This window comes from Podarcis bocagei (assembly GCF_964188305.1).
Source record: "Podarcis bocagei genome assembly, chromosome: 16".
NCBI lineage: Eukaryota > Metazoa > Chordata > Lepidosauria > Squamata > Lacertidae > Podarcis > Podarcis bocagei.
In genome coordinates, this window is record NC_138142.1 from 34,404,462 (window position 1) to 34,545,503 (window position 141,042).

Consider the following 141,042-nt stretch of genomic DNA (forward strand, 5'->3'; position numbering starts at 1 on the left):
TCCCCGTCCCTAGCAAAGAGACAGGAACTTGCAGGAAATAAGCAATGGTACGAAGGCATACAGGTGTTATGACACTCTTCCAAGAAAACTCCTCCCCACTCCATAAAATTACATTAGTCAATAATTATGTTTATAGCTCAGAGTTTCATGGTGGGGCACTGGTGGGGCATGGGGGTGGGGCAGACATCCCCTTCTTAAATCTCAGCCAGTCTGTAAGCTCCTTATGCAGCCACACTGTTTTCTTTAGGTGCCTCCCAATTTTATTTCTTGTTGGAATTGTCTGCATTTGTGACTTCAACATTTCACCTTTAAGAAACTCCCCTCCATCTTGGGCTCCCTTCTCTTTTGAGTATTTCTGACCATGGGTTCTCACCCTGTACAGTGGTACCTCGGGTTACGTACTTAATTCGTTCTGGAGGTCCGTTCTTAACCTGAAACTGTTCTTAACCTGAAGCACCACTTTAGCTAATGGGGTCTCACGATGCTGTTTCGCAGCCGCTGTGCAATTTCTGTTTTCATCCTGAGGTAAAGTTCTTAACCTGAGGTACTATTTCTGGGTTAGTGGAGTCTGTAACCTGAAGCGTATGTAACCCGAGGTACCACTGTAGTTCCTTAAGCTTTTTCGAAATTGGCCTTCTTAAAGCCCAGAGTGCATGCCTGACCACACTCACCGTTCCCTTACCTCTGTAACATGAAACCCAAGAGGACATGAGAGTCCCCTGTTGCGAGGCACAGAAAACAGTGTGTTTCCCTGGTAAGATGGGAGATTTGAAGCACATAGGAGTCACCTGTTGCGATTTAGGTTCCAGCCAGGGCCATCGTTAGCAGATGCAGCGCAAATATCTGCCCAGCGCCCCAAATTACCATGGATGGGAGGGATGAAGCTGCGCACTGCCAGCCGTGGGGGAGGCAACTCTCCCCCACGCTGTTGCGGGAGAACAATCCTTGCAGAGGCTTGGGAGGGAAGCCAGCCATATGGTTGGTGGGGCGCAACTTCCTTCCTTGGATTTGATATCCCGCTTTATCACTACCCAAAGGAGTCTCAAAGCGACTAACATTCTCCTTTCCCTTCCTCCCCCACAACAAACACTCTGTGAGGTGAGCAGGGCTGAGAGACTTCAGAGAAGTATGACTAGCCCAAGGTCACCCAGCAGCTGCATGTGGAGGAGCGGAGACGCGAACCCGGTTCCCCAGATTACAAGTCCACCGCTCTTAACCACTACACCACACTGGCTCTCTGCAGGGATTGCTCTCCTCCCATGGAGGCTTGGGAAGGAAGCTGCACGCCCACCAGCCATATGGTTGATGGGGTGCAGCTGGTGGGCGTGCAGGGAAAGGGGAGGCCACTGGCAAAGCCGCGCAGCTCCCCCACTCGCTGGGTGCCCCTGAGAGGCCGGCACCCTGGCGCAATGCATCACTAAGCCCTATGGGAAAGACGGCTCTGGTTCCAGCAAAGAATACAAAGGGCATCCCTAAACTGGGACATTTGGAGTGTGGGGGGGGACCCTGTTGCAATTTGGGATTAGAGCAACGCCCTGGCTGCAATGAGGGTGAAGGCTATCGCATTGCAACACTCAGCAGCTCCCGGAGACATGCAATGGGGAAAGAGTCTCGGCAAGGCTTGGACATTGGAACAAAACCACACTGAACTAAAGCAACCTACAAACAGCGAGCTGTACTCTGCTTATCAAGGCACAGAGATGCCCTTGCAGTCTCCAGTTCTGACTTCTGAGATCCCATCGCCTTAACCCCCACTGTCAGGGTCAGACACACATGCAGCCCTTGGTTGTTTGGGCTGGGAGTGATAAAGAGTGTGGAATTGACACATCTTACCTGCAGGACTGCAGCGCAGTTCCCAAGACCAACGGAGGTTAATGAAGATCTTTCCAAAACGGAGACCAGGATCATTTCCCCTGCTGGCCAAACAGAAAGGGCAGAAAATGAGAAAATCCTTCTGAGACCAGCATCCCATTTCATTTCTTTTCAATTTAATCATTTGACAATTATAAGAACAATCAAGAAAGCTGTTCCAGAAGAAGTTACTTCTGCTCATGGTATTCTGCAAGAAAATAAATCCCACTGGATTTTGTTTTCACAGGAGGCAATAATTTTCTTGGCAATATTGTGTAAGAGCCCACCAGTTTCTTCAGAATTTGTTTCTATTATTATTATTATTATTATTATTATTATTATTATTATTATTATTATTATTAAATTTTGTATACCATGCTTCATCCATAGATCTCAAGGCAGTTTCTATAATTGCTTCCTATTCCTACTCTTAGATGTTACTTTTGCCATTATAGCCAAGTCCAATACATTTATTCCAAAAAGGGAGTGATGCAACTTTCCAGTTTTGAGCCCGTAACATTCTTGCAGGTGTTTACAGATAAGATGTAACTTCCTTATATTCTGTTTATGATAGGTGACATGTACTTCAGTAATGCTTAATTTATTTTTATTATGTATTTTGTATTACTGTATACCGTATTTTTCGCACTGGCCCATAGGGCACACCTAGGTTTTTTTTGGGGGGGTAATTTTGTTTAATTTCCCCCCCAGGCGTGGGGCTGGGGCGGGGGAAGCCCGAGCTTCCCCTGACCCCAGCCCCCAGAACAGGCTGCTATCCTCAAGCCTTGTGAGCCCGGCGGGAACTCCTGCGGGCTCCCAAGGCTTGCAGATATCTGCCCGAAGCCCGGGGCGCGCTCCGCTGCGCTCCTCAGGTTTCGGGCTGCAGGCTGCTGTCCGCAAGCCTTAGGAGCCCGGCGGGAACTCCCGCGGGCTCCCAAGGCTTGCGGAGAGCTTCCTACGCACCGACCCCTCTCGCTCTCCAGGCTTCAGCAAAAGCCTACATTCGCCCCATAGGACGCACACACATTTCCCCTTCATTTTTGGAGGGGGAAAAGTGCACCCTATAGGGCGAAAAATACGGTACTTTGTATACTGTATCTGAGTTGCGAACCACCCTGAGACCTGCAAGTATCGAGTGGTATAATCATAATCATAATCGATCGAAGGGAACTTCCTACTTTGATATTTTTGCTCTGACTGTCATATGCATCTTCCAGTATTTTAGTGCAGAAACTACAGGTCCATCACATAGGATAATTGCAGCAATTGTTAGCAGGCATAGGCAAACTCCAGCCCTCCAGATGTTTGGGACTACAATTCCCATCATCCCTGACCACTGGTCCTGTTAGCTAGGGATGATGGGAATTGTAGTCCCAAACATCTGGAGGGCCAGAGTTTGCCTATGCCTGGTTAAAGGCATTGTGCCTCTGAATACCAGTTGCTGGAAACAGCAGCTGGGGAGAGTTGCTGTCGGACTGCTTTTGGGATTCCCGTTGGTTGGCCATGGTGAGAACAGGATGTGGACTAGATCGGCCACTAGCCTTATCCAACAGGCCCCTCTTCCATTTTTATTTTCCATTGTGCTTTTTGCATCTCTGGCATACTTTCAAATATGATTTATCTGTAGCTCCAAATGTTACAGGGGCGTAATCTCATTTCAAACTGCAGCTGGGACTATGCCTTCGAAAAGCCAACAGCCATGGGAACAAAACATGGTACTAGACGTATGCTTGATGTTTTATTATGCTTTTATATTTGTTGGCAGCCACCCTGAGTGGCTGGGGCAATCCAGTCACATGGGTGGGGTACAAATAATAAAATTCTTCTTCTTCTTCTTAGCTGCATTTTAAATAGAAGCACACATTCTACGCATGTAAAAACACGCTGATTCCCGGACCGTCCGCGGGACAGATTTAGAAGGCGATTGGGCCGGATCCAGCCCCCGGGCCTTAGTTTGCCTACCCATGGCTTACCCATGATTGCCTTAAAGAGAGATTACAGAAGTTCACAAGGGATGGGCAAATCTGTCTGTTTCAGGTTTTCTAAGTTTCTCATTTTTCCCAATCTCATATTCGGTTTTCCACGTTGCAGCAGAAGTTTGTGGGATTTTGCTTTTTAAAGCAAAATGAAGATCCGTCAGCATTTCAGTGCTAACTTCTCCTAATATGGACATGGATCACTAGATTGGCCTTTGGCCTGATCTAGGAAGCCTCTTCTGCTGTTCTTATGGGCAATGACATGCCCTCCAACATTTCACCGATGAAAATAGGGACGCCCTAGTCAATAATAATAATAATAATACCCCACCCATCTGACTGGGTTACCCCAACCACTCTGGGCAACTTCAAACAAATATTAAAACATAATAAACATTAAACATTTAAAAATACTTCCCTATACAGATGTCTTATAAAGGTTTCATAGCTTCTTATCTCCTTGGCTCAGGGGTTGCATAAGCTCATACACTCCAAGAGAGACATCCTAAGGAAAAGCTGGACATTCCAGTATCAAACTGGAAACTAGGACAGCTTCTGTAAATCCGGATCTGTCCCTGGAAAATAGGGACACTTGGAGGGTCTGTAACGGTGAGGGATGGCTGCTGCTTCCACGCCCGGCCTGTGGAACCTGATTCGCCGCTGTGAGGACAGGATGATGGACTAGCCGGGCCTTTGGGCGTGATCCAGCAGGTCCTTACGTTAATCCCTTCTACAATGAAATGAGATACCGCAGACGGTAAACATTTTTGTTGGCCCATCTCTCTTTAAGATTCAGGCCTTTTCATTTTGCTGACCTTTCAGGGTGCGTCAAATGTTCTGTCTGCCCCCGTGGTTGTTTTGTAACTGAGGGCTTAGCCACACTCACCTTTCCTCTTTCAAGGAACAGTCCGCCATTGAAAGCTCTGCGTCCGAGTGGCCTTTTATTTTATTTTTTGCTCTGGAGATTTCCCCTTGAAAACCCGTTCTTTAAAGCCCAAAGCTTTGTTGGAGGGTTCGTGGGAACCTTGGGACATATTTCCATGCTTGGCGGGAATGCAAAATTCGGATCCTTTTTTTCCAGGGATAGTCCTGGATTTACAGAAACTGTCCTGGAGGGTCTGGGTCAAAATGCTTGGGGAGGGGAAACAGGCAAGCAAATGTGAATAATAATAATAAGAAACAACTGTTTAATGTGACGACAGCCTGTTGCAGATCCAATTCAACGCCATTGGTTCAGTTCCCATCAAGAGGCAATAGACAACCAGTGTGTTTTCAGATGGGTTTGATTCCCTGTCTGCTAAGCCTGCTCTGCAGGCCTGAGGCACCTCTTTGCTTTAATCCAAGGTACCCTGGCAACAGCATCCCTTCCCTGGTTACGCCCTCCATGGCAAAAGTGATATCACCAGCTCCACCTACTCTGGCATCCTCCTCCTCTCCCTCTTAGCAAACAGGGGTGGTGACCTGATGGGGGGAGAGAGAAAGAGGGAGAAAGAGAAAGAGTGAGAGAGAGAAGGGGGTGTTCCTCCTTGGCTTGTCAGGCCTAATGAAAAGGGTGGCATGCCAAAAAAAACCTTTCGAGATGGATGAATCTATCAGTTTCAGTTTCTCTCAGGCCACGTTTATTCCATACATTTAAAGCGCTACGATATGCTTTAAATGGCCCCCAAAGAAGCCTGGGAGCTGTACAGTGGTACCTTGGGTTACATATGCTTCCGGTTACATACGCTTCAGGTTACGGACTCCGCTAACCAATAAATAATGCTTCAGGTTAAGAACTTTGCTTCAGGATGAGAATAGAAGCACCATTAGCTAAAGTGGTCTTCAGGTTAAGAACAGTTTCAGGTTAAGTGTGGACCTCCGGCACGAATTAAGTACTTAACCCGAGGTGCCACTGTAGTTTGCTAAAGGTGCTGACAGTTGTTAGGAGACCCCTCCTTCCCCTCACAGGCCGCAGTTCTCAGGAGTTTCCTGTGAAGAAAGACTGACTGTTAAAACCAGTGCTATTTTTTGAGAAAAAATACAATGAATCCACCCCCCTCATGTTCTCTTATAATGGCAATGGTGCCCACCTGAGAGGTGCCAGAACTGAGTTCTGGCTAAGAAAAGCCCTGGTTAAAACCACTTTGTAGCTCTGGGTGTGGAACAGGGGCTTCTGAACAACTCTAAGCACTCTTAACAGGAATCAGGGGTGCCAATTTGAATAAAATATAGAGGTGGTGGGGTAAGGCCAGGTAAGCCCTGGCCTGCATAATCGGTCACAGAACACAGCCCATGTCACCATTTGAATGGCAATGTCTATCAATTTTGAGGGGCCCCTCAAATATTTTATTGGGGCGGCGGCGAAGGGACTTTGGCACCTAGGAATTGGCCCCTATGACTGCCGTGAATTGCTCCAAAGAATCCTGCCATTTGTTACAGGTGCTGAGAGTTGTTAGGAGACCCCACCTCCACCCCCATTCACCTCACAAAGTTACAGTTCTCGGTTTCCAGTGAAGAGGGAATGGTTGTTAAACTGCTCTCTGCCTGGCTGGACTAGGCCCTTGAACTTTGACTGTCTACTTCAGCTCTTGCTTACCTGGTTGGAGTCCAGCTGGACGTGCCCTTTTCCAAGATACTCCATTGAGTTTCTGTTATGTACTGAGTTGAATAGGATCCAAACTGAGGCAGTCTGATTGGTCCTAGAACAATAGGATCCAAATTGCAGCAGTCTGATTGGTCCTAGAACAATAGGATTCAGAATGCAGCAGTCTGATTGGTCCTAGAACAATGCAGCAGTATGATTGGTTGGCAGGAACCACCCAATCATGCTCCAGATATAAGTGAATCCACAACCTGATTGGCTTACAGTAGAATTCCAGAATTAGCCAATCATGTGCAGCCCATTGTGTAAATAATGTATATAAAGCAGATACTTTGAGGGGACTTTCATTCATTCCTCCTCACCACTATGAGCTGAATAAAGAGCATGAAATCACTTTGCGACTCTGAGTATATATCAGTTTCCTTTCCCTCTTGGTTTTCCATTCCTGGACACCTGCCCCCTCCAACAGCCAGCCAGCACTTCATGTCCACTGAGTAGGATCAGCTCTCCTGGTTGAGCTCTTTTGAGGTTTCCTGCCCCCAGTGGCGTAGCGTGGGTTCTCAGCACCCGGGGCAAGGCAAGTAATTTCCGCCCCCTAACCCGGGGCAAGGCAAGTAATTTGCGCCCCCTAACCCGTGGATTTTAGCACTTCCGCGCCCCCCCAGATGTTGCGCCAGGTGCAGCAGGCCCCCCTGCAACCCCCATGCTACGCCACTGCTCCCACCACAAGTCTTCAGGACAGCCATCCGAAGGCTGGCACGGGGAGAAGGTCTCTCCGCCCCACCGCCAGGCTTCGGAGGAGGTCCAAGGACAGTGGGGTTCCTGCTTCCTCGAGGAGGGCCGGCCAAATGCGCCCCCCCCAAATGTTGCGCCCGGTGCGGACGGCACCCCTGGCACCCCCCACGCTACGCCACTGCCTGCCCCACAAACCCATAGGATCCCCCCCTCCCCGCTCCAAAGTTGCTTTTGTAATCCCCACCCACCCTTGTACCTGGGTCTTGCTTGCCACATCCACAGCAGCCATTAAAAGGTGATACATCTTTTTTTAAACAGTCATGCCTTCCCCCAAGAACCATGGGAACTGTAGTGAGTTAAGGGTGCTGAGGGTGGCTGGGAGACACACCTATTCTCCTCACAGAAATCCCGGGTTCTCCTATGCACTTTCATGTGTTACAGTAGTACCTCGGGTTAAGAACTTAATTCGTTCCGGAGGTCTGTTCTTAACCTGAAACTGTTCTTAACCTGAAGCACCACTTTAGCTAATGGGGCCCCCTGCTGCTGCTGCGCCACTGGAGCACAATTTCTGCTCTCATCCTGAAGCAAAGTTCTTAACCCGAGGTAATATTTCTGGGTTAGCGGAGTCTGTAACCTGAAGTGTCTGTAACCTGAAGCATCTGTAACCCGAGGTACCATTGTGTTTTCACAAATATATACATTCCTACGCACACTTTACCCTAGCATGTACATTCTTTGCACACATTACTTGGCTGGGGAACTGTGCTTCAAGAGAAGTGTGAATTCCGACGGAAGACTGTATTTTGGTTCACCTGTTGTTTTGGGAAGTATGAATTGAGAACTCTCCTTTAAATAAGAACAGAGTTGGAATTCTCCCCCTTCCCTGTTAGGAATACAGGAAACTTCCTTCTACCTTGTTAGACCACTGGTCCATCCAGCTAGTCATTTTCTACACTGACTGGCAGCAGCCTCTCCAGGATTTCAGGCAAATGCTATGTCGCTGAGCTCTGGTGTTCCCCCTTAAAATAAAGCAATATTCTAGCCCTCAAGGTATGGAGAAAAGGGTTGATTTAAATAGGATGCTGATTTATAGCAGGACCATGGGGGCATCTACAGGCATTCAGGCATTCCCAGCCCTCCCTGGTCCCACTGACCTATGTCCCTTTCTATTCTAGAATAATGACATGGAATTGGGATCTAACACTTTCCAGGGTCGTTTTAGTATTCAAATTAAGCTCCCAGCATACTGCAGCTCTTGACGTCTTCCATATTTTAGCTCCCCTATGACTCCCCCACAAGGCATCCCCAAACTGAAAGCAAACCTTCCCTTCCCCAGTGTGAAAACAGGCGAGGCAGGAAAGGAGCAGCCTTTTCTCTCTTCAAGGAAACAGCTCCCCAGGGGCCCGTGTTTCCTTCTGAGTGCTCAGCCCAGCCAGTCCTGTGGGAGGTGGCCTCCCTCCCCGCCCCTTACCTGTGCTCAGGTGCTTCGGCTATAAATTCTTACCTGGAGGCGCTCGCTGGCAATCCCTGATCACCCTGCTGCTCGGTCGACCTGCCTTGGGAGTTTACAAAAGCCCGTGACGAAGTGTGCCTCGGACACTTGTCCACCCCACATCCCCAGATCCTCGCCATGGAGCGGAATATCCTGCAGACGGTCACCCTGGCCTTGATGCTCCTGGCATTGTGCCCAGGTGAGCAGATGGCAAAGTGGGTGGCCTGGAGCTTCGTGGGGGGGGGGGAGCGAATGGGGAGGGAGATCAGCCCCACAGATATTGTCGGGCAGGGGCAAAAACCTGTGGCAAATCTTGTGCTGGACTTTTGTCAGGCAAAGCGATAACAAAGGGGTGTTGGGCACCTTTTGCAGGTGTGTCGAAAGGGAGAATGGCAGACGGGTGTGGCTGGAGAAGGTGGAAGGAAGGAGAGTGGTTATTCTAGGGAACGGTGTGCTCTTTCTATATGGAGATGGGCTGGATGTTGTGGGGGCCTCGAGGATAAGACCTGAGGCTCCTTCAGGCTGGGGGGGGGGGGTTCGGTGGATGTATCCTGCTACATGTCATTGCCACAATAATAATTCATTAGCTGTGGATTTATACTGGGCTGTCCGGACATCATTCTGCTAAGTTGTTTTGCAATGCTTCCCCCAGTGCTGGCAGCAGTGCTGGGTTACTTAGGGCACCAGGAAATCAGGGGCACCTCAGAAAACGAGGAATTTTGGGGGGAAAGAATTTGACATTTGAAGAAGTCACTACAGGAAAAATCAAACTTGGTTAGACTTCTTTACATTTCCTTCCCTCTCTTTTCTGCATTTTTCTGCTCTCTTTTGATTACGGTACTTATTCCCCACAAAACTAGGGGGGTTTCCTACTACCAGCGACCGAAACATTGTGAGGAAATCAGATCGTAAATCTGTGTTTTGTTTTGTGTTATTTTACAGATTTTATTTTATGGTTTAGCATTGTATTTTGAACCGCATATGGTGAGGGGGCACCATAATCATTTCAGTGCTTGGGGCCTCTAAGTGCCTTCATCCTGTCCTGGTTAACATGGGATTTGCTGTCCAGAGGGGCCCTGGGCAGAATCACGAAATCCTAGAGTTGGAAGGGACCCCGAGGGTCATCTAGTCCAACCCCCTGCGACGCAGGAATCTCTTGCCCAAAGTGAGGCCGAAACCCATGACCCTGAGATTAAGAGCCTCATAAAAGAGAGAGAGAGAGATTAAGAGCCTCGTGCTCTACCGACTGAGCTATTCCACCAATAAAATAAATGCAGACGTTTGTGGTATAAAAAGTTTCAGGATTTCAGCAGGTGAAGTTACAGGATGTGTACAAATGGGGGAATGAAGCAGTCTGTCTGCTCAGAAACTCTTCCAGGCGCAGCCAGGACTGGGAGTGGAGTGCCCTATAACAGCCCTGTACCAACATAATCATGAAAGTACAATTTTTTAAAAATGAGATCTGGAGAGGGTCCAGTTTTGTAAGGAGATCACTTTAATCTCCAGCTCATTTGTTATCGTTCCTGAGCACAGGAATGTAGATGAAAGGCGGAAAGGAAAACAAATCAGGGTCATGGGAGAGTGGGCAGAGGACTTTTGAAGTATTGGCCTCTTTTCCAGGAAAACTGATCCTACAATAAATCTGTTGGCCTTCAGGTGCCAACGCTTTAAAGTGTCTCTTTGTTGCTTAGGTTAGGCGGGTTTTTTTACATATATATATATATATATATAGGCATTCCTTAAGGGTTCCTTAAGGAATTTGATCTTAGGAAGCAGGTCTTTCTAGCTTGGTGTTGCCTACACGGGCTGGCAGCAGCTCTCCAGGTTTGTAGGCAGGAGAGATTTCCAACCCTACCCGAAGATTAAATATGGGGTGTTCTGCAGGCAAAGCATGTGCTCTGCCGCTGCCCTGGAGCCCTTCTTTTAAATATAATAGTATGATTCTAGTCCTCATGGTTTTGAACAAACGGCTGCTTTTAAACAGGAACATATGAAGCTGCCTTGTACCATCTAGCTCAGCAATGCCTACACTGACTGGCAGCAGTTCTCCAGGGTTTCAGGCAGGGTTTCAGGCAGGAGAGATTCCCAGCCAATGCCGGGAACTTGGGTCCTTCTGCTTGCAAAGTAAATACTCTGTTCCTAAGCTATGGGTGCTTGCCAGCTCTAATGCACATCCCTAAGGCACATGAGGAGCGGAACATAGCGATCCATCAAGTTTCGCACTTCCCTGAATGTGGGCATGCAGGTTTCGGCTAAAAAAAGAGTCATTTAAAAATGCTATTTGGAAAGAAAATGTATTTAGAAATGTGGAAGTTGAGATGGTTGTAGCCAATGCTAAATCCTAATCAGAGTAAGCCCATTAAAGTTAATAAACAGGAATGACTTAGGTTGGTTAATTTAAACTTGTCTAGTGTGAGAAAATTAGGGTTGCCATATGTCCTCTTTTTCCAGGACACGTCCCCTTTTTCATGGGTAGAGTTGTCATAGTGATCCATAGTTAAAAGTTGGTCGGCAAATATGTCTTCTTTTTTGCTCTTCAAAATATGGCAACGCTAGGCGGAATCTACTTGGATGCAACCCAACGTATGTTTAAAAGAAATATGCATTTCAAACATATCTAAATGTGGATTTCCATCCATTTTTAAACAAACACACACAAACACACAGTAGATTAATGCAAAAGCAGGAGTGCAGGGATGTCTATGTGGACACAAGAGAAAGGGGAAGGAAGGGCTGTAAATCAGACCGATCCCAAGGCCAAACAGATTTTCCTGCTGCAACAAGGAGGAAGGCTTTTCGATAAAGAGAAAGGTCCTCCCTTTAGAAGAGGGGGGAAACAACTTCTGACTCTACCCAAACTGCAAGTGTGATGGGATTGTCAATAACCAACCTTGTTATGACAAACAAGCTTTCCTCTATTGCTTCTCCTACGGTACAGTACTCCTGGACATGGAAGCGCTACCAGCTGGTTGTCTATTAGGGCTGTAATACTTCAACTAAGGAAAAAGCAAAGGCTGCTTTTTGTGGGGCTGTGGGGAGATTTCCCCTTCCCACTTCTTTCTTCAGAGCCTCCCTAGAGCCCCCTACAGATGTCCTTTTTTGTGCATTCATAATGACCACCAGGGTTGTTATGCGTGCAGGGACGGAGGAAGGGGGGCAATGGGGGCGGTCCGCCCCGGGTGTCATCACTGAGGGGGGTGGCATTCGACGTGCCGCCCGCCCGCGACTCCCAAGCCTACCCTGAGACGTCGAGGGAGGGGGGAGCTGCACCACCTTGCCGGAGGCCTTGCCTCCTTCTCCCTTCATTTTGACAGCTCGGGGGAGGCTTGGGAGTCGCAGGCAGGCGGCACGTCGAATGTCACCCCCCTCAGTGATGACACCCGGGACGGACCGCCTCCACTGCCCCCTTCCTCCGCCCCTGCATGCATATGTCATCCGCCTCCATGATGATACTTGGGCTGCTTCCTGGGGGGGGGGGACCCTCCCCCGAGCTGTCAAAAGGAAGAGGGAAGGGAGGAAGGCTGTTGGCAAAGCAGCGCAGCTCCTACCCCACCCTCCAGGAAGCAGCCCGCCATGGAAGGGTTGCTCCACCCCCATGGGCGTCTTGCCCCTTGGGACGCTGGCCATGGTACCCCCCCCCCGGACGCTCGCCCTGTTGCCATGTGCACAGCATGTGTGACGCTTCGGGTGCCGGAGCAGCTAGCTCCCCCTCTTTATGCGTGACCCTGTTTTCAGTCCTGTTTTTTATGCCTGCAAAAGTTTCGGGCAGACATCGTCCTTCATTTCCAATCAGTGCATGCCCCTTAAACTTCCTGCTGAAAGCCTGTCTCCTCGATCGTTTTCCTCTCGGAGTGATGTGGGATGAAGATTTTTTAAAACCCAAAAAATCCTGCATTCTTTGTGTGGGGGAGGAAGGGGGGAATGACAAAGGTCCAGGAGGTTGATTCAGACTGTGGGTTTATCTAGCTCAGCCCTGTCAACACAGACTGGCAGCCTCTCTCCAGGGCTTTAGACTGAGGGGTCTTGCATACCTTCCAACATTTCTATGGTGAAAATAGGGACACCCTATTCAACAACAATGTGGGACCTTCTGCATGCTAAGGCTAAGCAGGTGCTCTGTCACTGAGCCACAGCCATTTCAAGCCCCGATTGACAGGTTCTGGCCATTTCCTGCCCTGACGCTGCAAACATGCATGCCAGAATCCCTCCCAATCGAGCCAATTCTGGGGTTTCCTGGCCCCCAAATCACACTTCTGGCAGATGCCCCACATTTCAAGAGGGATCAGGAGAGGCTGGTGATGGTTTTCAGAAGACAGCGCTAACTGCGGCAATCTGAGGTTTGATCCACCCTGGTTCCAGAGGTGTTGCTGCAGTGTGCTGTGCTGTGAGGGAAGGACTCTGGAAAGGAAATTGCACAATCCTTGGGTCATTCTCGCCATCAAGGGTATGCCCAGGCCTTTGCCAGAGAGATCAAGCTGACTGCTCTGGACCGGTCTAAGGGTGTAGGTTCCAGAGGAGGCCAGCAAACAGAAACTGCTTACGGTTCACACTGGAATAGGTACAGTTTCGGTTTCCTATCCAGTTCTCATTTTTCCAATCTTTTATTTGATTTGTTGTATCTCTAGGCCACTTTTCAATCGAGTGAATCTCAAAGAGGTTCACAAGCAGTAAATAGCAACAACATAATAAAACATAACAGAACATCACGAATACAGCATGAATCATATAAAATAATTAACAAATCATCAATCAAACCAGCACTTTTTTTCTAGAAAAAGAGGTGCCAGAACTCACCATGAACACCTTCTTAGGAAGAATGGCAATGATGCCCACCTGAGAGGTGCCGGAACTGAGTTCCAGCAAGTTCCAGCTAGGGGAAAAAAGGCTCGAATAAAACAAATTGAATTTATAAAACACTATTAACAAAACAGCAACTAAAAATAAGCTAAACATCAAAATTAAATTCAGTTCTCTACATTCTTACAACAGTCTTTTTTTTTTTAAAGGTCCTGATGAAAATTCATTAGCATTTTAGTGCAAATTTCTCCCAACTTCCCGTTAACTTTGCCTAAAGTACACATTTTTACAAAGCAATTTGCTTTCATACATTTTTCGGTTTATTTGCACTAACAGATGCATTTTTATGCAGACCTGATCCTAGTACATGCACTTTTATGCCTATTACTTGCATGGAGATCTGCAAAACTTGAAGAACTGCGAATTTCAAAAGACGCTGGGTTTCAGTTTGCCAATTACTGTGGAAAGTGTAAATGACATAACTTCACTTTTAAATGCAAACTGAATCCACATTGCTTGGCCATCCCTTTATGGGAGATAGGGAGGGAATGCTTTTGGGTTATGTTCATGAGAGTTGATAGCTATAATTATCCTCCCACTACAGAAATCTTAGTCTGTTCATCACTGAAGCATTGTATGGGGGGGGGGGCAACCAACATTTGACACCCTCCAGATGCTGTGAATCACAGACCCTCCAAGTGTCCCTATTTTCCAGGGACGTCTCTGATTTAGAGGAGCCATCCTGGTTTGTGATTTGATCTTGGAATGTCCCACTTTTCCTTAGGATTTCCCTATTTTCATTGGAGAAATGTTGGATGGTATGCAATTATCCAACCCCCTGAGCCATCTGAGGGCAATCCTATATAGGAAAGGGTTTTTTTTAATGTTTAATGTTTTATTATGTTTTTATATATGTTGGAAGCTACCTAGAGTGGCTGGGGCAACCCAGTAAGATGTGTGGGGTATAAATAGTAAAATTATCATTATGAAATGGGGTGACCCTATTTTTATCAGAGAAATGTTGGAAGGTATGGAATCAGAGAACAGTAGAGTGCTTCTGAATACCTGTTTGCTTCTGAATACCAGTTTGCTGGGAATTGCAACTGCGGAGAGTTGTGGTTACACTCTGGTCCTACTTGTGGGGTTCCCAACTGGTTGGCCACCGTGAGAACAGGACTCTAGACAAGATGGTCTCTTTCTGCCTGATCCAGCAGGGCTCTTCTTAAGTTCTTAAGGCCTGGCCAGGCATGTTAAAAGCAGAAGGCTTTTTGGAGCAAAACTCATGGGTTGAATGCTCTTTGCATAAATGGCGCCACTCCAGACTCTAACCTCACAGCGGATGGGGAAGCCTCCAGGATGATGCTGGCCACACGCACCTGTTTTTGTGCATCCCATCTGCCATTCTCCTACAAAAGCAAGCACAGGGCAGAGATCAATAAAGAGATGTCACTCTTCCTTTCCTATGTCGTATCTCCCTGCCCTTGAACTCCCTTACAGTTTGGACTGGACGTGGCTGCACAGGGTCACTCGTTGCCTAGTATTTTAAGTTTCCCTGCACCTATCAAAGAGGCAGCTGGCCTGGTGACTATACACAGCTGGTATTTTCCTCAGGATTTTTGGAAGCAGTCCAGCTTTAGAAAGATAGACTGATTACCCAAAACCGTTCTTTTGAATGTGCTATCCTTATATCACTCCATCTAGCCAAGTGGAACCTGTGGCACTCCAGAATGTCTACAACCTCCCACCATCCCTGACCATTGGCCATGCTGGCTGCAGGGGCTGATGGGAGCTGGAGTATAACAATGTCCAGGCTCCCCATCCCTGTTTTACACCTAAGTGCATTTCATGTGTGATCCCTGATAGGTTGGAACATGTGTCTATGACAGGGGTCCTCAAACTACGGTCAGCGGGCTGGATCTGGTCCACTAGGGTTCTACACCCGGTCTGCCCGGCAATTGCCGCCACCTGACATCTTTGGGTGCAAGGGGCAGGGATGCAGGCTCCCCCCAGGATCAGGGAAGAATCCTGCTGCTGCCGCCACCGCCTCATGGGCCAGGCCAGCGATCCCTCCGCCTGCCCGCTGTCTCTCGCCACCACATGCTCACTCTCCCCTCACAGGCCTTGGCCGGCTCCACCTCGGCCCACAAACACCACCCCTTCTTGCGAGACCTGCGAGGCCTAATCGCCTCCCCTTGCCAGGAACCCCAACAGAGGGAGAAGGGTGCATGTGGTTGCGCATTTCCATCCTCTTCCTGCCAGCCGGGGGTGATTTCTAGGGGATCCTTTTTCCAGCCTGGCTGGAAGGAGGCGGGTGGCCTGGGATGATGCCCCACAGCTCCCTGCCTCCTCTAGCTGGGCAGGGCCGGATCATCCGGCACAGAAGGTCCCTTTCCCCCCTCCTGCAGTGGCGTAGCGTGGGGGGTGCAGGGGGGGGCCGGCCGCACCGGGCGCAACATCTGGGAGTTAGGGTTAGGGGGCGCAAATCCACGGGTTAGGGGGCGCAAATTACTTGCCTTGCCCCGGGTGCTGACAACCCACGCTACGCCACTGCCCTCCTGCAGCCCTGGTGGTGGTGTTTTTTCCAGGAATGTGCAGAATCACGCTGTGTCCAGCCCAGCCTGCAGATGCACGCACCCATGCACACACTTGCTCCGTTCAGGCCAGCAGCCAGGAAAGGGAGCAGCCCCACTGTGGGCCTGGCTGGCACCCCTTGGCCAGCCCACCCCCGCCCCTGGAAGTGGCATTGCTGCAGGGGCCTGGAAGGCAGAAGGAGAGAAAGGGATTTGAGATGGGTGGCTATGCAGGTCAGAGGAGGGAAGAATGCGCGCACGTTTGGCACCTGCGAGATTTTGCGCTTTAGGGAGCATTCACACGTGCACCTATGATTGCACTCGCGGGCCAAGGGAACGCGTTTGGCTCCGGCCGGCGTCCACTCAATGCTCACACGGGGCTTTGCGGGCTCTCTCGCCTCAGGCAGGTCTGTGCGAAGCCTGTGGGCCCCTCAGGCTGTTCGTGGACTACAACTCCCATCAGCCCCCGCCAGCGCAACCTGGTAGCAGTGAATGATGGGAGATGGAGTCCACGAACAGCCCGAGGGCCGTTGGTTCGGCTTCCCGGGGGTAGGGGCCGGGATGCTGAAGGGAGGCTTTGTCTGCTGGTTGGATTTTGGGTTCTAGCTAGGCAGGTCTAGCTGGTGGATTGTCGTTTATGGGAAGGGTTCAGTATGGCCTGTTTTAGCTTTTCGCAGAAAACAAGCAGAAGTGGGGCCTTCTCAGGGGAAGACAGCACTAAAGGAAAAAGGAGAGGGAGGTAGAAAAGCAAACGTTTTTCTTCATGACTGAGTTCTTGTAATGAGCAGGTGGAACGAGCCAAAAGCTGCTTGCATCACTTGCTACGACTAGCAGTGACAAATATTGACCATCTCATTAGCCAAAAGCAGGCCCAAAAGTATTTCCTACTGAAATATTTATAAGTTTATGTTGATTAAAATCGTTCTTCATTTTAAATATTGCATTGTTTTCCCTGTTTTTTGCTCACCACAAATAAAATATGTGCAGTGTGCATAGGAATTCTTTCATATTTCTTTCAAACTATAGTCCTGCCCCCAACAGTGTCTAAAGGACAGTGAACCGGCCCCCTGTTTAAAAAGTTTGAGGACCCCTGGTCTAGGAGATGGGTAGGGATAACAGGCAGGCCTCTTCACCAGCCACAAATCCCTCATGTGTTTCCCCAAAGTAGGTTATTAATGAGATTTTTTGCTATCTTCCCTGTGACCTCAAAAGTCACGCCAAGCGCCGGTTCAGCAAATGATTCCTCTCCAACAACAACCACACAGCCAACCACGAAAAGCTCCACAACAACTTCCACATCTGGAACCACACCAACAACGTCCTCCACAGAATCCTCCCCAACAACCACCACCCCTGGGGGAACCACGGAATCCCCTGAGACGGAAACCTCCACCGCCTCCACGGAACACTACACATCCTCTGGAGAAACGAGAAGCTCCACAACAATTTCCACATCTGGAATCCCAACAGTGACATCCACCACAGAATCCTCCCCAATAACAACCACCCTTGAGGGAACCACGAATTCCCATGAGACAGAAACCTCCACCACCTCTACAGAAGGATTGAGTGAAATCTCCACATCCACAGAAGAAACGACAAGGTCCACAACAATTTCCCCAAGCGGAACCCCACCAATAACATCCCCTACAGAATCCTCCCCAATAACAACCACCTTTGAGGGAACCACGAATTCCCATGAGACGGAAACCTCCACCGCCTCTACAGAGGAACCCGGGGAACATTCCACATCCTCAGGAGAAAACGAACGCTCCACAGCAACTTCCCCACCTGGGACCACCCCAACAGCAGCCCCGACTGAGCCCCCTTTGACGAATTTCAATATCACCTTCCACATCGCAATGGATTTTACTAAGGACTTGGATAATTCGTCCTCCGAAGCATACCGCAACCTGACTTGGGCAATCGGGAAGATGGTAAGCGCTGTGGCCTTTCCACCCCCCCTGGGGGAGGGGGCGCAGGGGAGGGAAATGCTGCCCCCCAGCCTCTCAGTCTGGTGGTGGGGTGGGGCCTGCTCATCTGTAAAGAGTAAGGCAGGTATCTCTCCCCTTCCATGGAGCTATGAAAGAGTCAGGGAGCTGCATCCAAGATCCCTCTAGACCTTGGCTTAATGGTGATTGTAAACCCCTTTCCGTGCGCGATCTCCTCTAGCTATGGCTGCCCCCCACTTTTCCCTCTGTGACTCTGTATCACAGGGGAGGGCAGAACCAGTCAAGGATTGGGCCCTAGAAACTGAGTTTATCTCCTAATACAAAATGCATACCTGCCCTTTCTTCCACAGTATGAGGACATTTACAACTGCTCTACGTGCCCTGCAAAATATGGGACATATCTTGGATTCACTGTGAACGGATTCAGGTATGGAAGGGGGATTAAATGAGGGCTGGTGAAAAGTGTCATGCTGGGTTTTCTGGTTCTCACAAAAACAAGAGCAGTTTCACTGCACCCACCTGCTCCCAAACCTATGCTGACTGCAAGGGTCTCATTCAGAACAGCTTGTCCTCTTTCCATAGTGCTGCAAAATACAGCTCTTGCTACTGAAAGCTTAAGAAATACCTTCACCATGCTCTTCAATATCCTTTAGTGTTGCCCAATTACCTGTAAAGTACTTCACAGCCACATGGAAACATGAAAGCAAGCTGCCAGGGCTAGGTTGGTAGCTCTGTTCATTGAATGCAAGAGCAGTAAAGGGGTCCCAATGCCAACCAAGTGTAAACTGTTTAATTATTATCTTTAATTTTACTGTTTACTATTAGATTTGAATGAATTATTGAATATTGCCATATTTGATATAAGTTGTTTATTTTAAAGTTATTTTGAGTTTTTTGTATTGGATCAGATTATTATGATTAATGTTTGATGTTTTATTATTATTTTTATATGTGTTGGAAGCCACCTAGAGCGGTTGGGGCAACCCAACCAGGTGGGCCAGGTATATATATATATACACACACACACACACACACACACACACACATATATACACACACACACAGAGCGAAATATAATTTGGTCTGAAACATACAGTTTCTCCACTCACATTTGGACGGTCACATTTCAAATCCAACATTTCCACTTTGAATATGAATTCTCTGCACCACCACCGGTACAAATCATAGTGATGCAAGGGAACTGAAAGGTCACCTAGTGCAACCGCATGCCAATGTGCCGTAAATCCACGGCCACAGCATTCTTCATAGGTGGCACTCTCCACAATAACCCTAACAAAGAGGGGTGAAACAGTTTCTGAATCAGCAAGCTCCACTATTGAAAGACTTTCAGGGTTGTTTCTTTCGGGCCAGGCACTGAAGGCCTGTTTCCACAAACCGTTGTACAACATTGAAGTGCCTTGGTGTGCTCTACACAGCCAAGCACTACATTCAAGGGCCAGAATGCAGAATGCTCAGTGGCAGAGCATCTGCTTGGCATGCGGAGGGTCCAAGGTTCAACCCCCAGCTTCTCCAGGTAAGGCTGGGAAAGACCCCCCGGTCTAAAACCCTGGAGAGCTGCTTCCAGTCAGTGCAGATGATACTGAACTGGGTGGACCAAAGGTGCAGCTCACTATATAGCGACTTCTTCTTTTCCTCTGTTTCTGCAAAGCATGCATGTTCCTCCACTGCAGGGGGAAGGAATAAAAGGCCCTTGAGGTCTTTTAAACCGTGGACCTTCTGCATGCAAAGCAGCTGCTCTTCTGCTGAGTGATGGGAGTGTGGGGCTGTCAAGCTGCAGTTCCAGATCCGCCAACGCTTCTCTTTTCCCTTTCTAATGTACAGAAATGGCTCAGTGGTGGCAGATACAACGGTACGATTCCAGGAAAGTGCAAATGTTTCCACCGAAGTGATCAGAACTGCTCTGAGCAACGCAACAGAAGACCAACGGCAGGGTCTCAACCTGACTCAGATTGAAGGTGAAGGGCTGAAGGATGAACAGTGGGGGGCTGGCTACTACAGCAAAGCATCCCTCGGGCTGGGTCTGCAACACAAGACTCAGAGCCCCTCATGCATCTCCAGGCACAGAATTCCCTACCTGGAGGTTTAGGCAGGTTTCCGGCCCTCATTGCTGAAACTGGGATGATTTCTGTAGATTAATATGCACACCGCAGATTGCATTATGCAAAACAACAGCATGATGCTCAGGCATCAAACACACCAAATATTTATGGCCCTTTGGTTGGACACCAAAGTAGCTTCTCTATCTATTGGCACAAGGATTTCTCCCTGCACAGGAGAATGCTCTCCGCTCACCGCACCCCTCCTGAAAGTGCTCTGGGGTTTCCCCCCAGACCTCTGGAGCAGATCTGGAGAGGGCACAGGCTTCACTTGGGCAGGGAGGGAGGAGAGGGGGAAATTGAGCAAACAGCAAGCCTTGCGAGCACAGGACGCAATAGCTGAATGCCGCCCGTTTCAGCTTGCCCCCAAGTATCCTGGGAATAGTGCTTGAGCGCTCACAGAGCTATGATTCCAAGCATCCTTAGCAAACCGCTTCGCGGGATCCTTGCAGATATCCCATGCATTTAAACATATGGTGGGTACAGAGCATGACGGATGTATTGAGGTTGCAGAATCCAACTTCTTTTACCACAGATGATCTACCCAGTGAGCTATGGGTCTTCCCCACAGATTTCCCATTCCTCCCCAAAGGGAGAGGAGTAAATGGACATGGAGGGGACTCCCACTGGAAACACCTGTTCCTACCTACACACTCTTTTCATTGTGGGGTGATGGTGGGCTGGAACGCTTGACTGTGGAGGCAGCTTTCGGGTCTCCTTCCGGGGACTCCTCCTGCTCCAGCTGGGGGGCCCCTCTCGCCCCATTGATCTGCTTCCTGCTCAGGTGGTGCCCATAGAAAGAGCAGGAAGAGATGCTCAAACTTCAACAAACCCCGCAGGTGACTATATATGGGGATGGAGATCAATGGAACTGAGAAGGGCTGGGAGTGGGACAAATGCAAAGAAGGGGGCTTCCCGTAATCCTGAAAGTAAGACTCCAACCCAAGCTTGAGCACCTCTAGGCACAATCCCTGAGCAGGGCAGCAGGCCTGCCTCTTCTTCCTCCCCCACAAATCTTTTCCTTCAGGGAGGGGTCCTAATGACATCGTATCCTTTCACCTCAGTGACCAAGAAGGAGATTCCAACGAAACCTTCTCCCACCCCAGCTAGCACCAGCTCAAAGACAACCACACCTAAGCCTCCCACAGAGAAAACGTTCACCATCACTTACCACATCACAATGAATTATACTGAGGACTTGTCGAATCCGTCCTCCAAAGCGTACCAAAACCTGACTGCGAAAATCGAGAAGATGGTAAGTTCTGTGGCCTTTCCACCCCCCTGGGGGAGGGGGCACATGGGAGGGAAATGCTGCCCCCCAGCCTCTCAGTCCGGTGGTGGTGTGGGGCCTGCTCATCTGTACAGAATGGGGCAGATATCTCTGTGCCACTGCAGAGCTATGGGGCTTCCAGGTTTGTGACGCAGTTTCCTGGGGATTGTCTGCCCCTATATGCAGTCTTCTATTCCCCCTCGTCTCTGCTGCCCCACACGTTCTCCTCTGTGCCTCTCTTTTCCTGTGGCGTGGGGTGAAGAGAAAGTGAGAAGGGCTGACTTCATCCCAGCCATGTCTCAAGCCTCAGAAAAAGAGTTAATAGCATAATACAACATCCGTACTACCCTTTTCTTTCCGCAGTATGTGGATGTTTTCAACTGCACAGGATGCTCTGCTGAAGGGAAATATCTAGGATTCACGGTGAATTCATTCAGGTACGGAAGGGGGATTATATGAGGGCACCCACCTGAGCTAGGTGGGTCGTGGGTCCAGCTGAGTATAGGGCAGCTTCCTGTGTCTCTCTGTGTTTCTGCTAAGCATGTACATGTCTCCACTGCAGGGGGTGGAACAGATGGCCCTTGAGGTCCCCTCCACCTCTACAATTCTGGTTTCATGCCAATTGATGGTCAGGCAGAAAACAATCCTCTCTGGCCGCGTTCCCTGGCAAAGCCAGAGATTTAAACCAAGGACCTTCTGCATGCAAAGCAGCTCCTCTTCTGCTGAGTGATGGGAGTGTGGGGCTGTCAAGCTGCAGTTCCAGATCCGCCAACACTTCTCTTTTCCCTTTCTAACATACAGAAATGGCTCAGTGGTGGCAGATACAACGGTACGCTTCCAGGAAAGTCCAGATGTTTCCGCCGATAAGCTCCGCACTGCTCTGAGCGACGCACCTGAAAACAAACGGCAGGGTCTCAACCTGACTCAGATTGAAGGTGAAGGGCTGAAGGATGAACAGTGGGGGGCTGGGTACCACAGCAAGGCATCCCTCGGGCTGTCTCTGCGACACAAGACTCAGAGCCCCTCGTGCAGCTCCAGGCACAGAATTCCCTTCCTGGAAGTCTAGGCAGGTTTCCGGCCCTCATTGCTGAAACTGGGGTGATTCCTGTAAATTAATATGCACACAGCAGATTGCATTATGCAAAACAAGAGCATGACACTCAGGCAGGTCTAGGCAGGTTCTAGCACTCAGTGTTGCTTTTACCGATTAGTATGCTCATTGCACATTGCATTATGCAAAACAATGACATGATGTTCAAAGCAGAGAATGCACCATACATTTCAAGGCCCTTTTGTGGACACCAGTGTAGTGCTAGATCTCTTCCTCCATCAGCATGAGGATTTCTTCTTGTGCAGGGGAACGCTCTCCCCTCCCCACACCCCTCCTGAAACTGTTCTGGGGTTCCCATGGCCTCCTGGAGCAGATCTGGAGGGAGCACAGGGTTCACTTTGGAAGGTGGGAGGAGAGCGAGGACTGTCTCATTCACAGGCAAAAATCCTTGTTAATGGTTAAACACCAAACATTTAAGCAAACCACCCCTACCTTGCCCCTGGATCCTGGGAACTGCACTTTACCACAGGGAGCTACAATTCCCAGCACCTTTAGAAAAGTACAAATCCCATAATCCTTCAGGGTATTCCATTCAGACAGGGGTCTCTCCCAGCCTTACCTGAAGATGCCAGGGACTGAACTTGGAACCATCTGCACACAACGCAGATGAGCCATGGATCCTCCCCACAAATTTTCCATTCCTCCCAAAATGGTCATGGAGGGGACTCCCATTTGAGACGCCCATTCATACCCATTCCTGCAGGTTTAAGGTTGGCTTAGCTGCTTCACTGGGCTTCTCCAGAGGCTGCTGCTGCCGCAGCTGGGGAGGGCACCTCTCCCCCCACGGATCTGCAGTGTCCAAAGAAATAGCAGAAAGGGACAATAAAACAGGGGGTGGGACATCAACAACACCCTCAGATAGCTAGGAGGACAGAGATCAACAAACTGCTCTTGAATGAAATGGAAAATGGCTGATGGTGAAAGGCAGTGAAGGGGGCTTTCGGTTACAAAGGCGTATGGAATCCTGAAAATTGAATCAAATCTTGCCCACCTCTAGTACCAATCCCCGAAGAGGACCACAGGCATGTCTCTTTTTCATCAGCCACAAATCCCTCAGGTGTTTCCCTAAAGTGGGTTATTAATGGGGTTCTTTGCTATCTTCCAGTGACCTCAGACGCCACGGAACCCCCCAAACCCTCAAAAGCAACTTCCCCCCTGGCAACCACCTCGACTACAACCTCGACTACAACCACCCCAACCACTCACTCAGAGACTGTCCCAGGCTGGGGCATTGCTCTCCTCGTCTTAGTTTGCATCCTTCTTCTCCTGGCGCTCATCGCCTTCCTGATCCTGGTAAGCCTCTCAGCCTTCTTTCTCAAAATCAAGCTGGTGGAGGTGCAGACCCACTGGGTCCAAAACAACATCTCCGCCACCAGCTACATCAACCCGCCAGGCGGCTGGAGACTCAGGGAGCTGGCTCTATATAGACTCAGAGCCAGAGGTGCAATACTAGTGGGTGTGGTTTGGGCAGAGCCAATGGACCACCTGGCAGATATGGGGAACATAAGAAAGAACCTGCAGGATCAGGCCTCGTGTCTATCTAGCTTAGCAGCCTATTACTCAGTAGTGAATCAGACGTGCCTGGCGATTTCTAGTCCTCATTGCCATAACCAGAATAAAGGTTAAGGAACCCCTGACCATTAGGTCCAGTCGTGACCGACTCTGGGGTTGCGGTGCTCATCTCGCTTTATTGGCCGAGGGAGCCAGCGTACAGGTTCCAGGTCATGTGGCCAGCATGACTAAGCCGCTTCTGGCGAACCAGAGCAGCGCATGGAAATGCCGTTTACCTTCCCGCCGGAGCGGTATCTATTTATTTACTTGCACTCTGACGTGCTTTTCAACTGCTAGGTTGGCAGGAGCAGGGACCGAGCAACGGGAGCTCACCCCGTTGCGGGGATTCGAACCGCCGACCTTCTGATCAGCAAGTCCTAGGCCCTGTGGTTTAACCCACGGTGCCACCCGCGTCCCTATAACCAGAATATTCTGGTATATAGTATATAACCAGAATATTCTGGTATATAGCCAGAATAAATGAGGCAAATTAGTGTGCACGTTGCAGATTCCATTGCACAGAACAACAGGGTGATTGCCAGGCTGCGCATGCACCATAGTGCACTGGGTAAAATGAAACATAGAGCTAATCTCTTGTCCCGTCAACCCTCCTGTCTTCCTTGCCACCCCAGTATATGCCCTTTGGAGGTACTGCCACGGAGCATGGAAGTGCCATTGAGCTGCTGTGGCTAAAGAGCCTTAAGAAGAGCCTTGCTGGATCAGGCCACAAAGACCCATTTATTCCAGCCCCTTGTTTTCCACTACAGCAGCCAAGCGCCTGCCTCCAAAAAACTCACAAACAGGGCAACAATAGCAGCAGCTGTTACTTTTTCCCAACTGGCATTCAGAGGTAGAGTGCCTCTGGAGCTGGAGGCTTCCTTTAGCTACCCTAGCTAATACCCTTTGATTGCTAATCGCTCTTTGGCCCCACCTACTAGCGGCATGTCGCCCTCGGAAGGTTGCCCAGAAGGGAATGCAGCCCGCTGATGAAAATAGCCTCCCCATTTCTGTCATACGTTGTTACTCAGAAGTAGAACTTGGAATCCTAGCACTGTAGAGTTGGAAGGGACCCAACAGGTCATTTAGTCCAACCCCCTGCTCTCGCAGCTCTCTCTCACCTTCCCCATCCATCTCTCCCAGCAACATGACCTTTCCTTACTCTTACTCTTCTTCACTCCCTCCCAGATCATCTACTGGTGTCGACGGAATCACCGGGGGAAGCTTGATTTGCTCAGCAACCAAGACTCCTACCACGTCATGAGTGAGTACCCGACGTACCACACACACGGGCGATACGTTGCCCCCGGAAGCAAGCCTAACCCATACAGCGAGGTGAGCAAGAGTCACTCACCCAACCCCAATCCTGGGGTGCTCTTTAGTGACAAAGGACATAGTACATAGGAATGTTAGAAGCTGCCATGCCCCCGAATAAGCCCATTGGTCCATCTAGCCTAATAGTGTCTTCACTGACTGGCAGGGGCTCTCCATAATTTCAGACAGGGGGGCCGGAGATGCTCTCACCTGAGCTATGGCCTTTCCGCTTAAGAGAAAGATTCTAGTCCTCAAATTTCTGAATGGAGGGCTGATTAAAACAGGATGCTGATTTATACAGACTCAGATCGTTGGTCCATCTAGCTAAGTGTTGTTTGCACTGACTGGCAGCCCTACCTAGAGATGCAGGGAATTGAACCTGGGACCTTCTACATGCAAAGCAGATGCTCTACCCCTGAGCTACATCTCTTCCCTCAGAAAGAAAGGCCTCATGATTCTAAACACAGGCCTGAGACCATAGCTCAGTCGGTATAACATGAGCCCCTTAACCTGAAGTTCATGGGTTCGAGTCCCATGTTGGTTGAAAGATTTCTGCATTGCAGGGGGTTGGACTAGATGACCCTCGTGGCCCTTTCCAATTTTACAATTCTATGATTCTATGGAACAGGAATGGAGGAAGCTGCCTTATACAGAGTCAGGCCCTTGGTCAATCGAGCTCAGTTTCTGTTTCCATTCCTAGTGCCTCCCCTACCTATACCTTTCAAATCTAATTCCTATCCTCCCCCCCCCCCCCAAAAAAAGAAGCCCCATAGAAACAGTTAATGGTTTCAGGCAGGCAGGCATGAATTTGCCACATGGCACCTACTTGTCACCAGTGTTATTTATGTGGGGCTCTGGGGAGGTGCGCCTGGTAGCTTTCAGGAACAATTTAAAAGCATTCCTGTTCATCCAGGCATTTGATGGCTGAAAGACATTGTTCCTGGCAACCCTGGGTTCACTGTCTGAGGGACTGTTTTTAAATGCTGTTAGAAAGTTTTAACTGTTTTTAGAATTATTATTAATAATAATGTGCTGCACATCTGACTGGGCTACCCCAGCAACTCTGGGCAGCGTCCGACACATTAAAAGACATCAAACATTAAAAACATGCCTGTACAGGGTTGCCTTCAGATGTCTTCAGAATGGTGTGTGTATTATTATTATTATTATTATTATTATTATTATTATTATTATTATTATTTATTAGTGTTTTTCTCACCCTGGGCACCTTCAGGAGGAAGGGCGAGATATGAATTGAAATAATAATATTTTTAAAAAACCTCCCACATTGACATTAGAGGGACTCCAGGAGCTTAAAATCTGAAAAATTGCACAGAAGAAGGTAAACAAATGCAGACTTTCAATCAGGCCTTAAGAATTGGAGGGGTTGGGGCCTAATGGGAACTATCCCAAGCCCCACCATGTTTGCAGGCGAGATGGGGCCGCAAGTCAGTTGTTTGCCTCTGATTACTCCTGCCTGTCCTACTCATTTCCCTACCCTGTATTACTCCCCCTGTGTCAGCCTTTACTTTGCAATCCCCTTGCGGGCAGAGACCCTGCTCGCTGAGCGACGTCAAGGGGTTTTCCCTGCAGCCAACATCTCTGCCAGTCATGATGGAGGACACCCGGAAGCCCCTGCCTCTCATCCTTCATGACACAACGGTTTCACCCTGCCCTCGAACCCCAGAGCGGGTTTCCCTGCCCTCCACCTCTGCCCCTGAGTTAATCTTTAATGGGGCAGCCGGTGCGAAAGGCCGCAGCTGTGGTCACCGTGGCAACGGCTGCTTCGGCCAAGGCTTCGGCCTAGCGCGCCCGAGGCAGCCTTCGACCGGTTGCCATGGAAACCGTTTTCCTTCCTCCAAGGCTGAGGCCTGGGGAACTTCCACAGATAACAAGCTTCCTGACAGGCCGCTGACCCTTGAGAACGGTCAGCGTGACTGTCATGGCTGGGTAGGCCATGTTGCCAAGGCGACCTGCGCCAACCGACCCCAGCAGGGCCTCCCGGGCCTTAGGTGGCTCTCAGGAAGGGGTGGGTGCCATTGCGCATGTGGCAGGGAGAGGCCTGCTAAAGTCACCCCCCGCTCGCTCCCCACAGAGCCGGGTGCATCTGTCCTGTTCCCTAAGCAGCTCTGCTGAGCAAACATGGAGACGTTGAGCAAATATTTAGCTCGGCGCCCTGGGACTGTTTGCAAATCGAGGAGGAAGGGAGAGAGAAAGGGGAGGGCAGGGTCAAGCCTGGCACCGCAGGTCCCTGGAATGGCTTCACCCTCCTCCCTCCCGCCCTGTGCTCTTGCTGCAAATGAATACAGCGGGCATCACTGGTTAGACCGGAGCGGGGGGACGTGGTGGTGGTCCCAGGCTAGGACTGAGCCCCTTTGCCCTTGGTGTGGTTGCCTGGGGATACGTGGCCAGCACCTCAGCTGGCCTGGCCGCTCCCCAGCCTCGTGACTGGGCAATGTTTACACACGACATTGAGCTGCTTGTGATGTTTCTGGCTGCCTTCCAAGGCTCTTTCCTCAGCAGCTGGCTGCTGCTCCCAGCGTTTTTAACCCCTCTGGGAAGGCGACATTCAGTGGGGTCGATCTGGGGGCCCCTGGATGTTGGGACAATTGCATGCACACGGCCCTTGAGGTCAGCTTGCTCCACTTGGCTTTTTCCTTATCGGAAGGGGATAAGCAAGGCGCTAGCCCTCAGCGTTCCACAGGGAAAGGTGGAAATGCACCGGAGCCCTTCGTTTCTCTCCGTTTCCTCAGCAGAAAAACAGGGGAAGTGAAGGACGTGGAGGGCTGTATCCAGTGTCTGTGCTACTCAGAGCAAACCCATTGCAATGGATGGCGGTGGCAAACATAGCTCCCCAACAGGTCAACTCTAAGGAGAACTTAGGCCACAACCTTAAGCACTATAGTAGCACTTTAGATAGTCATGGCTTCCCCCTCAAAAAATAATTATAGGAGCTATAGTTCGTTTGGGGAGCTAAGAGTTGTTAGGACACCCTCAATTTGTCTCCTAGACTGACAATTTCCAGAGTTTCCTGGGATTGACTGTTAAACCACTCTATCGATGGCTATATTCTACCTCCCCTGTTGGAGGCAGAGCTGCTGATGTGATCAGGTCCCGCTTTAATAATAATAATAATAATAATAATAATAATAATAATTATTATTATTATTATTATTATTATTATTATTATTATTATTATTATTATTATTTATTATTATTATTTATACCCCGCCCTCCCCAGCCAAGACCAGGCTCAGGGCGGCTAACACCAAATACCAAAACGATTAGAATACAGCTTTAAAAACAACATTAAAATACAACATTAAAACATTAAAATGCAGCCTCATTTCAGTGGATCTCAATCAAAAACTTTTGGGGGGATAAAAACATCAAGTCTTCACCAAGGCTAGCTATCCAGACTGGTCCTATGTGGGCCAGAAAAAAGCCAGGGAAGTCCCCAAATAGGAGTTCCAACTCAGAAGGAGAAAGGAAAAAAGAAAGAGGGGGAGGGAATCAAATTGATTCCAAGCCAAAGGCCAGGCGGAACAACTCTGTCTTACAGGCCCTGCAGAAAGAAATCAGATCCTGCAGGGCCCTGGTCTCATGAGGCAGAGCGTTCCACCAAGCTGGGGCCAGTGCTGAAAAGGCCCTGCCTCTGGTTGAGGTTAATCTGACTTCCTTAAGGCCCAGGACCGCTAGAGTGTTGCTATTTATGGACCTTAAGGTCCTCCGTGGAGCATATCAGTCTTTCTATGGCGGCATCTGCTTGGCCACTGTGAGGACAGGGCCACTGGTCGGATCCTGGAGGCCCCTTCTGATGCTCTTATGGGTTACATTGAGGGAAGTGTCTCAGGTCCATGCCCTCCCAGTGGACTTCCTTTTCTGATGGACCGCTGTGGGGAAAAGGATGCTGGGTTAAATCGGCCTTTGGCCTGATCCAGCAGGGCGTTCTTATGTTCCAACAATGGCCAATCAGACCATCCTGTGAAGCTCATGACCCACAGCTGGGACAGAGCCACCCATGTGGGAAACCTTTAGCCCCCCCCCCCAGATGCTGCTGAACTACAACTCCCATCAGTCCCAGCAAGCATGACCCACCGCCAGCAATGATGAGAGTTGCCTTTCATCAATTTTTTGAGGGCCAAAGGTTCCCCACACTTACACAAGATGGAGGCACCGGCAGCCTTTGGGAGACCCTTGAGGTTTGCAGAAGTGCAAAGAAAATATTTTGAAGGGGGGAACCTAAAGAGCAGGGGTGCCAAAAACAACCGAGTAAAGACAGAGCATGTTCAGTGAGGCTTAGTGCCTTTTGTTTGGGGTGGGTGGAATGGTAAAAGGTAAAGGGTCCATTAGGTCCAGTCACGACCGACTCTGGGGTTGCGGCGCTCATCTCGCTTTATTGGCCGAAGGAGCCGGCATACAGCTTCCGGGTCATGTGGCCAGCATGACTAAGCCGCTTCTGGCGAACCAGAACAGCGCACAGAAACGGCGTTTACCTTCCCGCCGGAGCGGTACCTATTTATCTACTTGCACTTTGACGTGCTTTTGAACTGCTAGGTGGGCAGGAGCAGGGACCGAGCAACGGGCGCTCACCCCATCGTGGGGATTCGAACTGCCGACCTTCTGATCGGCAAGCCCTAGGCTCTGTGGTTTAACCCACAGCGCCACCCGCATCCCTTCTGGGTGGAATGGAGAATGCTGCAAAAGGGCAGGGCTGGCGGGCGGGCTGCAGCCTCAGCACTCTGTGTTGCAACTGGGCCCACCTGGTTTGAATGTACAAGCCGTTTTCGTGTTCCCTTGGCTCAAGGTCACTCACAAAGATGTTTTCAAAAGCAAGGCTAAGGGATGTTAACAATGTTCCAGGAAGCCTTCACACATGCCGGCCCTTACCAAGGCAAAGCTGTCCACAGGTGGCGTCATCCAAAATCTGCCTCCCCACTCTGCAATAGTACCCTATTTCTGCCACTTGCCCCACCTGTACACCTTGCAGCTGAGCTGCCCTTATTTGCTCATATCCTCCAAGTTCCAACCTTTTTAGCATGCAAAGAGGCACATTTGTTTGCTTTTTATTGTTACGTGACAAAATAACTCCTCGTGCCTTTGCTGGGTACAGGAGGCATAAAACTTCTTTTATGGGGCCTGATGACTGGCACGCCTCACAAAAGAATTTTGGACATTTTCGCTTCTGGACTTCCCTGTTGCCAAGGTAAAGGTCTCAGTGGCCTTTTGTGTAAATAGAATTTACACAGGACATGCCAATATTCAGAATTTTAAAACCTATGTTTGTCCATGCGTAAGTTATTCAGTCCAGTGTCAAATCAAGAAGGATGAAGTTTTACATGGCCAGGAGGCTTTGTTGCCCCCAAGCTATAAACTCACGAGTCTGTGAATGGGTCAAGATTTGGACCCACGTCTCCCAGTTTAAACCCTTTCAGATAAGCAGGTTAGAATCATAGAATCATAGAATCATAGAGTTGGAAGAGACCACAAGGGCCATCGAGTCCAACCCCCTGCCAAGCAGGAAACACCATCAGAGCACTCCTGACATATGGTTGTCAAGCCTCTGCTTAAAGACCTCCAAAGAAGGAGACTCCACCACACTCCTTGGCAGCAAATTTCACTGTCGAACAGCTCTTACTGTCAGGAAGTTCTTCCTAATGTTTAGGTGGAATCTTCTTTCTTGTAGTTTGGATCCATTGCTCCGTGTCCGCTTCTCTGGAGCAGCAGACAGGTTGCTGTTGAATGTTCACAGGATCAGAGCGCGTAAAACTGTTGGCAAGCCTGTGCAGATTACTCTACTTTCTCTCTATGCTGTATCCAGTTTTACTCAAAACTAAATCAACTGAAATGCCCGTTAGCCATTAATGGCCATTCATGTCAATGGATCTGCTCTAAGTAGGGATGAATGGTCCTGCCCATTTAGAGTCTCTCTGATTCTCATTTTTCCAAGCTTGGTTTCAGTTATCCACCTTCCTACTGTGGTTTGTGATTATTTTTTTTTGGGGGGGGGGAGTAGGGAGGCGGAATCCTCATGAAAACTCATCAGCTTATTAGTACAAATTTCTCCTTTCAAAACTCACATTTTTGTATGCAGTTTTGACTTAACATACATATCTTTGCAAATGATTTATTCTAATATAATGCATTTTGTATGTGTTATATCCCCACAATATAGACATTTTTAGTAAACGTTATTTGGGGAATTGCATCTCAGAATTCAAAGTACAGATTTCAAAGAAGGGCTGTGTTTCCATTCTTGTATTGTTTTGGAAAGTCCGAATTCAGTAGCTTCTGCTGCAAATACAAACTGAATCTATTTTCTCTCCCATCCTTCAGTTTGAGTTTGAATAATATTGAATACAACACACTAGACAGATAGAAATTCCATTGGGGGAACTTTTTCTGGCACAGCAATGCAAGAAGCATTGCATCTACTGTTCCATTTCTCTCTTACTAATGGCAGAGGAGCAAGGCCATTAGAGAAGTTGGCAACCCTGGAGCCAAATATGTGAATATGGTTAGTCGCTCAGCAGGGGATGTTTAGCGCCAAAGCACAACTTCCTACATGTCTTAGGTGATTGTACTAACCATTTCCTTTCTCTCTGTGTTTTTCCCACAGAATCTTCCCAGGAATGGTAACGCTCCCTTCTCCTACACCAACCCCACAATGGCCAATGATGAACTGTAGGTGGAGCGCACCCTACAGTTGGACTTGGCAAGGGGGGGTTAGCCAGAACCTGGCTGAGCCAGGTAAATTCAGGGATATTGTTGAGCTTCGGTGTGAATATGGGAAGGATGAGTTCTGCAAACAAGCTTGGAAATAGACACTCGCCTACTCACCTGTGGTGAGTTTCAAATTGCCTGAAGGCGAACAAGCAGCACAATTTCAACAACTAAAAAAATCTCTTCTATAGATGTGCCAAAAAAATCCACCCCTTGCAAATGTGTGGTGAGCAAGCAACTCTCTCCAAAGCAATGAGGACAACTAGAGAATGCTTTGCAAAGCTAGCTGTGTCCCTCAAGCTTGGAATGTTATGCTCTGTTCAGCGGAACTCCCTGTCACAAGGATCTCACCGGGGCTCAAATGATCAATGGGAGATTCTCTTGCACTGGACAAATTAACTAAGAAGATGAGGACGAAAGGAAACCACCTAAGCTGCTGAACTGTAAATTCTGAGTTTCCAGACTATTTCCCCCATCACCACTATGAAAAAGTTGAACTTTTTTTGCTTTTACTTTTACTAATTATTTTTATTTTTATTAATATTAATATTCTATTAGTGATTTTTGTAAAAAAATTCAAACTGCAATATAGGAGATCAACATGTACATAAATATGCAGGTCCTGCTTTCCAAACGCTCACTCTGCAAGAATTCACATATCCAAACATGAGGAATTACTACCCAAACCTACACATTGCAAATTCAGATATGCAAACAGAGAGCATTTTTTACTTCCTTGTTTGCCTTTTGCTGGTTGGCTGAGGAACAGAACTGAACCGTAGCGATCTGTATTTTAGTAAGGTTTCAGAGGATTTTCCTTAGGGGTGGGTTTAATCTGTATTTATTTCTGATGGCTTTTAGAGGCCAAACTTCCATGGCTGGGAACACATTAGAAATTCCCCCATAGGAATCAATGGAAATCGTCGACTCCTTATATGAACTCTTGCCTCCCGGACGATTTCCAGGGGACGCATTGTGTTCAGATAGTGGGACCTGAATGAACTGCCTTTTGGGGGAGATTTGTCTGATTAGGATGCAAAATCTCAACCCCTGTGAAACCTGGGAGAGGGCAGAGTGCAATAATCAAAATAGCCGTGCTCCAATCTTTTCTCTCCCCCCCCCCATCCTGCTCCACACATGGAACAATCCTTGCTCCAGACAACCTTGCCATCTCTGAATACTAGTTGCGAGGAATCACAGGTGAGGAGAATCACTGTTGTGCTCATATCCTCCTTGTGAGCCAGTGGCGTAGCGTGGGGGGTGCAGGGGGGGCCGGCCACACCGGGCGCAACATCTGGGGGTTAGGGTTAGGGGGCGCAAATCCACAGGTTAGGGGGCGCAAATTACTTGCCTTGCCCCGGGTGCTGACAACCCACGCTACGCCACTGTTGTGAGCTTCTTGTTGGGGCATCTGTGAGAATAGATACAGGATTAGGTGGGCCATTGCCCTGATGCAGCTGGGCTTTGTTTATGTTCTTAAGCTACAGCATGTTCCCCCCCAAGTGAGAATACAGAGGGGCAAGTTGCATCTTGACCTGATTTCCTCCACCTCAACATGAAAAAGTTCCAGAGGAGTCAAACCCAGACGCATGAAGGAACAAGATTAACCCGAAATATTTATTTAAGGTGGAGAGGAAAAGAGTGTGCCCTTTCTTGCCAACCCAGGATCCTTAAGCCTCAACGCTGGGGTTACCTCTTCCCCCCCCCCAAAAAAAACCCCTATGCTTCCATAGGGATGCTGTCGTTCCAGATCTGCATTGTACAGGAGAAAGTCCACAGTCCTCTCCATACCGGTTTCTAACCAGTCAGCATTGTAATGCTAAATGCTTTGGAGGGGAGGTTTTTGAAAGCCAAATTTGGCAACTGCCTTATCTGCAAATCCTGGTGCTCGTGGGTGGTGTCTCGGTGGACAGTTTTGTACAACAGCAAACCTCAAAATTCTTGGGTGAAGGGTTTTGGAGTTGTGGGGGGAGGCAAACAGGGCGTGGGGAGGAAGGGGAAGTGCCGTGGCTTCTGTGACAAATTCTATATTTATAACATTTAACAATAAACGGATCTACGTTGGTATCGAGGGTGTGTTGCCTTCTTTGCTTTTGGGGTAGGGACTAGGAACTTCAGAGAGAATTGGGTCTCTTTTTATCACCTGGCTAAGGCTGCAAAGTTTTTTTACTGGCTTGGCTGACACACACAAAGCGATGGAAGATGCGTCTGAACCCGTGTTTTCTCTGGGCCCGTGTCACTGACTTTTTGGCTCCAGAGGAATGCAAGGAACCCGCTGGAAAACCACCAAAGGAGGAAGGCTCAGAGTCCTGGGATTGGTGGTGGGGCGACAATGCAAGTGGTCAGAGGGAGAAGACTAGGAAGAGGAGGTTTCGGAAGAGGAAGAGGTCACAGGGTTTAGTGAGCTGGGAGAGTCGGTGGCAGAGAGGAGTCCAGAATCGGAGGCAGGAGAGTGGGATGAGGGAGGCCAAGAGGCGGAGATAAGTCAGGCTGGTGAAGAGTCACAGGTGTCTCTCCCACCCGCTGTGACAAGCTCCCTCCCCCACTTGTCTCCCAGAACCAGAAGAGGCATGAAAAAGGCGGAGGAGAGGCTGGCCGCACACAGGCGTAGTCTCTGATTGCTTGGAAAAAGCCCTGGGGAGGAGGGGGCTTAACTGACGGCTGTGGAGAGGCAGGGATTTCAGTCCCTGCAACTGATTTTCAGAGTAAGGCTACCGCGAATGAGCTGATCTGCTTATTAGGCCTGACGCTCAACCACATCTGTGGCGATCATGCTTTTGCTAATAAAGAGATAACTCCAACTTTGAACAATGTCATTACTGACCGGCACAATCCTGTAAGTGGAGCAGGAACGGGGTGGGGTGGGGTGGCAGAAACAGAAACATTCTCAGTGGCCAGAGATCCCCTAGTATCTGTGGGGCAGAAGGGAATGGAAAGCTGGAGGGGAATGGAATGGAGAATTGCCCTCAGACCAGCCCCTGTCTCCTCAGCCTAACCGACCTCGCAAGGTTGTTGGGAAGATGTTGAGGACCACGTTGGCCATTTTGAGCTCCTTAGTGGAAAAGTCTGATGTGCTTGTAAGTAAAAAAACTTGCTGACTCAGTTGGAAGCCTGCGGACCACATTTCTGTCCCATACAACCACCCCTTGCCATTTCAAAAGGAATTACATGGTAAATTGCGGGTCATAAGACCATAAAGTAATAAGATCATACTGAGATGATAAAAAACGGTGAATGGTCAAAAGGCTTCCAGCAGCTGGTGTGTAACACCGGGACAAGGCAACTGTCCCTTCTGTGCCAGGAAAAGTTTTCTTGGCAGGCTCCCAAATCACCACAAATGAGCCACGAATGACGCAGCCACGTTGCACAGGGCTGCAAATACTCTATCCACTGGCCAACTTTGCAAAATGCTTTCACAACCTTTGGCACAAAATCTGTACCCAGGAGCATGTGAAATAAATTCTGAAATCAGTATATATTTTTTTACAGATTCGGCACCTTTGCCTTGGTGTTCTGCTTAGCTTGCACAATTTATTCCCAGAGGGGCAATGAGCAGCGATGAGCAGAGAAATCGAGGGTGGGGGGTCCCCCTTCCTCCAGCAGGAAATCTGTTTCAAACCTCTGACTTCTAAGATTTTGACTGGCGTCACACACGTGCTTTCCGAACCTATATTCCTCTCCATAATGACTAGAAACTTGCTTGGGAAAAGGAAAAAGAAAGCCAGCCTTTTCAGAAAGCTGGTTATTGTGGGGTTTCCCCCCACCAGTGCCGCAGACCTCCAATCTGGCTAAAGCGCAGTAGAATTAAAGCCTGTTTTGCCATGCAAATGTTACAGGCATTTAAAAATACTAATATGATAATAATAACAGTAGCCAGGAAGTGTTTTATGAACTATCCTATCCTCTCTTACTTGCCTTTTCCCTAAACTAAAAAGTCTCAAATGCTATAACCTTTCCTCATTGGACTTAGGCATCTCTCCTGAGAAAAGGAACCTAGGGACGTACTTTCAATCCCCATCATCTCGAGGTAGAACGATGAGGACTAGAATCTTGCTTTATTTTTAGGGGAAGGACCATAACTCAGTGTGTGTGTGTGTGTGTGTGTGTGTGTGTGTGTGAGAGAGAGAGAGAGAGAGAGAGAGAGAGAGAGAGAGAGAGAGAGCACATGATTCATACATCAAAGGTGCCTGCTTCAACTCCTGGCAACTAGGGTTGGGAGAAACCTTTGCCTGGAGAGCTACTGCCAGTCAGTGTAGGCATTACTCAGCTCAATGGACCAGTGGTCTGACTGCATAAGACAGCTTCTGACGCTGATTTGTGGAATAGCGGGGGGGGGGGGAATGCCTCCAGTTTGCCTCTTGCAACGTGGTTTGAGGTGTTTTTTCTTCCCTCAGTCAACCGTTCCAAAGCAGAGTCCTAGAGAATCTGCTGGGCAAACAATAAACTGAGGAAAAATGAGGAAACGAAACTTAATATTTCAACTGACTGCGAAAGTGATGGATGACACTTTCGAAAGAAATAAGATAGAAGGTTTGTGTGCACAGAGAGAGATGTGAAGGGAACTGGCAGTGAGCCCCTCATTTACACACACACACACACACACACAAAATTTCCACTTTTTTTTTCAGTCAAGACTTGAGGAGCCAAGTTCCTTTGATCCACACAATTCAGCCCTTGAGCCAATTTTGGGCTGTGTACACACCATACATTTAAAGCCCAGTTCTCCCCGCCTTGAAAAAAGAAATCACAAAGGAAATTTTTCATAATTTGAGATTGCGACAAGGACTACAACCTGCAGACCCTTTTTACATGAGCTGGCATTCCTTTATGACACATACAGTGCAACCGTCATTTCCAAGAAAAGCCTGGCAGATCTGGAACGACACTTGACAATTGAATAACACTCATGTTCTTTATTTGGACCTCGTTCTTTTAACCCATGCACAACTCCTACTCACCCTACAGGCCTATTTTATAGTTCGCCTTTCCTCTTTTAATTTTTCTCTGTTGTCACAACTGTTCCCCCTGTTTTATATACGTAGTAAAACAAAATTAAAAATCCTCACCCCCAAAAAAAGAACGAGAGTAAAAAAAAAGCGCTTCTGATACTCATTTTTCACCCTGTCAAATTTCTCCCCACAAAATCCTGCCAGTGCCTGGTGGAATCAGGGGCAAAGAGGAACAAGCAGGAACCATCAAAACTGGAATCCCAGTCAAATCCAGCCTGTGCGTAACTGGGTGAGACGGGCAAGGAGTCCATTAAACACAGAAAATGTGGGCTGGGAGGGCAATTAATTGAGTGCCAAGGGCTGGGTCTGTGGTGCAAAAATCACTGCCAGGAATTGGGGTAGGACAGGGTAAACAAGAATGTGAGCCCTTCTGGGAAATCCCCAAACAGATATTCCAACGTGACTGTCCCTGCTGTAGATTTTACATCATCCTGCTTCCTTGAGTACCAGAGATGGGTGGTGCTGCCTGGTTAAGATTCCTTTGGTTAAGAGAACACTGGGGAAACTTTTGAGGACTTTGCATTATTTGCTTTAGAATCATGGAATTGTAGAGTTGGAAGAGACCGTAAGGATCATCTAGTCTATACCATACGTGGTGGGGGTGTAAGGTGGTAAGACAATTTTGGAACGAAATACATGAGGAGATCAAAAAGATCCTCAGGAGCTCTATTTCAAAAAAAAACCAGAGTCATACTTACTGAGTTTATTGACAAACAACATACCCAAGGACAAAAGGAATATATTTTTGTATATAACCACAGCCGCAAGAATTTGTTGTTGCTGTTGTTGTTGTTGTTGTTTAGTCGTTTGGTCGTGTCCAACTCTTCGTGACCCCATGGAGCAGAGCACGCCAGGCACTCCTGTCTTCCACTGCTTCCCACAGTTTGGTCAAACTCATGCTGCTAGCTTCAAGAACACTGTCCAGCCATCTTGTCCTCTGTCGTCCCCTTCTTCTTGTGCCCTCCAACTTTCCCAACATCAGGGTCTTTTCCAGGGAGTCTCTTCTTCTCATGAGGTGGCCAAAGTATTGGAGCCTCAGCTTCAGGATCTGTCCTTCCAGTGAGCACCCAGGGCTGATTCCCTTCAGAATGGATAGATTTGATCTTCTTGCTGTCCATGGGACTCTCAAGAGTCTCCTCCAGCACCAGAATTCCTCCAGCACCATAATTCAAGCCACAAGAATACTTATGGCAATATATTGGAAAACAGAAAAAGTACCGCAAATGACAGACTGGCAAATTAAGATTTGTGAGTTTGCCAAGATGGCAAAAAATGACTTCAGCAATCAGGGGCTGCTCCAATCAAAAATTCTATACAGAATGGGAATGCATAGGGGAATATATGAAGAAATATGGTGTTAAAGCAGAACTCTTAATAGGCAATTGTTAAGCGTGTAAGGACAAAAGAAGTAATGATAATTTAACAGTTTTCAAGTTACTCTATTTTATCAAAGAAACTAGAAAAAATATATATTATGATGGGGAGATCTCACACAGGTGAAGGGAAGCAGTGGGGAGGAGGGGAGGGTTAGGTTGAATTTGGGAATAAAATAATAAATGGGACAGCAAAGGATATAATAGGTTCTTATAGAATAGTAATATATTGTAACCAGAATAGAAGTTTAAAAGGGGAAGTAAAGGTATTTTTAGTATTTTCATTATTCTAAATTATTATTATTTCTTATTGGTAGAAGGCAATGTTAATTTAGATTTCTTTGTTTTGCTGTCTGTATAATTTTTTTTCTTTTTTAAGCCAATAAAAATGGGGGGGGGGAGCATCATCTAGTCTAAGCCCCTGCAATGCAGGAATATTTCTGCCCAACATGGGGCTGGAACCGCAAGCTCCACCACCTGAGCTATCTCAGTAGAAGAAGAGAGGAAGCAAACAGATCGTTCTCTGAAGCCAGACTTCCCCCAAAAAAGTAATGGGGAGAACTGTAGCCTTTCAAATGCCGGTGGACTCCAACTCCCATCATTCATGACGCCTGGCCAGCGCTGGCTGGCGACTGATGAGAGTTGTAGTCTGACAGCACATGGATGGCTGCAGATTCTTCATCCCTGCTCTAGGTAAGAGAATATTACACCTCCGTGAGGGCATTTGGTGGGCGATCCCTGATTGGTTGGGACAAGAACAGTGGTACCTCGGGTTACATACGCTTCAGGTTACAGACTCCGCTAACCCAGAAATAGTGCTTCAGGTTAAGAACTTTGCTTCAGGATGAGAACAGAAATTGTGCTCCGCCAGCATGGCAGCAGCATTTAGCCCCATTAGCTAAAGTGGTGCTTCAGGTTAAGAACAGTTTCAGGTTAAGTACGGACCTCCGGATAAAATTAAGTACTTAACCCGAGGTACCACTGTATCTAGGACAGGGCTGAAGACCCTGTAGCCTCAGAGATGTTGGTGGACTACAACTCCCATGATCCCTGACCACCAGCCAATGCTGGCTGGGGGCTGATGGGAGTTGCAGTGCAACAGCCTCGAGAGGAGAGGGTCCACTGGTTCTGCCTGCTTTGGATTCTTCCTGCTCCCCTTCCCTAGCACAGCCTCTCGCCTGCTCCAAACCCAGGTGCGTATTGCATTCGAAAACACAGAGAGGACCCCAGCCATCAAGAGCTCATCCCCTAATAAAATATCACAGGAACATCTGATGCTGAAAGATCACTGGCCCAACAGACTCAGTATTGTCAACACTGACTGGTAGCAAGCTGACACAGCTCATGACAGGTCTGGGGAAACCTTCTTCATATATATATATATACCGTATTTTTTGCTCTATAAGACTCACATTTTCCCTCCTAAAAAGTATGGGGAAATGTATGTGCGTCTTATGGAGCGAATGCAGGCTGCGCAGCTATCCCAGAAGCCAGAACAGCAAGAGGGATTGCTGCAGCGATCCCTCTTGCTGTTCTGGCTTCTGAGATTCAGAATATTTTTTTTCTTGTTTTCCCCCTCCAAAAACTAGGTGCGTCTTGGGGTCTGGTGCATCTTATAGAGCGAAAAATACGGGGTGTGTGTGTGTGTGGGGGGGGGGGTGTGTGTGTATATATATATATATATATATATGAACGTTTATTGTTTGTCTTATACATTTTAGCTAATTTCACTGGTGTAATTTACCATCTATACATCATTTTCAATACATTCTCTTTCAAAGCATTAGAGGCTGTAAATTTTATCCTTTCATTTTTTTTATATAAATTTTTTATTGGTTTTTCACAGTTTTTATAAACACAAACATTACACAGTACAATACAAACAAACATACAAACAAACATGTATAATTTCGAATACTTTTTTCTTAAACCTTACTTCACCGACTTCCCCATACCTCCCCTTTCTGCAGCCCAATTTCCAAATTTGTTTCAGCAAATCCTACCCCTTGGTTTTATCAAATTTTCCCTTATTCTTTTCTTTTACTTAATCTTTAAAAAATTATCCTTTCATTCCACCTTTCCCATTCTTCAAGCTGTATATTATATATTAATCCTTCTTCCAATGCCGTTGGACTCCAGATCCCACCAATCCCAGCCAGCATGGCCAATGGTCAGCAATGATGGGAGCTGCAACAACCATAGGAAAGCCAGAGCTAAGCTCCATCAAGCTACACACCCTGTTTCCAACAGAGGACAGCTGGATGCTTCTAGGCTACTCGCAAACAAGGCATGAAGGCCACAGCCCTCCCTCTGTCATTGGTCCATTCTGCCCCCTCCAACTTCAGTTGCAAGGTAGACTGTCTCTGTTGCTGGAGGTTCTTGGGTGAACAACCTGCTAACAACAGCCTGCGCTTCCTAATTGGGCACTATTTTTATTTCTTCCTTAAAGCAGTCCTCAGGGATAAGACAACACAGTAGCCGGTATTGTATGGACAAGGAAACGGGAACGAAAAATGCTCAGGGTGGGAGGAAGTGAGATCCGGGGCTGGCTTGCTTTCGTTCCGCGGTTTCCCAAGGCAACAATGAAAGCAAACATTCCCCCTTTTTTTTATTATGTAAGCAATGGGGGCGGGGGCAGCGGTTTGGCAGCAGGAAAGTATATTTGTATAAAGTAAATAATAATGAACAATAGGGTGGCCAATTTGCTTATTTGGCATGAGCGCTGATGCATTAAATCGACGGGTGGTTGATTAGGGTCAAGGGAAAAAGCAAGCAACTGACTTCTTGAATTCTTTCATGGGAAGGACTGCAGCTGAGCAGCGGAACATCCACTTGGCATGCAGACGGTCCCGGGTTCAAATCCTGACATATTGTGGCTAGGTATAAGGCAGCGTCCTGTTTCAGCCAGCCCTTTAATCCAGAGTCATGAGGACTAGAACCTGACTTTATTTCTCACTTTGCAGCTCAGTGGCAGAGAACCAGTTTTGCATGTAGGGAGTTCCGGGCTCAACCGCTGACACCCCCAGTTTTAAAAGGATAGGGCAGACTTCTTTCTGCCCATCACTCTGCAGAGGTGCTGCCAGTCAGAGTAAGCAGAGTAAGCCAGTCAGAGGTGCTGCCAGTCAGAGTGGGCTTGATGGGCAATTGGTTAAACCTGGTGCAAAGCAGCTGCCTCAGTTCTTCCCCTACCACCCTGGCCTTGATCTTGCTGTTAACGGAGTGACTGGAATAAAGCAGATGAGAGTCGAGAAAGAAAACGGATCACACTTTACTGAAGTAAAGTGAACAAAACAGTATATAAATATGCAGAAGGAGGGGTCTTCTTTCTTAGGGTTCAGGCCTAGTCCAGGGCAGGGTTAGTAGCCAATCAGAGCTCAAGCACTGCATTCTGGCTGGTTGTTAGGAAACACCTCCTCCTCCTCCTTCACCTCCCCTCTTGGCTCACTGTCTGTCAACAGAATTAACCCTTTAGTTGCTGACCGCAGGATCCCTGCTGTTATATTTCCAAACCTGCAACCTTAGCAACAAGCCAATTAATAGGAAGGATTCGAAACCTGCGGGACCAGAGATTCTTAGAAGACTGGAGTAAACATACGAACTATTTGAAAAGTAATTGTAATTAACAGATTACGCTAGTAGGACTGCAAGAAATTTTGTAAGGAGGACTATCTGAAATATGGCAAGAAAGACTATGAGGAGAATTATTAGTTAAGAGTAATAGAGAAATTAAGAAATGCAGAATAAGTGATAAAGAACGGAAAATCATCAGAGGTGTTGACGGAAGTCTAAAGCATTGTATAAAATAAGAAGTTACGTTATATGATTGTTGGCAATGATGTTAATAAGTGTGTGTGTGTGTGTGTGTGTGTGTGTGTGTGTGTGTGTGTGTAAACAACCTTAGCAACAAGCCTTGCTGCACCCACTCAAGAATCAAACCAGCCACGAGTGCCTGCCTCTCTCGACACGCAAAAAAACATACAAAGGGCTGAGGCACTCAACCCCAGGAAGATGGAGTGCACTCAAATCATTCTTTTCAGCGATACCCTCTTGAAATCCTGTTCTTTTTTTTAATGTTTGCAAAATCAGACTTCCCTGGTTTGTTTAATCCAGGGTGGGGAAGCTTTTTCGGTCCTCCTAATTCACTGTTGCTTACACTGACTGGCAGAGCCTCTCCTGGATTTTGGGCAGGGAATATTCCCAGCTCTACCTGGAAATGCCATTGGGGGTCCAAGATGGGACCTTCTGCAAGCCAGGCAAGTGTCCTGCCACCGAGCTTCAGCCATCTCCCCAGAAATAAAGAGCCCAGACCTCATGCCTGTTATGTACTGAAGTTGTTCATTGACTCCCCCTCTGCCTGGTTCCGGTGGTAGAATGCATGGCGGGCAGCAATCTTGGACGGCTTTGGCGCGTAGTGGTTGCGGAGCTTCTCTTGAATCGTGTCCCACGGTGCTGCCTGGACTGCTTCAGGTGCAACTAATGCTTGGGCTGTCACGAACACCTCAGGCCCACAGAGGCTGAGGAATAGGCCCCGCTTCCACTCCTGTGATACTTCTGTCAGCTCGTCGGCTTGGAGGTAGCAGTCGAACCGAGTGAGGTAGGAGTCCCATGATTCAGAGGCTGGTGCAAACTGCGGTAGAGGCACAAGTGAAGCCATGATTCCTATGCCGGCTTGAAGGGCGATGGATGGAACACAGTGCTCTAGCCAGAACGGTCAGCTCTGAATTGGTTCTGTTCAGTGATTTCGCTCGGTGTTTCAGCTCAGTGATTCAGCTCCGCTCAGAGGGTGGCTGCATCTGGCTGTGCTCTGTTGTCCATCCATCCCACCTTCGTCGCCAGTGTTAAGTTGTGGGTGAACATATCAGACGACACAGCGATTCTTCAGACAGCTCTTGTTTATTCACAGGCCAGGACAGAACTGAACTGAAGGGTTCAGCCAGCCTGCTTATATAGAGCTCCACTACAATGCAACAGTAACAACTTTCTGTAACTATCCAATCACTGAACGTCACTTTCGATCCCTTTTTGCATATGTGGACCTGAACTATCTACAGTATCCCCCTGCTGGCCCAGGGTGAGAACTTCAATGCCCTTGATCAAATGGCTGGTTTTAAATAGGGCAATAAGGAACGTATGTCTAAAGTATAATACAAAAAATTATTAAGGAATTATAGACATTTATAGAATGTATATAGGGACGTGGGTGGCGCTGTGGGTTAAACCACAGAGCCTAGGACTTGCTGATCAGAAGGTCGGCGGTTCGAATCCCCGCGACGGGGTGAGCTCCCATTGCTCGGTCCCTGCTCCTGCCAACCTAGCAGTTAGAAAGCACGCCCAAAAAAAGTGCAAGTAGATAAATAGGTACTGCTCTACTGCTCTCGCGGGAAGGTAAACGGCGTTTCCGTGCACTGTTCTGGTTCGCCAGAAGCAGCTTAGTCCTGCTGGCCACATGACCCAGAAGCTGTCTGCGGACAAATGCCGGCTCCCTCGGCCAATAAAGCGAGATGAGCGCCGCAACCCCAGAGTCGGTCACGACTGGACCTAATGGTCAGGGGTCCCTTTACCTTTACCTTACAGAATGTATATATAGTAATCACGCTTAAGTAAGAGCAATGTAGAGAAGCCAGAAGAGGGGTGGAGGGAAGTTAATTCGGATAAGATATAGATGGAAAGGAGAATAATATTGTTAAGCTGTATTGTGTTTGAGATATTTGGAAAAAAGTAATAAAAATTATTGGGGGGGGGGACAAACAGAAGGTCCCAGGTTCAATCGCTCGCATCTCCCGGTAGGGCTGGGGATTGACCCCTTCATGAAACCCTGCAGAGCAGCAGCTGCCAGTTGGTGCAGACAATACTGAGCTAAGATAGACCCCAGAGGTCTGGCTGTGTAAGGCAGCTCCCTATTATATTACAGCATTACACCTTGTGATCTAACCAAATGTTTACAAGAAACGTTATGAGTTTTATTTCAGTCCTGTGAGTGTCTTTATTTATGTACAGTTTTCTCTAAGTATAGCATAAATTTGGACCATTCTTTTTTGGAATTTCTCATCATCCTGCTGTCGGATTCTTCCAGTTAGCCTTGCTATTTCTGCATACTCCAATACTTTCTGCTGCCATTCTTCAATTGTCGGAATAGCCTGTTGTTTCCATCTCTGTGAGAGGAGTAGTCTTCCTGCTGTTGTGGCATACAGGAAGAATTTCTGACCTTCAACCTGAGACCTTCTGCATGCAAAGCAGATGCTCTACCCCTGAACTACAGACTTTCCCCGCTACTACATCAGAGCATAAGGGATGCAGGTGGCGCTGTGGGTTAAACCACAGAGCCTAGGACTTGCCGATCAGAAGGTCGGCAGTTCGAATCCCCTTGACGGGGTGAGCTCCCGTTGCTCGGTCCCTGCTCCTGCCAACCTAGCAGTTCAAAAGCACGTCAAAGTGCAAGTAGATAAATAGGTACTGCTCCGGCGGGAAGGTAAACGGCGTTTCCGTGCGCTGCTCTGCTTCGCCAGAGTCCTGCTGGCCACATGACCCGGAAGCTGTACGCCGGCTCCCTCGGCCAATAAAGCAAGATGAGCGCTGCAACCCAAGTCGGCCACGACTGGACCTAATGGTCAGGGGTCCCTTTACCTTTACATCGGAACATGCTGGTTCATCAAAGGCAGAGGAACTTTTTCAGCACGAGAGCCATGTTGCAGCACGGACCACCTTCCTGGGGACACATGTGGGCAGGGCCAGATGCAAACAGAGGCGGAGCTTACCTTTCCTACAGGAAGATGCATTCCAGTAGGGCTGCCATACATCCAGAATACGGCAGTCTGAAACAGTGGATATCGCTGCAGTGTCCAGGAAATTCTTTTTGGGTGAATTTCCTTAAGAATAGCTCTAAAACTTCATTATTATTATTTTGAGATTTATTTATTTTTTTAAAAAAAGCTAAGCAACTTTGGTTAAAACTTAAAAAAAGCTCTAAAACTTTCCACTTACTGTTATTGTTTTGCGTGTTATAATGATATAATAATAATAATAATTTATTATTTATACCCCGCCCATCTGGCTGGGTTTCCCCAGCCACTCTGGGCGGCTTCCAAAAGAATATTAAAATACTGTGATACATCAAACATTAAAAGCTTCCCTAAACAGGGCTGCCTTCAGATGTCTTCTAAAAGTCTGGTAGTTGTTGTTCTCTTTGACGTCTGGTGGGAGGGCGTTGTACAGGGAGGGCGCCACTACTGAGAAGGCCCTCTGCCTGGTTCCCTGTAACTTGGCTTAATAATGATATGTATTATTGTGTTTTCTTCTTGCTCAGTGACTCTTGATGGTTGGTGGCTACCAGCAGGAGACAATAATAAAATTAACAACAACAACAACAACAACAACAATATTAATAATAATTACTACTACTACTACTAGTAGACAGTAGGCTTTGTTCAGATCATGGATGAGGCAGACTCTAGCAAATGAAAGGGCATGCCATAAGCCATAATAATGGAGCCTAGCCCTTAAGATGTTACCAGACTTCCTTCTTTCGTTGTTGCATTTGCAAACAGAAAACACAGCAGAAAATGCCATGACCTCTCTGCAACCCTCACTCTGCAGGTACTAGCCTGCAAAAGGCTGCCCTGTGGAAACTCCCTCAAGTCACAACAAAACTAGCAATTAATTATTGGCTGGAACAGCATAAACTTAAATATCTCTGTTCCTAGTGCTGCAGTGCCCTCTGCTGGCTATTGCCAGAACCAAACACCTGTTGAAAGAACTGAGCGGCCCAGGGACAGTTCTGAGGGCCGCATAGAGAGGCACAGAGGGCCTGAGGCTCTTGCTCCCTCCTAACTTACATGCCCTTTTATTCTCAGACATGTGCAGGAGAAGGACCCACTAGATCACGTCTGCACATGCCAGAAGGATCTGCCCATCTCTACCTAAAGGTAAAGGTAAAGGGACCCCTGACCATTAGGTCCAGTTGTGACCGACTCTGGGGTTGTGGCGCTCATCTCGCTTTGCTGGCCGAGGGAGCCGGCGTACAGCTTCCGGGTCATGTGGCCAGCATGACTAAGCTGCTTCTGGCGAACCAGAGCAGCACACGGAAACGCCGTTTACCTTCCCGCTGGAGTGGTACCTATTTATCTACTTGCACTTTGACGTGCTTTCAAACTGCTAGGTGGCAGGAGCAGGGACCAAGCAACAGGAGCTCACCCCGTTGCGGGGATTCGAACCGCCGATGTTCTGATCGGCAAGTCCTAGGATCTGTGGTTTAACCCACAGCGCCACCCGCATCCCTGCATCATCTCTACCTAGGCGGTCCTTAATGGTGGATGAAAGTGACTCACCTTCCTTTCTTTTGGGGGGTGGGTAGCAGCTATCAGGGAGTGGGGGTGTCCTGCAGGGATGTCTGTTCTCCTTACACACTGACATTCAAAAGAAAACCAGGCATTGAAACTTAGAATAATAGAAATTAATAGTGGAAACCGTAGTGTCATGTTCTGGGTGCGAAATGAGGCTTCCTTAGGGAACAGTGAGGAGATCTCAGGTGTGTGAAGGATCCATTTTAGGGACCTTCATGGAGAAGCAACATCCAGAAAACAAATGCAGTCAGTCAGAAGAGAGCCGGGTGCGATTCACCGTTCCGTTTAATGTTTTTTTTTTTTTTAATATCACAACAATCCTGAAGTGAACAGGCAGATCTACACTATAAAATCTTAAACCTGCACGAAAACAGTTTTGATTGCCTTAGTTCACCCCTGCCCACCCTCCTCTGTCCCACCCACCTCCCTTTCTCCCTTGGAGGGGGACTCTCAATTTCCCCCCCCCCAACAGGGGTGACTTATTCATCCCGTTGCCCTTTCACACCCTTTGCCAAAAATCCAGAAATCCACGGTTTGCAAAACCCAAGACAGACTGGAAAAAACAGACTTTGACATCATGTAGACAAGATAAGAGATGGGACTCGATCAAAAAATGAGGAGGGTGTGGCACCTGTGAGGCCTTGCAAGACTTGCAAAGTTGGGGAAGGGGCTCTTTGGAAGGGGGGAGCTTTAAAAAACATTCAGTTCAAAATTGGAGTCAGACCAGGAGAGACGCGACAGGTGCCAATCACCCCGTCGCTGGTGGTGGGGTGTCGATGGAATGATGTAGGGGGAAAGAGCACAGATGGATTACAGAGTTTAAAAAAGGGAGATTGTGTGTGGTTAAAAACATCCCTAATTCGTCCATGCATCAAACGAAACATCCTTACCTCCTCCACAGATGAAAATTCCTGCCCCACAGGGAGCTAGTTTCCTTCAGAGTCTTTGGGGCAAGCATCCCAACTGGGAGAGCGCCCCCCACCCCAAGGCACAAGGACACGGAGGGACCAGAAAAGATGTTGGGGTGTAGCGGGGGTAGGAAAAACAAAGGACCTGATGAAACAGAAAGACATTCCCGCCCCCCACAAGCACACACAGTGTAGCTTATGGGGGCAGCACCTTGCTCCGTCCCGTCCCTGTCCCCCACAAAATTATCTCCACAGCAAACGTTCTACGAGGGGAGGTCTACAACAGGATCGCGGTCTTTCGAAAGGCAGAGTCTCTTCTATCCGCTGGAAGGTCCATCAGCCCGCCAGGCGGGGCAAATCTCAGTATGGCCCGCGAGCGGAAGGGTGGCCATTTTGTTGTAGGCCATGGGCATCCTCCGTCGCTTTCAACAGGCGCCCAGAGGCCCGTTTAGCGGGAGGGATGACTGTTCTCGTGCACCGGAGGCCGCCTCCAGCTCGGTTTCCGCCTCCCTCACGCCAAGAGATGCCAAGAGACGCTCAGTCCATCTTGGAGAAGCCGCCAATGGTGACCTTCCGCTCCTGTCGGTTGGCCACCAGCTCCTGGAGGTGCAGGGCGCCGCCGCCGATGAAGCAGAAGGCGGGGCAGACGGGTCCCGAGCAGTCGATGCCGCACTCCCAGAGGCTGCGGAAAGAGACGGCGTCGAAGAACGTCACCTTGCCCCGCTCGTAGTCCAGGCAGATGCCCACACGGGGAGGCAGCGGCACAGTGCAGTTGCCGGGGTCCCGTGAGGTCAGCGCCACGCCGTGCGAGAGGAGGATCTTGCCCATGCCGATGGTCAGGAAGGCGAAAGGCGGCGCTGTGTCCAGGGTGGTGTCCTCGGCGCCACTGTCATGGCCGCTGTCGGGGTCGTACCTGAGCCATGGGAAACGAGGAGGCAGGCCAGGGGGAGAGGAGGAGTTAGGCCTCAGAGCAACAAGTCCGACGGCACATGAGCCTAGGAAGCTGGCTCGCACCGCGGTCAAGGCCCCAGCCCCCTGGGAACCTCAGGGTCTTCCTTACCATGGGAGCTGGAGTCCAAGAACTACAGTTCCCACCAGCTCCGAGCCAGCCATGGCCGAGGTGTTTTCAGACTCCAGCTCCCATCAGCCCCCAGCCAGCCTGGGCCGAAATATAAGCCTTCGCAATAAGTGACTGACAGTTAATCATCATCATCATTTATTTCTTATACACTGCCCATCTGGCTGGGCTGCCAGTCAGATCACACAGCTCCCAACAAAATATAAAGGGACAAAGCAAAAGTTTAAAAACTTCCCGAAAACAGGGTTGCCTTCAGACGGTTCTAAAAGTTGTACAGTTATTTATCTCCTTGAAGGAGTGTCTTTACCCTCATCATTCAGTCCATACAGTGAGATCCAGCTCTGAGGGCCTTCTGGCGGTTCCCTCCCCGCGAGAAGTGAAGTTACAGGGAAGCAGGCAGAGGGCCTTCTCGGCAGTGGCACCCGCCCTGTGGAACGCCCTCCCACCAGATGTCAAGGAGATAAAGAACTATACAACTTTTAGAAGACATCTGAAGGCAGCCCTGTTCAGGGAAGCTTTAAATGTTTGACATTTTGCTGTGTTTTTATTATGCTGGAAGCCACTCAGAGTGGCTGAGGCAACCCAGTCAGATGGGTGGGGTACAGTATTATTATTATTATTATTATTATTATTATTATTATTATTATTATTATTATTATTCCAACTGGAAGGGGCCTTAAGGAACATCTAGTCCAACCGCCTGCAATGCAGGAATATGCAGTATGTCCCATATGGGGATCGAACCTGCAACCTTGGCGTTATCAGCACCACGCTCTAACCAGCTGAGCTATTACAATATAGCAGTATTTCTATTTATACCCTGATCAATAAGCTGGTCAATATTTCAGTCAATATCCTAATCAATATCCCTTTTGCAGTACAGTTGGGTGGAGGTTTTTCTATATACAGTGGTACCTCGGGTTTCATACGCTTCAGGTTACAGACTCTGCTAACCCATAAATAGTACCTCGGGTTAAGAACTTTGCTTTGGGATGAGAACAGAAATCGGGCTCCGGCGGCGCGGCGGCAGCAGGAGGCCCCATTAGGTAAAGTGGTGCTTCGGGTTAAGAACAGTTTCAGGTTAAGAACGGACCTCCAGAACGAATTAAGTACTTAACCTGAGGTACCACTGTATATATAAACTTTATGAAATTAAAAAGACAATTTTCTTGAGAAAACCTGCCCCTCTTCCTCCCTCCAGAACAGCCGCTGCTCACCTGGGGCTCGCCACATCCTGGGGTACCTGGAACCACTCTTGCAACTTGCTCTCCAGCCCGACGCCCACCTTGACCAGGTAGGAGCTGGGGTCCACGCAGCAGGCCCAGTAGCTGCGCCCCTGGGTGACGGCCACGTCCCCGATCACCAGGTCGATCGACAGGTGGCAGCTGGTCATCAGCCGCTCTGCGGCAAAAAGCATGGGCAGTCCCGGCACGCTCCGGACGGCCCGCTGGTCCTTGCTGATCGCCAGGCGCTCCCGGTTGAACCCCCACCGGTTGTCCAGGAAGAAGTTCAGCACTTGGGAGAAGGCGAAGGTGGGAGGCAGGCAGAAGGAAAAGGAGGAGAAAGAATCTTAACCAGGAAGAACCCGTCCCCACCAAAAGCTTTTGAGGTGTAGAAACTTTGGACACATCAACACTTTAAACAGTCATGATTCTCCCCCAAATAACTCTGGGAACTGTAGTTTATCAAAGGTGCAAAAAGTCGCTAGGAGGTCCCTATTCCCCACCACAGAGCTACAATTCCCAGAGTTCCTTAGGAAGAGGCACTGATTGTTAAACCACTCTGGGAATTTGTAGTCCTGGGAAGGGAATAAGGGTTCTCCTGACAACTCCTAGCACCCTTAAAATATTAAGAGTTCCCGGGATACTTTTTGGCTTTCTAGAGTGGTCTGATGTTGCTTTAAACCTACAGTGCAGATGGGGCTCATTCATTCGTTCGTTTTAAAAAAATATTTGTACAGTGGTGCCTCGCAAGATGAAATTAATTCGTTCTGCGAGTTTTTTTCATCTTGCGGATTTTTCGTCTTGCGAAGCACGGTTTTAACGGTATTAACGGATTTAAGAAAAAGGAAACAAACTCGCAAGATGTTTTCGTCTTGCGAAGCAAGCCCATAGGGAAATTCGTCTTGCGAAGCAACTCAAAAAACGAAAAACTCTTTCGTCTTGCGAGTTTTTCGCCTTGCGAGGCATTCGTCTTGCGAGGTACCACTGTATACCGCTACATCATTTAAAAATAGCCAAGCGGTTTACAGCAGTAAAACTGTGAACCACCCCGATGAAGGGCTGTATACAAATTCAATGAACAATAACAATAAAACAAGAACCGTACAGGAAAGTGGTGCCTTGTTTCTTGAACAGCTTAGTTGTCAAACAACTTGGAACCCAAACACTGTAAACCCAGAAGTAAGTGTTCCGGTTTGCAAACTTTTTTTGGAAGCTGAACGTGCTCCGATTTGAGTGTTACACTTTCTTTCTGAGTGCCACACGGTGAGGTCTGTTTATGCTATTTATTTTGTGTTTTTGTGGCTTTTTTGTTTTGTTTTAGTGACTGTGTGGAACCCAGTTCAGCTACTGATTGATTGATTGACTGCGGAAATGGATAAAAGCTGCAAAGCCACTTTAGACAGTGCAGGTAAGGGGAAAAAATACATGTTCATTTTTATCATCTACAATACTGTTTCACTGATTTTACAGTACAGTGCATTGTTTATTGCTTTCATTTTATGGATCAATGGTCTCATTAGATAGTAAAATTCATGTTAAATTGATGTTTATGGGGTTGTTTTTAAAAGTCTGGAACGGATTAATCGGTTTTGCATTACTTTCTATGGGAAAGCACGCCTTGGTTTTGGAACGCTTTGGTTTTGGAACAGACTTCCAGAACGGATTAAGTTTCAGAACCAAGGTACCAATATAAAACCATTTTAAAAAGTTTAAAATATTTTTCAAAAGTTTGAAACAGGCATGAATTAACCATTGGGGAAGGACACATTCTTCGTCGCCTGCCTGGTGGGATAGGAAAGTTTTTGGCAGGCTTTTCAAAGAAGAAGAGTTTGGATTTGATATCCCACTTTATCAAAGGAGTCTCAAAGCGGCTAACATTCTCCTTTCCCTTCCTCCCCCACAACAAACACTCTGTGAGGTGAGTGGGGCTGAGAGACTTCAGAGAAGTGTGACTAGCCCAAGGTCACCCAGCAGCTGCAAGTGGAGGAGCGGAGACACGAACCCAGTTCACCAGATTACGAATCTATCGCTCTTAACAACTATGCTCTTAACCACTACACCATGCTGGCACAGAAGGTGTCTGCCGAATCTCTAGGGGCAGATAGTTCCACAGGACCAGGCTGATGGCTCTAAAGGCTCGGTTTCTCGTCGTTGTCAACTCAGGAAAGAGCCGACGACACACCTGCAGATAATCTCGGTGATCGAGTTGATCGCCAAAGGTCCCCTGGACCCAAAGAACCTTGAAGCTGGCTCAGTATTTCCAGGTAAACATGCCCAGGGTGTCAGAAAGACAGACCGCCTATATTTTTAGGAGGGTCTTACCGGGCGCTGGCGGCGTGTGCAGGTAGATGTCCTCGCTGTAGTCTCCGAACCCGGCCTTGTTGTACCCCTTGACCCGCAGGACATAGACGCAGTCGGTGTCCAGGTACTCCACCATGGCGCTGGTGCCACGCACCTCCTCGCGGCGCTGCCACAGCTTGAGGGCCTTCCCTTTGGGCTCGGCGCGCCGGAACTCCACCGTGTAGTGCCAGGCGGACGGCGAGTGCTGTGGCAGGCGCCAGCAGAGGAAGATCTGGTCGTAGGCGTAGGTGCGCTGCGTGTCGATCACGGGGGCCTCCGGCGCTGCGGTGGGGGAGAGAGAGAAAGAAGGAGGGAGAGGGGACAAAGACAGGCGATGTCAGGCGCCGCTGCGGACAACAGGCGACGGGTGCTCTGCACGGACCGACAGACAACTGGCTACAGGCTAAGGGGGTTCCAGAAGGCGAAAAAACGGGGTGGGGGGGAGAGCTTTCGGGAAGACGGGGCAAGCTGCTGAGAGACTCCGGGGAGCAGAAAGAGGCTGAGTGCGAGAGACGGGGAGCAGGGTGGGAAGGGAAAGGGGGAAGAAAGAGAGGAGGAGGAGGAGAGGAAGAGCGGTGGCGTCGAGGCAGGAGGAGACAGACCATGGCTGAATAGACACAGAAGAGAAGGAGAGAGCTGAGGCGATATGGTGGTGGCCTTGAGAGGGCCAGGACATCGATGGAGAGGGCTGGGGAGCTAGATATGAGTTTCTCCCACTCCTGTCGTAGGACCCAAAAATGAATAAAAGGGGCGAAAACAGCACTGAATGATTGCCGCAAGACCCTTTGAGTTGCTTTCAGTAAAAAATGAAACGAATAATAAGTTTCATTCGGCCGAGGCAGTGAGGTCCAGCGCCAAGGGCCTTCTGGCGGCTCTCTCACTGCGATAAGTGAGGTTACAGGGAACCAGGCACAGGGCCTTCTCAGTAGTGGCACCCGCCCTGTGGAACGCCCTCCCATCAGATGTCAAGGAGATAAACAACTGTCTGACTTTTAGAAGACATCCGAAGGCAGCCCTGTATAGGGAAGTTTTAAATGTTTGAAGTCTTACTGTATTTTAATTCGCCTGAAGCCGCCCAACGTGGCCAGGGCAACCCTGTCAGACGGGCGGCATATAAATTAAAATTATTATTATTATTATTTCTTGGTGGTGATGGGGAAAGAGAAACGAACCCTTTTGGAAACAAAATATGCAACTTACACTGCAGTCCACTGCAGGAATTGTTCCCACTGCATTCAGTGGGGTCTAGAAAGGCAACGCGAGCTAATTTACCTCAGATTTTTTTTTATCAGTTTGTTGGTTAAATCGGAAGAAGACTGTAATATTTTGCAGAGGAGGGAGGTGATTTTCAAAAACAAGATTCAGGGGGTCGTATCCTGTGTTAGGCCCTATTGAAAAATGGATGGATATGACATTTGTTTCAATGCGTGTAAAAATTCAGTTAGATGTAACCCGGGACCTCTAAAATGAAAAGGGTGGAGGAAGGAAGCCAGAGAATTAAAAGGGTATTATCCATGTTTTTGTTTGGGCAACAGGGAGTAAAGTCGCTTGAGAGTCCTGGCCCCTTCAACCCAGACCACTAATGGTCAAAAAATCAAAACGTGTCTTCTTCTGAGAGCCCCACTTCACTCTGGGTGTGAGTGATGCAGGATTACTTCAGCCCTGTCCAGGCAAACCCTGGATCAACCCCATTCGGTTCAGAATCTGGGATTTGTCTAATGCTGGTACACAGCCCTGCACAACATCAATTCTCCCCAACTGGTGTTCAGAGGCCTAATGCCTCCCTTCGATGATTTTGCTGTTGATGTCCTCCAGAACACAACAGATCTCTGCAAGCTACAGGAAGTCTCTCTCCGATATGGAACCATCTCCCTCGGGAGACGGTGGGCTCTCCTTCCTTGAAGGTTTTTAAGCAGAGGTTGGACGGCCCTCTGTCATGGATGCTTTAGCTGAGATTCCTGCATTGCAGGGGTTTGGACTAGATGAAACATGGGGTCCCTTCCAACTCTACCATTCTATGATTCAATGATATTTACACAGCTGAGGCAGCTCACCAACTCGCTGCTGGTATTTTGTCACCTCGGGCGACTGCCTGGCTTGCTTCCCAGGAATAAGGGTGGCCCCCAGTTCAGACAGGACAGAAATGTTTAAACAAAAACCAGAGGTAGCCAACCCTCTAGGATTTTGCTTCCCTGTAGCCCCATTGCCTCCGGGGCTGATGGGACTTAGAATCCAGCAACATTTGAGGGGGCTGAATTGTGGCCTAAACCCCTGAATTATACAACGGAGAGTTTTGGCAGAAGTCAAGCTACAGTGGTACCTCGGGTTACAGACGCTTCAGGTTACAGACTCAGCTAACCCAGAAATATTAACTCAGGTTAAGAACTTTGCTTCAGGATGAGAACAGAAATTGCGCGGTGGCAGCAGAAGGCCCCATTAGCTAAAGTGGTACCTCAGGTTAAGAACAGTTTCAGGTTAAGAACGGACCTCCGGAACGAATTAAGTACTTAACCCGAGGTACCACTGTTTTGGGAGAAAAGCTTTTGAGTTTTGAAAGAGCAGGGAAGAACTAAATTTAGTTGGGGGGCAAGGAAGGGGCAGTGGACATAGGACCCCTAGAACTCTCTACGTCAAACCAGCACCCCTCTGTGTCATGCCTTGCGGAAGCAACTGAAACTATTTCGTTGTCCCAACCGTGAACGCTTACAGTGGTACCTCAGGTTACATACTCTTCAGGTTACATACACTTCAGGTTACAGATTCCACTAACCCAGAAATAGTGCTTCAGGTTAAGAACTTTGCTTCAGGATGAGAACAGAAATCATGCTCCAGCGGCGTGGCGGCAGCAGGAGGCCCCATTAGCTAAAGTGGTGCTTCAAGTTAAGAACAGTTTCAGGTTAAGAACGGACCTCCGGAACGAATTAAGTACTTAATCCGAGGTACCACTGTATTTGGACACCGTTGACAGCAAAACCTAAATCGAGAATCAGCGGTGAGCGGAAAGGAACCCTGCGACCGAGCAGCCTTTTTTTTTTTACTCTGCACGTGCTCAGAGGTGCTTGGCCCGGCCAGAGCATCTTGAGGACCCGAACCAAACCTAAGCCACACAGGGGGATGGGAGGATGCAGGCGAAGGATGCAGGATGGAGGCGCGAGGGCTGGCGATGGGGGCAGAGGGAGGAGAAAGAGAGAAGTGAGAGAGAGTGTCAGGCGGCTCAGGGAGGGCTGAGGTGGAGGGGGGTCGGCTGGGCGGGAGATGACTTGCCTCATTTTTTTACTTCGATGATGACTCAGCAGCAGCCAAAGCCTATAAACAAAGAGAGGTAAAGGAGGTCTGAGACGGGTCAACAGCCAGGCACGGGGCGGAGGTGGGCCGCTGGGGGGCGGGCGCTGCGCCTGGAATATCGGGTGGGCTATGGATCATGGGATGCAGGGGTCGCAGGTCGGGGGGGAGTGAGATGGAGCTGACCGGGGCCAAGAATCCCAGGGTGCGGTCCAGAGGCGATGTGAGAGACGGGGTGGCGGGGGCATCGAACACCCACCCAGCCCACCTTGGGTCTGGAGGGGGATGCGTGAAGGGGGAATGGGGTGAAGCGGAATGGAAGAGGGGGGGAAACAGCCCCCATACTTACCCTCCGCGCTCAAGGGCCGTGACCTGTCAGATCGGCGCCACACAAGCTACCTTCCCTCGGAGGATCACAGCGCAAGCCAAGCCCCACTGTTAGGGGGCGGCCTGAGGGCTCCTGGGAGGGGGTCACCCCTCCCAGGCCCCAGGCAAGGGGGAATTTGCTTGTCCTGCTACGATCAAAAACAAATCTGCGCCCGCTGCTTTTCACGCAAGGGCAGCGGTTCCTTCGGCAAACCGGACCGGGTAAGGATTTCCTCCGGCGGAACGGCACCGGCACGGAACGCGAGGGCAAGGGAAGGGTGCCACGACCCTGCTGCCCCATCCCTTCGAGGCCCGCTTCCTACCACGCCAAAGCCCCCTCGGCCGCCACACGTCCCGTACGTACCTTTGATGAAGGTGAGGTCCGTGAGCAGCTTCAGCTCTCGGCTCACATCCACCTGGAAGTGGCTGAAGGACGAGTTGGCTGCCGGGCGGAAGACCTGGAGGGAGTCAGTCGCCCGGACGATCCTGCCGGCGGGGTGGGGGGTTTGGTGGAAGGAAAGAGGGGGTCAGGCAAAGAGGAGCAGTTTCCCAAGGCAGATCCGAGGCCTACTGTCCTGCCCAGCCTCTGGGCGCTGGGTGCAATGATTCCCATCACCCTGACCCATTGGCTGCCCGCGCTGGGGGTGATGGGAGACGGAGCCCAACAGCACCCAGAGGGCAAAGGTCAGGTGAGACTGAACCGCAGTAGAGATACACACTTCTCTTCAATATATCTGTACTATTTTCATCGATTGCGCTCAGGGGTCATTCAGACGTGCGGAATATTGCATTAGTTTTCCTAACTACAATGGTACCTCGCATTACATGCGCTTCAGGTTACAGACTCCACTAACCAAGAAATAGTGCTTCAGGTTAAGAACTTTGCTTCAGGATGAGAACAGAAATCGTGCTCCAGCAGCGCGGCAGCAGCAGGAGGCCCCATTAGCAAAAGTGGTGCTTCAGGTTGAGAACAGTTTCAGGTTAAGTACGGACCTCCGGAACGAATTATGGTAAGTACTTAACCCGAGGTACCACTGTACTCAGTTTCAGGGGCAGCAAAAAAAGCGGGGTTCGTGGCACAAAACATGGGTTTTACCTTGGGTTAAGAACTTTACCTCAGGATGAGAACAGAAATCGAGTGGCAGCGGCAGCGGGAGGCCCCATTAGCTAAAGTGGTACCTCATGTTAAGAACAGTTTCAGGTTAAGAACAGACCTCCAGAACGAATTAAGTTCTTAACCCGAGGTACCACTGTACGATGTTTTTTTAATGTTCATTTTGCGCCCCAGTACCTGTTGCATTACGGAACCACGGCTTTTTGACCAATGTACTGGCATGTTGGCTTGAATTTTTATTTACACCACTGGGTGCGCCACATGACGAAACAACAAAAGGCATTGGGCCACGTTGCTATCCCTCAACACAACAACAACACTCTCGTTCCGCACATGCCTGCTTCTGTTATTGTTAAAGGCATTAAAAACTGCATTCCAGTCTGATTTTCCTACTCATATTGAAATACTGCCCCTCAATGAGACCAAACGTTCATCAGTAAAACACCACACACCCACATTCCACACTGCTTCACACGTTAAACGCTCACTTCCGTCTGAGACTCAGGAAACGCCGTGACAGGAAATGTGGCCGCCATCAGGGGTAGCAACGGAACTGACGATTCACTGTGCTAGAGAAGAAACTAAAAATTTTGGTTTTTTTAGTTTCTTCTCCCGTTCGGGTACGCATACCCCTGCGTCCCCCCCGAAAAAAGCACCGGCGTAATGAAGGAATACCGACCCGCCATAAGGAACCCCTCGAAAGCTGACACTTGTCGCTCGATTTTTCTACCAGAGCTAACTGCCAAACTTTCCAACGCCACATGGCGGCGGGTGCTCCTTCCAGAAACTTCCAGTGCTAGGTTTCTCACCTAGCTGCCGACAATAACTGACCAGTAAGACATTAGGAAACGCACATTTGTGTTACCAGCCAAGAAAAAGTTGAGGGAAGCAAGCTCCTGGGGATTTAGTTCTCTCCCATTATGGCACAAACTTCCCCGGGTGCCATTTTAAATTTGTTGCATCCACACACACACCTGTTATGCAGCTGCTTGGCAGCCTGGACAAAGCAGGGTTGGTCTGTCTCCTTGAGCACCTCCTGGGTGTAGCCCACCATGCCGGAGTTCTCCATCATGGCACGGTGTTCGTGCAGCTGCGCCCTCAGGTTGGAGACGCGGTCCTGCCGGCACTCCTCAATGGCGTTGAGCAGCGACGACTGCTTCTCCTCCAAGAGGGCGCTCAGGCCGCGCATCAGCCGGGCCACTTCCTCCTTGGCCTGGGCACCATTCGCCTGCAAGGAGGCAAAACACGTGGGGACTGCGTTCAGGGAGGCAGGAGGGGATATACAGTGGTACCTCGGGTTAAAAACACTTCAGGTTACAAACACTTCGGGTTACAGACTCCGCTAACCCGGAGGTAGTACCTCGGGTTAAAAACTTTACCTCAGGATGAGAACAGAAATCGCGCGCCGGCGGCAGCAGAAGGCCCCATTAGCTAAAGTGGTACCTCAGGTTAAGAACGGTTTCAGGTTAAGAACGGACCTCCGGGACGAATTAAGTTTGTGACCAGAGTACCACTATCTTGTTTATTAACATCCTTCCCAACTTGCGCTAGCAAGTTCCTTAACTTAGCAGAGTTTCACATTCCCCTTTTAATTGCATGGCAGGTAGCTGGTTGCAGGCTTGTGTAAGCCTCTTACTATTAGGTTCCTGGCAAGTTCCCTTATATCCCTCTTAAAAGAATAAACACGCCACAATCTTGAGTAAAGCCGATAAAAGAAGTTTACTCACACTCAGTTCACAGTTGGATCCCTGAAGGCAGACTTAGTTACAAAGTAAAATACATGTGGATTTATCCCATATGGGGATAATCCCAGTGTCCTCTGTTGGCTGGAAGCCAGCAGAGCATCTCTAGCTAAAAGGCTGCTCCAATGATGGAGGAAGTCAAAGAGAGAGAATGTGGCAGCGTGCCTTGTCCTTTTGTTACCTGGACAGGTAAGGTCACGCCCACCTCTAGTCACATGCAAAGGAAGTATGTCCCAGCCAGCAGGAAACAGGAAGTTTTCAACTGGCTGCGCCAAATATTCCCCTGCATGTCCACTCTAGGAAAACAAGGAATGTTGTACTTGACTGCTACTTATGCATCACATCCCACAAAACAGAGGACAAAAAGTGGCGGCGGCGGCAGCTCTCTGGATTGCAGAGGGGCACCTGTGGCTCTGCTTCTCATTCAGCTTCTAGAAGGGACACCAAGGACAGGGGTCCCCAAACTAAGGGCCGCGGGCCGGATAAGGCCCGAAGGACTCATTTATCCAGCCCGTGGCGACCCCCGTCGCCCGCTCTTACCGGCACTGCGTGGTTGCCCACTTCCAGGTTGGAGGAGCACCAGAAATAGCTTGTGCGCATGCGCAAGCGTTATTTCCAGTCCACATCCGGGTTGGAGGAGGCCCGTGCACATGCACACAAGCTATATCCAGTGCTCCTCCGACCCGGAAGTGCGTCAGAAATAGCATGTGCTTACGCGTATGGGTACGCGCTCCCCCGCCCTCCGGTCCACCGCGTGATCGGCACTGGAGACACTGGCCCAAGGCGCAGTAAGTTTGCTGACCCCTGACCAAGGATCATCCAGGAATCCCAGCTGAGGAATCCCTGACAGATGGTCATCCAGCCTCTCTTTAAAACCCTCCAGCGGATAGGAGTCTGCCACCTTCCGAACAAGTCAGATCCACTGTCAAACAGCTCTCACCGTCAGAAAGTCTTTCCTGACGTTTAGTCAGAATCTCCTTTCTTGTCATTTGAATCCATTGGTTTTTGGCCCTACCCACCCACCCCAAACAGGAGAAAACAAATTTGCTCCATCTCCCATGTGATAATTTTGTTGTTGTTATTAATGCAGTGCAAACACGGACAACTAGGAAACACTGGCCTGCAAGTGCTCTGGTTGGAGAACAGCCTTTGCCAATGGTGTTGTGGGTTTTGAAGACACTCGAACTCAGGACGCAAGGGAGACACGTGCTAAGAGGAAGGCACACGTGGCCCGGAAACCTATGCCCCACGGCCCAGAAACCTATGTCTCCACTGTGGAAGGAAGTGTGGATCCAGAATTGGCCTCCACAGTCACTTATGGACTCACTTTTGAAAACCATGTTTATGGAAGACAATCTTACGCGTCTACGAGGGATCGCCAAAGAAGAAGAAGAGGATTATTCATACACCGCCCATTTGGCCGGGTTGCGCCGGCCACTCTGCGTGGCTCCCCACAAAACATTTAAAGCACAGCAAAATACCAGACATCAAAAACTTCCCTGTACAGGGCTGCCTTCAGATGTCTTCTAAAGTTATTTATCTGCTTGCCATCTGACACAATCACCTGAAGACAGGTAATAAGAAGAACCACAGACTCTCTTTCTGAAACCCTTTAAAACATATTTGGGACGAGGGAACTGGAATGACAGACAGCCCTGCTCCATCTGAAGCAGGAAATGTGAAACAAGAAAAACGGACGTGAGAGCAGTTTGTACCTCGGTGAGTCGCAGGGTCTCTTCCAGCTCACTGATTTGGGCCTGCACTGTGTCTTGGTTGCTCAGAATGTACGTCAGGCTTTTGGTCAGTTTATCCTGGATGTGCAAGGAAAAAGGGGTGGAGGAAAAAGAGAGAGCGATGTGAGCAGCAAAGCATTATGGTACACATTTGACACCAAGCTCTGAGGGTTCCCGATTCTGCCACCCCAACCCCACCCGATCCCTTGAGAATCGCCCACTCCTCCTTCCTCTGCCTCCCCCGGCCCCACAGCCAACACACGCCACCGTTCCCCAATGATACAGACCCAAAATACGCTGCTCCAGATGCGGCAGAGACTCGTACATTTGTGCCAAAGAGAACCAGAGTAGCAGTTAAGAGTGCTGAACTAGGACCTACAAGACCAAGGTTCGAATCCCTGCTCAGTCAGAAAACTGGCTGGGCAATATTGGGCTGTTTCATTGCCGGGATGTTTACTACGGAGGGAATGTCAAAAGGCGAAATGGGGGAAAGCAGCAAGACAATGGGATATTGAAATAAACGGGGGTCTGCATGATACAGTGAATTTCTGTTTAATTATAATTTGCTGATGTTTTGGGAGTTAACTTTACTGTGTACTGTTATACGCTAATAGATGATTGAATATCGCTTTATTCGAAGTAAGTCGTTCCATTTTAAAGTTTTATTGTTTTATTGTGTCTTTTTGTATTGGATTAGATTATTTTAAGGTGTGCAATCTTTGTTGTTATATTTTGTTGCTGTAAACTGTATTCGGTATAGCAATACAGAAAGGTGGTATACAAATTAAAAGTAGAATGAAATGAAAATGAAATGGAATACAGGTGCAAACCACCCCATCGGTCTGTTACAACCTAAACTGCTCCAGATTCCACAGTTAGGATGGAAAGGCCATACCTCAGCCTATTTTACAAGAAGGTTCAGCACACATATCTCTACACAGACCTGGGGGAAAGACTCCAGGCCTGAAACCCTGGAGAGCTTCTGCCAGTCAGTGTGGGCGATATTGAGCTAGGTGGACCAAAGCTTTGGCTCTGAATTAGGCAGCATCTGACATCCCTACTGAAGCCAGCCCTATAAGCATGGAAATCTTAAGTGCTTCCCAGAGGGAGGCTGTTGCAGAGTGGCAGAACATGGCATCTGCTTTGCCGAAGGTTGGAGGTTTGATTCCCGGCCTCTGTAGGTATACAGTGGTACCTCGCAAGACGAATGCCTCGCAAGACGAAAAACGCGCAAGACGAAAGAGTTTTCCGTTTTTTGAGTCGTTCCGCAAGACGAATTTCCCTATGGGCTTGCTTCGCAAGACGAAACGTCTTGCGAGTTCTTGCGAGTTTGTTTCCTTTTTCTTAAAGCCGCTAAGCCGTTAATAGCCGCTAAGCCGCTAATAGCCGTGCTTCGCAAGACGAAAAAACCGCAAGACGAAGAGACTCGCGGAACGGATTAATTTCGTCTTGCGAGGCACCACTGTACCTGAGATACTTGCTACCCAAAATGCTGAAGAATGGCTGCCAGTCAGTGTGGGTAGTATAAGGCAGTTTCCTATGCCCCTGTTTAAAACCCTGTTAAAAACTTAAAACCTTTAACTCAGAACCATGAGAACCAGAATCTTGCTGTCATATTTAAGAGAAGGGCCGCAGGTCAGCAGTGCAGCACATGCAGGAAGGTACCAGGTGATTGATTGATTGATTGATTGATTGATTGATTGACTGACTGACTGACTGACTGATTGATTGACTGACTGACTGACTGAATTTATATCCCGCCCTATATCTGGAGGTCTCAGAGCGGTTCACAGAATAAAATCAAAATATGAAACCACAAAATACATAATCAAAATAAAAACAACAACTCAATAACAACCCCCCCCAAAAAATACATTTTAAAAAGGCACTGCATCCTCACAACATTTAAAGTAAGACAATGAGCAAACCTGGACAGGAGCCACTCGTTGGAAAGACCATGATCTCAGAAATGTCTGTGGCAATATTTATCAGTGAGGCAACACTAAGCTACATGGACCGTTTGGTCTCACTCGCTATATGGCAACTTCCTTTTTTTATTTTTAGATTTGCACTTCTAACAAAATCTTATTGATTTTCCAATTATTTTTTAACGTTCTCAATCAGATGTAATTAACCATAGGCAAAACAGAAACAAGATTCCCTCGCATCCTTGGACCTCACTCCACCCTCCCAGGGGTTCCATGTTTAACATTTCCTGCTGCATATTTCACGTCCTCCATTTATTCCATTTATATTTTATAACATAAGTCTCTGTTAACTCACAAGTGTTATTTCAGCCCTGTTAAAGAGCTCAGCTGTTTACAACGCTCTTCCAGGTATAAAATAAATTTCCTCCAGTCTTTACCAAAACCTTGGTCTTCCTGGTGTCTGATATTTCTAGTCATTTTCACCAGCTCAACATAATCCATCGGTTTAACTTGCCGTTCTTCTCTGGTGGGGACTTTTCCATCTTTCCATCTCTGGGCCAGCAACTTCTCTACCTTCCTTTCTCAACTCAGCCATTTTATCAGAACCGGGCGGGCGGACAGAGGTGGGGATGAAGGAGACAGCTTAAATCCCACCGAAAGCCTCACCTTGAGGGCCTGGTAGGCGCTGACGACGGGCGAGATCTTGTGGCCCGTGTGCGTCCGGCGAACACGGCACAGCTGGCAGACTAAGCGCTGGCAGCTCTTGCAGTAATGCGTCACCTCTTCCCGGTGTTCTGGGCATGTCAGACCCTGTGCAGGACACAGAAGGAGGCAGGTTAGTCACGGTTTTACTTTGTTCGAAGTCCCTGGCACTCGCGGACACAATCGCAGGCTTCCTAATCTTTGTGGGATGAGGACTTTCCCTTTGAATCCATTTCTGTTTCTTTAAGGCAGGAAGCCTCAGACCCAGGGGGCGCAAATGAACTAGAAAGCACCTACAAAGTGTGCCTTAGTAGCTCTATGTGAGGGGGGAAAGGCCTTCAGGAACAAGAAACAAGACCAAGGAAGATTCCTAAGGCGTACTCTTGAGAAAGGCCCTGGATTGGGAGAAATGTGGGGGAGAACTTCGTGCAAAAACAGGGACACACACACACACCAAGAGGCAGTGTGGTCCAGTGGTTAAAGTGTCAGACTAGGACCTGGGAGAGTCCGGGGTTCAAATCCTGACCTGGCCAAGAAACTCACTGTGTGGCCTTGGGCCAGTCACTGCCTCTCAGCCTAATCTACCTCACAGGGTTGTTGTGGGGATTGACTGAGGAAGAGGGAGAACCATGGAAGCCATCCTAGAGGAATGTTGGGATATTATTATTATTATTATTATTATGCTTCCTATCTGACTGGGTTGCACCAGCTGACATATATATAAGCATAATAAAACGTTACAAAAGGCTTCCCTAAACAGGGCTGCCTTCAGATGTCTTTTAAAAGTCAGATAGTTGTTTATTTCCTTGACATCTGATGGGAGGGCGTTCCACAGGGCAGCTGCCGCTACCAAGAAGCCCCTCTGCCTGGTTCCCTGTAACCTCACTTCTCGCAGCGAGGGAACCACCAGAAGGCCCTCAGCGCTGGACCTCAGTGTCCAGGCTGGACAATGGGGGTGGAGACGCTCCTTCAGGTATACAGAGCCGAACTGTTTAGGGCATGGGTAGGCAATCTAAGGCCCAGGGGCCAGATCCAGCCCAATCACCTTCTAAATCCGGCCCATGGACAGTCCGGAAATCAGCGTATTTTTACATGAGTAGAGTGTGCCCTTTTATCTAAAATGCACCTCTGGGTTATTTGTGGGGCATAGGAATTAGTTCATTTCCCCCCAAAAAATATAGTCCACCTCCCCCCCAAGGTCTGAGGGACTGTGGACACCGGCCCCCTGCTGAAAAAGTTTGCTGACCCCTGGTTTAGGGCTTTAAAGGTCAGCACCAACACTTTGAACTGTGTTTGGAAATGTACTGGGAGCCAATGTAGATCCTTTAGGACCGGTATTATGTGGTCCTAGCACCAGCCTGGGTTAGTTGCTGTTTCCAAGTCACTTCCAAATAAAAAGCAAAGTCTTCCCTCCTGGGCCTCGGAGGAGTTGGGGGGAGCCCCTTACCTTGGGCCGGAAGGTGAGCGTGGGTGGGGTGGGCTCGTGCTGGGCTTTCTGGGTACCCCACGGGTGGTAGAGCTTAAAGCACTCGTTGCAGAAGCTGGATTTGCACTCGGTGCAGCCCTTGGTGGCCTCCAGCTGCGGCGGCTTGCAGAACTGGCACATGATGGCAGCGCTGACGTTGATGGTGTGGCGGTAGCGCTCCACCACCCTCTCCAGCGTCAGGTTGCGGAAGAGGCTGCCCAGGCCCCTCTCGCCCAGGTCCACATCCCTCTGGCACAGCGGGCAGGGGAAGAGCACGCTCTGGGGGTGCAAGAGGCCGCCTCGCTTGCGCCCCGGGTACGTGCCGAAACCTGCAAGCACAGGGACACCAGAACACAAGGCAAGGTGACGTTGCGCACACAGCAGATGCTTCCCCAGAAGATGCAGGGACTCCCATCAGCCTCGGGGAAACTGGCCCATGGGCAGGGCTGATGGGATTTGTAGTCCGGCAACATCCGGAGGGTCACAGGTTCCCCACCCTTATCCTAGAATCATGTCCCAGCCAATCAGGTATGGGGAACTTGCAAGCCCTCCCAGGTCTTGCTGGACTCCAACTCCCATCAACCACAGCAAGCATTGAAGGGATGGGTTTCCCAAACCCAAAACTGACTGTGCAGGCAGTTTGAAACTGCACCAAAATCCCTATTTTTCCTTAGCTAAAATGCTTTAACTTGAGTTCTTGAGCCAAAACCCAGCTGTATAAACAAGTGCTCAGAGCCCTCTCCTTTATCAGTTTGTGACGGCAAGGATGGCCTTGACTGTACCAGTAGAACAGGGAAGACACGCCTGTGCCTTATCTTATATCCTGACCACAAAGACGCACAGACCTAGTCTGGGAACAGCGCCAGAGGGTGTTCTCGGAGATGGTGACCTCTTGCTCCAAGATAAGAGTAGGAACAGGAAGATCCTTTTATGGTCAAAAGTACAGGAAGGAATATCCTTTTATGGTCAGAAATATAGGAAGGAATACCCTTTTATGGTTAAGAGTGCCGGAGCAGGAACATCTGTGATGTCAGCCTGCGTGTACAAGCTGACGTGGCTAGATTCCTGGGGAAGGGGGGAGAGGGTGCCTGGAGGATATATATACTGCATGTAATCTCTCATTTCTTTGGACTTGCTGTGGACTGACCACGCAAGTGCCTTTCTGCTGTTCCAGAGAGCAGAAATAAAGAACTCTTTCTCTGAACCAACCCTTGGTGTCATTTGACTTCCTTCCTCCTGTCCGGGAGCAACGCAGACCCAATCAGTGAACTCCAATAAGGCTACAGCATGGCCCACAGTCAGAGGTGATGGAGACTGCAGTCCATCGACATCTGGAGGGTCACAGGTTCCCCACTCCTGTCCTTGACACGTGTCCCAGCCAATCAGGGATCACATATGAAATGCGGTCAGGGACTGGCTTGGACGCTGAGGAGCGGTGGCTGGATACTGATGAGCGGCCACTGGGAGAAGTGGGGTTGGGAAAAGGGACCAGTGATCTGGGGGAGCCTGTAACAGCTAGGAAGCGAGAGGAAGAGGCAGGAGAAGCTGCAGGATTGGAGGGTGAAGAACAAGTGCAGGAGGAGAGAGAGATGGGTCAGGCTGGTGGAGAGTCACAGGCTTCCACACCTCCTCTCCTGCCTCATCTCTCCTACTCCACTGTCTCCCAGGACCAGAAGAGGACTGAAGTGGGAAGATCAGAAGGCTAAAAGCAGGCGTAGTCTTCGCCTGCTTGCGTTCAGCTCAGATGGAAGAGATACCACAAGCCAAAGTTAGGGACGGGGCCTCTCTGTTGCGGCAACAGCCTCAGCGTGTGAACGCCCAGGAGTAGCTGAGAGACATAAGACTGATGGACATGCCTTTTCTTTTGACAATAGTGAAATCCTTTCCCTGGACTTTCCTCGTCTGACCGTGGCATGTAAGCAGGTATGGGGAACTTGTGGGCCCTTCAGATCTTGCTGATAACCCAAAGCCCCTCTTCCCACTTTCCCCCCACCCTGTTTCCCCGGTGCCAAATTTTAATTTGTAATATCCTCGGGGCAAGGACCTGCCCTTTTGTGCTTGCAGCACGAACTGCAAACATTCCTACGGCCCAACCGCTTTTACCTTCCACCAGGTAAAGTTAAAGGTAAGGGACTCCTGGACAGTTACGTCCAGTCAAAGGCGACTATGGGGTTGCAGTGCTCATCTCGCTTTCAGGCCGAGAGAGCCGGCGTTTGTCCGCAGACAGCTTTCCAGCTCATGTGGCCAGCATAACTGAATCGCTTCTGGCACAACAGGACACTGTGATGGAAGCCAGAGCATACAGAAACGCCATTTACCTTCCCACCAGAGTGGTACCTGTTTATCTATTTGCACTGGTGTGCTTTCAAACTGCTAGGTTGGCAGGAGCTCGGACAGAGCAAACGGGAGCTCACTTCGTCGCAGGGATTCAAACCGCCGACCTTTCGATCGGCAAGCCCAAGAGGCTAAGTGGTTTGGACCACAGTGCCACCCGCATCCCATCTTCCACCAGGAGGGGGTGCCCTCGCCCTACATGTCTGCCTGCCCACCAGCAGAGGGCACCGCCACACCACCCTCCTCCCCACCTGACTTAAGGAGTCGGTCCAGACGCTCTGGCTTGGGGATGACCCGGCGGCCCAGGCGAGGGCTCCGCGTGGCTGGCGTGGAGGCCGGCGAGGTGGGCTCGGAGGTGGGGTCCGGGCAGACGTAGCCTTGCTGCAGCAGGACCTCGGTGGCGCAGATGTGGCAGACATTGTGCATGCAGGGAAGCACCAGGGGCTGCTTGTACATCTCCTTGCACACCGGGCACAACAGCTCCCTCTCCATGTTCTTCATGCTGGTCTGGAAGGACAAGGCAGGAGGGGAAAGGAAAACAGGGTTCAAGAGAACGAAACCGTGATTCGCCGCAAAGAGAAGCTGGTTCTAGCTCAACACCAGTATTATAACATACTGTAGGATCCCCCGCAGAAGGGACCTAAGAGGTCTGGGGGCAACAACAGGGGGTGCTGAGGGTGTAAATGACTACTAGACTTTGAAAAGCTGGTATCGCTGGATCAATTTTGATCAATTACTTAAGGCTGAATCGTTTTAATTGGCTTTTGAATGCATGTTCAATTAATTTTGCTTTGATCTGATTTACTGCATGCCTGCGCCGCTTTTCGTACGAATGAATCCCAAAGCGGCTTACAAACAGTGAATACAATAACACAACACCACAAATGCAGCATAAATCCCACAGAACAATTAACAAATCATCAGCCTAACTGTTGCAACCTATAAACCACTGTTAGCAAAGCAACAACTACAAAAACAAGCTGAGCATGGCAATGAAAGCAAAAGTCGTCTTACACGATTAACGAACCAATAGGGCATTTAGAATCTATTAAACAAGAATTAACAACGCTGACGAAATAGCAACCAAAAAAATAAACTGAGCACTGTTAAGTTCACGCACACACCCTTTTTGTTCCTGTTCTGAATTTTATCATATTACTATCTTCCTTAGTGGGTCGTCATGCAAACCGCCATAGCTGTCAACGTTTCCCTTTTTTTAAGGGAAATTCCCTTATTCCGAATAGGATTTCTCGCAAGAAAAGGGAAAAGTTGACAGCTATGCAAACCACTATTAAAAGAATTGCAGAATTGTAGAGTTGGAAGGGGCCACAGGGGTCATCTAGCCCAACCCCCTGCAATGTAGGAGGCTGGAACCCACAACCATGAGATTAAGAGTCTCATGCTCTACCAGCTGAGCTATCCTGACTGCTCTGAACAGAGCTTTTGGTAGGGGGCGCTGAGTATGTGTTTATGTAACCAAGGCATAAATGAAAAAGTTTGGGAACCACTGGCTTAAAGGAAGGATGGGGGGGCAGGGAAATACAGGGCAAAATAATAAATAATTAAAATAATAATTAATAATTAAAAATAATAACGATAACGGCTTCCTCCTCTTCGACACTCTCAAAGAGTTTGCCCACCGCTCGCGACCTCCCCTTGCAATCTGGAGCAGGGGTTGTAGTCTCACCTCTCCCTGGCCAATCACAAGGCAGCGTTGTGCTACAGGGAACCAGGCACAGGGCCTTGTCGGTGGTGGCGCCCGCCCTGTGGAATGCCCTCCCATCAGATGTCAAAGAGATAAACAACTACCAGACATTTAGAAGACATCTGAAGGCAGACCTGCTCAGGGAAGTTTTTAATGTGTGACATTTTAATGTATTTTTAATCTTTGCTGGAAGCCGCCCAGAGTGGCTGGGGAAGCCCAGCCAGAAGGCCAGGGTACAAATAATAAATTATTATTATTATTGTGCTGCCCATAGGAAGAACAGACCAACGGTGCGCCTTAGAGCACTTCCCAGAATCCTTTGCAACATGCTTTGTTCCATGGCCAACGTGCAGGGGAGGGAAGCGTTTCCCTGCAGCGGCTAAGGGAAAGGATCCTGGTTGCTAGTTGCAATTATACCCCCCACGCACCCTGCTGCCGCCCCCCCAACCCAAAAAATATAGGCTCTGCCTTGAGATTTATATTCATCTCTTCAGGCTATGAAGTCTGAAGTCGTTAAAACAGCATCACCCACGCACAAGGTTTGTAAATGTACCCAAACCAAAAAAAGTTTAGCGAGAAGGGGGGGGAACCCTAGCTGGGGGCTGGGGGGCAGGGAATACAACCGCACAAGGACTGAGCATATTCACTGCGCCAACTAACTGTTGCGAAGAACGGGGAAGGGAACAAAAAACTGAGAGAGGGAATGGAATGGAGCTGCTCTGGCTGGCTGGGATCCTGAACAAAAACGGCAAATTTTGTGGCATATCCCATCTGTATATTATAAGTATTAATATATTATATTTGTAATAGTAGTAAGTATTCTGCATTTGCTGTCATGTATAGGGTGTGTCTCATTTGCACCCTCACAACGACCCTGTGGGATAGGCAAAGCAGAAAGCAAATGACTGGCCTAAGTGCATCCATTAAAGCTTTGGGGGTTGAATGCGACTCAAAAATTTTCCCGCATCCTGCCCACGGGTGCAATGAAGCCCTTTTCTTGGTGCCCGCAAGGCTTCTGACCACACACACACACACACATACACACCCTCCTTCAAAAGAGCATAGAGATGAAGGAGGAAGTTGCAAGAGTGGCACTCCTTCCCACTTCCTCTCTCAGCTCTATGTGCTTTCCATGTGCTTAATTTACCGTTTCCGACTTTTACCCGGATCCCTTCAAAATGGCTGCATTTTCTCTCTCTTGGCGGGTGCAGCAGGGAGGAGATTTGGGGGACAACAGACCAGGAAGGGAGGCGACGCCCGTGATGTTCCCACAAAAATGCAAACGTGCCCACATGCCTGAAAAGGTTGCCAACCCCTCTAACCACTGCTCCATGCTACCTCACTAATAATGCTTAGCTGTCCTGCTTCACGTGTGTTCAAAGGCCTCATTAAACCCTCCCCCAACCACCTTGTAAACCAGGACACTGTTTAATATCCCCATTTTGCAGATGGTGCTGCAGGAATTGAGGCACAGAAATTTGCATCAGGGAACTTGTGGACCTGGGAACGTTGCACAGTTCAATTTTCCTTCAACCATTACACTGCAGTGTTTGTCCTCAGAAAATAACAAGAAGACCTGACCAGTGACCCATCTAGTCCAGCATGTACTAGGATTTGGGTTCGAATCCTTCTTGAGTCACAACAGCCGACCAGATGCCTCAAGAAGGATTCGAACCCAAAAGCACGCTCCTTGCCTGTGTTTGTAGAAAATGGGATTCAAAAACGTTACTGCCTCTGACCGTGGAACCCCCTAAGCATGTACAGAGGGCCGGTCTCACTCTTCAGGCACCCCAGCAAGATTGCATATGTCATGAAAGGGGGAAGTGACAGAAACATGAGTACAGTATGAGCCAAGCTTTGAGACTACATACAGCTCCTTCACTCCCACTCTAGATTATGTTACAAAATAAGGTGCCTTATACAGAGTCACACCACTGGACCAACGAGCTCAGCACTCCCTGCACTGACTGGCAGCAGCTCTCCAGGGAAGATTCCCAGTCTTCCTTGGCAATGCTAAGATCCTAGGTCAAGCGAAGGATCTTACCTGCTATTTATTTGATCACCCAGTGATTTACACTGTAATATGAATAAATTGCTGAAAAACCAGAGCGGTTTAACAATCAATCCCTCTTCCCAGGGAACGCTGGGAATTGTAACTCTGTGAAGGGAATTGAGGTCTCCTAACTACTCTCAGCATCCTTAACAAACTCCAGCTCCCAGAATTCTCTGGGGGAAGCCATGACTGTTTAAAGAGGCTTCATAGTGCTTTAAATGTAGGCCGTGGATGTGGCCTATGTCTACTCAGATGTAAGACCCACTAAATTCAAGGGGGCTTACTCACTGGTAAGTGGAAGCAAGACTGCGTCCTTAGTTATAGGGTAGTAGTTAATAGCAACACTGCAATGGTTATGCCTGCCATCTATCCGGATTTATCCAGACATTACCGGGAAATGCAGCGCTTTGTCCTGGATTGTAGGGAAGTCAATCGTGGTCTTTCGGTGTTTTTGTAAAAAGAAGAAAGCTCAACAACTTTGGGGTCTTCCTAAAAGAAAGCTCAAGAACTTTTGGGGTGTCCTGGTTTTTACTTTTTGAAATATGGCAACCCTAGCATTGGTGAAGTCTTTTCTAAGGGTGGTGATACTGTGAGGTAGGGGTGATATAAATAATAGAAGCATGATTTATTTTTAAAAAAAATATTCACACAGACATAAAATAAGATTCCTAGAGTTTCTAGGGATTGAACCTTGAACCTTCTGAATGCAGGGCATTGTACTTAGCTACTGAGGTATGGACCTTCTTTAATTCCCCCCCGCCCCACCCAAAAAAAATCCACCAGGAATTTATTTATGTTCTTACAATATGCAGAGACATGACCATTAGCGAGAGAAACAGCACTCATTTCTGCGGACAAAGAGATTTCCCAAAGGTCAATAAACTCTATGTGCCAGGGCCATAGTGCCCACCTTGCATACAGGAGGTCCTGGGTTCAATCCCTCACAACTCCAGGCAGGGCTGGGAATGTCCCCTGCCTGAAACTCCGGAGGGCAGCTGCCAGTCAGTGTCGACAATGCTGAGCTAGATACACCAATGGTCTGATTCAGTATAAGGCAGCTTCCTCTGCTCCTATTTAAATCAGGCCTTTCTCTACAAACAGGAGGAGCGGGGTCTTCCTTTATTTGTAGGGTGTGCTCCATAGCTGGGGGGGGGGGGTGCAGAGCATCATCTGCTTTGAAAATCCCAGGTTTCAATTCCCGGCATCTCCAGGAAGGGCTGTGTCTGAAACCCTGGAGAGCAGCTGTCAGTCAGTGTAGGCAGTATGGAGCAAGACAGCGTGATGCTCCAAATCAGCGTCAGCCGCTCACGCCCACCCACCCAGATTCCCCACTCAAAGGCAGGGCCAGCCTGCTTTCCCCACCGCTGGGCACACAGGCCGGCGGGGGGGCGGGGGTTAGGGAGAGAGAGACCCCGCCTCCCAGTTCTTACAGGCAGTTTGGCAGCCAGCCCAGTCTCTGCTGCGTCCCATTCAAGGGCACTCTTGTCCTTTGGCCAGGGAGTGGGGTGGAGGGGGACTCTACTGCCCTGGCGGCACCCCCTGCCCCAAAGCTGCATTCCCTTCTGCTCCGGCTGCCCAGCGATACAAGGCACCCGAGGAAGAAGGTGGTCAAAAAACAGGAAAGAAACCCCAGCATCTGATCTTTTGCCAAAGAACCATTCATCTTGCAGTTTCCCAGCCAAGGCTTCCCCACCTAGAGATCTGCCGCCACGGGGCCCCAAAGGCATTTCCCTCCCCTGCCATCCATCCATCTCCAAGGGACGGGCACTCACCTTGCCCAGCGCCCGCCTGGATGCCATCTCTCTTGGCAAGCAAGAAGGGGCACACACACACACATACACACACACAAAGCAGGAGGAGAGGGGAGGGGATGGATGGATGGAGAAGGGCGGGGAGGGAGGGAGGGAGAGAGCCACAGCGGAGGCAGACGCTGGACCAGGCAGGCCCTGGCAGCCAGCCCTGGGAGGAGGTTGCCATGGCGACGGAGGGATGTGCTCGGATGCTCACAGCATCCTTCACTTAGCCCTGAAGGGAGTCCGGGGAAAAACTGATGGAGCTTCTGGGGTGGGGGGAGGGAATGGGAGCGTCTAGGCTAGTTGTCAGCAGGGGAGGGGGAGCACCGATTTTATTTTGAGGGGGTGATTTCCAGGGTTTTTTGCGGGGGGGCGGCTCTTTTGATCCCAGTGGCAGCAACATGGATCCCTCATCATGCCGACGCACTCGGGAGACAATGGGATGCCCGTACTAGATCTCTCTTCCTCACACCCCCCTCCCGCAAAGCATCCCTTCTCATGGCATACAGACAGTCACCCCCACATCGGCTGCACTAGATTGGGGTGTTTTCTCCCCACACCCGTTTTCTCTCGCCCCCCCCCCCCGTTTTTCTACCCCTTGCGTTGCCCACCCTCTTCCCCCCCGGTTCTCACGCTGATCCGGACGAGGGCATCCATGATCGACGTGAAGGAGTGGAGGTCCTCGCCCTCGGCCATGACTCCCGGGGGGGACGGGGGGCTTCCGGCCTCCGCACCCCCGCGCCGCCCCGGCAGCGCTTCGCAAACGCCTCGGTCTATTGCGGCCGAGAGCCCGGGCGAGCCGTCGGGGAGGGAGGAGGAGAGCCAGCAACGCGCATGCTCCTCCGGAGAGGCTCGGCTCCGGGCGCCCTGCCTCCCTCTCGCCGCCCCCCCCCCCCCGCGCTTTGAAGTGATGGAGGGCGCGTGTGAGTGTGTTGGGTTATTAATAATCATTATTTTATTGCTGGTGCAGCAGATCCCACATGCAGAGCGCTTTAGGGAGGAGGAGGAGCAGCCAAGGGGAGCGGGGGGGGGCAGAAGGTTGATGGGGAGCTTCCAGTCGCCACATGCCATCCCAGGGTGTGGTCATTTGTTGAAAGGCTTTGCTCCTGCCATCCACAGTGTCACGGGCCAGGCTTTGCATGGGCAAGGGTGCATCTGAGCATAGGCAGAGTGCATTCCCTTAGCTTCTCAATCGGAAGGTGCAAGGTTTCAAGTAGCTGTACACTGGTCGTGTCATTATCGTTAAACTGCAGTATTCATTCAAGTGACCAGGCCTACAAATGCGGAGGCAAGACTCGAACCCGTGACTTACCGGGCCTGCCAACGTTCTCCGGCTCTGGTCCTTTGTTCGCTGAGTGCGCGTGTGCTCCCCCTAGCGGCCAGCCGGAGGAAATGAAACGCAGCAAAGCCTGCCATGGGTGCCGCCGGCCGCTAGGCGGGGAACGTGGCGCGACGCACGCTTCTCCGCCCCTCTCAGGCGGCGGGGAGTGCGGCGCGCTTGCGCGGAGGCGCAAATTACACGTCTCCGCTCAGAGCCGCGCCTGCGCGGCAGAGAGAACTCCCTCTCGCCGAGGGAAGCAGGCGCAAGAACGGCGCATGCGCGCGAGAGAAAAGAACCAGGGAACTTTGGTTCAAAGCGGGAGCGGACACATCGGAGGGCGCAGCGCGGTGCATTATGGGTAATGTGGCATGGGGGTTGGAGAGGTGGGCGACATGCATGCTCCTGGCCTGGAGAGGGGTGGGCACTGCTGCCAGCCTGTGCTCAGGGCGCCTTGTGGGTGGAGAGCATGGGCAATGGTGGCAGAGCATGTGCTTTGAGTGCAGAAGGTTCAGTCCCCAGTGGCATCTCTGGGTAGAGCTGGGAAGAGGCCTCCCCTGTCTGAAACCCTGGGGAGCTGCTGCCAGCCTGTGTTGTTGTCGTTTAGTCATGTCCGCCTCTTCGTGACCCCCTGGACCCGAGCACGCCAGGCACTTCTGTCTTCCACTGCCTCCCGCAGTTTGGTCAAACTCATGCTGCTAGCTTCGAGAACACTGCCCCACCATCTCATCCTCTGTCGTCCCCTTCTCCTTGTGCCCTCCATCTTTCCCAACATCAGGGTCTTTTCCAGGGAGTCTTCTCTTCTCATGAGGAGGCCAAAGTATTGGAGCCTCAGCTTCAGGATCTGTCCTTCCAGTGAGCACTCAGGGCTGATTTCCTTCAGAATGGAGAGGTTTGATCTTCTTGCAGTCCGTGGGACTCTCCAGAGTATCCTCCAGACCATAATTCAAAAGCATCCATTCTTCGGCGATCAGCCTTCTTTGTGGTCCAGCTCTCACTTCCATACATCGCTACTGGGAAAACCATAGCTTTAACTATACGGACCTTTGTTGGCAAGGTGATGTCTCTGCTTTTTAAGATGCTGTGTAAGATGCCAGCCTGTGTAGGCAACACTAAACTAAATGGACTCAGTATAAGACGCCTTCCTGTGCCGGGGAGGTGCTGTCCCTCAGTGGCAGAGCATCGGCTTGGTCCCGGGTTCAAACCCCAGAGAGCCACTGTGAGTCATTGCGGACAATACTGAGCAGATGAATGGACTGGCTGGGTTGCAAGGCAGCTTCCTAAGCTGAGGAGAGGCTGGAGCTCAGCAGTGGACCATTTGCTTTGCATGCAGAAGGACCCAGTTCCAGTCCCCTGCACCTGTCCAGGTACGGGTAGACCAGGGTCTGGGCACCTCAGACCTGTCAGCCAAACGTGGCCCAGCAGGCCCCTATCTCGTGCCCGCAGGCCGTGTCACACTGCTCCTCCATATCATACACCTTCACCAGGCCCTGCTTGACACTTTCCTTGAGTGATTTTTGGGTGTCAACTTGTAAACCCAGTTTGAGCGTCAGTTACAGTGTTACATCGGGTTACATATGCTTCAGGTTACATACGCTTCAGGTTACGGACTCTGCTAACCCAGAAATAGTACCTCGGGTTAAGAACTTTGCTTCAGGATGAGAACAGAAATCTTGCTCTGGCAGCGTGGCGGCAGCAGGAGGCCCCATTAGCTAAAGTGGTACCTCAGGTTAAGAACAGTTTCAGGTTAAGAACAGACCTCCGAAACAAATTATGGTAAATACTTAACCCGAGATACCACTGTACTCAGTTTCAGGGGCAGCAAAAAAAGTGAGGTTCGTGGCACAAAACTCTGACACGTTTGGAGTCGATCAGACCATGTTCAGTTTTGGGCTATACCTGTGGCCCCCAGTTTGAGCATCAACTACTCAGTTTGCAGGGGGTGACAGAAAACACAGGGTTCACGGGACAAAACTAGCACAAAACTCTGGCACCGGTTTGGAGTTGATCGGCCAATGTTGGGTTTTGGGTATTAAATTGTGACCCCGGTTTGCTGTGTAAGTCAGTTTGAGGGGGAGGCAGCACAAAGTGTGGGGTTCGTGGCACAAAACAGCCCGAAAATGTTGTCCTCACATATTAGGAGTATAGCATCTAGATCAAGGGAAGTAATAGTGCCACTGTATTCTGCTCTGGTCAGACCACACCTAGAGTACTGTGTCCAGTTCTGGGCACCACAATTCAAGAAGGACACTGACAAACTGGAACGTGTCCTGAGGAGGGCAACCAAAATGGTCAAAGGCCTGGAAACGATGCCTTATGAGGAACGGCTAAGGGAGCTGGGCATGTTTAGCCTGGAGAAGAGGAGGTTAAGGGGTGATATGATAGCCATGTTCAAATATATAAAAGGATGTCACATAGAGGAGGGAGAAAGGTTGTTTTCTGCTGCTCCAGAGAAGCGGACACGGAGCAATGGATCCAAACTACAAGAAAGAAGATTCCACCCAAACATTAGGAAGAACTTCCTGACAGTAAGAGCTGTTTGACAGTGGAATTTGCTGCCAAGGAGTGTGGTGGAGTCTCCTACTTTGGAGGTCTTTAAGCAGAGGCTTGACAACCATATGTCAGGAGTGCTCTGATGGTGTTTCCTGCTTGGCAGGGGGTTGGACTCGATGGCCCTTGTGGTCTCTTCCAACCCTATGATTCTATGATTCTATGATTAATGGCGCTTGCCCTTCGTGCTCCTGCCAGCAGAGGCGAGTGACCCTTGTCTCTTTCTCTCTCCGCAGCTGTCGGCACGGGTACGTCGTTGGTGCTTTCGTCTCTCCTGTGCCTCCTGCTCTTCACCGGGATGCAGATGTACAGCCGCCAGCTGGCATCCAGCGAGTGGCTGACCATCCAAGGGGGCCTGCTGGGCTCCGCCCTCTTCATCTTCTCCCTTACCGTATCCTCCTACGTGCGGCATTTTGCTTGGGCATTTTCAGCTGGGCAGGGGCTGTCAGAATGGGATAGGGTCAAAGGGGGCGCCCATTGGCATCAGCTGATCCAGCAGGAAGGTGACGCATAAAGGGCTGCAGCTCAGGATGAGAACAGAAATTGAGTGGCAGCGACAGCGGGAGGCCCCATTAGCTAAAGTGGTACCTCAGGTTAAGAACGGACCTCCAGAACGAATTAAGTTCGTAATCAGAGGTACCACTGTACAGTGGAACCTCAGTTCTCAAATGTCTTCGTTGATGAACGTTTCAGAACCCGAATGCCGGAAACCCGAAAGTAAATGCTTCAGTTTTCGAACACGCTTTGGAAGCCGAACAAACTTCTGCTGTGTGTTTTTCAATTTTCACCATTGAAATTGACATTCTCCCTTTGTGCCTCAGTTGTCGAACGTTTCGGAATTCAAACAATCTTCCAGGACGGATTAAGTTCAACAACCAAGGTTCCACTGTAATAAAAATAATAATGTTATTATTTGTACCATGCCTAACTGACTGGGTTGCCCCAGCCACTCTGGGTGGCTTCCAACAGATACAAAAGCATAATAATAATAATAATAATAATAATCAAGCATTAAAAGCTTCCTAATTATTATAATAAATAATACTAATTTTTCATTTACAGCGTTCATTGTTTTCAATAACCTGTGATCAAAACGCTCCAGCTACAAGCAATATATTTTACAGATTGCTTTACAATTGGAGAAATAGAAATAATCCCTTGCAAGTAACGTTGGGACAATACCCTCTTTGGGGCCGAGATGTTCTGCAACAAAATGTTGCAGTAGAGGGTGCTTTTGTTTAGGGAGCCAGCCAGCCGTGCCCTTCTCTGTAATACTCCATTGTGCTCCCCCTCCCACCCAGTTTTCCATTTCCCCCCCAACAGTAAGCCAGTCATCTGTGGTCGCTGAGCACACACAAACCTCAAGAGTTCCCTCAGGCCTGCTGATCCCTTCCTCTTCCGTGTAGGTGGTTTGACTTTGACTACGTAAAAGGGTTGTCACTAACCACCTGAACTTTGGAAATAGAGGGAATCACATGAAATGACATCAGAAACGTGTAACCACATGCTTTCAATTCCCCCCAAACCATTAACTTCCGCCTGAATCAGCTTTCTGGAGAAGTTGGGAGGGTTGGCTTTGTTTTTTACTAAACTCATTAAAAAGATAAAGGTAAAGATGGCGCTGTGGGTTAAACCACAGAGCCTAGGACTTGCCGATCAGAAGGTTGGTGGTTCGAATCCCCGCGACAGCGTGAGCTCCCGTTGCTCGGTCCCTGCTCCTGCCAACCTATCAGTTCGAAAGCACGTCAAAGTGCAAGTAGATAAATAGGTACCGCTCTGGCGGGAAGGTAAATGGTGTTTCTGTGCGCTGCTCAGGTTCGCCAGAAGTGGCTTAGTCATGCTGGGCACATGACCCAGAAGCTGTAAGCCAGCTTCCTCGGCCAGTAAAGCGAGATGAGCGCCGCAACCCCAGAGTTGGCCACGACTGGACCTAATGGTTAGGGGTCCCTTTACCTTTACCTTTAAAGGACCCCTGACAGTTAAGTCCATTTGTAAACGACTCTGGGGTTGTGGTGCTTATCTCGCTTTATTGGCCGAGGGAGCCAGCGTTTGTCCGCAGACAGTTTTTCCGGGTCATGTGTAGCATTATCCCTATTGCATCGCCAACAGATACCTTAGATAGCCCTTTTTTAAACAAGTGTAATGTTCAGAAAAGTAATTAAAACCAATAAGCTAAAAACCAGTTTAAAACGCGAGACGACTTTCAACACATCTAGATAGTCTTGCTGAAGCAAAATCTTTTTGGTGGGTGCCAAAAAGAGCACAGCAAAGGGGCTTGCCTAGTGTCAACAGGCAGGGACTTCCAACACGCAAAGATCGGTTTTTACAAGTGTGGAGCGCATCTTATGTGGCACCTGCCATCTCGCAAGCAAACTGGGAATTACTATTATTTCTTAAATTTGTACACTGTACCACCCTTTGTCCGCAGATCTCAGGTAGGTTCACAACATTTCCCCCCTGGCCTGTGCTTCTCAGTGAATGGTTCTACTTTGACTACGTAAAGATTGTAGACCCCCAGATCTTGTCCATTTAGCACAAAGAAGCTTTCTGGGGAACTTGAAAGCTTACACATTTCTGACGCTTTCCCTCCGTTTAGCCTGAAGATGCTTTCTGGAGAACTTGGAAAGCTTACGCATTTCTGACCTTCCACCTCAATCTCTCTTATTTCTAATGACCAAGCAGTGAGTGACAATCTTTATGTAGCAACAGAGGGGAGAGTATCTGTACGTCTGCAAGGGGGGGTGGCTTCTTACTTCCCTGACATGTCAGCAGATGTTTTCCTTGACTTGAAACCCAGGCCTTCAACAACCTTGAAAATTTGATTTTCGGCAAAGGATTCCAAGCTAAGATCTTCCCTGAAAGTAAGCTGAACGGATTTAGGGTGATCATTTTCTTTTCAGAGAGGTGGGGGGCTGAGAAATTGGCTGGCTTATATGTAGCAGCTGGTGGTTGGCTGATACGGGGAGGGTTTTTTGGGGGGGGTTAGGGCGGGGGTTGTTTACAAAATAATAATTTCTCGTCCTTTTTTTCCCCCTTGCCAAAATGCACCTCCTTTTCCTCCGCAGTTATTACCTGCCTGCTACTAGCACTGTTTGCTTCAGGGCTGATTCATCGGGTCTGCGTCACCACCTGGTAAGAACGGGGGATTGTGTCCCAACACACACACACAGGTCGTAACAGATCCGGATTCAGGAAATCCAGCTTGCATCACATCTGAAGCTGCTGTCAGGGCCAGATCTGGAACAGAAGCCCCCACAATGAGCAGAGCAAGCAGGAAGGCCCCCAAAACACGGCCGGTTGAAACAGGAATGTCGGAAGCTGCCTTATACTGAATCAGACCTCTGGTCTAGCTCAGCATTGTCCACAGTGACTGGCAGCAGCTCATGCAAAGGCTGCCAGGGACTGAACCGGGAGTCCTTCTGCTCTGTTGCCGATCTGAGTCCTCTCCCCTAAAAATAAAGCAAGATTCTAGTCCTCAAGGTTCTGGAGCAAGGGCTGGTTTAAATAAGGAGCCGCCTGACGTTGAGTGAGCCGATTCTCCGTCACGCTCAGTGTTGTCTGCACTGACTGGCAGCTGCTCTCCAGGGTTTCAGGCAGGGGGTGTTCCCAGCCCTACCTGGTTTTAACCTTTAAAGCCCTATACGGCCTAGGACCCTCGTACCTATGGGACCGCCTCTCCTGGTATGTCCCACAGAGGAACTTACGGTCTTCAAACAAAAACATCCTGAAGGCCCCAGGCCACAGAGAGGTTAGGCTGGCCTCAACTAGAGCCAGGGCTTTTTCGGCTGTGGCTCCAATCTGGTGGAACGCTCTGTCACAAGAGACTAGGGCCCTGCGGGACATGACATCCTTCCGTAGGGCCTGCAAGACAGAGCTGTTCCACCAGGCCTTTGGCCAGGGCACAGCCTGACTCCCTCCTTTGGCAATCTTCACAGAACTTTAGCCTAATGGTTGCCATCAATTTGAGTTGAATTAATTTTAATGAAATGATTTTAGAATGTTGCATTATTTTATTGTTGTTAGCCGCCCTGAGCCCAGCTTTGGCTGAGGGCGGGATATAAATAAAATTTATTATTATTATTAATATTACCTGGAGATGTCAGGGATTGAACCCAGCACCTTCTGCATGCAAGGCAGATGCTCTGCCACTGAGCCATGGCCCGTTCAAAGACATTTTTACACATCTGCAGACAAGCAGCTCTTCCCTCGCAAAAGGTTGGACCCCTCCCTGGCTGTTGGCCATGCTGCTTGGGGGCTGATGGGAGTTGGAGTCCAACAAGCTCTGCAGATTCTCATAGCTCTGGTTTAGCAACATCGCCTCTCCTCTGGCGGAAGCAGGGGCTGATCACCAGAGGTGCAAACCTGGCTGTGGGGGTCAAGTCGGTCTGTGTGTGAGCTAGCCCACCACACAACGGCAAAGATGTGCATTTGCCGGCACACCCACTCTTGCACGTGGCCCCCGGGGAAATTGCTCAGAAGGGAATGTGGCCCTCGAGGGGGAAAAGATTCCCCACCGCGGGACTAGGGAGCCGAGCTATGGAAAGGGAGGAGGTCCTTTGGGGTGCTCTCTGCAGGCCACGCCCCTTCCTCACAAGCCACGCCCCCTCCCTGGTCCTCCTTTGCAAAGCAGATGGTCTAGCCTTGAGCCCTTCCCTGCGATCGAGTCTTCCTTGCAACCCACTTACCCCTCTGGTTTTTCTTCCCAGTTTCATCTTCTCGATGATCGCCCTGTACTACATCAACAAGATCTCCTCCACGCTGTACCAGTCGACCACGCCGGTGCCTGTGGTTGCCAAGACGGTCAGTAAAGGCAGGAAGAGGAATTGAAGCGGAGGACCACCCTCAGCGCAATCAGAACAGCCAATAAAACATTTCCTTTTTAAAAAACAAACAAGACCCCGTCCTCTTCTGAGCTTGTTATTTCAGATAAGGATGTGGGGGGAAGTCTCCGCCCCAATGTGCTTGCATTCCAGAACAGGTGTGGGGAAGCTTTGCCCCTCCAGATGTTGCTGTGTCAAAAACCCTAATAATAATCATCATCATTTATTATTTGTACCCCGCCCATCTGGCTGGGCTTCCCCATGCCTGTTCATCTCGGCCGTGCCACCTGGGGCTGATGGGAGTTCAACAATATCTCAAGGGCAAAGGACTGACCCCCAAACCTGTAAGTGCATTTGGTACGTGATCCCTGATTGGTTGGGACATGTGTCCAGGACAGAGATGGGGGACCTTCAGTCCTCTAGGTCAGGGTCCCCCAAACTTGGCCCTCCAGCTGTTTTGGGACTACAACTCCCATCATCCTTAGCTAACAGGAGCAGTGGTCAGGGATGATGGGAACTGTAGTCTGAAAAACATCTGGAGGGCTGAGTTTGAGGAAGCCTGCTCTAGGTGTTGCAGGACTACAACTCTAATCAGCCCTGAAGCATCAGCCATGTTGGCTGGGGGCTGATGGGAGTTGGAGTCCAAGAACATTGTTGAACTACAACTTCCATCAGCCTCTGCCATTGGCCATATTTGCTAGGGCTGATGGGAGCTGCAACATCCGGAGGGCCAGAGGTCCCCCACACCCTGCTTGAAGAAAACGACACAACTTGGGAAAGAGGGAGCAAAAGGGAAGCACATGGGGTGGTAGGGAAATTATTATTAATACTGTAATAATAATCATAATTGTACCCCACCCATCTGACTGGGTTGCCCCAGCCACTGGGCAGCTTCCAACATATATAAAAACATAATAAAACAGTACACATTAAAAGTCTTCCCTATACAGGGCTGCCTTCAGATGTCTTCTAAATGTCATATAGTTATTTATCTCTTCGACATCTGATGGGAGGGCGTTCCACAAGGCGGGCGCCACTACCGAGAAGGCCCTCTGCCTGGTTGCCTGTAGCTTCACTCCTCGCAGTGAGGGAACCACCAGAAGGCCCTCGGAGCTGGACCTCAGTGTCCGGGCAGAACGATGGGGGTGGAGACGCTCCTTCAGGTATACTGGGCCGAGGTCTGTTAGGGCTTTAAAGGTCAGTACCAACATTCTGAATTGTGCTCGGAAACGTACTAGGAGCCAATGTAGGTCTTTCAAGTCTGGGGTTATGTGGCCTTGGCAGCCACTCCCAGTCACCAGTCTAGCTGCCGCATTCTGGATTAGTTGTAGTTTCTGAGTCACCTTCAAATGTCACCCCATGTAGAGCGCATTGCAGTAGTCCAAGCGGGAGATAACCAGAGCATGCACCACTCTGGCGAGACAGGTAAGGTCTCAACTGGTTTCCTGGCTAGTAACCGTCAGTAGCTCTCCATGAATTTGTCTAAATGTCTTTTATAGCCAGCCTAGGTTGTTGACTGTCGCTGCCTCCTCTGGGAGCCAGTTCCATAGTTTTTAAATATGTGCCTCATGGAAAAGTCCTTCCTTTTATGTCTCCGGGGTTTCAAGTAGTAGGGCTTGCTCCCAGCCTTACCTGGATCAAACCTGCGACTCTGCGTGCAAGGTGGACACAATTACATACTCCAGCGACAAGTAATACCAATATTTCAAGCAACATTGTGTTTCCGCTGTCAATCGCCTGAGTGAACAATAATGCCGTTTAAATTCCTGCTGGCTGTGAACAATGGAGGCAGACGCACTTTGCCAGGAAGGGCATTTCGTAAACAAGGAGCTGCCACCAAGACGGCCATCGGGTATCCATGCCAACTGGGCAGTCCCCCCCCCAACACTCCTATGGCTCCACTGCCAGTTGCGCAAGATAATACACCAGTCATGTGCCCATTACTAATGTGCCTTGCAGGGGGGTTGGACTAGATGACCGTTGGGTGCCCCTTCCAACTCTTATGATTCTATGATTTCCCAGCCTTGGGTCTCACTTGCTCTCTCACCACCATTGCTATGTGAGGAGGCCTCCGCCAGGGGGCGCTGCAGGACTGCCAGAGATCTGAGTCGTTTTTCAAAAGCGTCGGGATTGAGGAAGGCAAGCTGCAAGCCTCTGGTTTTAAATCACTGCAATTGTTGCACAAAAATAAAAGTGATTAGAACAAGCCTTGTTGTCTCTCAGGACGAAGCTTCACAAACAAAAAGGGCAGATGCACGTGCGCAACAGGCCTACTATTCATTTTTTTCGTAATGACAACAAACAATAACACACTTTAGAAGCGTTTACAACAGCCCAGTAAGGTAGGATTGTTGTTTAGTCGCTTAGTCGTGTCCGACTCTTCGTGACCCCCTGGACCAGAGCACGCCAGGCACTCCTGTCTTCCACTGCCTCCCTCAGTTTGGTCAAACTCATGTTTGTTGCTTCGAGAACACTGTCCAACCATCTTGTCCTCTGTCATCCCCTTCTCCTTGTGCCCTCCATCTTTCCCAACATCAGGGTCTTTTCCAGGGAGTCTTCTCCTCTCATGAGGTGGCCAGAGTATTGGAGCCTCAGCTTCAGGATCTGTCCTTCCAGTGAGCACTCAGGGCTGATTTCCTTCAGAATGGAGAGGTTTGATCGTCTTGCAGTCCATGGGACTCTCAAGAGTCTCCTCCAGCACCAGAATTCAAAAGCATCAATTCTTCGGCGATCAGCCTTCTTTATGGTCCAGCTCTCACTTCCATACATTACTACTGGGAAAACCATAGCTTTAACAATACGGACCTTTGTCGGCAAGGTGATGTCTCTGCTTTTTAAGTTGCTGTCTAGGTTTATCATTGCTTTTCTTCCAAGAAGCAGGCGCCTTTTAATTTCATGACTGCTGTCACCATCTGCAGTGAGTAAGGTAGGATACAATAAGATAATTATCTTCTTTTTGTAGGTGGGGCGAAAGGAGGGAGGTTGTGGCAGAGGCACAATAAAGCCATGAAGGAATAAATTGGTTTTTAAGGTGCCACGAGACTGTTGTGGCCTCTTCCCCCCCCCCCATTTTATCCCCACCCCACATCCATCCTTTGAGGTATAGGTTAGACTAAGAAACAGGGACTGGCTCGAGACTTTGGTTATAATATACAGTTTGAGGACTGGGAAAAAATATGGAAGGAGAATTTGAAATTTACAGCTTGTACGACATTAAAAGAAAATGTTATGAAAATGGTATATAGATGGTATATATTAACACCGGTAAAATTAGCAAAAATGTTTAAGACACGTAACAAATGTTGGAAATGTAAGGAAAAAGTGGGATCATTTTATCATATCTGGTGGGAATGTAAGAAAGTGAAAGGTTTCTGGGAGATGATATACAATGAATTGAAGAAGATTTTAAAATATACATTTGTAAAGAAACCAGAGGCCTTTCTGTTAGGGATTTTAGGCAATGAGATAAAGAGGAAAGACTGTAAACTTTTTCAATATGCAGTTACTCCGGCAAGAATATTGCTGGCCCAGAAATGGAAACAACAGGAGATACCGACTATTGAAGAATGGAGAATGAAGCTGAGCTCGACAAACTAACTGGGAAGATAAGATATCTACGAGACCAAAAGTTCACCGAGGACTGGGGAAAACTTGTAGAATATCTGGGAAGTGTATGTGATGATCAAACAACATTAGTGGGTGTCAGGGAACTGACATCGGAGCGAGAGGCAAAGGGGAGGCTCCCAGATGATGCTGGCGAAGGACCCAGCACCAGGGGGAGAAATAGCTCAGTAGAGGGGGAAGCCATTCAGCGCAACACCAGGGATAAAGGGAGGCAGACGGGGGAAGTGGAGAGAGGGCTCCAGGACTCTTCACTGGACGTCAGTGAGGAGAGCCCAGGTCCTCCGCTACCCACGCCTTCCCTGCGCAGAAGACTCCCGCGCAGTGAGAGGAGGAGGAGACTGGGTGTCAAACAACTTTTATGCTGGAAGAGGTTCAAGAAACGCCCACTGACGGATTCTGCCAGTGACTGAGACAGCCACGATGAGAAGGGGCTGTGCAGTCAGAAAGGTTTAATAAGGCAAATTAACCGAGAAAGGCACCAGTTTACGCACGAGTAACTCATACCTATTACAGTGGGGTTTAAAGAAGCACTGTGAAATTTGAGAAGTATTGTTAAAAGGGAATAGAAGGGGAAAGGTTTATCTAATGACAATGCAAAACTAAGAAATGCGTAACTAAAAATTAAATATGGATGATTTGCAGAGCAGCTGAAGGAAGTCCAGAAAAGAGACAATTTGTGAAAAATTGGATGTGATAATTTTGTTTGTTTTTATTGTAAATTAATAAAAAATATTGTTAAAAAAAAGAGAAACAGGGACTGGCCCATTGTAAGCACCCTGGCTGAGTGGAGGACTGAGCCCTGGTTTCAGAGTTGAACCCAAACCGTCACACCATGCTGACTCTCCTAAACACACTCACCTGGGAATAAACTCTGAAAAACAAGGAGGGTTACTTCTGATGCCTAGGACTGCAGTCGCACACACACTGACTTTGGAGTAAACCCCATTGAAGCCAATGGGACTTGCTCCTGTCCTGACACAGGGCTGGAAGGATCCATCAGAAAATTGTACAGTCGGCAGGGACCCCAGGGGTCATCCAGCCTGACCCGTGCAATGCCAGAATTGCAGCCAAATCCCCATTCTCTCCCATTCTCCTTTTCCCAACCTTAAATCCAGTTCTCCACATTTCCTTGTGGCAATGTGTCAGAGTGTAATGTGGATTTTTCCTCACATATTTCATTTGACTTAACGTACAGATTTCGGCAATGGATTCTCTCTGACAGAATGCATTTAGTATGTTCTATATGGTCATGAACACACACACACACACACTGTATACATCTTTATCCACATGGTACACATTTTTGGCAACTACCGTTTGGCCCAAGACCAGCACTGCGAAATTTGGAGAAGGGTGTGTTTCGAAAGAAGGCTGCTTTTTGGCTAAATAATAATAATAATACAGTAATAATACAACAACAACAACAATAATAATAATAATAATACTACAATACAACAATATAATAATAATATAATAATACAATAATAATAATACAGGGGGTTGGGCTAAATAATAATAATAATACAGTGGTACCTCAGGTTACATATGCTTCAGATTACATATGCTTCAAGTTACATACGCTTCGGGTTACAGACTTCGCTAACCCAGAAATAGTGCTTCAGGTTAAGAACTTTGCTTCAGGATGAGAACAGAAATCGTGCTCCGACGGCGCGGCAGCAGCAGGAGGCCCCATTAGCTAAAGTGGTGCTTCAGGTTAAGATTAGTTTCAGGTTAAGAACGGACCTCCGGAACGAATTAAGTACTTAACCTGAGGTGCCACTGTAATTATTATTATTATTATTATTATTATTATTATTATTATTATTATTATTAAAAATTATACCCCGCTGGTTTCCCCAGCCACTCTGGACAGCTTCCAACAAAATAAAATATTAAAATACAATAGTCCGTCAAACATATACATTTCCCCTTCCCTCTCTCCCACAAACTTCCTTGCAGATGTCAGACAGCTCTCCTTCCAGAAGCTCCCTGCCCCACCTCTTGAATTTCAGCCTGGGGGAGCAATTCAGGCCGGGATGAAGACCACCTCGCCTCTCCCCCTCTGCAACAAACCTGCCCCAGGTAGGTTCAAATGTCAGCCCCTCCTTTCGAACACCAAGGCCTCCCTCCACCTTTGACCTCTGTCCCCCAGGCCGCAGGGAAAGAAAAAGTTGCCAGCCTGATATTTTTTTGAGGGGGGGAGGCCAAGGGTTTAGCAACAAGCGCAGGGGGGCTGAGCCCCCTTCCCTATTCAGCCGCATTCCAGAGCCAAATCGCTCAACGCTCCTGTTTGTTTTGTAACTCAAACCTCTCCACAATTGCCTGTCTGCTCCTGTCCACCTTAACTTTCTGCCAGAGCTGAAAACCGATCTAGTTTCCCCTTAGCTCTTTTTGGGGAGGGCAGGGGGCTTTTCTCAGAAAGAAGCTGCGTCCTGACTTAGGAAGGGGCTGCGAGGTCTCCTTCCCACCCACCCTGTGCGATTTGGGACACGGGTGCAAAAAAGAGAGAGAGAGATCACACAGTAGGTGGGCAGATTTTCCGAAATATAATTCAGGAGAGCAGGGGCTGTGTTCACAGCCGGAGGGCCACATTCTATCCTCGGAGATCCTCTTAGGGCCACATGCCAGGGGTGGCTGGGGCCAGAGGCCAGAGTGCGCAGAGCAATGGGTGCAAGATTTTGCTGTTGTTCAGGAGGTCTGTGTCCACACACTCGGACTGCCCGAGACACAATGAGCAAGAGAAATTCAAGGGCAAATTCCAGCCAGGCAAAAACACTCAAGAAAGGTCCGAAGCAGGGACGGCAAGGGGTTGTGGCAAGGGGAAAGAGTTTGAAGGGCCAAACAGCGGGACTCAGAGGGCCAGGTCCTGAATTTCCCCACCCTTGGCAGAAAGTATTTGGGACTATTGTGGGGGCCATAAATAGAGTCCTATACATTGGGACAGAGAGAAGCGGTGGGAAAGGTTTCTTCCCCCGCACGCCTTCCCCTTCCCATCCCATAATATTTAGAGCTCAGGATCTCCCGGCGGAGTTGATTTGCAGCAGAAAAGGAGAGGATTAGTCGCATAATCCATTGGCGGAATCTGTTGCCGCAGTGGAAAATCGGCTCAGACACCTCTGAAGGGGGATTAAGGCAAATTAGGGGAAGAGGAGACGCCCGTCCACGGCTGGGGTTGGTCATGAGAGCGAGACGCAACCCTCCATAGCCAAAGGCAGTCTATCTCCTTATTCCTTATTGCTGGAGGCAGTCAACAGGGGGAGGCCTGTTTCGTTCCTGCCCTTCTGATGGGCTTCACAAGAGGCGTCTGCCTGGCCTCAGCAAGGAAACAAGAATTTAGGCTTGACGGGCCTGTTAGCCATCATGGTTAGGAGCTGAGCATCCATGCTCAGAGGCAGTCTACCTCCGGGTACCAGTTCCTGGGTGGCGAACAGCAGCAGCTGGGAGGGGTGAAGGGGATACTGGGCGGGACCTCCACATCCAGGATCAACATACTGCCAAATTTCTGCCATTGGAGAACAAGATGGGATAGCTCAGTCAGTAGAGCACAAGACTCCTAATCTCAGGGCTGTGGGTTCAAGCCCCACACTGGGCAAAATGTGGGTTCCTGCATGGATTGGAAATGCCCCAAAAAGATGTTAGATCATTTTTACTGAACTGTTAGAATCCAATACTAAGAACTTGTCAAGAATGTATAATTTGCTGCTGAAATGGAACACACAAGACGAAACAGTTAAATCGGCTATGATTAAGTGGGCACAGGACATTGGTCATAACATTATGTTTGCTGACTGGGAATGGTTGTGGAACACCGGTATCAAATTCACGGCATGTAATGCCTTAAAGGAAAATATTATGAAAATGATTTACAGGTGGTACATGACCCCAGTCAAGCTAGCAAAAATTTACCATTTGCCTGATAATAAGTGTTGGAAATGTAAAGAAACTGAAGGTACTTTCTATCACCTTTGGTGGACATGCCCGAAGATTAAGGCTTTCTGGGAAATGATATATAATGAAATGAAAAAGGTACTTAAATGTACTTTCCCTAAAAAACCAGAGGCCTTTCTCTTGGGCATTGTCGGCCAATTGGTGTCAAAGAGGGATAGAACTTTCTTTATGTATGCTACAACAGCAGCAAGAATACTCATCGCAAAGTATTGGAAGACACAAGATCTACCCACCCTGGAAGAATGGCAGTTGAAAGTGATGGACTATATGACATTGGCCGAGATGACTGGTAAGAAAGGGTTACAGCGATACAAGACTAGACTAAAGGAAAGATTAAAAGGACAGAGGGCTGACAGAAATATTTAGAGTTGTTAAAAACTTTTGGACATTGGGATGCAGAAAGGGGAGGTATGGGGGAGTCTGAGAAACATGGTTTATGAAAAAAAGGTTATGAAACCATACGTGTGTGTATGTCTTTTTATATGTTTGTATTGTTTTAAAAATTTTGTAAAATCAATAAAAAAATTTATATATAAAAAAAAGATGTTAGATCATTTTTGTATGTCACCACAGCGGCAAGGCTGGTATTAGCAAAAAATTGGAAATCAAGAGTTTGGGGAGCTGGCAGACCTGACTGGAAGAATCCACAAACAGAAAGAGGAGGAATACCAAGATGATTGGATGAAATTTAAAGAATATTTAGCCAAATACTGTAATATAAGATAATTAAGAAGATACGTGAAAGCATTAAACAGGCCTAGGATTATAATATGAATGTTGTATAGTAAGATGGATTTAAGACAATAAGAAAAGAGATGAAGACAGTAAATGGAAGGAACTGATAGTAATAGAAAGATGTTTGGGAGAACTGTTACAAGGGAACATAATGAAATCCAGTGAGGGAGATTTGAGGAAGTCACGTAATAACGGAATTTAAATGAATATAAGAAAGAATATGTGTTTATATTTATATTTTTTATTTTTCTTGTAGTACAGTGGTACCTCAGGTTACATACGCCTCAGGTTACATACACTTCAGGTTACAGACTCTGCCAACCCAGAAATAGTGCTTCAGGTTAAGAACTTTGCTTCGGGATGAGAACAGAAATCGTGCTCTGGCGGCGTGGCGGCAGCAGGAGGCCCCATTAGCTAAAGTGGTGCTTCATGTTAAGAACAGTTTCAGGTTAAGAACAGACCTCCGGAACGAATTAAGTACTTAACCCAAGGTACCACTGTATTGTAGTGTGTGTTTTGTTTTGTTTTGTATGTTTTATTCATTATAGATGTAAAAAATCAATAAAAAAAATTGGGGGGGGGGGAATGTGGATTCCTGCATTGGACCAAATGATCCTTGTGGTACCGTCCAACTCTACAATTCTATGAGCCAGGCCGGAAGGACACGAGCCATGAATTTAAAACTATGGGGCTACAGGGGCTGGTGGTTCTGACCTGGCCATGGCATTATTGACGGCCTTCTTTATAAGCGGAGCCTCCATGCAGAGGGGCAGTCTATCTCCATGCACCTTGGGACAGGCAACAGGAGATGGCAGTCCTGATCAGTGGTCTTCCTAGTAAGAGCCGGCCGGCCCCTTTGCTGGACTGCGAGGGCCAGAAGGGAATAAGAGCCCCGCAGGGTGCAGAATGTTTCCCACCTGCGTTCAGCCGAAGTTCAAAGCCTGAAGCGCAGGACTCAGCAAGAGTTTTAGAGGCATTAGGCTTGGACCACACAGATGTTCGCAGATCCTTCCTCCCCACCTCTTCATCTCCTGGGTCTTTTCTATTTTCCCCGCACAGCCTTTGTCCCGGGATCGCCTTTCCTCAAGTTCCAGACTCCCAGCGCTTACTCATAACACAGCTGTGCTCCGTAGGCTGAGCTTTTTGAAAACGCAGCATATGTCTCACTGTTCTGGGAGACGCCATGGATGAGTTGCCTGCCTGCCTACCTGCCTCGAGGGGTCGTCATACGGACTGGTTGGAGTTTGCAACGCTGATCAGGATGTGTGTTTTTTTACTGGGGCGCTGGTTGAAGACAGACAAGCTGCTCCACCCTGCAAGTTTTAAGGGTTATGCAGACTATTGGCTGTCTGCAATCTTAGCCCTACTGAGAGTAGTCCCATTGACATTCATAGACTAACCTAGAAAGCGGCTGTGAGTTTTAATCTGTTTGCAGTCTATTGCTATTTAAACTTTGTGGAAGTTTTAAATTATTGACATTACTTTTTCCTGTTGATCTTATCGTTCTATCTTTTTGAAAATCACTCTTTTTTATTACAGTGGCATATCAATTTTATGAGATAACTTAATTTACGCGCATTAATTTTCTCTTTTTTGTAATAGTATTTTGTTCTTTTTTTCATGTAGAAAGTTACATTTGTTATTCAACAATTATATTCCAATTCAAAAAAACTAGTGACATTTGTGCTCACCCAACACTGATGTTTAATTTCATCACACTAATTTTCAGTGGGTCTACTCACCCTATGTCTATATCCCCTAAGGAGCTCAAGATCAAGTTTTTTATCCTCACAACAACCCTGGGAGGTAGGCCAGGTCGATGGGCAGTGACTGCCCCAAGGCCACCCCAGTGAAATGCATGGCGGAGTGCAGGATTTGAACCCGGGTCTCCTAGTTCAAAACCCAATACACTATGCAGACTCTCCTGTGCACATATTTAACTGCAACCCTATAAACATTTACCTGGGCATAACCTCCGCAGAAAAACAAAGAAGCTTACTTCTCCTGACCTAAAGGCTGCCACCCCATAAGTGCACACTTTCCTGGGAGTAAGCCCTGGGATCGCCTGCAGAGGATGGCACCAGGCTGCTTAAAAAAGAAAAAAATATCCTTATTCACACGGCGCATAATTATACTGTGTAATCAGCTCCCAGGAGAATTAGCGATGGCCAGCAACTTTGGATGGCTTTAAAGAGGATTAGATAAATTCATTCAGGAGACTATCAATAGCTACTAGTCAGAGCAGCTTATATATTTGCCTCTAGTATCTGAGGTAATATATTGAGCAACAGAATAATTTGGCCACAATAAGGAAATTTTGTCCACGGTATGATTATTTCCCACCTAGTCCTTTTGACACTTTGGCACCCTATTTGCGAAATTTTAACAATTCCAAAATGCAGACGCGCTTTCACTTTCGCAAGGTTGAATATACTGCCTTTGGCTGTACTTGAGGGTTGATTTCAAAAAATTCCACTACGGCAAAAATGGTGATGTCCATGTGGAGATGGCAGAATGGAGTCGGTGGCTCGTGTGCTTCTGGCTTGCAATCTTTATAATGATTTGAGGAGAGGTTATTACCCCTTATTGTCCATGCCAGGTCGCTCAGCAACCATTGGTACTGTGTCCTTTCTTTGAGCAGATCAAGATGGTCAGGTGACAGCAAAAACTGCAAGGTTTTTAGCGGGGGCAATTATAATAAGATCTATTATCTGATTATTCATGTAAACCTCCAAAATGTATTTTGTGTAGTTAAGTTTCTACCTCTGTCTGCAGTACATATTATTTTATTGGCATGGCTAGTGGCTGATGCAAATAAAGATGATGATTATTATTATTTTACTAGCCAGAGCAGCTTATATACCTATTTGCCTCCAGTATCTGAGAAAATATACCTTTGAACACCAGTTGCTGGGAATCTGTGGCTCTCAGGCCCTGCTTGTTGACATCCTATTGGGATATTTAGCTAGATGGGCCTTTGTCTCCTCTTAGAATCAGAGAGGTGGAAGGGACCAGAGGGGTCATCTAGCCCAACCCCCATAATTCAGGAACGTTTTGCCCAACTTTGGGCTCGAACCCATGACCCCTAAGAGTCTTATGCTCTGCCGATTGAGCTATCCTGCAGAGATCTTCTTAGGATCTTACCATCCTTCAGGGATGCGGGTGGCACTGAGGGTTAAACCACAGAGCCTAGGGCTTGCCGATCAGAAGGTCAGCAGTTTGAATCCCCGTGACGGGGTGAGCTCCCGTTGCTCGGTCCCTGCTCCTGCCAACCTAGCAGTTCAAAAGCACGTCAAAAGTGCAAGTAGATAAATAGGTACCACTCCGGCGGGAAGGTAAACAGCGTTTCCGTGCGCTGCTCTGGTTCGCCAGAAGCGGCTTTGTCATGCTGGCCACATGACCCAGAAGTTGTACGTCGGTTCCCTTGGCCAGTAAAGCGAGATGAGCGCCACAACCCCAGAGTCGGTCACAACTGGACCTAATGGTCAGGAGTCCCTTTACCCTTTACCATCCTTCAGAGAAAAGCGGCTGGATCCTGCAGAGATCTTTTAAGGATCTTACAGGATCTTAACTATTCTTCTGAGAGAAAAAAGGAGACACACCCATTTTGCACTGGGGATTCTGTGCTGTGATCCTCACTAAGTTTGCAACTCTGATGCAATTTTAATCTCCTCTTCAAAAAAAGAGCGTTCCCTTACATCCCAGAAAACATATCGGCGTAACTCCTAAGCAGCCAGCAGGGTCAAGCATGATGGAAGTTGTAGTCCGCCAACATCTGGAGGGCTGCAGGTTCCCCATTCCTGATTTAGAGGATCCAGAAGCCCTGCCTGGGATCAGCCAGGGCATTCCACAGAAATCCGCTTGCTCCGCTCCCCCTCTACCCTCTCTGTTTAGACCTGCACAAACAGCCAGGGAAATCCTAGGAAAACCAGGCAGGTAGGAGCAGGCCCAAGCACTGAGAATCTATTTACTTGACATTTGAAACAAGGGCAGATATTCTCTCCTTTTTTCCTCCCCAAAGGGAGGCAGGGCTGGAAAATAACCACCTGCCCTCCTCGCCTGCTGAGATTTGACTCCAGGCGACCAGGCGCGTTGTAGATTTTTGCAAAGTGGAAGAACATCGTTTCTTTTCTTTCCCCCCCCCCCCCCCGCTTTCGGGCCAACGGAAAGGTCCCCCAAAAAACCAAGTACAGTGGTACCTTGGGTTAAGTACTTAATTCGTTCCGGAGGTCCGCTCTTAACCTGAAACTGTTCTTAACCTGAAGCACCACTTTCGCTAATGGGGCCTGCTGCTGCTGCTGCCACACCACCGCTGTGCAATTTCTGTTCTCATCCTGAAGCAAAGTTCTTAACCTGAAGCACTATTTCTTTATTAGCAGAGTGTGTAACCTGAAGCATATGTAACCTGAAGTGTATGTAATCTGAGGTACCACTGTATATACACAAAGTATCAAATGTGGTGACAGTAATATTAATGCAACAAAACAACAACACCACAAACGGCTTGTAAGTATAAAACCAAATTTACTAGAATAATAACTAGAATAGAGATAGACTTGTAACCATTCAAGCCAAGCCAGCTTTCAAATAGGGCTGGGAACTCTGAAAAGACACTGCCGGTCAGTGCAGACAACACTGACCTAGCTGGACCCAATGGTCTGACTTAAACCAAGGCAGATTCCCGGCTTTCCCCCTGCCTGCTGACCATGACTCTATTCAAGGGCGACGAAGCAGGTTGAACCCATGTGTGTGGCGCATGTTCTCAGCCACCACCTCATGCGCCCAGGGCCAAGGCACTTTTGAGTCCCTGCTACCTGCAAGAAATGACATACATTCATCAGGTTCTTTTGACAGGATCTCTCCTGGCTCCATCTTGCTGACGGACAGAACAGGTGGAAGAGACTCTCCCAGGCCAAAAAAAAGCTGAGATGTTAACTCTTGGGTGTGTGCAAAGAGATGTATTTTGCATCCTGAGCATAAAATGTACATTCAGCATCGCAGGCGTGACCGTCTGTCTCAGAGCTGCTGTGTGAGCATCCTTTCATTGCAACCTACCGTATTTTTTGCTCTATAAGACTCACTTTTTCCCTCCTAAAAAGTAAGGGGAAATGTGTGTGCTTCTTATGGAGTGAATGCAGGCTGCGCAGCTATCCCAGAAGCCAGAACAGCAAGAGGGATTGCTGCTTTCACTGCTCAGCGATCCCTCTTCCTGTTCTGGCTTCTGAGATTCAGAATTCCCCCCCCCCTTGTTTTCCTCCTCCCAAAACTACGTGCATCTTGTGGTCTGGTGCGTCTTATACAGCGAAAATTACAGTAATCATCTATTTTGGGGTGGGGTTATTTGTTTCATTTCCCCCTCCTTTAAAAAAAATATAAAATTTTTCTTTGGTAGCCAACGAAAAGTTCAAGCTACAAAAAGAAAGTCACAGCAAATAAGCCAAAATTCCAAACCATATATTGCCACAGCCTGGAAGGACCAAAATACAAAGATGCAGGGATAATTAAAAATTTACTCACACTTACTTTTGGGATAGTATTTATGAAGAATTGGGGGGGAATGTTCGAACGAACTTGCGTCAAAAATCCCGAAGCATTTCTCTTGGGTTTACTATCATCAGATATCCCAAGCCATAAAAGATGGATATTTTTATATGCCACTACAGAGGCAAGAATGCTTATTTCCAGAAAATGGAAGGTGGGAGAGATTCCAGTAATTGAAGAGTGACAAATAAAGTAATTTGAATACATTGAGGTGGCTAAAATGACAGAAATAATTAGGTTTTGGTTTCGAGACGGACTTCCGGAACGGATTAAGTTTGAGAACCAAGGCACCACTGTACTGACCCAGGTGGGCCAATTTGTCTGATTCCGGAAAATGCAGCTCTCTGTGTGTCAAAGCCGAAGCGAAACCAGATAGAGGAAGGATCACGGTTGTTTTTGCTGTAGTTTGTAGTTACCAGCATGGGAGAGAAACTAGCGGGGGTGGGAGGTGGGGAGTCAGAGATGGGGCAGAAAGTGCCTGAGGGCAACTGAGGTTATTTCTCATAAATGATGGACTGCATGGACCATCTTTCCCCGGACTTGTCACTTTTTCTCTTTCGGGACGTCATTTCTCCAACAGCCTGACGCACAACCCAACCTTTGGAGTGGAACAACCTCAGCCAGAGGAAAAACCCATAATATTCAAGCAGGGGAACGCTTGAGGTGGTCTGGGGAGGTAGAGTTCTTGTTGTTGTTGTTGTTGGTCAGAGAGGCACGTCCTAGAGGCCAAGGCTCCTTCCCGGCAGAACTAGATCAGACTGACCTAGGTTGGACAGGGTCAGCTCAGAGTTCGGAGTTAGAAGAGGCCTCCGAAATAATCTAGGCTGGGGGACTTTTGGTTCATCGGAGGTTGCTGGGCTCTGCTTATCCCTGCCAATTGGCCATGCTGGCTGGGGCTAGCCCAAAAGCCTCTGGGGGGCCGTGAGCTCCCCATCCCGGCTTTAAGGTAAAGGTAAAGGACCCCTGACCATTAGGTCCAGTCGTGGCCGACTCTGGGGTTGCAGCGCTCATCTCGCTTTATTGGCCGAGGGAACCGGCGTACAGCTTCCAGTTCATGTGGCCAGCATGACTAAGCCGATTCTGGCGAAGCAGAGCAGCACATGGAAACGCCGTTTACCTTCCCGCCGGAAGGTACCTATTTATCTACTTGCACTTTGACGTGCTTTCGAACTGCTAGGTTGGCAGGAGCAGGGATCGAGCAGCGGGAGCTCACCCCGTCGCGGGGATTCGAACCACCGACCTTCTGATCAGCAAGCCTTAGACTCTGTGGTTTAACCCACAGTGCCACATCCCGGCTTTACACCCCTGCAAATGCATTTAACATGTGATCCCTGATTGGTTGGGACGTGTGTCTAGGAGAGGGACTGGGAGCCTGTCGGACCCCAGCTCTCTCTATTATTATTATTATTATTATTATTATTATTATTATTATTATTATTCATTTTTTAATATATCATTTTCAACAGTTATTCAACATAGGTCACATCTTATACAGTTTTTTTTGGGCTTTCAGCAACCATATCTGAAAATTTTCCAATTTTTCCACTTAATTTACATTTCTTAATTTCACTATTGCTTTTAATTATCTTATCTATTGACTCTCTCATCATAGCCTTCCTTACAATATTTCATATATTCCTCCTTACAAAACTTCTTGCAGTCCTACTAGCGTAATCTGTTGATTACAGTTGCTTTTCAAATAGTTCACATATTTATTCCAGTCTTCTGAGAATCTCTGTTCCCGCAGGTTTCGAATCCGGACCCCAGCTCTCAACATCCCTGACCACGGTCCATGCTGGATGGGGAGTTTCAGGGAGGGGAAATTCCCAGCCCTACTTGGATGCCGGGGCTTAAACTTGACTTATGGCCCTTTGACTTCACAAGGAGTGCTTGAGATATTGAAACAGGATGGCTGTCTATCTGTCTGTCTGTCAGGCATGCTGGCGTTGCAAGTTTCCAGTTTCTTATTACAGTTTGATGTCCAGCAGAGTGCTTCTACGTTGCATGCATTAGGGTTTCGTCCCATTTACTAATTGCATGTTTAGTATTTATTGCCATCTAATTTGCTCCCTTAAATTATTCCTGTCAGAGATGTGGCAACCTGCACATCAATGCCAACCTTTTTGCTCGGTGTCAGGGAAGCCATCAGCGGCAGAATTCCTACATTTGGTGGTGGGGTTGATGAACTTGGAGGCCCCTCCCAACTTTGACCATTCTGTCCTTTTGCCCTCTGACCACCTCCCCAACTTGCTGAAGTTAGCTCTGGCCCTCTGAAGAAGCTGTGGAATTGAAATTGATGAGAGGGCAGGATCTGGCCGTTGCCCTCAGGGTGCTAGATCCGCCCTCGTTCAGGAGGCAGACGGGTGCCGGGCTGAAGGAGCAGACGCCACCTCCATAGCTTGGAGATTCCCCCGCCAGGTTTGCTGGTTTCAGCAGTTTTTCGATAAGCTTCAACCCCCCCCCCCTTCCAAAGTCTGTAATCTAATGAGAGACACATTCCTGGACAAGACGCCTTAAGGGAGATCTTTGCAGACTGCAGCTGTCTGCTTCAAAAGGCTTTGCAAAGGGAGAAAAGCAGGCATGTGGAACACCTGGCAGTTTGTGTATGCTCAGAGGAAAGCTGGGTTCTGCTGAAACAGGACTGCGCCAATGAAACCGATTAGTGAGGTGGTTCAGAACAGCCAAAAAATGCTTCTTCACACGGCACAAATTTATTAACTGAACCAACTTGGGCTCCATAACACTCCACTTTGAGTGGTCATCACCCCCCCCCCAAGAATTCTGGGAACTGTAGTTTGTTGAGGGCGCTGCGAGTTAGGGAGGTCTCCTATTCCCCTCTGAGAGCTACAATTCCCAGTGATCCCCGTGAAGAGGGATTGGTTGGGTCTGAAAACCTAGCTTTCTGAGGAAAGTTGGATATGGAGAAGGAGAGGCGATATCAGGGCTTTTTTTTAAACTATGAGCTCCGGGACCTCTCAGGTGGGCGCCACTGCCATTCTAAGAGAACAAGGCAGAAGTTCATTGTGAGCTCTGACACCCTTTTTTCTGGAAAAATAGCACTGGATGATGATGATGATAATTTATTGTTTATACCCCGCCCATCTGCCCAGGCTTCCCCAACCACTCTGGGCGGCTCCCAACAGAATATTAAAAACACAATAAAACATCAAACATTAAAAACATCAGATGTTTTCTAAAAGCCAGGTAGTTGTTTATTTCCTTGACACCTGATGGGAAAGCCATCTTCTAATATCTGAAGATGGAGTTTGCTTGTTTTCTCCTGCTCCAAAGGGCAGGACTAAAATCAATGGATGAAAGGAGATTTTGACTCAACATTAGGGAGAGCTTTCTGAGGGAAAGCCCTACCTGGTCTGGAACGAAAACTCCCCACGCTGCAACATTTTGATGCAGCAGCAACCCACTTGTTTTCTTGAAAGCCATGAGTGTACTAGTTAGGTGGTGTTGACAGATCCGTCTGCTTCAATTCAAAGGCCTCCCACGATCTCCATCCTGAGTCTCACACTTCGCCAACATTTCCTTCAGCTATCGTCCGAATCCCAGCCTCGGCCGGACACGGAGGAAGCCAGATGCTTCCTGCCAAAAGCCGCCTCGATTCTTCCAAAGAGCCACCGAGAGGAGAATAAAACAAATCACTGCTTCCTCTCCAGTTGATTCTTGGAATCAGGCACAGTTTGTGGAGAAGGTGAGGTGGCTCTGTTTGTGGCAGAGGTAAAAAGTCTGAGCTGTAGCCAACTAAACCCTGCTCAGAGTAGACCTACAGAAATCCAGGCCCATGCCTAACTTAAGCCCGTAAATTTCATGTGCGCTATATGTTTAAAGCCATGTCCTACCACAGGGACGCGGGTGGCGCTGTGTGTTAAACCACAGAGCCTAGGACTTGCTGATCAGAAGGTCGGTGGTTCGAATCCCCGCGACAGGGTGAGCTCCCGTTGCTCGGTCCCAGCTCCTGCCTACCTAGCAGTTCGAAAGCACGTCAAAGTGCAAGTGGATAAGTAGGTACCGCTCCGGTGGGAAGGTAAACGGCGTTTCCGTGCGCTGCTCTGGTTCGCCAGAAGTGGCTTAGTCATGCTGGCCACATGACCCGGAAGCTGTACGCCGGCTCCCTCGGCCAATAAAGCGAGATGAGCGTCACAACCCCAGAGTTGTTTGCGACTGGTCCTAATGGTCAGGGGTCCCTTTACCTACCACTTTAAACAGTACCACCCCCAAAGAATTCTGGGAACTGTAGTTTAAGGGTGCTGAGAGTTGCCAGGAGACACCCCCCCATTCTCCCTCACAGAACTACAATTCCCAGAGTTCCCCGGGAAGAAGGATAATTGGTTGTTACACCACTCTGGTAAATGTAGGTCTGTGAGGGGGAATAGTGGGGAACTCCTAAGAACTTGCAGCACCCTTAACAAAACACAATTTCCCAGGATTCTTTGGGGGAAGCCACAACTGTTTAAAGTGGTCTGATACTGATTCTGCCTTGGTCAGACCACACCTGGAATACTGCGTCCATTTCTGGGCAGCACAGTTTAGGAAGGATGTTGACAAGCTGGAAGGTGTGCAGAGGAGGGCGACCAAGAGGGTCTGGAAACCAAGCCGGATGAGGAACGGTTGAAGGAGCTGTGTATATTTAGCCTGGAGAAGAGGAGACTGAGAGGAGATGATAGCCATCTTCAAATATCTCAAGGGCTGCCTCATGGAAGTTGGAGAAAACTTGTTTTCTCCTGCTCTGGAGGGCAGGACTCGAACCCTTGACTTCACGTTTCAAGAAAGGAGATTCCGACTAAACATCAGGAAGAACTTCCTGACGGCAAGAGCTGTTCAAAAGGGGAACGGTCTCCCTCGGGAGGTGGTGAACTCTCCTTCCTTGGAGGTTTTTAAGCAGAGGTTGGATGGCTTAAGCTGTCCTGGATGCTTGACGTTTTCATCCTCAAAAGAGTTTTTGATTTGAGTTTCGATTGAAATGAGGCTGTATTTCAATGTTTTAATGTTGTATTTTAATCTTGTTTTTAAGTTGTATTTCAATCGATTTGTTTTTATATCGGGTGTTGGCCGCCCTGAGCCCGGTCTAGGCTGGGGAGGTTAGGGTATAAATAACATTTATTATTATTATTATTATTATTATTATTATTATTATTATTATTATTTAGCTGAGATTCCTGCATTTCAGGGGGTTGGACTAGATGACCCTCGGGGTCCCTTCCGACTCTACAATGATTCTATGATACCACTTTAAATGTATAGTCAGCATGTCCGGGGAATGTAGGAGCTGAAGTCCCGCAACATCTGGAGGGTCACGGCTTTCCCCTGCTCCTGTTGCAGACACTGCCAGGCTAGATGCCCCGACTGAGTCTCGGGCAACTTCCTCTGTTCCTCTGCCACCAATTAATCCACCTCCATGCCCCACTTGGGTGCCAAGTTTCGTCGGCCCCGGGCTGTGCTGAGACAGAAAATGGGTTGGGAGCTCAGAGGGGGCTCGGCTGCGCGCTTGCAGCCTGGCACCGATTAGAAGCCACTTCCCTCCGCCTTCCTTTGTGATGTCAGAGTGGGGAGCCGGGCACTGGGAACCAGCCGCTCAGAGGTTCCCACTGGTCTAAGCCACACGCGAAACAAGGCAATTGACCAGGGTCCCCATTCTGACATCAGCGGTCAGGGAAGTTCAGAGTTCGTACCCAGCCGGGCACCGATCCAGGCAGGAGGCGCAAGCGAACAGGAGCCCTGCCCTGGTTTGCCTTGTTTTAATTTCTTTGAATTCCCCAAACTCCTGCTTTTTACATGCTCTTGTTTATTATATTTGTGTTCTGCTGGATTTGTTTGCGATGTTTTGGTTTTTCAACGAGACAGGCTTTAAAACTTTTTTTTACAGAAAGGATAAATATCACGAAAGAAACTATCGTTTGGTGCCCAAAATTAACATTGATGAATATTTTTGACGGTACCATACAGTGGTACCTCGGGTTAAGTACTTAATTCGTTCCAGAGGTCCATTCTTAACCTGAAACTGTTCTTAACCTGAAGCACCACTTTAGCTAATGGGGCCTCCTGCTGCTGCCGCGCCACCGGAGCACAATTTCTGTTCTCATCCTGAAGCAAAGTTCTTAACCTGAAGCACTATTTCTGGGTTAGCAGAGTCTGTAACCTGAAGCAAATTTAACCTGAGGTACCACTGTACTGTCAAAGGACTGATCTTATATAAGTTCTTTGCAGTGCAAATAGTAATTGCAGCTCAGTGAAAAACAACCCAAAATCTTACACTGAACACTTGGTACTGGTCACTCTGGAACACAGCTATAATGGAGAAAAATACATATAATTTGATATTTTTGACAAGAGCTAGAACCTCCAAGCACATGAATGACTCGAAGTTTGTCATGCCCATTCTATTCAATGGGCATCGTCTCAGCACAGCTGACATTGGATTATTTATTTTATGTTGTACGCCGCTTAAAGAGATTTTTAAACAAAATATTAAGCAGTTTATAATAATAATATATATAATAATAATAATTTATTATTTATACCCCGCCCATCTGGCTGAGTTTCCCCAGCCACTCTGGGCAGCTCCAAATCAAGTGTTAAAAACAATACAGCATTAAATATTAAAAACTTCCCTAAACAGGGCTGCCTTCAGATGTCTTTTAAAAAGAAGATAGCTGCTTATTTCCTTCACATCTGAAGGGAAGGCGTTCCCCGGGGCAGGTGCCACTACCGAGAAGGCCCTCTGTCTGGTTCCCTGTAACCTCACTTCTTGCAGTGAGGGAACCGCCAGAAGGCCCTCGGTGCTGGATCTCAGTGTCCGGGCTGGACGATGGGGGTGGAGACGCTCCTTCAGGTATACTGGACCGAGGCCGTTTATAAAAGCTTTTGAAATTACAGTGGTACCTCGGGTTACATACGCTTCAGGTTACAGACTCCGCTAACCCAGAAATAGTACCTCGTATTAAGCATTTTGCTTCAGGATGAGAACAGAAATCGTGCTCTGGCGGCGCATCGGCAGCAGGAGGCCCCATTAGTTAAAGTGGTGCTTCAGGTTAAGAACAGTTTCAGGTTAAGAACGGACCTCCGGAACGAATTAAGTACTTAACCCGAGGTACCACTGTATAAAAGATTTCATGTAGAGGATCCTATCCAATTAGAAGCCCCCTGAAGTACACATTTAAAGCAGTACCATACCACTTTAAACAGGTATGGCTTCCCCCTAAGAACTCTGGCAAGTATAGTTTGCTAAGAGTTGCTAGGGGACACACCCCCCTCACAGAGGGAGCTACAATTCCCAGAGTGATCCTCAGGGTCCCTTCCAAATTTAAAATTCTCTGATTCCCATGGGAAAAGAGAGTGATTCTTAAACCAAACCCCTCTCCCTGCTGAATTTGTCTAATTCTCTTTTAAAGCCTTCCAAGTGAGAAGTCAATGGTCATCGATGCCTCTCGTGGAAACGAGTCCCATAGTTTAGAGCCGGTGGTGTGGTGCAGTGGTTAGGGTCCCAGGTCTAAGATCTGGGAGAGGCCTGGGTTCAAATCCCTACTTGGCTGTACGAAGTTCACTGGCCATAACGTCGGGAAGCAGTCCCTGCCCTTCCTCAAGGGAATTAAATGAGGATTTGGGAGAGCCATGCAGGCCCCCTTGAGCTCCTTGGAGAAAAATGAAGGTGGAATATAAATGCAGCAAGTAAATAAATAGATGTAAAATAAACTACTGGCTTTTTGCAGAAGTCTTTCCCTTTTTACTTGCCCTGAACCTTCCCACATTCTTCTTCTTTGGATGATCCCGGGTACCAGGACTTTATTGCAAGAGAGGGAAGCGGTGCAGCGGATTTCTCCATCGACTTTCTCCCCAGCCTGGATAGCTCTGTTGGTTAGAGCTTTGTATTGATGACACCAAGGCTGCAGGTTCACACAGCTGCATATTCCTGCCTTGCAGGGGGCTGGGCTAGATGACCCTCAGGATCCCTTCCAACCCGTATGATTCTATGATTTTATATCCCAGTATGATGCCTCTTCCCCCTTCCCCGCCCCGAGTCGCCTTTTCTTTACCCTAAAAAGCCTCAAATGTTGTGAATTTCCCTCACAGGGGCGTTGCTCCAGTCCCTGGATCATTAGGGGCGCCGCCGTTTTCTCAACCTTTTCCAGCTCCGCAACATCCCTCGCCCCAAGAGGGCATCCCCTCCCGTCCCAAGTGCGTATCACGCGACTGCAACGCGTTAATACTCTGCACATGCTCAGGGGCGCCCTTTTTATCTACCTACCTACCTAAGGCTGGAGAAAAGGAAACTCCGGGACGGGAGGGGAGGAGCCCTATTAAGCCCCGGGAGAGGTTTATGAAGTTTTGCTGGGGACGGAATTACGAACCAAAGAAAGACGTTTCCAAATGGCAAAGGGGGTGGGGGGAGAGAGAGAATAAACTACAACTCCCAGAATGCATCGCGGCGCGCAGCCTAATGCCTGGCTCTCGGAGGCGGCGGTGATTGGCTGGAAGGGGAGAAGGCGTCATCCCGCGCGCGACGCGCACAGGAACCCAGCGCAAGAGCAGAACCCTGAATACAGCGGCGCTGCTGACCAGGAAGGAAATTCCAGGTGGGAATTCCAGCCTAGGAGAGGAAATTGACAGTTGGTGGGGGAGATGGGCAATTGTTGCAGAAACCTGGGAGGATTGCATTGGAGAAATCATAGCATTCACCCCATTCCTTCTTTTAAATGCATAGGAAGCACGCTTGGGACTGCCAACTTTACTCTCTTGCAGGGCTCCTGTGCCTTTTCTACGAGAGTGGGGAGCCATTAGTGTTCCTCACTTCGTCTCTCCACTGTCCATTCATCACGGATTAAGCCTGCGGCCAAATGGATGCCTTGTCTGTGGATTTGAGGCAGTGTGGCGTAGTGGGTAGAGTGGGAGGGACCAGGGCTTCCCAGCCATGCAAAGCAGGGTGCAAAGCGGGATTGGCGAGGGGTGTGGCTTGCAGAAGCTCCCGCAGGGCCAGGCAGAGAAGTCTGGAGGGCCGCACAGCCCAGAGGTCCCCTAATCTTGCTCCCGAGCGCTGACACATCTCCTCTTCTCTAGGCTCGGCCATGACGAAACTCCTGCAGTGGCTCTGGACTCTGTCTATCCTGGGCGCCGTCTGGGCGGCTCTCACTCTCAACCTTTTGGGGCTCGACCCGCTGCCCCCAGCCTGGCACCAAGTGCTGTGGCCCCTGCCCACCTACCTGCTGGTGGCCTTTGGCTGCTACTCGCTGGGCGTCGTCGGGTACCGCTTGGCCACCTTCAACGACTGCGAGGAGGCGGCGAGAGAGTTGCAGGAGCAGATCCGAGAGGCCCGGGAAGACCTATCCCGCCGCGGACTGCGGTTCTGACCCTCCCTGCGGCAAGGACATGAGCACAGCACCCTGATGGAAAGAAGCACCCCGTCTGGAGCAATAAATAAAAATTCAGCTAACATGACTGAGCTCTTTGGTGGCCTGGTGGTGGATTTTTAAAAGAATCATATCTGCTGGGAGTGGATTGCCTAGGTGCCGGTGCGAGGCAAAAGATTGTGAACCAGTGTCTCCTATATTACACATTTTTCCCCCTGAATTGTAGAATATACACTGCCCTATTTTCAGCATTAGCAGAAGCTGGTGCGTTCTCTACTCCCCAGCACTGGCACATTGGGGCTCCTGAGATGAAGAGAATCTGATTTGTGTTTTTCAACAGAGGCGGTGATGGGTCCCTCAGACTAGCTGGGAATAGCTGGGCTAGATTGGTTAGCTGAACTGAAGCGGGTGAGAGAAAAGCACTTTGCACGTGCTCAGGAGAACTCTCAGTGGTGTGTATGGGTGTTGTGGTTTTTTTAAAAGCACCTTGTGTTTCAGGACTGACATGTAAAGAGAGCCAGTGGTGGTGTAGCAATTAAGAGACTAGGACCAGGGAGACGGGTTCAAATGCCCACTTGGCCACAAAGCTCACTGGGTAACCTTGGACCAGTCACTGCCACTCGGCCTAGCCTACCTCACAGACTTGTTTAAGGGATTTGAGGAGCGGGGAAACCATGTATGTCACCTTGAGCTTCTTGAAGGAAAAGGTGGGATATAATAAATGAAATCAATCAATCAATCAATCAATCAATCAATAAAGGTATCCCCAACCAGATCTCTGATACACACAGTGGCTCCGCATGTGCCTTTAGGGTAGGGTGGTTGTGGAAATTTTCCTTCTGCCTTATAACTGGATCCCAAAATGGCCTAGTTTCCGTGCAAACTTAAGGCTTTGTTGTTGGCACCGTAACTTTGGAAGACTGTTCCTGTTGAAATCAGGAAGGTGCTTGAAATCCTGATATTTTGTCACCTGCTGAAAGCATTTCTGTTCTGCAAGGTATTTTTAGATAATTAATTTGATTCAGTGTGGGACGTTTGGCCTGCATTTTATGATTTCATAATTCCATGGTCTTTTTCACGCTTTTTTCATACGCTGCCACGATACAGTTTTGCATGAGTCGTCAGTTCAGAAAGTTTCCTAAAAATGAGGCAAATAGAACCTCCTGGTTCAGGGGCAGTATACCCTGCTGAATAGAAAATATCAAGGACGGTGAATGGAGAGGCAGCGCTGTTGCTACTGTGCCTGCTTGTGAGCTTCTTTATAAGTTTTGGATTGGCTGCTGAAAAGGGATTATGGCTGTGGAGGAACAGGGAGGGAGGGTCTTGACCAGGGGTCAGCAACCTTTTTCAGCTGTGGGCCGGTCCACCGTCCCTCAGACCTTGTGGGGGGCCAGACTATATTTTTTGGGGGGGGGGGGAGAATGAATTCCTATGCCCCACAAATAACCCAGAAATGCATATTAAATAAAAGGACACATTCTACTCATGTAAAAACACACTGATTCCCGGACCGTCCGCAGGCCGGATTGAGAAGGCGATTGGGCCGCATCCGGCCCCTGGGCCTTAGGTAGCCTATCCCTGGTCTTGACTTAAGACCAAACGGAGTTTCCTGGAAGCATCTGATTGAGGGCTGTGAAAACAGGTTGCTGGTTTGATCCAGCAAGGCTTCTTTCTGTGGCGTTACAACTATTTCTCAAGCATCAGGTTGCATCCTAATTTCTACTCAAAAGTTGTTGACATCTGTCTGCCTTGAGAGACAATGGGAGTCAAACCGCTGCATTAGCAACACCAAAGCGACCTCCTTGGGGCGCAAGCCTGAGCCGTGCATCTGGAGCAGGGGTCAGCAAACTTTTCCAGCAGGGGGCCGGTCCACTGTCCCTCAGACCTTGCGGGGGGCCAGACTATAAGCCACCCCCCGACTCTCCGCTCCCTTCCCCACAGCACCGGATGAGCCCCGGTAGCTGCTTACCTGTGTCTTGCGAGCGGCGGGGGCTGGTGGTGTGGGACGATGAGCGGCACGCGAAAGGGCTCCGGAGAGGGGCTACTTAAAATGGTGGCCGCTCGAGCACTGCTGCTGCTGCTGGCACCAACAAAGCCCAGTCCCCTTCCTCCTCTAGGCAGGGCGAGGAGAATCCAGGAGGAGGGAGGGAGGAGGCGCCGCCGCCAAGGGAGGGAGGGAGAGGGAAAGAATGTGTGCACTGGTGATCCACACGGCGATTCCTGGGCCGGATCCAGAAAGCAATTGGGCCTGATCCGGCCCACAGACCTTAGTTTGCCGACCCATGGTCTGGAGGCTCTAGGCTGCCCACTCAACAAGACACACACACACACACCGGTCTCAAAGATGTGGTCCAAAGATAAGCAGAGCAAGATGTTTGGCACCAGTCTGGGTGCAGGAGATGCCGGAAGGAGGCATACAAGGTGCCACTCAACTGTCTTAAGGACTCCGCTCCTTAAGTTTACTCCTTAACCATTTCTTCTCCCAAAGATACCCTGCAAGGCAGCAGAACAACTGTAATCAAGTTTTAAAAATATGGAATGATAGGAATCAAAGAAGCCTTGGAGCAGAAAGGGATCCTTTAAAACTGTGCTGCAGCGAAGGTTTGAAAGCCAGGTTGAAGCTGTTTCAGAGAAGATCCATTGGAATGTAGGGCCCCCCAAGTCATCATGCCCATTTAACTTTAGTGGGTTTACTCTTGGGTATCCAATGTTCAACACAACCCACTATTTCTTTCCTGGATTCTATAGAGTCTGCAAAAGAATCCTGTGTGACTCAGAAGCTTGCAACCTCTGCCCAAAATGCTAGTTGACCCAATTTCTCTTTCAAGTTATCCTTTCCACAGTTGAATTTCTTGTTCCGCGGTGCCAAACGCAGCCCCCGAGGCCGCGATCGTCCAGAACAGCCTGCCCTGTGCGTCAGACGAGCTTCTGCCATAAACCGGGACCTCCCCGTCCTCTTGGCCCCGCCAGGTCTCTCCTTGTTCCAAAGCCAGGATTTTCTAGATTTTTAAAATTAGCACCTGCACAGCTGGCGTGGCAAAGTGAGTTGGATAATTAGCAGGAGCGAACTAATGACTGGCTTCCGGGGATATCGGTGGCTTCAAGGAATGGGAAGGTGTGGTGCGTTTTTCCCTAGAGTACAGCACACTTGATATATTCCGAGGAAGCTGGTCATGATGCTTGGCCTTAAAATCTTGGCTCCTGAATCATGAGAACCTGTTGGCAAGGGAGGCGCACTCTGCACGTGAACAGGGGCATGGCGCTGCTGTGAACCACAGGACAGCTCTGGGATTAGAAATTGGTTCAAGCTCCCAGAGAGAATTACGAACGCTTCTGCAATCAGCCCGTTTTGGGGCGGGAGACGGAGATGTTCAAAGGGGGGGACACCCCACCCCACCCCCCAAGTTCCCTAAGGAAGAAGATGCCCTTGCATAGCACATCAAGGCAGCTTGTGCAGGAGAACTTCCTGCTGGGTGGTGGACGCAAGAGTCCTCATAAGGGAGCTGTTCTTGAAGGAAGAACTGTGAGGGGAGAGACTCCATCAGGCAAGGCCTCCTTCCACCTTCCTTACTCTACCCTCTAGTCTCTGCTTCTCAGTGTGTATTGTATTGTTTTATGTACTGTGGCTTGTTGTTTTATTGATTAGAGTTTAGATATTATTTATTGTAACTGTTGAGTGGATTTCTGTTTAACTTTTACATGTTGATATTACAGTGGTACCTCGGGTTACATACTGTCAGGAAACTGCCATCAGTGCCGGAGAGAGAGAGCAAAAGCCAGAGGGATTCCAGAGAGCGTCCAGGGATCGGGAGGAGCAGCCCATCTTCTGGGGGAGAGAATCAGCGTAGCACCAGTGGAGAAGGGGGGCAGATGGGGGAAGCAGCGAGGCGGTCCCATGACTCCTTGCCTGGGACCAGCGGGGAGAGTAGGGGTCCTCCGTTGCCTATGCCCTCCTTGCGCAGAAGGCTTTCGCGCAGAGAGAGTAGGAGGAGACTGGGCGTCAAAGAGCTTCTTTGCTGGAAGAAGTTTAAGAAACGCCCACTGACGGATTCTGCCAGCGATTGAGACAGCCACGGGTGAGTGGCTGTCCGGACAGAAAAGGTTCACTTAGGCAACCCAGCCAGGTGTTTGCACCCGGCCGGGGAGATAGGCACCTGCTTACGCACGAGCAACCCCTAGAACCATTACACATACGCTTCAGGTTACAGACTCCGCTAACCCAGAAATAGTACCTCGGGTTAAGAACTTTGCTTCAGGATAAGAACAGAAATCGTGCTCCGGCAGCGCTGCTGCAGCAGGAGGCTCCATTAGCTAAAGTGGTGCTTCAAGTTAAGAACAGCTTCAGGTTAAGAACGGACCTCTGGGACGAATTAAGGACTTAACCTGAGGTACCACTGTATTTTATATTATTCTAATGATTGTTGAATGTTACTTTTTTGATGTAGGTTGCCTATTTTAAAGTTATGTTTTATTATCAAATTTTTGTATTGCATTAGATTGTTGTAAGATGTGCATTTTTTGTTTCTTCAGCTTGTAAACCGCCTTGGGTATTGTAAGATAGAAAGACGGTATATAAATTAAAAATGATGATGATGAAGAGAGAAGCAGGGCCGTTCCACCAGCTTTGCCGAAAGGGCACCAACTACCCCTGGGCTCTTTCTGTTCCAGCCAGTCATTATGTAAGAACTATCTGAGAGTTGGCGCCTGAGTTTGCTTTCTTTCCTCTTCCCTCCCTGATGCTCTTCCCTCTTTTGCTGTTTTTCAGGTTGTAAGCCTGTGGGGAAGGACTGCCTTGTTTTAATTGATGTAGGCCACTGGAAGTCTTTTTGGCCGAGAAGCAGGGGACCAAATGCACGGAATTGTCAATAAACCAACCAACCGAAGAGCGCTGTTGGACCAGGCCAAAGGCTCGATTGGTCCAGCTTCCTGTTTCTTATAGTAGTCAATTAGATGCATCCAGAGAAGGCAACTCCCCTCTCCGGGATAAAAGAAAGGACTGGGATCTTTATTTCTAGGGGGCAGTAGCTCCGTGGCAGAGCATCTGCTTTGCACGCAGGAGGTTCCAGGTTCGATCCCCGGCATCTCCTGGGAAAAGACCCCTTGCCTGAAACCCTGGAGAGCTGCTGCCGGTGAAGTAGAAAACACTGAGTTATGTGGACCAATGAGCTAGGCAGCTTCTCATGTTCCTATTGCAATCAACCCATGAGGACTGGAACCTTCCTTTATCTCTAGGAAAGAGCCACAGTTGAGTGGCAGAGCACCTGGTTGGCAGAGAGAGAGAGAGAGACACCCTTGCCTGAAACCCTGGAGAGCGGCTGCCAGTCAGTGTAGACAATACTGAACTACATGGACAGCTGGCCTGACTCAGTATAATGGCAGCTTCCTCAATTCCTACACAGAAAGAAGGAGGGTTCAATGCGCGTTCTCCTCCCAGAAAACAACCTGGTTTATTAAAAGGCACTTCGTGTGGAAAGTCACAGCTTCTTAGGAAAGTTCTCTTGCGGAGCTCAGAGCAGAAGAATCGCTCCAGAGACTGGGGGAAGAAGACAGGGGCCGAGGGGCCGTTTGTGGGGCAGTGAGACGAAGGGGAAAGCAGGGGCAGAGAACTTGGTCAAAAGGCACTCCCGGAGGACGGAGGCGGAAACTGTGAAGTCCTCACTGCTCGGGCGGCAGAAACGGTTGTCCACAGAACGGGGGGAGAAAGTCGCCTTCTGGAAGTAATGCATTAAGGCAAGGAGGCACGCAGCATTTTCTTTTTGGGGAGCAGGGGGGTCTCCACGTTTACACCTCCTAGGCCTAGGGTGAAGAATGTGGGTGGCTGGTTAGGATGCTCCTGGACCCCAACTCCCATCAGCTCCAGCCAGTGGTGAGGCATGATGGGAGTTGTAGTTCAACAATGTTCCAGGACTCCAGCTCCCATCAGCCAGCACAGTCAATGGGCAGGGATGATGGGAGTTGTAGTTCAACAACGTTCCAGGACTCCAGCTCCCGTCAGCCAGCATGGCCAATGGGCAAGGGATGATGGGAGTTGTAGTTCAACAATGTTCCAGGACTCCAGCTCCTGTCAGCCTGCATGGCCAATGGGCAAGGGATGATGGGAGTTGTTGTTCAACAATGTTCACAGACTCCAGTTCCCATCAGCCCCTAACCAGCACAGTCAGTGGGCATGGATGATGGAAGTTGCAGTTCAACAGTGTTCCAGGACTCCATCTCCCATCAGCCAGCACGGCCAATGGGCAGGGATAATGGGAGTTGTAGTCCAGCAGCACCCGGAGGAACACTGTTGTACCCTGGAAAAGCAGCAGAGAGAGTGGGTTGGTTCCTTCATCCTTTTCCTGCTCTGGCTCCCTGGTTTTCAGTCTGCACCATACAGCTCAAGATGGAGGAGGAATTGTTCCTGCTGCAGAGTCCACTTGCACAGGCCGGATGGTCGGCGGGGGGGGGGGAGGGGCTCCTGAGGGCGCAAGGAGAGCAGGGACGCAGCAGCCACACCCAGCCGAAACTCAGCCCTTTTCCCCCTTCCTTGGCCAAGGGCGGTCATAAAACCCATCCCCTGGGTCCTCAGGCCTGCAGCGACTTGTAGGTTTTGTTGAGGTCCGGAGGGAAGCGCCAGAAGAGCCAGAACCGGATGAGGCTGGTGGCTATGCCTGGCACGTTGGGGACCTGGAAGAGGCAGAAAGGAGGTCAGTGGCAGACCATCTGCTTTCATAGCTGTCAAGCGTCCCTTATTTGGCGGGACAGTCCCTTATCCCAGCCGCCATGTCCCGCCGCTGTCCCTTATTGATGATGTCCCTTAAATAAGCTACTGAAGGTAATGGGGCCCTTTCTATGTCCAGCTGTGCTTTGTCAACAACAAATTGTTGCTGTTTTTTGTGTTGAATGTATGCTATATGGTAATTTATGGACCTAATAGGTATCTAAAGCCATTTGCACGCAACAAAATATGTTTTTTATCAAAGTAATTGTTGATCCCTTATTTTGGCTGCTGATCCCTTATTTTCGAGGCTGCTGGTCCCTTATTTTCAAATCTGTAAGTTGACAGCTATGTCTGCTTTGCTTGCAGAAAGTCCCCAATGGCACTTCTCCACGCGGGGGGCTGGGAGAGAGACCCCCCGCCTGAAACCCTGGAGAGACACTGCCAGTCAGTGCAGACCACACTGCGCTCAGTGGACTCAAAAATCCGACTCTGCATAAGGCAGCATCTTAAAATCTCTTAACCCGGGAGGGAGATATGGGGAGGAACGAGGTGAAGGGCAAACAGGAGAAAAGGGGGGGGGAGAGAGAAAAACCGATTTTAAAAAATCCAATTGCATCACCACCACCCGCTCTCGTGTTCCTCTCTGCCAAGGGTGGTTTACTGGCCTCTCCGTTTAATTAATTAAAATCAATGCCGCATGATTTATCAGAGGGCAGAGACGGGGGCACAACCGTTCATCGGACACTGCCGTGGCCACCTCCACGTGCACAAAAATCAGGCGCACACAAACGTGCGCTGCTCACCGCAATGTAAACATCCTGAAGCAGAATCCCATACAAGGTCCAGGAGGCCGAAGCCAGGAAGGTTGTGACTGTCAGCGGAAAGGAGAGGCACTGTGTGGAGCGGCTCCTCACGATCTTGGCCTGAGAAGACGCAAAGAATTGTCTGGTTCAGAGGTGTCAGAACCAATAATAATAATAATAATAATAATAATAATAATAATAATAATAATAATTTATTAGTTATACCCCGCCCATCTGGCTAGGTTCCCCAGCCACTCTGGGTGGCTTCCAACCGAATATTAAAAACAATACAGCGTCAGACATTAAAAACTTCCCTAAACAGCCTTCAGTTGTCTTTTAAAAGTAAAATACAGTGGTACCTTGGGTTAAGAACTTAATTTGTTCTGGAGGTCCATTCTTAACCTGAAACTGTTCTTAACCTGAAGTACCACTTTAGCTAATGGGGCCTCCTGCTGCCGCTGCACGATTTCTGTTCTCATCCTGAGGCAAAGTTCTTAACCCGAGGTACTATTTCTGGGTTAGCGGAGTCTGTAACCTGAGGCGTCTGTAACCTGAAGCATCTGTAACCCGAGATACCACTGTAGTTGTTTATTGCCTTGACATCTGCTGGGAGGGCGTTCCACAGGGCAGGTGCCACTACCAAGAAGGCCCTTCGCCTGGTTTCCTCTAACCTCACTTCTCGCAGCGAGGGAACCGCCAGAACGCCCTCAGCGCTGGACCTCAGTGTCCAGGCTGGATGTTGGCAGTGGAGACGCTCCTTCAGGTATACAGGACCGAGGCCGTTTAGGGCTTTAAAGGTCAGCACCAACACTTTGAATTGTGCTCAGACCATAAGGACCGAAGCCGAGCCTGGCTGCTGGACCTGACCCCCAAGCCCACCTGGGTCCCCATCCCAGTCTCGCAGTGGCCAACCACATGCCCCGATGGGAAACCTGCCAGCAGGACCTGAAAGTCGCAGGTTCGATCCCTAGGTAGGGCTGGTGCGGAACCTGAAACCCTGGAAAGCTGCTGCCAGTCAGAATATTATTATTATTATTATTATTATTATTATTATTATTATTATTATTATTATTAACAACAACAACAACAACAATTTATTTATACCCTGCCCATCTGGCTGGGTTTCCCCAGCCACTCAGAGTAGACAATACTGAGCTATATGGATCAATAGACTGTGTATAAGGCAGCTTCTTATGTATCAGGTCTGACTCTTCCCTTTGTGCAGCAGGTGGTTTTCTTGTCAGTCACAGACACACACACACGTGCATCCCCCATGCAGGCAGGCAATTGCTATTTAAGGACACATTTTCGCCAGGAAAAAGCTCTCAAGGAGAGGGTACAGCAAGGAGGAAGAGAAGGGGGAGGAGTTTGGATTTGATATCCCCCTTTATCACTAACCTAAGGAGTCTCAAAGTGGCTAAATTAGGAAATTTAAAACTTATTTACAGAAATATTGTAAAATTTTTGAATGCTGATGACATTGAAATGAATTGAAGGGGTTCTAGCAACAAGGTAAAATGTAAGATGGGATTGATAATAGACAAACTAATAGGATATGAATTTGCTGAACCAATTTTTAAAAGGGATACAAAAAAGGGAGGCGTGAGGAAGTCAGGAAAATAAGTTAACTAAAGATGAGAAATCAAAAAAGAGGGAGTTTTGTTTTCTTTTATATGTGTTTTTTCTTCTTTTTGTGTTTAATGTTTGTATTTTTGTATTTTGTAATTTTGTATTTTTCTGTTTTTGTATTTTTCTGAACTTTTCTATTGATAAAACTTAATAAAATATTTTTTTAAAAAATCAAAGCGGCTAACATTCTCCTTTTCCTTCCTCCCCCACAACAAACACTCTGTGAGGTGAGCAGGGCTGAGAGACTTCAGAGAAAAGTGTGACTAGCCCAAGGTCACCCAGCAGCTGCATGTGGAGAAGTGGGGAAGCGAACCCGGTTCACCAGATTACAAGTCCACTGCTCTTAACCACTACACCCAGAGCCAGGTTTTCCCAAACTTGGGTCTCCGGCTTGTTTTTGTACTACAATTCCCATCATCCCTGACCACTAGCTCTGCTAAGCAAGGGGTGATGGGAGTTGTAGTCCAACAACAGCTGGAGGTCTAGTTTGGGAAAAGTCATGCAGGCCAGAAAAAGAAGACGAAAACCTCTTAAAGGCTGAATTTGGCCCGCAGGCCTTAGTTCCTCTCAGATCCCTGCACCAAACCACACTTCCCAGTTCCAAGTGAACTGGGACCAGTGTGTTCGTTCAACAACCTGAGTCCTGCAACTTATCTGGTTTCTCGGGATCACGAATGCTCACTCTCTCTTTCTCTCTCTCTGAATAAGGACATTTCCTTTTCACCTTAAGAAAACAATAATAATGAAGGACTTGCCACGCCGCCACCTGGCAGGCAAGCCTGGCTTCCGGAAGATTCCGGTCCTGCCGTTGTCTCATCACAGGAAATGGCACCGGCCTCTCTAGACACCTGAGCTGCGGTGCGCAAATGTTTTGGATGGCTAAGCAGGGTGGGGATGGGATCGGGGCCAAAGCAGAGAGTTATGCAACACAGGATGAAGCCACAGGGATGACTACGCCTGATAGCGCTATGCCATCTGAGGGCAGGCACTTATTTAGTCGTAAATTCACCTATCTTAATCATTTCTTTTTTAAAAAACCAACAATACCCTTAATCCGTTTATATCCTGGCCCTTCCAAATAACAGTTTCCAGGATGCTATATTTAATTGGTCAGCTGAATGACCAGAGAGCAGACACACCTCAGACTTGGGGGTCAAATGCGGCCCTCTAAACCTTCCTATCTGGCCCTTGGAACTCTCACCAGGCCATGCCTGCTTTGCAGCCTCCTCGGGTGTTTTTTTCCCTGGCAAAAATGTGCCCTTGAAACTCGGTTCATGCCTGTTGGCTTGCCTGGGTGGAAACCCCCCCCCAAAACTTGAAAATGTACGCTCAGGAAACATACAGTGTGCCAGCGGCAATCTTGAGTTTCCATTAACAATTTCAAATCAGCCCTTTTTAAAAAAAACTTGGGGATTTTAAATGATGGTTTTGAATTGCCTCGATTAAAACTGGTTCGCCCTGAAATGCGTAGAGCAATAGAACCGCAACGCCCATTGAGGCGTCTGGTCAGCCATCGTGTGAGAACTGGACTATTATGGGCCTTGGGCCTGGCCCAGCAACCAACCTCTTTCTTATATGGTCTTAGGTTCACACGGTGCCTATGGAACTCACTCCCACAAGATGTAGTGACGGACGCCCACTTAGATGGCTTGAGAAGGGGCCCGGAAGATTCCAGTAGGAAATGGGAATATCAGTAGCTACTGGCCACAATGGCTGCATCCTGTCTCCTCTGTCGAAAGGGCAATATTACTCCTATATGCTGGTTTATGCAGATGGCAATCTCTTTTTTTTGTAGCATACCAGGTCAGCCAGTGGTGAGAGGTACATGGTGATGGTGAAGAGGCTGCAGAAGAGGCCCAGGCGCGTCAGGCGCACGGAAACATCCGGAACCAGCAGGTTGAAGTAACCATAGCCAAGGAGGAGCACTGCCAATAAGCCCATGGTCTTCAACAGCACAGACCGCTAGACGAGGGAAGAGAAAAGGAGGTGGTTGTTTGGAATCAACAACACTCACTATTTAAACTTCTACTCCATTTATTATTATTTAAATAATTCCTTATTTAAACTAAGGATGGGACACAGATAGCCCTTAAGATACTGCTGGTCTACAGCTCCCATCATGCCAAACCACGGATCCTACTGGTTGGGGCTGATGAAAGCTGGAATCTAACCATTAGGCTGCCCATCCCGGACTTCTACATAAGATCGGGATCCTATTTTCTCGCTTCCATCTGCACCATGTACTTAAAATATGGATACCAGATGTCCTCATTTCCCGGGGACTGTCCCCAGATTTACAAATCTGTCCCCGGACAAAATCCGTCCCCGGATTTCATTTAATGTCCCCGGATTTATATTTTAAGTGTTGTAGATTTATTAGTAGGGAATGAATGTTGCGTGATTGGTTCAACGGCACAAGACATCATATGGGGACTTCCGGCGAGGCAAAACGGTGGGCGCCACAGCAGCGAGCAGCTCCTGAAGCCAGCCAGAGCCAACTGTGCTCCCAGTCCAGCTCTGGGCTGCTGAGACTGCTGCTACCACGGGAGAACCGGGGACACCCGGCGTGTCAACAGGGGGGACCGCTGACCCCCCATGTCCCAAATCGAGCCAGGAGCGAGAGCGCCTGGCCACCTGACCGACTGCCCAGGCCTGGCCCAAGCCTACTCCATGGCGGCTAGCACTCCAAGAGAGCAGGCTGGGGCCAGAGGAAGGCCGCGCAACAGAGGAGACCACAGAAGAGAAGATATTACTTCTTTTTTGAAAAATAACTAATTTTAAAAATAATCCCCCCCTCTTTTTTTAAAAAAAGTGTCCCCGGATTCTTTGAAAAAAATCTGGTAACCTTAACTTAAAAGCAGTAGCATAACCACCTTAAGCGCTCATGTCTCTCCCCAGGGAAGTTATGCTTGGAACCACCACCAGTTATTTTTAAGGATCGGGTAAAAATTTTTCTTTAAATTAGCAAATTTTATACAGTATATCATGGCGTATTTTAGTATTGTGTTAGACCACCTTTGATGTCTATGCACGTTGTTAGCTTTTATTATCTTTTCATAGAATCATAGAATTGTAAAGTTGGAAGGGACCATTTAGTCCAACTTCCCCACAATGCAAGAATATTTTTGCCCAGCGCAAGGCTCGAACCCATGACCTTGAGTCTTCATGTGCTACCAGCCAAGCTATATTTTAGCTTGGTTTCAATTTTTCATATTCTACTGGAAGCTGCTATGAGTTTATTGTTTCACCAGAAAAGTGACTTAAGAAGCGCAATGAATAATAATTATATACATTATCCACATTAAATATATACATTTAAAAAATCATGCAAGGCACTTGGTTGTTAAAACGCTGATTTTGTGTGTGTAATACAGAAGTCTCCCTCCATCCTTCCGCCGTGCCCTGCAAGTGACCCAGGGATAGTAAGTCAGGCGTGGCTGGAGCACTATGGAAAATTTATGGCCCATCAAAAGGTGGCCCGTTGTTGATTCAAGATACCAGCCCTCTTGAGTCAACAGCCTCTGAATGTAGGCTTGAGGGTGCCAGGAAAGAGCCAGTTAGAGCGCTCGTTACAAAACGGCACATGGTACAGGCATCCTGGGACTGTACCACTTGAGCAGGTGCAGGGGTCCCGAGCTAGGAAAGTCCTCCTTGTGTGTAAAAAGCCAGCATCTCAGGGAGAAAGGGTTTAGGCCTTCCAGAAAAAAGGATCCTAGACCAGATAGGCCTTTGGCCTGATCCTGCAGGGCTCTTCCAATGTGGTTAACATGTCTGATTTTGGCCACAATCCCCACCCACCTTCTCGGAGCTGAAGTAGAAGTAGACCAGGATGTAGAGAGTCTGCAACGTCACGCCCACAGCGTTGACGAGGATGAGAGTCCAGTCTCCCTTCAGGAAGCCGTAACTCAGCCAGCTCAAATTACTGAGGGGGAAAGAGAAGGTAAAAGTTGTTGCTTTTAACGAGGACAGCCATTCCGGTAACTCCAGATCACACAGTGTAGCCGGCACAGGACGTACCTCAGAAGGGGTCTGGGTGCCAAAAGAACTGTATCTCTGCTAATGGCCATATCACAATCATGTACACCCAGAGCTCAGTTAGCCTGTAGCAGAATCATGGCCTACCAGGTGCAAGATCTCTGCGTCCCAAGAACCTCAGGCTGCATTTGTAAGATGTCAAGTCTCTAGTCCTCATGGGACAATCATGCATACTTGGTAAGAGGGAGGTGGGGTTTCTGTCTGCTGCTCTTTGAATTACAGCACAGCCCTAACCATGTCTACTCAGATGCAAGACCTGTTGAATACAATATTATTCCCAATAGTTGGGCTTAGCAATACAGCCGGGGATCATTTTGAGTGCTTGTTGTTTTTAGATGCCCTAAAATATAATGCATTTTTCAGTATTGTTATGTTGCCTCAAGACATTTTTGTAGTGGATATGCAACAAATGAAGTTAATAATGATGATGATAATAAAGATAATGTAAGAGGGGAAGAAAAATGTTCATTTCCTATCTTCTGGCAGATTGCTATTATTATTATTATTATTACTATTATTATTATCACCATCATCATCATTCAGTGTCTTGCATGAGTAGCAAATCAGAATAAAGTATTATTTTTAAAAAAAATAATGTTACATGAAAAAAAATACGAGAGACATTGCACATACTTTTGTAAATCAGGAAAATCTTTAATTAAAAAAGAAGAATAAAGTATGAATCAATCAAAATAAGAAATCATGCAGCCATAGAAAAATATGCTTTATTTAGCCTGCAGATTCTGGTGCAGAACAATTGCTGCTTTTAGCAGAGCTCACACTACAACCTTGTTTACATCGCCCAGGTTGCAGCTCCAACCCCAAAGGGTAAACCTCTGCACTTGTGCAGACTTGCCCAACGACCACCCAAAGACACGCTGTGCAATCCCAACCAATCAGGGATCACCTATTAAATGCACCTACAGAGGTGTAAAGTAGGGATGGGGAACCTGCAACCCTCTAGATCATGGGTAGGCGAATTAAGGCCCAGGGGCCGGATCCGGCCTAATCACCTTCTAAATCCGGCCTGCGGACGGTCCGGGAATCAGCGTGTTTTTACATGAGTAGAATATGTCCTTTTATTTAAAATGCATCTCTGGGTTATTTGTGGGGTATAGGAATTCGTTCATTTTTTATTTTATTTTTCAAAATATAATCCGGCCCCCCACAAGGTCTGAGGGACAGTAGACTGGCCCCCTGCTGAAAAAGCTTGCTGACCCCTGCTTTAGATTGTGTTGGACTCCAATTCCCATCAGCCCCTGCAGCCAGCATGGCCAAAGGTCAGGGGTGATGGGAGTCCAGCAGCATTTGGAGGACCACCATGCTCCCCACCCTTGTCCTAGACACAGGTGGTCCCAACCAATCAGGGATCACCTATTAAATGCACCTATAGAGGTATAAAGCAGCAAAGGGGAACCTGCGGCCCTCTAGATTGTGTTGGACTCCAATTCCCATCAGCCCCTGCAGCCAGCAGGGATGGTTGGAGGTGGAATCCATCAACGTTTGGAGGACCACAGGTTCCACAATCACGTTAAGCAGAGCTCCCCCAACCAGTCCCAAGCCATACTTGACATCGGTGGTGAGGAACGGCAGAAACTGGATGTTCTCCACACTCTGGGTTGCAAACATCTGCTTCAGGTCAGACCTGGAGAAGAGGCGAGAGAGGATACCTTGTCGTCATGGAGGCTGACGTAGTTCCCCATTTGATTACAACCAGACGCCTGTGTCAGTGGCGTAGCGTGGGGGGTGCAGGGGGGGCCGGCCGCACCGGGCGCAACATCTGGGGGTTAGGGTTAGGGGGCGCACATCCACGGGTTAGGGGGCGCAAATTACCGTATTTTTTGCACCATAACACTCACTTTTTTTCCTCCTAGAAAGTAAGGGGAAATGTCTGTGCGTGTTATGGAGGGAATGGCTAGGGGTGGCATGCCTACGGATTTTCCTCCTCTAAAAACTACATGCGTGTTATGGTCGGGTGCGTGTTATAGAGCGAAAAATACGGTACTTGCCTTGCCCCGGGTGCTGACAACCCACGCTACGCCACTGGCCTGTGTGCCCATAGCTCCATCACCCGTCCCACCGCTCTGCCCCACATCTCTTCACCCCAACATTGGATCCATCCACGCTCGTTTCCCCCACTCACATACCCAGCTCTGCGCCAGCTGACCCCGTTTCTGTATTCATATTTAAAGCACGCCCGCTTGCACCAAAGGATTCTGGGAAACGTCGTTTCCTCTCACGGCGCTACAATTCCCAGCGCCCTTAGCAAACTACAGTTCCCAGGATTATTGGGGGGGTGTCTGTGTGCTCTAACTGTGTACGTAGTCTGTGTTCCCCACACCATCCTTGGTTCTGCCTGCCCCACATCAAAACACACCCCATGCCTTAACCCACATAAATTATAAGTGTGGCACTGAATCAAAAAGTCGTTGGGAGCGGGAGAAAACACCTAGAATAATAAAGACCTGAATATGGGCTCTTGCCCATATATCCTGCTCCATAGCAACCCACTTCCTGGTAGATCCGCCCCATAAAACTGTTATTGTCAGCACCTCTCACCCACAGACACGTCGCTGGAGCGCTGCCCCACCGCGATACGTGTTACACTCTAAGCCACGTCGCATTCACACGTGCACAGGGCGGTATTTCGCTGGGGGGGGGCTCTGTGAGCCCCACGTGTCTATCTCGGGGGCAGAGCCTGGCACCTGCTGGGGAAGAAGGGCAGCAGATCCACCTCCCCACCTGCTACAGCCCCACATCCCTGACCCAACCAGAACCCCCCACCCCAGGCCTTGACGTGGCTTGCCCCTTCCCCACAACCAATGCCCCCCAACCCAAAAATGCGCTCACAGGCCAGTCCCGAACATGCCCAGGGAGAAGAGCAGGCAGGCCCCCGAGAGCAGCTGCAGCCCCACCGGACCCATCGCCGAGGCTCCGTGCGAGATCGATCCCCGGGGAAAGCCCTGCGGGGAAGCGCTGGCTGCCTGCCTGCCTGCCTCCCTCCCGGGCAAACCCCCCCACGATGGGGCGGCCGGCCGCCCTCCTTCCCGCCTCGGCCGGATCCTCCTCGCCCGGACCCGCCTCCCGCTCCGCCCGGCAGCCGCGCGGCTGCGGCTCCGCCTCGGACGGGGCGGACCCGGCGAAAGGGCGCGGCGTCCAAGGCTTCCCTAAAGAGCGAGGAAGGATCGGTGCCGGGGCTCGAGCAAAGGGGCTGGTGAATGGTTTGGGAAGGGATCTCAGCCCCTGCACCTTTTTTCTTTATTTCTCCCCCCTCTATTGGGTTTTGAAAGGGAGAGAGATAGAGGTTCTGGGGCTCACACAGGGAGGGAAATGGACTCCAGGACTCAGCCCTTCACCTATTTTCTTTATTTCTCTCTCCCCCCCCCCTCTTTTGGGTTTTGAAAGGGAGAGAGAAAGAGATTGGTTCTGGGGCTCACAAACGGAGGGAAATGGGTCCCAGGGCTCAGCCCCTGAACCTATTTTCTTTATTTTCCCCCCACTGGGTTTTGAAAGGGAGAGAGATAGAGGTTCTGGGGCTCACACATGGAGAGGAATGGGCCCCAGGACTCAGCCCCTGAACCTATTTTCTCCCCCCCCCATTGGGTTTTGAAAGAGAGAGAAAGGTTCTGGGGCGCATACATGGAGGGAAAAAGGCTCCAGGGTTCAGTCCCTGCACCTATTTTCTTTATTTCTCCCCGCTCTACTGGGTTTTGAAAGGGAGAGAGATAGAGGTTCTGGGGCTCACACACGGAGGGAAATGAGCCCAGGACTCAGCCCCTGCACCTATTTTATTTTTATTTCCTTACTGGATTTTTAAAAGGAAGAGGAGAGGTTAAGGGCCCAAACAAGAGGAAAGGGGGATATGTTGCAGCAGTGGCGTAGCGTGGGTTGTCAGCACCCGGGGCAAGGCAAGTAATTTGTGCCCCCTAACCCGTGGATTTGCGCCCCTAACCCGTGGATTTGCGCCCCCTAACCCGTGGATTTGCGCCCCCTAACCCTAACCCCCAGATGTTGCGCCCGGTGCGGCCGGCCCCCCCTGCACCCACCACGCTACGCCACTGTGTTGCAGGGTTCAACAACAGCACCTATTTCCTTTTTGTTGTTGTTGTTGGCTTCAAATAGCAAGGGGAGAGGTTCTGGCACTCAAACATGGGGGTAATTTTAGCTTCTGGGGCTAAGAAAATACGGTGCCTATTTTCTTTTTTCTTACTGGGCGGGGAACAAAAGCGGGAGAGGTGCCAGGGCTCAAACATGTGGTAATAGGCTCTGGCGCTCAGCTCCCGTACCTATTTTCTTGTTCCTGTTGGATTATAAAGCAGCAGGGAAGAGGCAAGGCAACTCAAAGAGAAGGAATACCAAGGAGGTCCGGGGATGGAGAACAGAGCCCTGTGCAAAAGTGTGTAGAAACTCCACCCACTTTGCCACTGGCCCCGCCCACCAGTAGCATGTGGCCCCTGGAAGGCTGCCGAGAAAGGAATGTGGCCCTCAGGATGGAAAAGCTCCCCCACCCCCTGTTTAAGGGGCAGGGGAAAGAGGTGCTGGGGCTCAAACAAGGACTTAGTGGCTTCCAAGGCCCAGCACCTATTTTTTTCTATAGGGTTAAAAGAAAGGGAGGGGAGGTCAGGATAGGCGCTGGGGTTCAAACAAGGGCATAATGGGCTCCAGGATTCAACATCTGCCCCTGTTTTCTTTTTTGAAAAGGAGGAAAGAGGTACTGGGGCTGTGACACAGTAGTAGTGGGTGATGGAGCTTAGCCCTTGAATCTATTTTCTTTTGTGTAAAATGGGTGGGGAGGGGTGCTGGGGCTTAAAAAAATGGGTTCTAGAGTTCGGCTCCAGCATCTGTTTCCTTCTTGTTGTCGTTTAGTCGTGTCCGACTCTTCGTCACCCCCTGGACCAGAGCACGCCAGGCACTTCTGTCTTCCACTGCCTCCCGCAGTTTGGTCAAACCCATGCTGGTAGCTTCGAGAATACTGTCCCACCATCTCATCCTCTGTCCTCCCCTTCTCCTTGTGCCCTCCATCTTTCCCAACATCAGGGGCTTTTCCAGGGAGTCTTCTCTTCTCATGAGGTGGCCAAAGTCTTGGAGCCTCAGCTTCAGGATCTGTCCTTCCAGTGAGCACTCAGGGCTGATTTCCTTCAGAATGGAGAGGTTTGATCTTCTTGCAGTTTGTGGGACTCTCAAGAGTCTCCTCCAGCACCATCATTCAAAAGCATCAATTCTTCAGCGATCAGCTGCCTTTATGGTCCAGCTCTCACTTCCATACATCACTACTGGGAAAACCATAGCTTGAACTATACGGACCTTTGTCGGCAAGGTGATGTCTCTGCTTTTTAAGATGCTGTCTAGGTTTGTCGTTGCTTTTCTCCCAAGAAGCAAGCGTCTTTTAATTTCGTGGCTGTTGTCACCATCTGCAGTGATCATGGAGCCCAAGAAAAGGACAAGAGTTTCTGGGGCTTAAAGGTAGAGCTTAGCTGGTTGCAAGGCCTACCCTCAAAATCTGTTTCATTTTCCTGCCCATGGGGTTTTAAAAAGGGGGTGGGTGGGGGGAGAAATAGGTGGTGGGGCTTCTGGAGGAATTAATTGGTCCTGGGACTTTGTCATCAAGGCTCCATCCTGCCGTTCCTTTTCTCCTGCCTCCCCTTAAACAAACACACAGTATTAAGAGTTTTAGCAAGCGAGACAATTGGCTTGAACAAAGCGTTAAGCAGCCTAAGACAACAGATCGATACGGAACACAACCAAACACAATAACAACGGAGAAAAAGGAGAAGGAAAGTTAATTGTTCGTCTTTCTGAGTCATTATTCTTCGGCAGATGCACCCAAACAGTTAGATTGCGTGGGATGAGGGTGTGTGAGAGAGAGAGATGTAAATAGAACATTTCCAGAGGGACCCTAAACAAGTCGCTATAATTATAACAATAAAAAAGCAGTATTTATGTTGTGTTAGTGGGTTGTTCAACATGTTCCAAGTTGCACCCAGCTAATGCCCCGTCTGTACTATGCATTTAAAGCACGACTGTATCACTTTAAGCAGCCGTGCCTTCTCCCAAAGTCTCCTGGGAACTGTAGCTTGCTAGCTCAGTTGGCAGAGCATGAGATTAATAATCTCAGGGTTTTGGGGGGTCGAGCCCCACCTCGGGCAAAAGATTCCTGCATTTCAGGGGGTTGGACTAAAGGACCTCTGAAGGTCCCTTCCAACTCTACATAAAATTACAATATAAAAGCTGCAAAACACATAGTAAAAATAAGGACACCAACCAGCCAATAACCCACCCCCTTCTAACAACTCATTTAAAAGGGCATTGGCTGAAAAGGAATCTTTTTGCTTGGCGCCTAAAGGTGTATAATGAAGATGGCAGGCGAACTAATGGTCATTCTGTGAATGTTCACATTTGGAATTATAAAGCTTTACAATTACACCAACCCATTTTGCTTGTTATTGATATTTATAATTTTTATTTATGTTTTTCAGTTATATATATACATTACAATAGTTTTACAATCATTCTAACATTTCAGAACTTGACTTTCTTCCTCTTTCTGCGGTTCCTCCAATTATTTTTTTTATATTTCCTGCATATTCCAAATTAACTTAGCTTATTCATTTATTTATCTACTTTAAATATATACTAAATATGTATTACAATAATCCTGCCAATGTTCTTATCTGTTTGCAGTTTGTTTGTAAATATTTCAATAAACCATTTCCATTTTTTAATAAAAAAGTTTGTTACCTTGAATTCTTATTTTTTCCGGTAAGTTTTGCCATTACGCATATTCCATACATTTTTGTATTCATTCTTCTTTCATTGGGATGTCTTCTTTCCATTTTTGGACAAAAAACATTATTGTAATCACATACATGAATAATTTTTTATACAGTATGGGTAGTTCTGCCTCAGTAATTCCCAAAAGGTGAGCTTCTGGTTTTGGGGGATTTTTTTACAAGTGCTATTTTAAACATCTTTTCCAATTCATTATATATCATTTCCCAGTAAGCTTTAACCTTACCACAAGACCACCACATAGGATAAAAAGTACCTTCTTTTTGCATTTCCAACACTTATTCGATTTTGATTTATACATTTTTGCCAGTTTATTCGGTGTTAGACACCATCGATATAACATTTTCATATAGTTTTCTCTTATAAACCATAAGACGCTGTGAATTTTATATCTCTGTTCCACAACCGTTCCCATGCTTCCATATCTATATTATAACCAATATCTATTACCCATTGTATCACTGAGGATTTTACTAGCTTATCCTGCGTCTCCCATTCCAATAACATCTTATACATTTTAGACAGCACATTAACATTACATTCCAACAGATCTGTCTCCAATTGTGATGTTTGTTATTGTCATTTACTGTATATACTTTCGTGAGCTCCATGATCACTGCAGATGGTGACAGCAGTCACAAAATTAAAAGACGCCTGCTCCTTGGGAGAAAGGCGATGGCAAATCTAGACAGCATCTTAAAAAGCAGAGACATCACCTTGCCAACAAAGGTCCGTATAGTTCAAGCTATGGTTTTCCCAGTAGTGATGTATGGAAGTGAGAGCTGGACCATCAAGAAGGCTGATGGCCGAAGAATGGATGCTTTTGAATTATGGTGCTGGAGGAGACTCTTGAGAGTCCCATGGACTGCAAGAAGATCAAATCTATCCATTCTGAAGGGAATCAGCCCTGAGTGCTCACTGGAAGGACAGATCCTGAAGCTGAGGCTCCAAGACTTTGGCCACCTCATGAGAAGAGAAGACTCCCTGGAAAAGACCCTGATGTTGGGAAAGATGGAGGGCACAAGGAGAAGGGGAGGACAGAGGACGAGATGGTGGGACAGTGTTCTGGAAGCTACCAGCATGGGTTTGACCAAACTGCGGGAGGCAGTGGAAGACAGGAGTGCCTGGCATGCTCTGGTTCATGGGGTGACGAAGAGTCAGACACGACTAAACGACTAAACAACAACTGTATATACATAGGAACCTAGAAGGCTTCCTTATACAGAATCAGATTATTGGTCCATCTACCTCAATAATGCTTGTACTGACTGGCAGTGGTTCTCTAGGATTTCAAACAGGATACTTTCCCAGCCCTAACTGGATATTGAACCCGGGATCTTGAATCAGGAACCCCTTAGCTATGGCTCTTTGATTCAATGCAGCATATTCAGTGTATACAGTAACACCCAGTCCGCTGGTCCCTGCCTGCAAGGAGCCTACAGTCTTTAACTGTCTAGATTATTTTGGGCATAAAGTGGTGCTCCCTGGACTAGAATTATCTTTAGGCCCGTCGATATTTCTATTACACTGTATGAAAGATGTACCAAATAATCATCAAGATCCCATTTTGAAGACGGCTGCTAGGATCGGCTACGCTAAGCAATGGAGATTGCGAATCGACTGCGCTCGATATTGGAGCTGGAAAATAAATTATGAGCACATAACAGCTGCGTTGAAAAAGTATAGAGAAAGGAAAGACAAAAGAGCCAGTCAGGTGTCTGCTGTTTACCAGCAGCAAAATAAAACCCATCTGTCCACAAAAATGACTTGAAGTCACAAGTTTCCTTTATCATATGCATTTATTATGTAACCAGGATTCCTTGCGCTGTAGTCATTCTGGTAATATTTTAATACTGTAGTTTCAAAAATAAAACTTACTGTGCATAGATATTATATGCCTTAGCTCATCATCGTAAGATTCCAAGGCAATCAGCAATATTAAAATGGACTTTTATTATATGATTACCCCGACTGCTGGAGCAGGTGTTAGGCCAGGCATAGGCAAACTCGGCCCTCCAGATGTTTTGGGACTACAACTCCCATCATCCCTGACCACTGGTCCTGTTAGCTAGGGAAGATGGGAGTTGTAGTCCCAAAAGCTGAGTTTGCCTATTCCTGTGTTAGGCCATAGACTTGACACAAGATCTCATCTTTCGATCCTCTTACTCAAAGTGTATGGGCGATTTGGGATGAGAAAACCACTCTGTACATCCTCAGAGCCTGCCTTAGTAGATAGCACCTAGCTTTGTAAAATGGGAAGCCTTCACTCCAATCTGTAAGCAACTTATATGAAATTAACACGCACGAGCTTTTGAATGACACCCGGATGACAGCAAACAGCATTCCAGGCTTAGGTATGCTGTGATCCCCGTTTGACAGTTGAGAAATAGGCAGAGAGAAAGTGACTTGCCTGAGCTTAGGGCCGTTGAGGTTGAGCCTGACAGGTTCTGCGTTCGAGTCACGCAGCGGCATAGTCGCAAGGTAGAGTCACTTCCAGCCAGGGCTTGTCCTCTGGTCTTTCCAGTCTGGCATCCTGTCTCTTCACACTGCTCATTACGAGATGCTTGGCGGAGAAGCCGTCAGGAATTGGGGCGACTGGGAGAGGGCAGGAGAGGCAAAGTTAGCCCGCTGCCGTCCACTCCCAGTTCGTGGCAGAAATGGCTTTGATGCGATGGAAGGACAGATCAATTCTCCCTCTCGTTTTTCTGTCGACCCATTCCAAAACGCTTAGGCTGTTTTATCTTTCGCCTATGGACGGTCCAATCCATCCATTCAGCAGTTCTGTTTAGTGAATGCGAGCGGGATCTGCAACCAAACGTTGCAGTGCAGGTGCCGGCCAGTCAGTCCTGCCCTTCTCTACGATACTCCATTCCGCCCTACTTTTTCCCCTCTCCACCCCAATTTCCAGCAGTCTGTGAGCATTGCTCATTCCTCACTGGGCTGTTTTGGGGTTTCTGTCCCCTCCTTAATGTTGGGGAAGGGGGAATATTTGCTGTGTTTCTGGGAACCTTCCTCCAACCTTGCCCGGACAGCGCCATTTTGGCTACATATGGAAAAGCGCTAACCATGAAACCCCAGATATAGAGGGAATGGTGAATGTAGCCCAAACCTCAGCACGGATGTTAAAAAAACCTTGTGATCCCTTAGAAACAAAAAAGCTTCTTTATGGAATAAGCATTCCTGGACCCACAATGCCATGATACGTGCATTTACTCAGAAGTAAGGCCCAAGTAGGGATGGGGAAGAAATTGGGTTCCAGACAAACTTATCTAATCTGCACTTTCTAAATCAATGCACGAACCAAAACTCAGAGTTGTCTGATGAAATCTGCAATGCTCTGAATTTTGCAAGGCCGTTTTGTAGCCTAGTAATGTGTACAGAAGTGAATCTCACAAGGTAGAGAGTGTACAATATCCATTAGCAACGCTAACATACCAAAAACGCTTTATATTTGGGGGAATGCCTTTTGCAAAAAATGTGTCTGTTAGACAAACTTGTTTCCAAAAATGTGCGTCTTTAGGAGAATCCCAAACTAAAATACTGGTGAGGACTTTTTAAAAAATAAATAAATAAATTGCAAAGTGCTTTGGAGATGTGAGGAAATGAATTGAAGCTTGGAGACATGAGAAGCTGAGAGAAAATGAAATGGACAGATTCTCCCTCCCAGGTAAGTATGAATTGGATTGCACCCTAAAGGCCGCTTCGTATGAAAGGGTTCTAAGAGCTGTTAGGAGACCCCTTCTATTCCACTGAAGGAGCTGCAATTCGCAAATTTGGAAGGGGTTGATTGTTAGGCCATTGTGGGAATTTTAGCTCTGGGGGGCAGGGTTCTCCTAAAAATTCTCAGCTCTTTTAGAAAACTGCCATTCCCAGAATTATTGGGGTGGGGGAGAGAGAAGCCATAAGTGGTATCTTAGCTTTTTTAAAGTGGATATGGCCAAAGAAGGGAAAGAAATGGAGGCAGTGAGAGATTTCACTTTCTTTCCATGATCACTGCAGATGGTAACAGCAGTCACGAAATTAAAAGACGCCTGCTTCTTGGGAGAAAAGCAATGACAAACCTAGACAGCAGCTTAAAAAGCAGAGACATCACCTTGCCGACAAAGGTCCATATAGTTCAAGCTATGGTTTTCCCAGTAGTGATGTATGGAAGTGAGAGCTGGACCATCAAGAAGGCTGATCGCCGAAGAATGGATGCTTTTGAATGATGGTGCTGGAGGTGACTCTTGAGAGTCCCATGGACTGCAAGAAGATCAAACCTCTTCATTCTGAAGGAAATCAGCCCTGAGTGCTCACTGGAAGGACAGATCCTGAAGCTGAGGCTCCAATACTGTGGCCACCTCATGAGAGGAGAAGACTCCCTGGAAAAGACCCTGATGCTGGGAAAGATGGATGGCACAAGGAGAAGGGGATGGCAGAGGACAAGATGGTTGGACAGTGTTCTCGAAGCTACCAGCATGAGTTTGACCAAACTGCGGGAGGCAGTGGAAGACAGGAGTGCCTGGCGTGTTCTGGTCCATGGCGTCACGAAGAGTCGGACACGACTAAATGACTAAACAACAACAACATGGCCAAAGAGTTGTTTTTGGAGGATATACTCTTGTTCTCAGGGAGATGTAGCAGACAGGGGCTGGTTGCCTCTGGTCCACTGGATACCTATGAAGCCTGTGGGGCTGTTTTTTTCTGTTTACCCCCACTTTCCCCACACCTGACATAATCTGCGATGTCAGGTGTGGAGCTGGTAAGTATGAAGGAACAACGGGAGCTTAAAGGCAGCTACTGGAGTTTCCTTTGCAAGCGGGACTCGCTGTCATTGCCGACAGCGAGTCCTGCTGGGATCAGCCGCTCTAGGAAGTTCCCCATGGGGAACGCAAGTCACTAGAGCCCCACCCCCCCAAAAAAAAATTAGACGGGGCCTAAAGCCTCAGGTTAATCAATCCAGACGGGCCAAAAAATGGCCCTGGTTCAAAACCAATGAAAAAGCTTCCGTTGATTAATCTACAGTGGTACCTCGGTTTACGAACTTAATCCATTCTGGAAGTCCGTTCTTAAACCGAGGTGCGCTTTCCCTAATGAGGCCTCCCACTGCTGGTGCCCTTCCACAGTTCGGTTTCTGTTCATTGTTGTTGTGGTTGTTTAGTCATTTAGTTGTGTCCGACTCTTCGTGACCCCCTGGACCAGAGCACGCCAGGCACTCCTGTCTTCCACTGCCTCCCGCAGTTTGGTCAAACCCATGCTGGTAGCTTCGAGAACACTGTCCAACCATCTCGTCCTCTATCGTCCCCTTCTCCTTGTGCCCTCCATCTTTCCCAGCATCAGGGTCTTTTCCAGGGAGTCTTCTCTTCTCACGAGGTGGCCAAAATATTGGAGCCTCAGCTTCAGGATCTGTCCTTCCAGTGAGCACTCAGGGCTGATTTCCTTAAGAATGGAGAGGTTTGATCTTCTTGTAGTCCATGGGACTCTCAAGAGTCTCCTCCAGCACCAGAATTCAAAAGCATCAATTCTTCGGCCATCAGCCTTCTTTATAGTCCAGCTCTCACTTCCATACATCACTACAGTGGTACCTCAGGTTACATACACTTCAGGTTACAGACTCCGCTAACCCAGAAATAGTGCTTCAGGTTAAGAACTTTGCTTCAGGATGAGAACAGAAATCATGCTCCGGTGGCGCGGCAGCAGCAGGAGGCCCTATTAGCTAAAATGGTGCCTCAGGTTAAGAACAGTTTCAAGTTAAGAACGGACTCTGGAACTAATTAAGTACTTAACCCGAGGTACCACTGTACTGGGGAAACCGTAGCTTTAACTATATGGGCCTTTGTTGGCAAGTTGATGTCTCTGCTTTTTAAGATGCTGTCTAGGTTTGCCATTGCTGGTAAAGTTCGCAAACCGGGACGCTACTTCCGGTTTTGTGGAGTTCGTAAACCAAATAGTTCGTAAACAGGGCTATTCTTCAACCGAGGTACCACTGTATCAATCAAAGCTTGTGGCCTGAAATGACCTTGCCAGACTCTTCCATCCGTCCATCTGCTCCTCGCTGTCGCCACTTTTCCCTTCCCGTTTAAAAACAAAAACACAACCCATATGCTTTTACCCTCTGAATAACCCCGCGGCCCGGAGTACCACAAGCTAATTATATATTTGGTAAAAGCTAAACTTCCTGGGGTGTAGTTTGCATGGGCAGCGCCCTCCCGACTGCACACATCTTTATAAATATGTGTGTTTGCTTTCTCCTTCAGCCCTCATGTTGTTGCTGTTTTCTTTCACAAAGCATAGAGAAGGATTCCCAGAATGCCCTGGGAAGAGCGGTTGACTGTTTTGCTGCTCAGAGTAGACCCCCTTGAAGTGAAACAACATGGCTTACTTAGGTCCGTACGTTTTAATAGGTCTGTTTTTAGTAGAATCTAGCTGGAGACAAGCCAAGGTTGTTTGTTGTCAAAGAGTACAAGTGTCTGCCCTTCTCTGAGGAAACCCATTCGTAATAATGGGCAGGACCTAAGTTAGACCCATTCATTCCAATGGAGTGTGAGCTTAGGCCCTCATCTGCACTATACATTTAAAGCAATATTGTTCTAGTTTAAAACAGTTGTGCCTCCCCCCCCCCCACTGGGAACTGTAGTTTCTTGAGGGAGCTGAGAACTCCCCCTCACAGAGCTACAATTCTCAGAGGGGCGTACAAATCAATCCCTTTTTCAGGGAGCTCTGGGAATTGTAGCTCTCCAAGGGGAATAGGGGGCTCGCCTAACAACTCTCAGCGCCCTCAAACTACAGTTCCCAGGAGACTTTGGGGAGAAACGATGCCTTTTTTAAAAAAGTGGTATGATGGCACTTTAAATGTGGTATGTAAAGGTAAAGGGACCCCTGACCATTAGGTCCAGTCGTGGCCGACTCTGGGGTTGCGGCACTCATCTTGCTTTATTGGCCAAGGGAGCCGGCGTAAAGCTTCCGGGTCATGTGGCCAGCATGACTAAGCCGCTTCTGGCGAACCAGAGCAGCACACGGAAATGCCATTTACCTTCCCGCCAGAGCGGTACCTATTTATCTACTTGCACTTTGACGTGCTTTCGAACTGCTAGGTTGGCAGGAGCAGGGACCGAGCAACAGGAGCTCACCCCATTGCGGGGATTCGAATGTGGTATGATGTTGCTTTAAATCAAGATGTGGCTGTGATCAGAGTCTGGCCTGGACTGACGTACAGAGGGGCTCAGCCAAGCATCCTGATTTTACTTCTCTTCGCCTCTTCGCCTCAGCACACATGCAGTACCGGTATCCATATCAGTTTTCTGCTCTTGCAGCTCAACAACAGAACCACCAGCCTAGCCTCAGCAGATTGCTTCCGGGCTGTGAAATGCTTTGGAGTTAATTGGGCAACGCTGGAGGAGACTGAAGCACGTAATGACGCAACTATTTCTTAAGCTTTCGGCAGACAAAAGCTGTTGCAGCACTATGGAAAGAGGGGAATCTGTCCTTGCAGACAGATTAAACTGCCCTTGTTTTTTGTGAGGACCAGAAAAGCCCTTTCCCTGAGGAGGACTCCAGGATCAGGCCAGTGGACCTTTGCAGGCAAAGCTATTGGTTTCGGGAATAAAGACTTCTAGCTTTTGCCAGTCCTACTCAGAGTAAGACCATCAGAATGAATGGAAACAACTAGCTTAGGTCCGTGAATGTCAACAGGTCTACTCTGAGTAGGGCCTAGCTGGCTACCAACCCCACATGCTGCATCTCCCCCTTATATAAAAGCACATAATACACTCTCCATAATCAAGGGCAATCGATTCTCTTTTCTACACTGTGATCTTAAACCTGCAGCCTCTCTTTAGGGATGGGTGTTCCCTGCTGTTTGTAAAATGAGGTAAGGGAAAATATTCCCACTCACTTTCTCCACCACTCATAACCTTGCTGCAGATTAATATTATCATCAAAGGTGTGTTCCCCATTGGCAGTTTTTTTTTCTTTTTCTTAATCGTCGCCACACACCGCAAAGCTAATAAGTTGTGCTAGTTAAGTAGAACCTCCATGTCCTGAGGGAGTCTACCTCCAAATGCCAGCTGCTAGGGAAAAGATGTCGCTGCCTTTGTGCCCAGTTGTGTAGTGGCAAATTCATAAAAACAGGGTCCCTTCAGCAACACCCCCTTCGAAGATTATACAGCCTTCTAAGGCTGCGCAATAACCTTCTAATTATGCAATAATCGCAACTAGGGAGACATTGCTGTGATGCATGCAGATCTCCATGTGTGGCCTTTGAGCCAGATCTACTAGTTTACCCGTGCATGTTCATGGGCAAATGATTTGGAGCGCTCCAATATCTTATTTCAGAGTGACTGAAGTTTCCTTAGGAGTTCCATTGTCTGTAAAAGAACTTTCACCCTGTTCTCTTGAAAAGGAAGCACCGTTTGATCGCAATGTTCCTAAAGGCTTAGCTTTGGAGCATAAAACTCCTCCGTGGTGCGCGCGCGCACCCACACCCACACCCACACCCACACCAGTGCTACCCTTCCCCTAACACCCCACACATCCCAGGATAAATATAATACAGACACACAACACACACATTCTGTATTCTGTATATAGAACTAGCAGCCACATACAGTGGTACCTCGGGTTACAGACTCTTCAGTTTACAGACTCCGCTAACCCAGAAATAGTGCTTCAGGTTAAGAACTTTGCTTCAGGATGAGAACAGAAATCGTGCTCTGGCGGCGCGGCAGCAACAGGAGGCCCCATTAGCTAAAGTGGTGCTTCAGGTTAAGAACAGTTTCAGGTTAAGTACGGACCTCCGGAACGAATTAAGTACTTAACCCGAGGTACCACTGTACTCACCATGGCTTGGGAATTCTAAGAAACGGGGGGGGGGGGAGGCAGGGGGGAATCAGTGCAGTTTTGAAATCAAGGGTTAAAATCAGTCCAGTTTGAAAGATTCAGTCGACCGTATTGATTCAAAACAGCATCCGTTTGCATCAAATGTAGACAAAAAGTTGCACCTTGATCTCAGGAAATACCATGCAAAATTTGGTGATGGTATTTTAAGAGATGCCCAGATTCACCAAGGCAGACAAATTTCCCCCTAAAATGTAGGTATACCTACCTACCTACACACACTATATATTTATATTATTTATATTTAAAGAGAGAGAGAGAGAGAGATTAGCATCTTTAAATGTTTTGCAAATTTGTGTCCTGGTCTTGTGACCCTGAATCTTTCAAAGATCTTACTAGCAGCCCTGCCGTGTAGGTCTCATCGTGACAGTTCTGCCTTCCATGGAACATGAGAATAATTCCCTGCGGTGATCCCAGCAGTGGGAAGTTAAAAGTGAAGTTTTGGCAAGGAACTCAAAGGGCCTCTGGGAACAAAGGTAGGATCAAAGGACATTCCTTTCTCTCCCACCTGTGCCTGTTTCATAGGCACACAGCGCCTTTTCGCTTTATGTTGCGTACACCCTGTGCCAAATTTGTATACTGGCGTCGCAAGCCAAGCTTTAATTTGCCTGGCACAACAGCAAACAGGTTGCCTGGATATATAGGACCAAATGTTCCACCTAACCCAGGATCCAGTTTCCAACAGTGGTCAGCTGAGGTGAGGGATAAATTAGATTCAGTTTGCATTTAGAGGTAGGCTTTTTTTTATTTGTACTTTCTGAATCAACAAACACAGCCACCCTTTGAAATTTGCACTTTGCCAATGTCCCCTCAAATGATCATGGGAACTGTAGTTCGCCCCCCACAAAGCTATAATTCTCTGCACCTATAACAAACTACAGTTTCCATAATTCTTTTTGAGGGTGGGTGGATTATGCTTTGAACGTCTGGTGTGAGAGCACATTAAACCATCATGGCTTCCCCCAAAGGATTCTGGGAGCTGCAATTTGATATAGTTGCTGAGAGTTACGTACTAGGTGGTCCCTGTTCCCCTCACAGAGTCAACAATTTTCAGAGTTGCCTGACAAGAGGGCTTGATTGTTAAACCCCTTTGGGAACTGTATATTTGGGGGGGGGGGTGAATAAGGATCTTCTAACAAGTCTCCGCACCCTTAGCAGTCATGGTTTCTCCCAAAGAATCTTGAGAACTGTACAGTGGTGCCTCACAAGACGAAAAGAATTCGTTCCGCGAGTCTCTTCGTCTTGCGTTTTTTTCCGTCTTGCGAAGCAAGCCCATTAGCGGCTTAGCGGATTAGCGCTATTAGCGGCTTAGCGGGTTTAGCGGATCAGCTGATAAGCGGTTTAGCGGCTTAGTGGATCAGCTGTTAAGCGGCTTAGCGGATCAGCTGATAAGCGGCTTAACGGATCAGCTGTTAAGCGGCTTAGCGGCTTAGGATCAGCTGATAAGCGGCTTAGCGGCTTGGGAAAAGGGGGGGGGAGGAAAAAACCCCCGCAGGAACTCGCAAGACATTTTCGTCTTGCGAAGCAAGACCATAGGAAATTCGTTTTGCGAAGCACCTCCAAAACGGAAAACCCTTTCGTCTAGCGGGTTTTCCGTCTTGCGAGGCATTCGTCTTGCGGGGCACCACTGCAGTTTGTTGAGGGTGCAGAGACCTGTTTGGAGACCCCCCTGTTCACCTCCCAAAGCTACAATTCCCAGAGTGATTTAACAATCAATGTCTCTTCCCAGGGGACTTGACCTCTTTCCGCAGGGCCTGCAAGACAGAGCTGTTCCACCAGGCCTTTGGTCAGGGCACAGCCTGACTCCCTCCTTTGGCAATCTTCACAGAACTCTAGCCCAATGGTTGCCATCAATTTGATTTGAATTAATTTTATAATGAAATTATTTTAAAATTGTATTATTTTATTGTTGTTAGCCGCCCTGAGCCCGGCTTCGGCTGGGGGCAGGCGGGAGATAAATAAAATATTATTATTATTATTATTATTATTATTATTATTATTATTATTATTATTATTATTATTCCCAGGGGAATTCTGGGAATTGCATCTCTGCGAGGGGAATAGGGCTGTCTCCTCACAATTTGAAACACCCTTAACAAACTACAGTTTCTGGGAAACGTTGGTGAGAAACTGTTTAAAGTGGTATGATAGTGCGTTAAATATATGGAGTGAATGTGGCCTATTGCCTGATCTTTTTGTTGAGGATTTGTTCTGATTTGTTTGCAGGGAGGGCATAAGACCGCGAGACTTCATCCAATTTTGCTTGCGTCTCAGGTTCTTTCCCATTACCTTCCCTAACCACAAAAAGTGTTGTTGTTTTTTAAAAGTGGATTTGTTGTGCTGGGCCGGCTGCAAACATTAATCCACTTTAATTGCACAAACCTAAATTTCCAGGCACGTGCTCGACATCTCTCTTGCGAAATACTGATGCTGCTGAGACGACCTTTTTAAAAGCCACATATTTTGTAAGCTTTCTTCACGGGGGGGGGGGGGCGGCTACTGCTCCCCATGATCATTCTGTTTGGCCTTTCCTTGGAAATTATCATCAGAGGGAGGAAAAACACCCCTCTCTTTCCCCCTGGAAATTATCATCAGATGGGGGGAAATGCACACACCCTCTCTCCTCACCCTGCCCTGAAATCTTACCTAATTTTAAAAACCTGAATTAGTGGCAAAGCGCCTCGTCTCTTCCCTTCCACCCACCGCAACAAGCGGCGCCTCACTTACCTGCGAACAGAATCTCGCAACCTTGTCGCTGTGCTAATGAATTTTGAAGGTCTGAATAATTTAGCGTTCGGGAACGGCTGGCTGAGGCGTCAAAAACTGTTCAAAGTTATGATAACATGCATTATGAAAAATAATGTGCATTCTGGGGTGTTTTTTTAAATATATTAAAAAAAGGTCTCATTTGAAGCAAATGCTTTTGAAAATTCTTGGGGGATGTAATTGACAGCCACCAAAGGGAACTAGCTGTGTTGATATATTCCTTTTATTCAACACCCCCACCCCCCACCCACCCCAAAATACAAGGCCTGGGTGGGTGGGATTTTAGATAGCTATGCTGATCCACGGCAGGGGGTAGGGGTTTGAAAAGTAACAAGTTCGTAGAATTGTAAGTAGAATTGTAAGTTCGTAGAATTGTAGAGAGTCATCTAGTCTAACCCTCTGCCATACAAGAATCTTTTGCCCAATGTCGAACTCGAACCCACAACCCTGAGATTAAGAGTCTCATGCTCTTCTAACTGAGCTAAAAAGGTAAAGGTAAAGGGACCCCTGACCATTAGGTCCAGTCGTGACCGACTCTGGGGTTACAGCGCTCATCTTGCTTTATTGGCCGAGGGAGCCGGCGTACAGCTTCTGGGTCATGTGGCCAGCAGGACTAAGCCGCTTCTGGTGAACCAGAGAAGCACGGAAACACCGTTTACCTTCCCACCGGAGTGGTGCCTATTTATCTACTTGCACTTTGACGTGCTTTTGAACTGCTAGGTTAGCAGGAGCAGGAACTGAGCAACGGGAGCTCACCCCGTCGCGGGGATTCGAACTGCCAACCTTCTGATTGGCAAGTCCTGGGCTCTGTGGTTTAACCCACAGCGCCACCTGCGCTACCTACGGATAATATCCTTCTTACTAACAGCGAACACTGGCCGATGAGTGCAGAGAGGAGACCAGGCGGCTCTGGGAAAGCCCACAAAAGCAGGAGACACAATTTGCCTCTCCTGCGCATGCCCACCCCTCTCAGCAATCTGGTACTCTGCCCCGGCACATGGAAGCTCTGCTGAGTTTTCCTAGCACCCTCCATCTCTCTCCACCTCCCTGAATTGTCTGATCCACTTTCATAAGGCATCCGAGCCTGTTTTCCATCGCCACACCTTGTTGAAACAAATTCCACGTTAATTATGCATTGTGTGAAGAAGGCTTTCTCTCCCCCCCCCCTTTCGCTTATCTTGCCCGACTCTCCTGAACTGAGTTTCATCTGGTTTCATGAGAGAGAGAGGAATTCTCACTCAGTGCCCTTCCTCCACACCAGACATCCTTTTCTTAAACCTCAATCAAGGTGTTCCCTATAGTCGGAGTTTTTCCCAGACAAAAAAGTAGTCTCAAACGCTTTCATCTTCGCTTGTAGAGAAAATAACTCCGGAGCCCCAATTTCCCACAAACTTTACACGTTCTGCGACCCACGTAGAGGCTGAGGATCGTCCTCATTTTATTTTGAAGAATAAGTACAGTGGACCTTGGTTCTCAAACTTAATCCGTTCCGGAAGTCCATTCCAAAACCAAAACGTTCCAAAACCAAGGCACGCTTTCCCATATAAAGTAATGCAAAACGGATCAATCTGTTCCAGACTTTTAAAAACAACCCCTAAAACAGCAATTTAATGAATTTAACTATCTAACGAGACCATGGGTCCATAAAAGGAAAGCAATAAACAATGTACTGCAGTCACACACACAATCAATCAATCAATCAGTAGCTGAAATGGGTTCCACACAGTCACAAAAACAAAAACTGGGACGTTCTGGGATCCAATCAGAAGCCGGGACGGCTCCTGTAAATCTGGGATGTCCCGTTTAAAACGGGACAGCTGAGGGGCATGGACCCTTGGCCCACCCACTGCTGGTCTGCGGCAGCTAGCCTGACGCCAGACTTCTGGGTGGGGTGGGAAGGTTAAGGGTGGTGGGAATTGTTGGGTCGAAGTGATTTGGTTTTTGGACTCGCAAAGGGGTTGAGGTTTTGTGGGTTGGAATATTGCTTTGTCTAGTCTTTGAGTTTCACTAATGTTATTGGTTACTGCTTATGGGGTTTTCATTTTTCAGTACTGTACGTTGCATGTTACATGAAATATTAACATACAGTGGTACCTCAGGTTACATACACTTCAGGTTACAGACTCCACTAACCCAGAAATAGTGCTTCAGGTTAAGAACTTTGCTTCAGGATGAGAACAGAAATCGTGCTCCGGCGGCGCGGCGGCAGCAGGAGGCCCCATTAGCTAAAGTGGTGCTTCAGGTTAAGAACAGTTTCAGCTTAAGTACGGACCTCCGGAACGAATTAAGTATTTAACCTGAGGTTGTTGTTGTTGTTGTTTAGTTGTTTAGTCGTGTCCGACTCTTCGTGACCCCCTGGACCAGAGCACGCCAGGCACTCCTGTCTGTATTATTCTCCCAGCTCTCCCCCCTGCCCCACATTAAAAGGTAAAGGGACCCCTGACCATTAGGTCCAGTAGTGGCCGACTCTGGGGTTGTGGCACTCATCTCGCTTTATTGGCCGAGGGAGCCGGCATACAGCTTCCGGGACATGTGGCCAGCATGACTAAGCCATTTCTGGCAAACCAGAGCAGCGCACAGAAACGCTGTTTACTTCCCGCCGGAGCGGTACCTATTTATCTACTTGCACTTTGACGTGCTTTCGAACTGCTAGGTTGGCAGGAGCAGGGACCGAGCAACGGGAGCTCACCCTGTTGCGGGGATGCGAACTGCCGACCTTCTGATCAGCAAGTCCTAGGCTCTGTGGTTTAACCCACAGTGCCACCCGCATCCCTTTTCCTTTGGATGTCCCTATTTTCATTGGGAAAATGTTGAAGCATATGTCATCACGGTATTATGTATGGGCCTGTATTTTTCTTTCATGTAAGCTGCATGCAGACCTTTAGGTGACGAGTGTCTAGTAGGTTTATTCCATAAAAATACTTAGGTGTTCCGTAAACTGCCTGATCGTCCAAGTCAGCCTAACCTCCACACTCATTCCTCCGCGTCTGTCATGCTCATCTGGCTGCTACTTATGCCACGACATTATAATTGCCGTGCCGGTTAGACCAGTGCTGAGACTGACCTGGCTCAGAGCCGGCGCACTGTGGGAACCCAAAAAAGTCTACAGGCTTGAGAAGCAGCAATGACAACATTTTGTACACAAAGAACAAGTCAAACATTTTGGCTCCTTGTTTTCTTTTGGTGGTGAGGGAGGAAGGCAGCCGAGGAGGAACATGGCAGAGGTTTGTGACATCATCCGTCTGTGTGAGTGGAGAGAGATATTGCGCTCCATCTCATAGCACTAGAACCTCAGGTTGGGCCAAATGCAGTCCTTCCAAATGTCCCTATTTTCCAGTGATTTACAGAAGCCATCCCAGTTGCTGATCTGATCCCTGAATGTCCCGCTTTCCCCTAGGACCTCCCTATTTTTCATCGGAGAAATGTTGCAGGCTATGGCGTTATGCAACCCCCCCGAGCAAAGGAGATCAGTAACTACCGTATTTTTCGCCCCATAAGACACACTTTTTCCCCTCCAAAAATGAAGGGGAAATCGGGGTGCGTCTTATGGGGCGAATGCCTGCAAGCCTCGCGCACCCGGCAGGAGGTCCCACCGGGTGCGCGAAGCTTGGGGCGGCAGCGGACTGCTTGCGCGCACCTAGAAGCTTGGGGCGTGCTGAGCTCAGCACGCCCCAAGCTCCTGGTGTAGCGCAGCGATCCGCTAGCCCTGGGAGAGCCCCGCGGCTCTCCCAAGGCTAGCGGACTGCATGCGCGCACCTAGAAGCTTGGGGCGCGCTGAGCTCAGCACGCCCCAAGCTTCTAGGTGCGCGCAAGCAGTCCGCTGCCGCCCCAAGCCTCGCGCACCCGGTGGGACCTCCTGCCGGGTGCGCGAGGCTTGGGGCAGCAGCGGACTGCTTGTGTGCACGCAGAAGCTTGGGGCGCGCTGAGCTCAGCACGCCCCAAGCTCCTGGTGTAGCGCAGCGCACCTGGGGGGGGAAATAATTTTTTTTCCCTTTATTTCCCCCCAAAAAATCTAGGTGCGTCTTATGGGCCGGTGCATCTTATGGGGCGAAAAATACGGTATACAACCATTAGAAGACATCTGAATAATAATAATAATAATAATAATAATAATAATAATAATAATAATAATAATAATTTATTATTTATACCCCGCCCATCTGGCTGGGTTTCCCCAGCCACTCTGGGCGGCTTCCAAAAGAATATTAAAATACTGTGATACATCAAACATTAAAAGCTTCCCGAAACAGGGCTGCCTTCAGATGTTTTCTAAAAGTCTGGTAGTTGTTCTCTTTGACATCTGGTGGGAGGGCGTTCCACAGGGAGGGTGCCACTACCAAGAAGGCCCTGTGCCTGGTTCCCTGTAACTTGGCTTCTCGCAGTGAGGGAACCGCCAGAAGGCCCTCAGAGCTGGACCTCAGTGTCCGGGTAGAACGATGGAGGTGGAGACGCTCCTTCAGGTATACTGGACCGAGGCCGTTTAGGGCTTTAAAGGTCAGCACCAACACTTCTGAAGACAGCCCTGTATAGGGAAGTTTTTAAAATACATATATACAGTGGTACCTCAGGTTATGGACGCTTCAGGTTACAGACTTCACTAACCCAGAAGTAAGAACTTTGCTTCAGGATGAGAACAGAAATTGCACGGCAGCGGCACAGCAGCAGCGGGAGGTCCCATTAGCTAAAGTGGTACCTCAGGTTAAGAACAGTTTCAGGTTAAGAACAGACTTCCAGAACAAATTACAGTGGCACCTTGGGTTAAGTACTTAATTCGTTCTGGAGGTCCGTACTTAACCTGAAACTGTTCTTAACCTGAAGCCAATGGGGCCTCCTGCTGCTGCTGCGCAGCCGGAGCATGATTTCTGTTCTCATCCTGAAGCAAAGTTCTTAACCTGGGGTACTATTTCTGGGTTAGCGGAGTCTGTAACCTGAAGCGTATGTAACCTGAAATGTATGTAACCCGAGGTACCACTGTATGTGTTGGAAGCTGCCCGGAGTGGCTGGGGCAATCCAATCAGATGGGTGGCGTATAAATA

General features: G+C 48.5%; 5 protein-coding genes and 4 long non-coding RNA genes across 14 annotated transcripts; 4 read left to right on the forward strand and 5 right to left on the reverse strand.

Annotated features, from left to right (window-relative positions):
• Nucleotides 1-1,071: 1,071 nt before the first annotated feature.
• Nucleotides 1,072-8,717, reverse strand: LOC308575344. Of its 2 annotated transcripts, none has more exons than XR_014002792.1 (3): nt 8,648-8,717; nt 5,153-5,288; nt 1,072-1,916 (listed from the first exon to the last, which is right to left on the reverse strand). It is a non-coding gene; the product is annotated as an uncharacterized lncRNA (long non-coding RNA). The 2 variants fall into 2 exon arrangements; XR_014002793.1 differs by lacking the exon at nt 8,648-8,717 and adding an exon at nt 7,400-8,250.
• Nucleotides 8,718-13,217: 4,500 nt separating this feature from the next.
• On the reverse strand, nt 13,218-17,206 carry LOC308575352. The gene is made up of 2 exons (XR_014002804.1): nt 15,976-17,206; nt 13,218-15,819 (listed from the first exon to the last, which is right to left on the reverse strand). It is a non-coding gene; the product is annotated as an uncharacterized lncRNA (long non-coding RNA).
• Nucleotides 17,207-17,416: 210 nt separating this feature from the next.
• Nucleotides 17,417-33,270, forward strand: MUC1 (mucin 1, cell surface associated). The gene is made up of 9 exons (XM_081173753.1): nt 17,417-17,939; nt 18,305-18,381; nt 19,797-19,930; nt 21,136-21,326; nt 21,705-21,778; nt 22,143-22,276; nt 23,558-23,745; nt 25,189-25,335; nt 31,934-33,270. Exons 1-9 carry the CDS (start codon nt 17,865-17,867, stop codon nt 32,000-32,002), a joined length of 1,089 nt encoding a protein of 362 aa, XP_081029879.1. The 5' UTR covers nt 17,417-17,864; the 3' UTR covers nt 32,003-33,270.
• LOC308575379 lies at nt 20,049-21,129 on the reverse strand. Its single transcript, XR_014002831.1, has 2 exons — nt 20,718-21,129; nt 20,049-20,100 (listed from the first exon to the last, which is right to left on the reverse strand). It is a non-coding gene; the product is annotated as an uncharacterized lncRNA (long non-coding RNA).
• Nucleotides 33,271-43,814: 10,544 nt separating the features above from the next.
• LOC308575359 lies at nt 43,815-50,041 on the forward strand. The gene is made up of 3 exons (XR_014002810.1): nt 43,815-45,276; nt 46,270-46,341; nt 49,946-50,041. It is a non-coding gene; the product is annotated as an uncharacterized lncRNA (long non-coding RNA).
• On the reverse strand, nt 47,188-73,259 carry TRIM46 (tripartite motif containing 46). 2 transcript variants are annotated; one of them, XM_081173537.1, is made up of 10 exons: nt 73,158-73,259; nt 67,225-67,480; nt 64,622-64,968; nt 63,139-63,282; nt 60,527-60,622; nt 58,044-58,297; nt 56,320-56,441; nt 52,290-52,589; nt 49,962-50,259; nt 47,188-48,579 (listed from the first exon to the last, which is right to left on the reverse strand). In XM_081173537.1, the coding sequence occupies exons 1-10, from the start codon at nt 73,218-73,220 to the stop codon at nt 48,204-48,206; spliced, it is 2,256 nt and encodes a 751-aa protein (XP_081029663.1). In that variant the 5' UTR covers nt 73,221-73,259; the 3' UTR covers nt 47,188-48,203. The 2 variants fall into 2 exon arrangements, with proteins under 2 accessions (XP_081029663.1, XP_081029664.1); XM_081173538.1 differs by lacking the exon at nt 73,158-73,259 and adding an exon at nt 72,504-72,739.
• Nucleotides 73,180-81,286, forward strand: KRTCAP2 (keratinocyte associated protein 2; the record flags this gene model as incomplete). 3 transcript variants are annotated; one of them, XM_081173870.1, is made up of 5 exons in its annotated part: nt 73,180-73,447; nt 76,629-76,783; nt 79,190-79,253; nt 79,458-79,524; nt 81,099-81,286. In XM_081173870.1, 5 exons carry the CDS (start codon nt 73,180-73,182, stop codon nt 81,217-81,219), a joined length of 675 nt encoding a protein of 224 aa, XP_081029996.1. In that variant the 3' UTR covers nt 81,220-81,286. The 3 variants fall into 3 exon arrangements, with proteins under 3 accessions (XP_081029996.1, XP_081029998.1, XP_081029997.1); XM_081173872.1 differs by lacking the exon at nt 73,180-73,447 and adding an exon at nt 74,044-74,203; XM_081173871.1 differs by lacking the exon at nt 73,180-73,447 and adding an exon at nt 74,205-74,302.
• Nucleotides 81,287-103,551: 22,265 nt separating this feature from the next.
• DPM3 (dolichyl-phosphate mannosyltransferase subunit 3, regulatory) lies at nt 103,552-104,501 on the forward strand. The gene is made up of 2 exons (XM_081173977.1): nt 103,552-103,642; nt 104,124-104,501. Exon 2 carries the CDS (start codon nt 104,132-104,134, stop codon nt 104,411-104,413), a length of 282 nt encoding a protein of 93 aa, XP_081030103.1. The 5' UTR covers nt 103,552-103,642; nt 104,124-104,131; the 3' UTR covers nt 104,414-104,501.
• A 5,334-nt stretch (nt 104,502-109,835) lies between these two features.
• Nucleotides 109,836-120,657, reverse strand: SLC50A1 (solute carrier family 50 member 1). Of its 2 annotated transcripts, none has more exons than XM_081173873.1 (6): nt 120,428-120,657; nt 119,145-119,222; nt 117,341-117,464; nt 115,343-115,504; nt 111,914-112,033; nt 109,836-111,076 (listed from the first exon to the last, which is right to left on the reverse strand). In XM_081173873.1, the coding sequence occupies exons 1-6, from the start codon at nt 120,499-120,501 to the stop codon at nt 110,975-110,977; spliced, it is 660 nt and encodes a 219-aa protein (XP_081029999.1). In that variant the 5' UTR covers nt 120,502-120,657; the 3' UTR covers nt 109,836-110,974. The 2 variants fall into 2 exon arrangements, with proteins under 2 accessions (XP_081029999.1, XP_081030000.1); XM_081173874.1 differs by lacking the exon at nt 120,428-120,657 and adding an exon at nt 120,137-120,292.
• Nucleotides 120,658-141,042: the final 20,385 nt, after the last annotated feature.

Excerpts from the sequence above, each read along its gene's own strand:
- MUC1 (XM_081173753.1), top strand. The coding sequence starts at position 17,865 with ATGGATTTTACTAAGGACTTGGATAATTCGTCCTCCGAAGCATACCGC. Across the intron at positions 17,940-18,304 it reads CTTGGGCAATCGGGAAGATG|TATGAGGACATTTACAACTG; the intron begins GTAAGCGCTGTG and ends TTTCTTCCACAG. Across the intron at positions 19,931-21,135 it reads CAACCTGACTCAGATTGAAG|TGACCAAGAAGGAGATTCCA; the intron begins GTGAAGGGCTGA and ends CTTTCACCTCAG.
- TRIM46 (XM_081173537.1), bottom strand. The coding sequence starts at position 73,220 with ATGGCCGAGGGCGAGGACCTCCACTCCTTCACGTCGATCATGGATGCC. Across the intron at positions 64,969-67,224 it reads GGACCGACTCCTTAAGTCAG|GTTTCGGCACGTACCCGGGG; the intron begins GTGGGGAGGAGG and ends CTGTGCTTGCAG. Across the intron at positions 52,590-56,319 it reads GGACCTCACCTTCATCAAAG|CGCCGGAGGCCCCCGTGATC; the intron begins GTACGTACGGGA and ends CCCCCACCGCAG.
- DPM3 (XM_081173977.1), top strand. The coding sequence starts at position 104,132 with ATGACGAAACTCCTGCAGTGGCTCTGGACTCTGTCTATCCTGGGCGCC.
- SLC50A1 (XM_081173873.1), bottom strand. The coding sequence starts at position 120,501 with ATGGGTCCGGTGGGGCTGCAGCTGCTCTCGGGGGCCTGCCTGCTCTTC. Across the intron at positions 117,465-119,144 it reads TTCCTCACCACCGATGTCAA|TAATTTGAGCTGGCTGAGTT; the intron begins GTATGGCTTGGG and ends TTTCCCCCTCAG. Across the intron at positions 112,034-115,342 it reads TCTCACCACTGGCTGACCTG|GCCAAGATCGTGAGGAGCCG; the intron begins GTATGCTACAAA and ends GCGTCTTCTCAG.